At 47.6% G+C, this 104,653-nt stretch overlaps 3 protein-coding genes, 1 long non-coding RNA gene and 1 other non-coding gene across 9 annotated transcripts; 2 read left to right on the top strand and 3 right to left on the bottom strand.

The window, feature by feature from the left end:
• The first annotated feature begins 3,452 nt into the window (after nucleotides 1-3,452).
• On the top strand, nucleotides 3,453-31,513 carry R3HDM4 (R3H domain containing 4). Of its 3 annotated transcripts, none has more exons than XM_075611468.1 (8): nucleotides 3,453-3,593; nucleotides 12,798-12,952; nucleotides 14,541-14,659; nucleotides 18,998-19,115; nucleotides 19,498-19,583; nucleotides 26,152-26,237; nucleotides 29,497-29,552; nucleotides 30,152-31,513. In XM_075611468.1, exons 1-8 carry the CDS (start codon nucleotides 3,550-3,552, stop codon nucleotides 30,253-30,255), a joined length of 768 nt encoding a protein of 255 aa, XP_075467583.1. In that variant the 5' UTR covers nucleotides 3,453-3,549; the 3' UTR covers nucleotides 30,256-31,513. The 3 variants fall into 3 exon arrangements, with proteins under 3 accessions (XP_075467583.1, XP_075467581.1, XP_075467584.1); XM_075611466.1 differs by having other exon boundaries at nucleotides 3,535-3,677; XM_075611469.1 differs by lacking the exon at nucleotides 29,497-29,552 and having other exon boundaries at nucleotides 3,535-3,677.
• Nucleotides 31,514-38,618: 7,105 nt separating this feature from the next.
• Nucleotides 38,619-38,725, bottom strand: LOC142502205 (U6 spliceosomal RNA). The gene has a single exon (XR_012803660.1). It is a non-coding gene; the product is annotated as a U6 spliceosomal RNA (small nuclear RNA).
• Nucleotides 38,726-38,984: 259 nt separating this feature from the next.
• MED16 (mediator complex subunit 16) lies at nucleotides 38,985-59,712 on the top strand. Of its 3 annotated transcripts, none has more exons than XM_075611472.1 (15): nucleotides 38,985-39,025; nucleotides 40,489-40,629; nucleotides 41,154-41,261; nucleotides 41,843-42,012; nucleotides 42,244-42,675; nucleotides 47,515-47,620; nucleotides 47,748-47,903; nucleotides 48,349-48,557; nucleotides 49,037-49,243; nucleotides 54,825-55,035; nucleotides 55,466-55,599; nucleotides 55,734-55,926; nucleotides 57,344-57,557; nucleotides 57,948-58,031; nucleotides 58,921-59,712. In XM_075611472.1, the coding sequence occupies exons 2-15, from the start codon at nucleotides 40,494-40,496 to the stop codon at nucleotides 59,045-59,047; spliced, it is 2,487 nt and encodes an 828-aa protein (XP_075467587.1). In that variant the 5' UTR covers nucleotides 38,985-39,025; nucleotides 40,489-40,493; the 3' UTR covers nucleotides 59,048-59,712. The 3 variants fall into 3 exon arrangements, with proteins under 3 accessions (XP_075467587.1, XP_075467586.1, XP_075467585.1); XM_075611471.1 differs by having other exon boundaries at nucleotides 38,993-39,098; nucleotides 40,469-40,629; XM_075611470.1 differs by having other exon boundaries at nucleotides 38,993-39,098.
• Nucleotides 59,141-67,212, bottom strand: LOC142501499 (uncharacterized). Its single transcript, XR_012803506.1, has 2 exons — nucleotides 67,123-67,212; nucleotides 59,141-59,993 (listed from the first exon to the last, which is right to left on the bottom strand). It is a non-coding gene; the product is annotated as an uncharacterized LOC142501499 (long non-coding RNA).
• A 1,511-nt stretch (nucleotides 67,213-68,723) lies between these two features.
• Nucleotides 68,724-81,221, bottom strand: LOC142500918 (mast cell protease 8-like). The gene is made up of 5 exons (XM_075610192.1): nucleotides 81,073-81,221; nucleotides 80,185-80,347; nucleotides 78,995-79,127; nucleotides 76,384-76,638; nucleotides 68,724-69,276 (listed from the first exon to the last, which is right to left on the bottom strand). The coding sequence occupies exons 1-5, from the start codon at nucleotides 81,128-81,130 to the stop codon at nucleotides 69,142-69,144; spliced, it is 744 nt and encodes a 247-aa protein (XP_075466307.1). The 5' UTR covers nucleotides 81,131-81,221; the 3' UTR covers nucleotides 68,724-69,141.
• Between the last annotated feature and the right edge of the window lie 23,432 nt (nucleotides 81,222-104,653).

Below are 104,653 nucleotides of genomic sequence, written 5' to 3' on the forward strand. Positions count from 1 at the left end.
CCACCCCTTGGAGCAGGTGTGGGTGTTGCAGCCCCGCCCCATTCCACACTGGACCTGGTACCACTGATGCATCTGTGGTTGGCAACTTTGATGAGCACCACTTTTAGTTCAGCATCAGCGCTCAGAACCTCTGCATGGCAATGGGCACCATCCAGTACTGACATGAAGACACCCATTGACTTCAAATTACTATTATGATATGACCATTTCCATGGCCCTCCATTAACCTGTTATGGATGGAGCCTCTCCATTTGTGCAATACACGGTGATGCTCGTTTCCCGCTGTGGCCTTAATTACCATTGTTACTATAGCTACAAATGTTTTGCTACATGTTGTTACACTCCTATCATTATGTTATATATCTTCCACTATCTTCCATATCCAGCACAACTGGATGGTGTCCCTGGATGCCGTTTTTAACTTGACACTTTATTTTGGTATTACTGTATCCGTTATGTAATGGCCTAATTAGCATACTGTTGTCACCATTTACACATGTGGGGTAATGTGTAAAAGGGGTTTGCGTCACAGCTGTGTAGGCGATTTGAGAAAAACTCCATTGGGTGCTGAAACCGAATAAATGTAACTTTCATTCACCATGGAGTGTATATGTATGTATATATATATATATATATATATATATATATATATATATATATATATATATACACACACACACACACACACACACACACTTTTACTAATTGTGTGTGTGTGTGTGTGAGTATACTAAAAGTATAAAAGTAGAAGAGAGAAGTGCTTGCCAAATAGCGTAATCCAGTAAAATGTTATGTGGTAATAAAAAACCTCTTACATATATTATTATTTTTCACTAAATAATTTTTCCCTCATAATGCTAAGGGAATTTTATTTCTGGTTTTTGCCAGTTATAATTGCACTGAATCGTAGCTAGCATAAATGCTTCATTCATTTAACATATTTCAGTATGTTTAGACACTAAGAAATATTATGCATTTAGTGTAGGTAGCTGCTAACATTGATTTGACCTTGACATTTTTCGATCAAAATATGCAACTAAATTGCAAGCCAATTTAGGAGCGCAGGGTTTTTTGTTTGTTTTCCATATATTTAATTCACTCTGGAACATCACTTATTTATTTTTTATACAGAAATATAAGAATTATAGGGAGCGTTATGTAGAGCAATAGAAGGAATTACAAGGAGTAATTATATGGAGCAATAGAAGACATTATAGGGTGTGTTTATATGGAGCAGTAGGAGTTATAGGGAGTGGTTGTTTGGAGCATAAGGTTATAGGGAGGGGTTATATGGATCAATTGGACAAGTTATAGGGAGCAGTTACAGTATACGGAGCATTAGGAGGAGTTATACTGTAGGTAGCAGTGATATGCAGGTCTCATACAGCACCGAACTGGATCATTCTGACAATGTGACCTGAAGCCAGCAGGTATCTGTCTCTGCATCAGTATAAATTAAGAAAAACCTCGCTCTAACCGTAATGCAGATAGTGGGTGTACAGACAAAAGTACACCGGGGTACAGAAAAAAAAGAAATCCCTTAGTTGGTGCGCCACAGATATAAAAGAGTAATGAAGAGCTGTGTATAGGAGCAGCAAGGTACTGCTTAGTAGGACCTATGTGACGATCTTGTCCTCACTGTTTGGGTTCGTTAAGTTGGTTAGTTAAAATGTACAACTTTTAATACGTTTGTTAAAACAGGCATACAGGTGATATAAATAATAATACAGATAATACCGTGGTAAGATTAACTGTAAAGTGGTTAATTCTAGGTATGGTAAATAATATACCTGTTTAACCAGTGTAACTGTTACAATGTAACTAGTCTCAGGTCTTCTTTGTAAATTGATACATGCACAAAAATTAAATAAGGAGTGCTAAATGTCTATGTGTCATAGACAGTTGTATTTTTTGAAGTCCTGGTGAACACTACTTTTATATACTATCTGCAGAGGTTGTGTGTGATCCTTATTGAATACAACCCACACAATTTGTGGGGATATCTGCCAAAAGGAGAATGGTGCTTAGTGCAGCAGAGGGTTCTTAGAAATCTCTGATCTGTGTGCCTAGGGTAATAGACATGGATACTGTCACGTTAGAAGTTCAGAGCACAAGTGATAGTGTGCACAGGTGGTATAGTTGGACTCGCTTGCGATCCTGATTGCAGTGTTGACACATGTTTACTGCATACCCCATGCATGCTTGCAGTGGCGTCACACTATGGGTATACGAGCTAGGAAGCCCTGATTGTGTTTACCTACCACACCACTATTAGGATTTTAAGACTTTCTACTCTATATACTAAATTTCACTGTGTAATAATAATTTTTTGATGTAATTAAAGTTTATTATTTTTGGTTTTAATACTGCTGATCTAATTTGATCTATAATGATTGACTATCAGAATACCCATCTGAAGGACTATGAAAGTTCTAACAATTTTTTCATTATGCATTGAGTGCAACATTTGGGGAACTTTGGATCATTTCTGTTCTTCACACTAGGTAAGGGGGGGGGGGGCACAAGTAGTGGGGGAGAGCAGGCAAGAGGGCACAGAGCAAAAAGTTTGCGCACCCGTTAGGTTTATAGTACTGGCTACAGCGATGGCGACCGAGACATTACACGTCGCCATAAAGTTGCACTCTGGTGTGCGATCTCGCTGGCGGCAAGGGGCTATGTGATTGGCTGCTGTCAGTCACGTAGTGCGGCTGTCTCTGTAAATCTCAATCTTTTGACTATAGTGATTTTGGTCGCTGTGACATCACACGTCGCTGTCGAGCCCACTATGGGCAGTCGCTACGTACTACATTGAGTTGCTTTGCGGCTGCACGCCGTCGCTGTAGCCAGGACTATAAGCGCAGCCTTAGAGCATGTGGAGACGTGAGGCTTGCAACCATAGGAGAAGAGCATTGGGGAGGCCTTCATCCAGCAGTGTATCGACAAGGGGTGAAGATGATATATATACACACACAGTAGAGTGTAAGCTCTGTGCTTACATACATATCTCTACATTACAGTGTAAGATCTGTATCTGTTAATGTCAGCGTGCCGCACTGGGTGAGGTTTTGCTAAATGTTTGCTGTAGCGCGCTGCACTTTAACGCAGCTGCACCTCTAGCCGAGCAAAACACGGCCTCACTGATTTTAGTCCTTTCATGTTGACACCGCTCATACAGCCTCAGATTTTAAAAACAAAAATAGTGTTGTAAAGAAGCCAGCAAATGACACTAAAAATAAAATCAGGGCAACAGACCCCAAATCAGTGACAGTTGCCATGGTGATTAGGGTGGCTGTGGTTTGAAGCCTAAAAACTATTTTCTCCACATGAAAGCCTTTAAAATGCACCTCACAAAGCTTTGCAGCAACCAGAATGAGCTAACAACCTCCTACTGATACACTGGATTCAATAAGGAAGAAGAAATGTGGTCGTGACGTCACCCGCCCCTGGGCTCTAGCAGGTGACGGCGCGCCCGCGTGACGTCACTTCCGCCAGGCCCCGGCGCTGGGCTGTGTCAGGATCCCGAGATTCGAGTGACAGGAGATTGCCGGGATGGGGGTGAACAACCAGAGTGAGGAGGACGGGGAGGGCTGCCGGTGAGAGAGGGGGCCGGAGGGAGGGTGCAGTATGGGTGCCTGTGATCAGAGATACCCCTCACCGCGTCTCCATGTAAACACTGGGTTTGTACATGTCATTCTGTCCGCAGTTTATATATATTTATAAACTCATGGACGTGTACTGTATGTGGAGATTATTGCTATATGCTTGTGCACATTTGTATGGCTTAAATATACTCATGTATATAGTCTAAAAAAAATACATGTAAAGTACACACATACATAGTTTGGCATTGCAATCCCTATGAGTATGTGTGATATATATATATATATATATATACATATACATACATACATACATACACACCCCCCACACATGTATCCATGTATAACTAGATGTGTATATAAAATGATATAATACATACAAGTGTGTGTATACATGTTATGAATAAACGTATATTTTTGTGTGTGTGCATATGTGTGTGTGTGTGTGTGTGTGTGTGTAAAAAGAAAGTACACCCTCTGAATTATATGGTTTTACATATCAGGACATAATAACAATCATCTGTTCCTTAGCAGGTCTAAAAATTAGGTAAATACAACCTCAGATGAACAACAACACATGACATTACACCGTGTCATGATTTAACAAAAATAAAGCCAAAATGGAGAAGCCATGTGTGAAAAACTAAGTACACCTTATGATTCAATAGCTTGTAGAACCACCTTCAGCAGCAATAACTTGAAGTAATAGTTTTCAGTATGACTTTATCAGTCTCTCACATCGCTGTGGAGGAATTTTGCCCCACTCTTCTTTACAACGTTGCTTCAGTTCATTGAGGTTTGTGGGTATTTGTTTATACACAGCTCTCTAAAGGTCCAGACACAGCATTTCAATCGGGTTGAGGTCTGGACTTTGACTGGGCCATTGCAACACCTTGATTCTTTTCTTTTTCAGCCATTCTGTTGTAGATTTGCTGGTGTGCTTGGTATTGTCCTTTTGCATGACTCAATGTCTGCCAAGCTTTAGCTGTCGGACAGATGGCCTCACATTTGACTCTAGAATACTTTGGTATACAGTGGAGTTCATGGTAGACTCAATGACTGCAAGGTTCCCAGGTCCTGTGGCTGCAAAACAAGCCCAAATCATCACCCGTTCACCACAGTGCTTGACCGTTGGTATGAGGCGTTTGTGCGGTATGCTGTGTTTTTTGTTTTCGCCAAATGTGGAGCTTTGCATTATGGCCAAACATCTCCACTTTGTTCTCGTATGTCCAAAGGACATTGTTCCAGAAGTCTTGTGGTTTGTTCAGATGCAACTTTGCAAACCTAAGCCATGCTGCCATGTTCTTTTTAGAGAGAAGATGCTTTCTCCTGGCAACTCTTCCAAACAAACCATACTTGTTCAGTCTTTTTCTAATTGGACTGTCATGAACTTTAACATTTAACATGCTAACTGAGGCCTGTAGAGTCTGAGATGTAACTCTTGTTTTTTTTTGCAATTTCTCTGAGCATTGCACGGTCTGACCTTGGGGTGAATTTGCTGGGACGTCCACTCCTGGGAAGATTGGCAACTGTCTTGAATGTTTTCCACTTTTGAATAATCTTTCTCACTGTAGAATGATGGACTTTAAATTGTTTGGAAATGGCCTTATAACCCTTCCCAGATTGATGGGCAGCAACAATTGCTTTTCTAAGATCATTGCTGATGTCTTTCCTCCTTGGCATTGTGTTAACACACACCTGAATGCTCCAGACCAGCAAACTGCTGAAACTTCGGCTTTTATAGAGGTGGTCACACTTGCTGATGATCAATTAATCAAGGGCATTTGATTAGCAGCACTTGTCTGCTACTTAGCATCTTAATTCCTATGGAAGCAGTAAGGGCGTACTTAGTTTCTCACATACAGCTTCTCCATTTTGGCTTTATTTTTGTTAAATAAATCATGACACAGTGTAATGTCATGTGTTATTGTTCATCTGAGGTTGTATTTACCTAATTTTTAGACCTGCTAAGGAACAGATGATTATGTCATGATATGTAAAACCATAGAATTCAAAGAGGGTGTACTTTCTTTTTCACACGTGTGTGGGTGTGTTTTTATATATTATATATATATATAATCACTGTACTGTTGGCCTAGCTTTAATAATCAAAAATGAATAGAGAATATACCGTATAACGAAATAAAATCATTTAGTTAGCCACAGAACGGTATCGTCTATTAATTTTTTTGATTTTATATCCATCTCGGAAAAATGGATTAACATTTCACCCCTACTAGCCAGTCTACAGAAGGGGACTGAAAGGTTGGTCCATTTTTTCCATGTAAGATATAGCTGTTTATAATGCTACACCTATTCTCGATTTTGATGTGTTGTACACTCTCTTGTGCTTTACATAGCTATAAAATATGGAAATTTTTGTTTCTGAAAATGAGCATTTTATCTTTTCATACTACTATATGTTTTATACTACTTGTGACCTCCCTGCTGTGGATTCAGTGTGACTTCTTGCTATATTAGAATATTATACCCACATTTTTCCCTGATCTCTGATGTGTTTTTGTCTGCAGTCATCACCAAACACATTTAATACCTTGTTTGCTGGAAATGAGCTATTGGAATTAGAGCCCATGTGGTTCTGTTGCAAAAAAGACTTGCTTTTTCTTTTGTATGTTCTGCTTTTTCTTTCCTTTATCCGCCCTGTGCCCTGGTCTCTCACTTCACTGTGAAATTGCCCAGGGATTATATGTTTCAGAGGAAAATTGCTGACAAATATTTCTCCTTTTAAAAGTGTGATGGGTATAAATCCCTAAGAGCACTATAAATTGTGGAATTATTACTTAGAAAAGCCATTCTGTAAAGAGCAGAGAATATGCATATTTTAACTACCGGTATTGGTTGTTACACGTGTGTGTGTATTTAGAGGTGATGTTGAAAGCTGAGTGCTTTCAGTTTAATTAACCAATTTTCAGTAGTGCCAGAGTTTTACCCATTGCTTCCAGAAGGCCTTGTTTAATGTCTGCAATCAGAGGTTTATCCAGATGGACTGGAACTGCATTCGTATCCTCTGACAGCTGATAGGTATTGCACAGCTTGTTAAGCTCCCTAATCTTCCCATTTGCACTAATATGACGTGTGCCGGGTGACATTCATCAGGAATGCTGTGTGTTAAAAGAAGAACCCGGTGACAGCTCTGTGGTTATGAGGCGTCTTCCTGCACTTGTCAGGACCTGCGCTAGCTGATAGTGACAAGAATAACTATCTGGTCACGTACAGGAGGGTCCTTATCTCCCTGTTTTCTGTAGTGGTGTCGCACAGTGTAACCTTCACTACAGAGAAACACTTTTCTAGCTCCAGCCTCACTTCCTCATTTTGTTATATCACCTTTACACCCCTAATTATTCTCATCACACTGTGCTGTGACTTCCCGCTGGAGTGAGCAGTTGCAGACAATTATTTGTGAGGGTCAGGACATGTTTTTTCTCAGAGCTGTCGACAGTTTGTGAAAAGCAAAAACTGACCACCGATCAGAATCTGTTGACCCACTTCTTGTGTGAAATGTCTGTCTCTCAGCTCTTCATACAGTTGCAGGTGGCTGTGAGATTTTGAAAACATAATAAAAAGTTACAAAACAAAAAAGGTGTGTGTGTGTACGCGCACATACGCGCGCGCGCGCACACATACATACATACGCACACATACATACGCACGCACGCACACATACATACACACGCACACATACATACGCACACATACACACGCACACATACACACGCACACATACACACGCACACATACACACGCACACATACACACGCACACATACACACGCACACATACACATACATACACACGCACACATACACACGCACACATACACACGCACACATACACACGCACACATACACACGCACACATACATGCACACGCACGCACACATACATACATACATACATACATACGCACGCACACATACATACACACGCACACATACGCACGCACGCACACATACATACGCACGCACGCACGCACACATACATACGCACACACGCACACATACATACGCACACATACATACACACGCACACATACATACACACACACGCACACATACATACACACACATACACACACACGCACACATACACACGCACGCATACATACACACGCACGCACACATACATGCACACACATGCACACATACACACATACATACACACACACACACACATACATACATACATACACATACACACACACACACACACACACACACACACACACACACATACATATACACATACACACATACATATACACATACACACATACATATACACATACACACATACAGGCATACCCCGGTTTAAGGACACTCACTTTAAGTACACTCGCGAGTAAGTACATATCGCCCAATAGGCAAACGGCAACTCACGCATGCGCCTGTCAGCACGTCCTGAACAGCAATACCGGCTCCCTACCTGTACCGAAGCTGTGCGCAAGTGGGGAGACTATAGAACCTGTTACAAATGCGTTATTTACATCGGTTATGCACGTATATGACGATTGCAGTACAGTACATGCATCGATAAGTGGGGAAAAGGTAGTGCTTCACTTTAAGTACATTTTCATTTTACATACATGCTCCGGTCCCATTGCGTACGTTAATGCGGGGTATGCCTGTACACACATACATACATACACACACATACACACACATACACACACACTCTCTGATTACGTTGCTGTGCTAGTGACAAAACACGTTGCGCTACTCCCACATCCGTCCACTGACAACAACACGTTTTTGAAGGCGAACATGGGCTGCTGAAAAGGAACTCCCCGTCAGAACAAGGGTCCGGTTGTTGCCTGGGAACTCCATACCGGAACGAGAATTTGTGTCTAGAGACACCAGCTATATATCCAGGAACTGCTTCCGTTTCTACCCGGGAGCTCCCAGAATCCTCGCACCCTTTCTCCAAACGTGACGGCTGGTAACAATCGACCAATTGTCTCTTGCATGCAATTTTGCACTTTACTCTTGTACGTAATTTTCTACCTACCTGTTTATATTGAATTTCCTAAGAATTTAACACTGGCGCGCCCGCGTCTCTTCTTGAGCTGAGGCTGATCTGACCTGCCACCACCCGCTTATTTCCAGCAATAATTTATAATCATTTTTAATAAGTACATTGATTAGGATGAGAAAAAAATGAGCACATATTTTGGCGCAATCATAAAAAGTTTTGTGGCCTGACATAGTGAAAATATACATCTTCAGGTGTGTGACAATACGATTCTTTGTCCTAATAAATTAGTCCGACACTGGTTTCTTGCAGTTCCAATATATATTTATTCTTGAGCCGTTTACAATAACCTTCAGGCAAATTCAAGCAAGGGCAGGTTAACAATGGAGAACAGTCTTCGGCTATGTATTTCTAATCTGTTCTGACACGTTCTGCTCTCAAACATGATTCATACAGTTTCCTAGCTACTAAATTAACCTATTCATGGACTTTTAAGCATTAATCAGATTAGAAAGCCGAAAGCTGCGTTTAGTAACAAAAAGAATAGAACAAAACAAAGCCTGGGTGTACAGCCCATATTCTTATCTAATCCTTGGATATGAGATGGTATATGTACCAATTTATGTTCTGCTCTGTCTCATAAACAATAGTTTGCCCCAAATTAGCTTTTTTTTCTCACCTCCTCCCAATCAGTTTAACAAACTAACATTACAGAATAGAGTCTGGGTAACCAAATGGATAATAAATAGCAGACAGGATGGATTCCGAATCACTTGAATTCCATTTACACATAGCAGCAAGAAATTAACATGGTTGGACAAAGGAGAGTACTGGACTGAATTCCAAAGCATATCAAAAGACCAAGAGGACTAGCAAAAGTAAGATGGAAGGATGAAAATAGGAAATGTATCGGAGCAACATGGTGAAGTGAGGCTTGTAATCGCAGTACCTGGAAGATCATTGAAGGGGCCTTCCTCCAGCATTGGATCAACCAGGGCTAACGAGAGAAATATCTATGTATTCTGAATGGACTAAACATCTCTCATACAATATTGCCTCTTAAGATGTATCATTGTCTTTTTTTTTTTTTACATTTTTTTTTTTTTAATGTTTTTAGCAAACTGAAGGTGTAAAAACCTGCTAATGGGAAGGGGGGAATCCACCTTTTTCATTTCTATTCTGTTTCTGCCTTTTTACAATTTCCATATTGTGTTGTACAGTGAAATCCTCTGTGGATGCAGATCCTGCCCTGTGATATGCAGGCTGTCTATTCTGATGGTGCAGCATCATATTCCTGTACGTGAGGGTTCCTGACTGCTTGTATTATCCGTCCCTGAGACTCCCTAGAAATGTAGCACCAGATACTGTAGCTGTCAGAACTGCACTCGGCTGTATCCCACGACTCTGTCTGTGGAGGCCTGAAGCATGCACCATGTTAATGTAATCTACATGATCTGATGTGGAAACCTCCAATAAAATGATCCCCTCTTCCATCCTAGTACTTCCCGAGGGAAGATAATGTATTTATTTTTTCAGTGGATCTAGGCGCTGCTAGTTCCCTCTTTTGCTGCCAGTAGCAAACCTCAAGCACTCAGTGAAAGGTGTTTAAAAAGCTGTCAGGGTGGTAACCCTGCTCCTCATCAGTTTGTTCTAAAGTAGTCAAATAATAAAGCAAAGTTTGTCTTTATCACCAGAACCCTCATTATGCTAATGATTGGTGTAGAATGTAGAAAGAAGGTATCTATTAACATTTAAACCGTTAAAGTGCCAGGGGTCTGGCAGCACCAGTGTGCCACCGGCACTCCTAAACTCTGGCACCTGGATGCAGGAAGTGCAGGGGACTCCACTTCTGTTTTGATCGAGCTGGACGCTCCATTGGCGAGGTCAGTCCTAATTAGCCATAAAAATACGTGCATTTGTCCAGGACATACCTGGTACGTCAAAGTGCCCCTGGCGTGCCAGGTGCGTCAATAGGGCACTGTACAGTTTAAGCACATAGCGGGAGCGTTTTTAGGACCTTCTCTATCTTGTGTTCTGATCGGTACCCGCCTGCTGCTGCCCTCGCGTATGTGTGCTGATGTTTCTTTCCGATGTCGCTGGCACCTGTTTGATATCTCATGTTGGGCACATGCTCTGCCAGCCTTGTAAGGCAGCATGGTGCCAAGGTGGCGCTGTGCTTTGTGCCAGGCTGGGTGGTTGTTAATCACACTGTAAATGGTTAGGTGCAACATGGAGCTTTGTTTTAAGTGGGATCATTGCATGGTATAGGGCTACTTTTAAGGTGCTTTATGCGGTGGGGGCGGGGCTGCTTCTGTCTTCTGTTTTACCTCTACAACCTTTCCATCTGCTTGTTAGATGTCTGTGCACAGCATTTAATAATATAATTATAAAAAAAAAAAAAACTACCAGAGGGGCTACTTAGTCCATGCCGTGCACTGCTGGTTCTCCTGGCAGTCAAGGAGTTATTAATATTGTTATTAGGTCCCTCCAAATATATATAATTGTCCAATATCAGTACGAATACGTTGAATTTGCTGTAACATCCGATAAGGAGCACCTGGTTTTCCTAGCTTGTTCCTCCTTTAAAACCTGTAAAAGGAGTGACCTTGTATTCAAAAACCCTTGGTGCTTGCAACCCCCCCCCCCTCCCTTTTCTCTCCCCCCTCCCTTCTCTCTCCCCCCTCCCTTCTCTCTCCCCCCCACCCTTCTCTCTCCCCCCCTCCCTTCTCTCTCCCCCCCTCCCTTCTCTCTCCCCCCCTCCCTTCTCTCTCCCCCCCTCCCTTCTCTCTCCCCCCCTCCCTTCTCTCTCCCCCCCCTCCCTTCTCTCTCCCCCCCATCCCTTCTCTCTCCCCCCTCCCTTCTCTCTCCCCCCCTCCCTTCTCTCCCCCTCCCTTCTCTCTCCCCCCTCCCTTCTCTCTCTCCCCCTCCTTTCTCTCCCTCCCTTCTCTCCCCCCATCCCTTCTCTCTCCCCCCCTCCCTTCTCTTCTCTCTCCTCCCCCTCCTCCCTTCTCTCTCCTCCCCCTCCTCCCTTCTCTCTCTCCTCCCCCTCCTCCCTTCTCTCTCTCCTCCCCCTCCTCCCTTCTCTCTCTCCCCCCTCCCTTCTCTCCCCCCCTCCCTTCTCTCCCCCCCTCCCTTCTCCCCCCCCCCTCCCTTCTCTTCCCCCCCTCCCTTCTCTTCCCCCCCTCCCTTCTCTCCCCCCCTCCCTTATCTCCCCTTCTGGTATATGTACTGCATATTAATTCAATTTGCACTGGAAATAAGACAAAAATCTCTGCTTTTCTGTCATTACCAAGATTGTTTAAAAAGATTAAAAAAAAGAAAAGAAAAAACAGCAGCAAGCCTTGTACCACATGGCATGTGTATGTTATAATTTGGACATATGATGAAAGATGGTCCTTTAACTCATTTGGTGCCAAATATGCCAGAAACAGCAAGAACCGGTTCTACCAGAAGGTTTAGTTTGCAGTAGGATCTTGCCTGAGAGCTCTGACATTTCCAGAGATAACGAACAAATATGGCATCATTTCCATGTGATGTTACACAAGAATGGAACTTGCAAAATGTATCCTCCTTTCCAAACGCCTAGGCAGTGACGAGTCCTTTTTCGTAGTCTCTTGTGAACGCCACTTCCTCGCTGCACTCTTTCCAATACACACTTCTACTGGAAAGGATCGCCTCTTCTGTGTCCAGCACTAAAAATCAGCCATTTTTCCCTTTCAAAATGTTTGGTATGTTCAGGAACTACAACTCATTTTGCTGAATCTTTTTTGCAGAAGGGGTGAGGGGTACGATGAGCATGGTTGCTCCAACCATTGAACTAGACACACATTATTTATAGAGTTTTGTGAATCAAATGTTATGCAAGTTCTTTAATTCATAGAAACCAGAACGTGGCTGCAAATCGGCAACAATATCCCCACCTGATAGTCAGATCACAGGCCCCGAAGCAATACGCAGCGCAGGTGCCTTATCGTTGCTCGGGAAGGTAACAGACCTGAAATCTTCCCAAGTGAAGTAGAGATCGTGGTTAATGTGTCTCATTGGAGGCGTCATATAAAGCTTGGGAAAGACACCGGGCTATCGTGAATATAAAAGCAAGCCCAGGATCACATAAGGTCTGAGGTTTTACAGCATGGACAGACTAGGTGTGGGCCAAGTGCTTGTCATTCAAATTCGATGTTTCTGAGTCTCCTCTTTTGCTTCCCCACAGCTTGATTGAGGACTGTCTCCCCCCTCTGCCCAGCCCCCCCTCCAAGAAGACCTCCCCAGCCAAGCGCAAGAAATACTACATCAACCGAGCCATACGCAACTCCGAGCTGACCCCCAGGGCCAAGGGGCGCAAGAGCCTGCACCGGCTGGAAAACAGTGAGACGTCCCTCACCAGGAAGGGCAGTGACGGCAAACAGGGGGGCCAGGGGGGTCTGAAAATAATTAGGCGACCTCCTGAGCACCCCTAGCTGGGGATCATTATCCCACTAACTGCAAGGCTACCTGTGTTTGAATGTTAACATAGAACATAATGACCTGAATATTCCCAAATGGCTACAGGTCATGGCAGAGGTGATTATACATAGAGCCCTGTGGTCACCTGGTAATTTAACGGCCCATTACTGCCATTTGTCCCTCTATCAGACGTCTATGAGGAGTAGTTAGCAGTGTTTGATTATGGGAGTTTGTGTAGATGCTGAGTAACACTATAGGCTGCAGCATATTTCTTTTCAAGCAATGGATAAAATGCTCCAGTCTATTAAGAGAAAAATCTGAGTTGCATCTTCCCCAGTCAATTTATAAAATGACACTTCCATGCTGTCCTTGGGGATTATTTCATTTATTTTTAATGTTGCAGCTCTCCCGAGTTCTCCGCATGTAAATACATAGTCCCGTGGCTGCCGTTTTTCAGTCATAGACGTAATAGGGCTGAGGCTCGGGCGATGAAATATTTACTCCTTTCGTATGAGCCGAATGTTGCAAGTTGGTAATATTGCTTCCGTTTGCTGTATTCTGCTCTTACCACAGATACAGTATATGGAGGGACGAGGGAGCTGCTGCTTTGAAAGATGTGTGTGTTGCACTGTAATTGCACCTCCTATGCCAATCTTTGCCCTGTAATAAAAGAGTTCAGTACTTGTAATCAGCATCCATCATTAAAGGTCTCCAAGCGATCACTTTTAATGAGACAGCTGATTAAAAGGAAGACTCATTACTTACCAGAAACCTGCGGTGTCCCAACCTCCTGAAAAGGCTTCATCCAGCCCTGCTGCTAATGTAACAGTTGGTGTACACCAGGCAATCCTACTCTCTCCATCAGAGATATATGAAGGGGGAAGAAAGAGGGAGTGCATAGAGGCTGGCTGCTGCTCCCCTCACTTTGAGAAACAGGGTACCCCCACACTCTTGTGAGGGTCATAACTCAACCTCACCTGTCCAGTTCTTGGCTGCTGTAACAGGCGTGTGTAACTTTAACCTTTCAGTGCCAAAATGCCCCATGGGATTAGCATGCAAGGAAGGAGAAAAATATCTCCAGTCAGCATCAGAGGAGAGTATTGTAGCAGTGGCACTGTGCTTGAATGCAGGGAGCGTATAATCCCGAATCCAAGGAGGTTATGGTCCTTTTTTAATCTTGGGGTTGGCAATAGGTCCGGTCCCGTTTGTTTTTTCACCGTGCCAAATTTACCTTCTTGCTGATTGGTCCTTCGTGTTATTTTTTTCAATGTATTTTTAGCAGCGTAGAAATTGCTGTTTCCTGTGCTTTCTGCCAAATAATTTTTCATTTTGAAAAACAAAAACAGCAAAATTAACTAGCGCCATGTTCAATTATCCCAGAAACCTTAACCCTTTTGCTGCCAGAGGGACTGCCGTGCAGTGCAAGCCCACCCAGCAGCGGAAGCGTCACCTCCCGTAAGCGGCTGGGCCCAGGTCACTGCTCTGACCCTGCTCTTTGCTGTCCCTCCAGCTCGCTACCTGATGACTCTGCTGGAGAGAGAGGAGTGCGTCTCGGAGGAGGGTGAGCCCCGAACCTGCGCGTCTCCCAGCATTTTCACAGAGGCCTGTAACAACGAGACCTACATGAAGGTACGAGGGGGGGGGGTGAGGTCAGAGGGGCTTAGACTGTGTTGGGACTAGAGCTCCAGTTCATCCCTCCAATGAAAAAGTATTACTTCCTGGTTTTTAAGGGGGATTTAAATTACCGTGTAGTAGGAAGCCTTGACTGATGTTGAAGCAGCTTCATATTGGCCAGAGATTTGGTAGACATGGTTTCCCTTGGAGGGAAGATTAAAATCTGGTAACGTCACCGGTAAGTATCTACAGAACCCAGTGGTGCCCGGAGCTGAAAACAGCAGGGTTCCCGGCTCAGCTTCGACCATCTACCCCTCATTTCTACAGAGATCTGTGCCCTATTAACCTACCAGCTTTTGATTCCACTTTGTGCCCTCCCTCTCCTTTCTCTGCTTGAGACTGACAACCTGACCAGGACAAAAATTCAGCCCTACTCTACTCTCTTGATCTACATGCCCCTTGTTCTCTGTATTGTATTGTATGTCTTTATTTATATAGCGCCATTAATGTACATAGCGCTTCACAGTAGCAATACATGTGGTAATCAAATAAATAACAGATAATATAAATAACAGATCATGGGAATAAGTGCTTTAGACATAAAAGTAACATTAAGGAAGAGGAGTCCCTGCTCCGAGGAGATTACAGTCTAATTGGTAGGTAGGTAGAACGTACAGAGACAGTAGGAGGGAGTTCTGGTAAGTGCGTCTGCAGGGGGCCAAGCTTTATGTATCATGTGTTCAGAATATCCACAGTGCTATTCATATGCTTCTTTAAGCAAGTGTGTCTTAAGGTGGGTCTTAAAGGTGGATAGAGAGGGTGCTAGTCGGGTACTGAGGGGAAGGGCATTCCAGAGGTGTGGGCCAGTCAGTGAAAAAGGTTTAAGGCGGGAGAGGGCTTTAGATACAAAGGGGGTAGAGAGAAGACATCCTTGAGAAGAACGCAAGAGTCTGGATGGTGCATAACGAGAAATTAGGGCTGAGATGTAAGGAGGGGCAGAAGAGTGTAAAGCTTTAAAAGTGAGGAGAAGAATGGAGTGCGAGATGCGGGATTTGATCGGAAGCCAGGAGAGGGATTTCATGAGGGGAGATGCTGAGACAGATCTAGGAAAGAGTAGAGTGATTCTGGCAGCAGCATTTAGGATAGATTGTAGGGGAGACAGGTGAGAGGCAGGAAGGCCGGACAGCAGGAGGTTACAGTAATCAAGACGGGTAATCTCTCTGCTGTTCTCGCCATTCTAACCCCAGACCTTATCTAAATTCCCACACGTGCATGCTGCGTTCCTGCACTCACTCCTCTGAACGCCTCTGGAGGAAATCTCACGCTCTCACAGATTTCCTTCACTACAAAGTTATCCTATCCTGTTTCAACTCTGCCTGCTCCCAGGCTAAACAAACCTACTTTTCTTCACTAATCAACACGCTCAAGTCTATCCCACGCTGACTTTGTCTTTGACTGTCTACTCTACTCAGACCACCGTCTGTGACCTGTTTTTCTTTCTCCATTCACCTTAGGACTTTGACTATTTCAAGACAAAGGTGGATGCCATACATGAAGACAACACCTCTGCATCCTTCTCCCATCCTACACCTCTTCCCAACTCTCCTCCTACCTTCCTCAACTCTCTTTCAGCTGTCACAGAGGAGGATGTGTCGATACTGATCTCCTCTTCTCCCTCTACCACTTGCCCCATTCCCTTCCACCTTCTCAAACATTTTGCTCCTACTCTAATCCCTATGCTCAGACATTTCCAACTCTGCCCTCTACTCTGGTACTGTTCCCTCCTCCAAAAATGCAACAGTTATACCATTACTCAAACAGCCAGCTTGACCCTTCCTGTTTCTCAAACTATTGTCCTGTCTCTCCTGCCTTTTGTATTCTCTTGTTTGCTCCATTTTTTCACCTCCTATTCTCCCCTACATCCTCTACAATCTGGTTTCCGCACTGCTCACTCAACACAAACAGCCCTCACTAAAATAACTAATGACCTCCATTCTGCCAAAGACAGAGGCACTACACTCTGCTCCTATTACTCAACCTCTCTGCAGCCTTTGATACTGTGGACCACTCTTCTCCTTCACATTCTCCATACTCTTGGTATCCGTAACAAAGCTCTATCCTGGATTTCCTTTTGCCTTTCCATTGCACTTTCAGTGTCGCTTCTGTTGACACCTAATCCTCCTCTGTCGATCTCTGTGGGCGTACCCCAGGCGTCTGTCCTGGGACCTCTTCTCTCATTACACTCTAGGTCAGGGGTGCACAATCTTTTTCCCCTGCGCCCCCCTGCCTGCTCGCGCCTCCCCTCTTACCTTGTCTCCGGCATTAAATGACGCCACAGGGGTCATGTGATGTCGCATTGCCATGGCGACGTGCCGTCGGAGACCAGGTAAGGGAAGTTACAGAGGCCTTGCGCTGTCCCCTGGCATTTAATTTAAATGCTTTGGGGAAGAGCGCGGGGCCTCTGTGACTCCCCCCACCCCCCAGAAAATCTTGTGATCCCCCAGTTTGCGCACCCCTGTTCTAGGTGACCTAATCACATCTCTTGGGTTCAAATATCACCTCTATGCTGATGACACACAAATTTACCGTTCAACCCCTCACCTTACACCTCCTGTACAGACAAAAGTCTCTGAATGTCTCTCTGCGATATCATTCAGGATGGCCCTCAGCCGACTCAAATGTAACATGCCAAAAACAGAGTTCCTCATAATTCTTCCCAAACCTGGCCCTACTGCCCCCTTCTGCATTACTGTTGGCAGCACTGTCATACACCCAGTATCACAAGCACGCTGCCTAGGGGTCACACTCTACTTCTCTCACACGCAAAATGTATCTAAAACCTGTCGCTTTTTTTCCTCAGCAACATTGCAAAGATACGACCTTTCCTTTTTTTGCTCTGCTGCTAAAACTCGTAATGCAAGCCCTCATTCTCTCCCGTCTCGACTATTGTAACATTCTGCTGTCTGGCCCTCCTGCCTCTCGCCAGTCTCCCCTTCAATCTAGGCAGGAGAAGGAATCCGGCGCCACAGCCAGTGACTGAGTCGGAGGCACTTCCGGTTTGAATGAGAAATCTTTATTCAACGCACAATAGAACTCAGGCTACACCACAGTCTCCCCCTCAACGCGTTTCACGCTCAAATCAGCGCTTCGTCTTCGTATCCTAAACGCTGCTGCTAGAATCACTTTATCTCCTAAATCTGTCTCAGCGTCTCCCCTGCTGAAATCCCTCTCCTGGCTTCCTATCAAATCCCGTATCACACACACTTATCTTCCTCTCTTTTAAGGCTTTACACTCTTCTGTCCCTCCTTACATCTCAGCCCTAATGTCTGTCTATACACAATCCCAACCCTTGTGTTCTGCTCAAGGATGCGTTCTCTCTACCCTTTTTGTGTCTAAAGCCCTCTCCCGCCTTAAACCTTTCTCACTGACTGCCCCACAACTCTGGTTCTCAGCACAGGCAAAGTCTTGATAAAGGTCCGTGCCAGCATCAAAACGGCCATCCTTCATCTTCATAAACACTTTCATTTTGGATTAGGACCTGTGAGTGCATGAATCCTCTTCTTATTTGACATGTATGTATGTTGTGTGTGTTTAATATAACCTCATGCACAGATTGGTTCTACTACTAGAAATTCAGCACCTGGTGATACTTTAGGTAAATGGTACCTGCATTGTAGGAGACTTGTACTGTATTTGTGGCTAATGGATGCTTTAAGAATAATCTGAGCTCCCCATACTTGCAATCTCCTGCTCTTCCTCCCTCTGTTCCTGATCGAGGCCGAGTGTTTCTGCAAATCATTTGCTCTGGAACACAGAACCGTTTGTCTGAATCGATTCTCAACCGAAGCGTGCTGCAATATAAAGTATTGCTGAGTGACTACTGCTTTCTAACCATCTCAGATATAGTTCTTCTACAAAAAGTAATGATTGGAGCTCTCCTGTAATTACAGCTGCTCATTCTAACTTATCGGTTCATTTGAATCTACCTGTGCCTCAATTCTAGATGCGTATTGCTGCCCCAGATTGTTTCACTGCAGAGATGGCTGCATGATTGTGCACACCTGCTCTAGAACCTGAGACCATCTGAGCAGTGTGATATCTTCGTGGGGTGCGGCGTTTATAGAGGTCCTGCACTCTTCCCCACAACATTTAAATAAAATGTCTGGGGAGCAAGCGAAGCCCCTGTCTGTTACCTTCTCTCCGGCAGCTTGCCGGAGGAAAGGTAAGAGGGGCAGGGGGGAAGAGCAGGCAGGGGGTGCAAACAAAAAAGTTTCCACACCCCTGTTCTAGAGCATTCGGAGTTGAAAGGCTGTATGTAAACACAAGCTGCCGCTCTTATTATTTACCGGCAGATATGGAACGATTTCATGAACCGCTCTGGAGAGGAGCAGGAGAAGATGCTTCTGTACCTGGAGCAGGAGGTGAGGAGGCCCAGAGAGAAGACAAACAAGAGCACAGACGACAGCGAAGGTCAGAGACCTTCAGGGCACAGGAGGAGCATCCCCAGCCTCAGGGGTCACACACCACTTTTGACCACTGTCACACTGCATGATCTCTAAATGTCCCTTTGTCTTAATATTTCTAGGTAACTACCTTTTTTCATGTTCATGTGTTTTTTCTTTGTGCTATCTGTTCTGCCTTTTCTCTGCTCTCTTTAATCCATATATCAGGGCTCTTCAACCAATTCTCCAAAGGGTCCAGAGCAGAAAACATTTAGGAGTAGGGGGGCCTATTGCAATTTAATTTACAATACAGAGTCTCCCGCTGGCCTCCCTCCCTCGCGGCCGCCAGTCTCCCGCTGGCCCGCCCTCCCTCGCGGCTGCCAGTTTGACGCTCACTCTCCTTCTCTCAGAGCACCCTGCATACAAAGCTGAGGAGTGTTACCAGCGAATCAACCGCAGCCTGCGCAGCACCCTTCGAAGACGCCAGATCCCCATGGTAAGCTGTGGCCCCTTTGCAGGTGATCCCTTTTATATTCACCTGAGACAGTACCATTATATATCTGCTTCTGATTCACATTCCCTGCATCCTCCGAGCTGAGCATCTGCACAGGGCAATGTAGAGTACATTCATACATACACTCTGCCCTGGATTGCTCTGAGGAGATTAACACGCAGTGTGTAATAATTCCTCGTAATTCAACGTTTTAAAAAAACAGAGCACAATCTGTTTTTATGACTCCCCTTCTCTGTTAGTTTCCCAACAGGTCGCTAGCTCTTCATGGCAGAGAGATTCCTTGGGCCTCATGTTCCGGGCTCATTTGCATGTATTGTATTATAGATTCCCTGTTTTCTACGGACCTGTTCTGTAAAGGGTGACACGCACACGGGCCATCTCTGGCAGCTGTTTTGGGGGACAAAATATATATACACACACTTTCTCTCACTCACACACGCATTCACACACACACACACACACGCGCGCATTCTCACACACACATTCTCACCCACACAAACATTCTCACCCGCGCGCGCGTACACACATTCTCACCCACGCGCGTGTACATACACATTCTCACCCACGCGCGCGCACGCACACATTCTCACCCACGCGCGCGCACGCACACATTCTCACCCACGCGCGCGCACGCACACATTCTCACCCACGCGCGCGCACGCACACATTCTCACCCACGCGCGCGCACGCACACATTCTCACGCGCGCGCGTACGCACACATTCTCACCCACGCGCGCGCACGCACACATTCTCGCGCGCGCGTACGCACACATTCTCGCGCGCGCGTACGCACACATTCTCACCCGCGCGCGCACATTCTCACCCGCGCGCGCACATTCTCACCCACCCGCGCACATTCTCACCCACCCGCGCGCGCGCGCGCGCACACATGATAAATGAAAACGCCAAAAAGAGAAAAAGGCCCTGGAACAAGCACTTTATTGAACACACAAAAAAATAAATAAAAAAATGGCAGTTTAAGAACAACTGAACCTCTGAGACCCCTCAAATAATCTACCTGCATGAAGACAGATCAGGAAATCCGAAAAGGATATAATAATGCAAAACACCAGGAACTAAATGATGAGCATACATATGCTAAAGCAGTGGAATACATCGAACTCTGTCATACCAGAGGAACAATAATATCCCCTGGGATGTACTGACCGGCCCGTCTGTATGAGAAATCTGACGAGATATATAATTGGTGGAGCAGAGCAGCTCATGCCCCGAAAGAGTCTATAAGTAGGCATAGAATTACTCAACAATGTCCCTAAACCAGCTGGAAAAAAATCACTGAGCTGAAGAGTAGCAACTAAGAGTCCTGAAGTAACAGAGTCCAGTAAGTGTAGCAGCTATGCAGCGGTAGATACTAGATGTCACTCGGTGAAGCACTGCTAAACGTAACAGAAAGCATTGGTTCCGATACAAAGTAAGTCCTGACGTAGTCGGCAAAAAGAATTATGTTAATACTCATCAGTGAATATGCATCCGCTGTGGACAATACAACAGCCGAACTGCACATAAATGGAATCACAGGAGATTTCCTAGCGGACACAGTCATGCAGCAAGTCCCGTCAGCGCGTAGGCAATATCCTCCTGTGTCTGCGGCATAAGAGTCGGCAAAAGCTGGGCATCCGATGAGGGAGAGCGTGGGGGCGAGGTCCCGGTAGCATACTGACGGTCCTTTCGCCTTGAGGCTTCTTCTACACACATACACACACACGTGTGTGTATGCATGCATATGTATTTGTGTATCTATCGCCTTAAGAAATTCGATTTGAAATGTATTTATACCATCCATCAAATCACATGGAAGAAAATGGGCGGAGTTTCGGACCACAATTGTCCTTTGTCACGCTCCGCAAGTTTTCTATGCTTTTTGTGCACTTTCACAAGTTGATATTTTTTTTTAGAACAAAGGCATGTGTCAAATATAAGTTACGAGGAAGACCTAAGACCCGAAGAGGTAACCGGAAGAGTGCTGATGGAGAGAAACTCAAGGCTACTACCCGCAATGAGTGGGGAGGAGACGGGTACCCACAATGATCAATCGCAATGAAAAAAATGAATTTTGAACCTTAGACACCCTATTAAACTAAGTCGAAAGTCAAACAAACCTGTAAATGGAAAATAACCTGTTATGACGAAAGAAATGTTGACCATTTATGATCTTAACAAATGTTGACAAATATATGTAATGCAAGGCTTTCAGTAAAAATCCTACACAAAAAACAACTAAATTCCATGCTGAACCAAGGCTTGGATGGTAATAAAGAAGTGGAACCTCCTGCAAGCACCTCTGGACGCGGAGGAAACAACATCACAGCAGAACCCTGAAGATAGCAACTCAAGGCGCACAGTTTTATGGATTTTTATGTGACGAGGAGACTAAGGTGCGAGACGAGCACATTGTGGGTCACCATCAACCTCGAGATAGGAGGGCACTCACATTAGCCCATGTGAGTGATTATTATTTATTATATATTTATACCCCTCACCACCCTTATTCACGTCATTGTGAATACTCCTGCATGTGAGACGGATACATGCTGTTTCCATCTCATCTTTTGTCTGAGGGCACCCTGGCATTGACATGAAGGCGCTCAATCAGGAACAGGAGTTGATGCCATTCCACAACAGTTTTATTCTGCAACAGATGTGATTGTCACTCACGGCCGTGCGAGTGTTGATTATCATTTTGCTATACATTAAGTTCATATGTCTCCACCCCAGATTTCATGATCAATTCATTTAGAGAAAGTCAAACGTACAATTAATTGTTCATCATTCTCTTTTTGTTTTATGTGCGCTCGCTGTTGACTTGTTTGGATGGTAATAACCAAACAGTAACTCTTATTCATGAGCGTCATAAGCCCCACCATAGCAATCTTCTACCGCATCCCCAAAATACATAAAAATCCAATTTAACCACAAGGCAAATCCATTGTCGTGAACGGTAGCCTGATAGAGAAGGCTAGTATCTACATTGACAACGTATTTAGGAATTGTGACCCCCTTCCCTCATACGTCAGAGATACTAAGGACGTTCTCAAACGCCTGGATGGTATTACCATTGATTCAATCATACTATTGGTCAGTTTCGATGTTGAGTCCATTTATACCAGTATTCCGCACAATATTGATATTCTGGTGGTCAACAACTTCCTGTGTAACTAGAAGCCTACCATATAGAAAGCATAATAAGTTTGTATATGATCTCAGTTTCGTATTGAAACACAACTACAGGCATACCCCGGTTTAAGGACACTCACTCGCAAGTAAGGACATATCTACCTAATAGGCAAACGGCAGCTCGCGCATGCGCCTGTCAGCACGTCCTGAACAACAATTCCGGCTCCCTACCTGTACGAAGCTGTGCGCAAGTGGGGTGACTATAGAGCCTGTTACACATGCGTTATTTACATCAGTTATGCACGTATATGACGATTGCAGTACAGTACATGCATCGATAAGTGGGAAAAGGTAGTGCTTCACTTTAACTACATTTTCGCTTTACATACATGCTCCGGTCCCATTGCGTACGTTAATGCGGGGTATGCATGTACTTTCTTTTTAACAACAAATATCAGATTCGGGTAACGGCTATGGGCACCACCTGCGCCCTCACCTATGCCAATCTCTATCTAGGATGGTGGGAGGCTGTTGATGTCTTCTCTGAAGCCATGTTGACCTATACGCAGCATGTAGACGTGAATTCGCTACATAAATGATATCCTGTTTCTGTGGAAGGGCAGTTGAAGCGAACTTGCCGCCTTTACAGAAATTCTTAACTCCAGTAACCATGAGCTCACGTTAACCATTGAAAGCAGTGACACATCTATTAATTTTCTGGACCTGACCATTTCCAAATTACCAGATGGATATCTAAAAACGGCTACCTACCGCCACAAACGGCTACCTCAGGGCAGATGGCCAACACCCTTTACCCCTTATTCAGGGAGTACCAATGGGAAAATTCCGGTGTATACTGAGGAACTGTACTGACTTCACAGATTTCAAGACACAATCGCGAGTTATGAAGGCTAATTTCCAGGACAGAGGCTATTTATTCCGCCACTCGGGTTAAGAAAGCATATAACGGAGCATTAAACACACCTCACTGATATTTATGCGAAACAGATCAGGTGTGTGGCCCCTTTAAACAGACACTGAAGACATCAAGGGTATCAAGAGGAAACACTTGCACGTTCTCCATATTGATGATGGCCTGAAAAACATACTCCACAAAGATTCAAGCATTACATGGCGGAGGTCGAGGAACCTTACAGACCTTTTTTGCTTCACAGTCAATTTTCTACAAGGAAATCCACTGAGACCTGGCTACAGAAGCAGACCAAAGGGTGCTTCAACTGTCTCAGATGGAGGGCAGGTGAATTTGTTACCCCCATTAAAAACTTAAAGAACTGGAACAATACTACAAGCCTGAGGGAGTAATCTATTTAATGACATGTAAATGTGGCCTCAAATACCTGGGGAAAACACAAAGAAAACTGAGCAGGATCCCAGAACATGTAGGATCTATACGGAATGAACTTGACCCTGTGATATCCCGACATATTAGGACACACCATGGTGGCAACACTTGCTACCTAACCTTCTAGGGTATTGATCACATCCCACAAAATGCTAGGATGGGCAACTGGGGAAAAACACTCCTCCAAAGAGAGTCCAAGTGGATTTATCTACTCCACACGTTGACCACTAATGATCTGAACAAGGGTTTTCTTTATCCCCCCTTTTTATGAATACCCTTGTCCCAACCTACCTGAGTTTGTGCTCTAATTTTGTGTTTCTATGTTCTGTCGGTTTATATATGACATTTATCTAACCAACAGCTATATCGACTCCCTGTTTGTAATTTATGTCTAAGCTCATCACCTACATGAAAATAAGATAAACAGGAAATTTCTTCAAAATTAATCATCTTTTATGGATTTCATGCTTAACGATCCGTCAAGAGACCCTTTCTGCTTAAATAGATGGGTACATACAGCAGAAGAGATTGAATGCCTCCTATACAATCTATATAAACGAGATTGCACACATCTGGTCTAATAAAATGAAAATGTAAGACATCCAGGTAGTACCTAGGATTTTCGTCTACAAATAATAGTTCTTGTTTGTCACACTGCAGTTACAACATTTAATTTCTAGGCAAGTAACCCACTACTGGGATTGAATATACTGCAGGAGCCTTGCCTCGCACACGTCTGTGCTGCTCTTGTTTCTGTCCTATAAAGTAGATTATTAGGCAAACCAGATGATTGTCCTCTTCAGAGACTAAAGCTTGCTCTGTGTGTCCTGCTCCTCCTTTCTCCCTGGCTGCCACTAATTTGTTTTTCAAACACTCATCTTCTCTCCTAATTTGCTGGGTCAAGTTGGTCTTGTAAGCCTTTCTACTTCCAGGAAGCAGATACCTCCTCTTCCTCCACCCCCCCCTCCTCCCTCCCCAAATTCTGTGTACGACTGATAAACACAGCTCTCGTCATGCCCGCTTAGGGAGTCACTGCTTAACTGCTGGCAGTTGTTTGTGTTGTTTTCTTTATCATCCGCTGGTGAGAGGGCATTCGGTGCATTGCAGAAGGGGGTTTCATGGCTTTAACCTCTTCACTGCCATATGGAGCTGCAAATGCACTGAAACCAAAAGTCTGACACGCAGAGAAATAATAATAAGCATGTTCTTGTATAACGCTGCTAGTTTTACGTAGCGCTTTACAGAGACATTTTGCAGGCACATGTCCCTGCCCATGGAGCTTGCAATCTATTTTTTGGTGCCTGAGGCACAGGTAGATAAAATGACTTGCCTATGGTTACAAGGAACCGACACTGGGAATTGAACCAGGCTCCCCTGCTTCAAACTCGGTGCCAGCCAGTGTCTTTACTCACTGAGCCACTAGATGTGGTCTTTCTTCTCTGTCAGTCCCGAGTCTGTGTACACCGCCATGATGGAACAGGTAACAGAAACTCCCTTAGGCCTCGTCACCAGGACCGGTATGGTTTTAAAAACAACGTACCCCCTTTTAATTCCAAATGCACTACCCTACCACCCCTGACACTGCCCTGTAGCGCATCAGTGAGACATGCTATCATCTCTACGAGAGATCCAGACTTCAGAACCAATGTAGCAACATAATAAAGGACATAATGCTTATAGTTTCAGAGCTGTCTATATCTCAGCACAAGGATAAATGAGCTGCTGACAGTTGGGGTGGCCAACTCAGTCCTCAAGGGCCACCAACAGGTCAGGTTTTCAGAATATCCCTGCTTCAGTACAGGTGGCTGCCTTCGATTGAGCCACCTGTGCTGATGCTGACAGAGCCTGAAAACTTGACCTGTTGGTGGCCCTTGAGGGCTGGAGTTTGCCAGCCCTGGTGTAACAGATGCCTGTGTGGCTGTGAGAGCCTTGCCTGTATGTATATGCACAGGAGCAATATATTGTTGGCAACTCATGCAGCTAAGAGCTTTATGGCAGTGATGGTGTTAAACAGCACAAGGCTCCTCTGAGTTTTTGGTTGTCTCTTGCAGGGCACCCTGGAGTGCTTGGAAGAGGAGATGCTGTCTTTCTTCTCTGTCAGTCCCGAGTCTGTGTACACCGCCATGATGGAAAACAGGTAACAGAAACCCCCTTAGGCCTGGTCACCAGGACCGGTATGATTTTAAAAACAACGTACCCCCTTTTAATTCCAAATGCACTGCCCTACCACCCCTGACACTGCCCTGTAGCGCATCAGTGAGACACGCTATCATTATCTCTACGAGAGATCCAGACTTCAGAACCAAGTCACACACAATCTTGGATTAGTATAGTTGGTGTCACCATGGGAATGAATGGTCTATATAATGTATCATGATGCATAAAAGCAAGGGTGCTCAACCCTAGTCCTCAAGACTTCCCTCCACCAAACAGGTGAGGTTTTAAGGGTATCCAGCTTCAGCACAGATGGCTCAATCAGAGGCTTGGTCTTTGACTGAGCCATCTGTGCTGAAGCTGGGATAGCCTTGAAACCTGACCTGTTGGGGTGGCGGGGCCTTGAGGACTGGAGTTGAGCACCCCTGCATAAGAGAATGATAGCATGATGTATAGAATATGAATCACGGGCACCCTTGTACATCCCCTATGATGTACACAAAAGAAAAACAAAGCGTAAGCAACTTCAAAATAGACCATGAATGTGATACTACAGATATGGGAGTAATCTCAATATAGTGAAACCAGTATTCAAACAAGTGCATAAATATGTACTGTATACAAAATATGAGACTAGAACACAACCCGTATACCATGAGGCCCCTTCAAAAAACCTTCCACTGGGACTTACAAGTAAAAATCTTGATCCAAAATGAAGGGCAGCTCCCTGAAAACATACATAGGGGGAAATAAAAAAAGAAAATAGTGCAACACGTCTGAAATCCAATCAATGCCCCAGTATTACGGTAATATATACACTCGCAAGATGTAGATCAAATGCAGGTGTGCTCACAAACAGCCCATAAAAAAAACCCATTTGAGATTGCAGGCTATGGTGTAGACCAGGTGTGCGCAAACCTTTTCCCGTGCGCACTGCTGCCTGCTCTCCTCGGACCCCCCCTCCACCCCAGGCATCAAATGACACGCGTATTGATGTGATGTCATATCGTCATCGTAATATGACCCCGCGGCGTCATTTGATACCGGGTTACCAGGACGACGCGTCGCTGGAAGGGAAGGTAAGTGTATTACAGAGGCCTCGCGCTGTCCCCCGGCATTTAATTTAAATGCGTGGGAACTCTATAACTGCCGCAGCCCCCCCCCCAGTTTGCGCACCGCTGGTGTAGACCAGGGGCGGGCAATTATTTTGGCTGGAGGGCCACTTGACAAGCTTTTGTAAGTTTTGCGTGCCAGATACTTAATCTAGAATCTACATTTGTCTGTAGTCTGCAAAGCTTACCAAAACTTCGTTCCTTACCAACTTGTTTCCGCCTGTATCTTCCCTACCCTTTCTCTCTTACCCTCCTCCCCTCACTCTCTGCCTCCCTGTCTTTTTTTATCTCCCTCCTCTCGCTTTTCCCCTCCCCCTCGCTTCTCCCCACCCTCACTACTCTCCTCCCTCGGGCCCCTACAGGTAGTGGAGGCAGCAGCAGCGTGGCTGGAGCCCACCCAGGGGGTGATTACGGAAGTTGGGCCCGACTTCCGGTCTGCCCTAATATCCATGGTAGGGGCGCCTTTGTGGGTCCCAGCCATGCTGCTGCTGCCACTGCACTACTGTTTGCACCAGGGGTGGGGGCCGGGAGTGGGTTCCTACCTGTGGCAGCCACAGGCAACCGTCCGCGGGCCGTACTTTGCTCAAAACTGGTGTAGAAACACCCTCTTGTAGCACTCTTGCGACTCCTCCATGCTGTCACTTTCATTGGCAGGTCCGTCCTCTCGTGGTCTCTAGGAGTGCTCGTTTAGGGAGCGCGTCTGCCCTACACATTTCCCTGGCGACCAGCTTCCTTTGTGATTAATGAGTCCATGCTGGAAAGTCAAACTTTAAATACACTCTGCTCGCTGATAACGTCATCATTATGAATTTTTTCATTTAATGGGTACTCGGAGGCAATCCAAGCGTTTGTTTTTTTTTTGTCCATACAGGATTGAAGCTGGCGGTCTCTGGAGCAGATCCCCATTCATTTCAGCTCCGGAAACCCTCTGCTTCCTGAGGTACTTGCCTCCGGGGGGGGGGGGAGGGGGCAGGGTGGTAGCCACTCCAGGGTTAACTATATGGATGCTTTTCAAAGCTCCAGGCCAATAGGAAGCCAGTGATGTCATCTGGTGCCGCTTCCTATTGGCCCATGTGACCGGGGGCTATAAACTGCACAAAATTGCAGGAGATACCGGCAACCCCTTCGGCAGTAAACATCTCTGGAAGCAGGGGGTCCCCGCAGCTGAAAATTAACGGGATTCTGCTCTGGAGACCCCCTGCTCCAATCCTGTATTAAATGTATTTATTTTTTAACGGCTTTGATTTGCTCCTTTTTAAGTTTGATACGTTTTGGATTTGTGTGTATGTAGATTCAAACTGCAATATTAGCACATCTGAAATGTAATATAATTTTTAATGCTTGTACAACGGCGTGCGATGAGGTCATCAGAGAGCAGAGTATTTATAGTTTGACTTTCTAGCATAGACGCATTCGCCATTAAGGAAGCCGACTTCCAGTGAAACGCGTAGGGCAGACTGCCCCCTAAACGAGGATGGACCCGCCTCTGGATGTGATTCTGTGGGGGAGTCGCAAGAGTGCTAAACGAGGGGGAATCTGGGCATCTACACCATAGCCTGCGAGCGCTAATGCGTTTTTTATGTGCGGTTTGTGAGCGCCCCGGTTTTTACTTTTCAATATAAAGAATTGAACAGAATTATGCTATGTACCCGTTCCATCTCTGTCTAAGAGTCCTATGAGGATCATCAATATTAGGAAGAGCCTGCATTTGATTTATACCTTGTGTATATATTGCCATAATACTGGGATATCTGATTGGGTTGCAGACGTGTTGCACTATTTTCAGTTTATTTCTCCCTATGTATGTTCTTTGGGAGCTGTGCTCCGTTATGGATCAAGATCTTTCCTATGATGGACAGATTCGGGTAGAGTCCTTTGCATATTGTGTTTCAAGCCATGTTTGACCATCGTATTGATTTCTTCTGGGGGGGTGTAACTCGCACTTTGCCAGGTCACAGAGGCCAACCCCAACAGTCATTCTCCTCGCCCCTAAATCGTCTGCATGGAAATGATTTTTGTGACGCTGTTGAGCCGCCCTGCGGTTCATGGCTAATGTACATCACACTTGTTATGAGCAGGGAGACTGCTGCAGGATTCAAACTTACACTTTCTCATCTGGTTCTCTCACAGCTATGAGCGCCTCCTGTTGCACGCTGTGTGCCAGTACATGGATCTGGTCTCCGCCAGTAAGAGCATTGGGATTTGTATGGGGAAGGGCGCTGCGGGATCTAGACCGTGGTAATGCTACAAGGCGCTGTGGGACATGGAACCACAGATCCCTTGTGTCTGTCGGGGGAAGATAACTGGGATGCCATAATCATGTAATTACTGAATGGTGACAGTCTGTAGGTGCTCTCTGTGTTTAGAAGGATTATAGTCTGATTATAGTCTGATTATAGTCTGAGCACGCCATGTGTAATTAAATGTAATTAGAATCAATGATTTATACATATACAAATGTGCAAGGTTTATATAAAAATACAGTGTGTATAGATAAAAAATAAATAAATGGATATATCTGCACAAATGTGTTGTGAGGGAACCATGTCAAACTACAACATATCCCAGTATAACGCGGAATAACAGAGGTTTCTTAGAATATATATATGCTATATGCAATACAGTGGAGGTTTCTTGTTGCCTTTTTCACCCACCATAACTTAAAATATGTATGTATATATAATATATACACGCGCACACGCACACGCACACATGTGTATAGTTTATTTATTTAGCACTGCAGTAAAAGCCCCCACGTTCTTGATAACACTTTTCCCCTCTGTAGGTTCCAACTTGAAGGGGAAGCGTCAGATGCGCGTGATCAACAGGCGTAGCGAGTTCTTCCCACCGGAGTTGCTGCTGTCCTCCTTCCTCCAGATGAGGTGCTGACCCGTCCAAGACAATCGCCCTCTGTCCAGGAAACAAGGGGCCCAGAATGCTCACGGGAGACTAGGGGGATATTAATTTGATTGACATGTTAACACTTCCGGTGCCCGAGCAGCCAGCAACTCCTTGTTCTGCATGTTATTTCATTACTCTGCAATGTGTTGCTGGACTGTCTGGCACTGAAAGGGTGGAAGTTTTCTGCTCACATCAGCATTTTACGTGGTTTCCGCTGTACACGACGCTCAGCCTGTGCCTGGGTTGACCTTTTAAATGCCAGATTGGATTACTGTCAGCAAAATCTTTAACCCCTTCACTGCCAGCATTGGCAACAACGCATTGCAGCGCAAATAACCGAATGTGCACAGCAATAAGTCGCAGGCACTGGCAGCAAAGGTGTGTGTGTGTGTGTGTGTGTTTTGTATAATTGTACATATATGAATGTATAGCTGGCTGCACTCATTTGTATAACCCATGCAGGCTGAAAATAGAAAAATACAGCCTAACAGGAGCCTATCTCTTCCCATCCCATGGGGATACTGCTCAGGTTGGGGGACACAGTAATTATAGGTTTTCTGCTTTTATTGTGCCTCATGAATCCTACAGGTTGGAGTTTCTCACAGGTCCTCAATGCATGGGGTTTCCTAACCACACCCCCTCTAAAAAAAATTAAAAATAGGATTTTTAAAGGCCCGAGTTGTGATATTGCTGAGTCTGCCATTTAAGAGAAGGCAGATGAGCCTCTATCCTGTATATTTTTACTACTGACAGAGGCGCGAAGGGGGTGACACTGCAGATATGGGGGGTGGGCACCCATTGTGATGGCCCTCTCCACCCTTTACCAGATGCTGGTATGTAGGTGGAAACACAAGCCCTTAATTAACATGCTGTGAAGCAGGCTATTCCCCACGCTGGAGCTGATCTCTTCTCCAGCAATGGGAAGCGGCTTCACAGCTTGTTGAATAAGGGGCAAAGAGCAGTGAACCAGGTAAAAAGATGAAGGCTTCAATCCAGCGCATTTATGTAGTTTACTTCTGTCATGACATTGGATTCCTCATCATGTTCAGTGCCTGCAGGGCCTGCATCCCTATGGCAATACATGAAAGCTCCATCACTCTCCTGGTAAGCTTTGCCTAGTTGGTGTGCGACTGCCCATTGTTGGATCCAGCCAGCAGGTGCTATTTATCTTCATGTAAGTATCCTGTACACGGAATGTGAAGTCTGTGTGTGATTTCCTTGTGTAATAAAGAGGTACCGTGTGGGATTTCTGGTTTTGTTTTGTTTTTTTTGAGGTTCTTGAGGAAGATTAGTGAATGTTTTTGAAAGATCCATTGTACGGAATTCAACTGAATTAATTTTGTATGTATTGTGAGTGCTGCTGTGATATGTAATGAGAGCTGATGTATGAATAGAAAGGAAGAAATCTGGATGTATTACCTAATTATCTCCTAGAAGATGAGCAGTGCAGTTCTCTGTAGGCAGTGTATGTTTCTCTGTGGCTGTCGCCGCACATTGCTCTGCTTGTATTGTTGCAGCAGTAACCATGCTTACAGGGCATAGCGGGATTTAGAGACAGATTGCACGCTGAGATGCCATCAGCTGGCATCTGACTAACCTGAAGTGCTCGACAAGGGAAAATCAAATGAGAGCTTTGTGTATCGCTGCTAATAGATTTTGCATAACATAATAGTGAATTGTTTAATTTCAGGAAGTATAGGAATGTCATTAAAAATGGAACTTGAGAAGCTCAGAGCTGGGACTTAGACCACGTATCTTATTTTCCTTGTGTGCGCCGAATGTGTCTGGCAAGAGAGATCAATTCTGTCTGACAACATGGCGCACACAGCATGGCACTGCCTGCTTTTTACATGCCCGAGAGCATCAAATCCTTCAAATGACATCTGCAATCAGTGAGACCCTCTGGGGTGAAAATGATATGGCCAAACCCCCCCCCCCCCCCCCTGGCATGAGAGGAATACATTAAGGTCACACTGTTTGACACCCGTTAACTCTGCTGCGTCCGTATCCATCCATTCATTCCAACTAGCTTTATTGATAGGGCCTGCAATGCCATGCTCTGCTGCACCCTTCCAGCACTGAAGGGGTCACTATAGCCCCTATTAACTGCACTCACGGTAATCCAGGGTAATAGCAAGTGTATGGCAACAGTGCATTAACTGAGAACCCACACCCTCTAGATAGGGGTGACCACAGCAAGGTCCCACGAGAACTTAAGCACAAAAAATGAAAATAATAAACTTTTAATAAATCTTAAAATCCGGTGAAAGATGTGACAGGATATATACAGTGGTAGTTAAAATCCCCCCAGCGGCGAGTTGGAGGCACGTATGTGTGGACATGTATTCACAGTCCAGGGGGAGCATAAAGGGAAACAAGACAAAAACACCGCGATCTAAGTGCAGATGATTAAATAAATTAAATTAACTCTGTCGAATTCTTGGCTCCTATGTGCAGCCTACTCACAAGATTAAAGTGTGTAACGGGCAACAAAAGACAGCTTGGATTGCAGAAAATCTTCTGTCTTTGGAGAGGTGTTATTCTCCAATTGCAGCGAGATGAGGAGGTATGGAAAAGAGGGAGAGATCCATAGTGCAGATCAATAGTAAAACAATCTTTATATTGGTACCCAAAAATGCACACTTACAATAAAAAACATTAAAAAACGCATATATCACCAATGTGATCAAGGAGAGTTGATGTATGCCGTGGCTCACCCCCCGCCTCCGTTCAGCTTGGTGGTAAGACGCTTCCACGGTCAGCTCTCTGCCTCCCGGTGACTCTCTGGGGATTACTTCCGTCTCTACCTCCAGAGCGTCGCGTCACTTCCGGTTTGGGCTTCTGGTTAAACAGTCACTGGCAACTCGTCTCTCCTCCTCTTTAGGCTGCGGTCCCAGTAACTGCCACAGCGCGCGGCGTGCGCTGTGCGTGTAAGCACCGCCCCTCAATGGGGAAGGGCCCAGTACGCACCTTCACGCTGAAGGTGCAGCCGCGTTGTACTGCAAGATTTTTTTAAAACTCAATGAAATTGAGTTCAAACCTTGCGACGGAGGCGTGGCCACGCCCCCACCGGCGGTTCACCCAATGAGGGCGAACCAGCCACGTGACGTAATGGCCACGCCCTGCAAATCCCCGACCACGCCCCCTCCCGTCGCAAGCTTCCCTCCTGGAGATCACGGTTAGCGCTGTGCACGCACCGCCCCCCCCCCGCCGGGCGCGCGTGTCACAGACATGACTGGGACCGCAGCCTTATTTCATAGGCTTTTGTTCATTCCTCATCCCACTAAACAGCATGTTGCCTCATCCCTTGTTTGTTTTATAGTTGCCATTCATTCCGTTATTTTCACTGTGTTTATTTACCTGGTTTCATATTCATACTATTCATATACACCACCACTAAAAGTTAATATACTTAGAACACTTTGCTGGTATTTACTGTTTATTGTTTGTTACCAGGAGGTGGATTGACACTTATTCATTCCTCTCAATCCAGTACCTGCAACTTTTTCCCTGCATTACATTTTACCTGCTTCATCCACTGGCGAAGTTTCTCTGGAGCATGGGGAGTTACTTACCTCTCCGCCCGCTGTACTCACTCCACAATTAGATGCGATCTGACCACTCCTCCTACAAGAGAGAGTATATTAGGTAACACGAATAACTCACACATTACAGCTCCCCCTTGAAGAAGCGTGTCAAGACGCGTGAAACGTACGTCGGGGTTGTGACGTCATACACTTGACGGTCACGCATGCGAGACAGAGCATACAGGCGGATCAATTCCTGAGCTATACACTGGGAAAACGAGCATAGAGACAAGGTCTATGAAGGATGCATATCTCTTCTGATTATATGTGCACTATTATATAAATTATAATGTGACACTTGGCAAGCAGCTTTAGCCATTACCCTATTGCCAGTGGCTTTCTCCATTGGGTTTAGGCTACCTACCCAATCAGGGCTTCTTATGGAGGTTTTGGCAATAGAGACATAGTAACTACTGCGTTACCTCACTCCAGTAGGATGTCTCTGTGCCTCCTTTTTTCAATTGCTACCCTGCATGTGTTGCATAACGACATACCTGTTCCTACAATCGTGATATTTGTTTGGAGATTGATAACACACACCTTGTTTGTTAAATGTTTATCAAGCCCAATACAGGGCAATTTTCTTTGGCTCACTGATCGGTATAGTGGGTAACTTAACCCGTGTGGGTGGCTACACTGTATTTATGGTGTGTATGTCCACACATACGTGCCTCCATCTCGCCGCTGGAGATTTTAACTACCACTGTATATATCCTGTCACGTCTTTCGTCAGATTTTAAGATTTATTGAAAGTTTATTATTTTCATTTCTTGTGCTTACGTTCTCGTGGGACCTTGCTGTGGTCACCCTTATGTAGAGGGTCTGGATTCTCAGTTAATGCACGGTTGCCATACACTTGCTATTACCCTGGCTTACTGTGAGTGCAGTTAATAGGGGCTATAGTGACTCCTTGTGGTCACTTTTTTTTCTAGTGACTCAGGTCTGTTTTCTCCTCTATGCACCAGGTATTCTTTGTTTATAAATGTATGCCGAGTGTCGTGTTTATATGTGTAGTTTGTAAATAAAGTGGCCTCTGATTAGGTTTGCTGACTGACTAGGTCAAGTGTGTGCAGAGAATCAAGAGTCCTTGCAGAATATAATTTCCCTTAAAAAACTGCCTTATTGATGCACTACAAAAATGTAGATATGGTGTCAGGGAGCCACGTATAGTAAGTGTTGCTATAACCTAAACACCACCAGTCTGTATCTTAGCTGAAGGTATAGGGGGGAATTTGCAAGTGCTAGAAGTTTACACTCCTATAAACTGCTTAGTACAGTAGCAAGTGTCAGGAAAGGCATATGAAAGAAATATGAATAAACAATTGTTAGTCATACATGATTACCCATAGTTTAAACTCATACTATTATTCCAGCAGACATATAAAATGAAATGGCCCAACAGACGTCTGAATATACTGCAGGAAATGGTAAATTGTTGGATCTGATGCCGAGTGCCGACAGGCACAACCCCTGCAATGTGACATCCCAGGTGCTGGATGCGGTGTCCCTGAGATGGTGCAGCAAACGCATGAAGTATCTGCTTTGAAAAGTTCCTATAGATGCCTAAGTGTAAGAACACCATACAGTGGGCTGCCCGTCAACTGCTAGCTCTGATATAGAAAGCCAGATACCAGAGGGAGAAGGCGTCCTGCACGCACGCTAACAATTCTCTCCTTGTATTACCGGACCCGCCAACATGCGTCTGATGCGACGCGTGACATGATGCTGTATTCATTCTCTACACACACCTGAGCTAGTTGGTCAGTAAACCTAGTCAGAGGCTACTTCCTTAACTCAAGGGTTCAGCAGAGATATTTAAGAAGTCTACCAGTCATACACCGCGTTCCAACTATCGTGACCCTCACTATTTTTATGTTTTTATTTCATTGATGTATTAAAATACCATGGGGGTTTCTGAGAGCTTGCTGGGTGTCTGTGTGTATTAAAATACCCCCTTTTAATCACTGTAATTAGTATTTTCACTGATACTTTATCATTAATATGTGTAATTTCTTATACATTTAAGGTTGTTTGGTGTTCTACATTTACTAACATACACCATTATATATCTATTTATTATAGGCTAAAGCTGTAAAATTCCAGGCATTATTGAAATCCCTGCTCTCTGATTGGTTACAATTCTGGGTATAATTCATTCAGTAATGACTGGAATTTTTGGCAGCTTGCCAAGTTTTTATTTCTAGCCAATCAGCTTTTCCTTTATTAGAACTTCTTTGAGACAGGGCAGGGATTGGTCAGGAGGCAGCAGCCAGGCAGTGATTCCTCCCCCTCACTCTGAACTGAGTTCCAAGGAACACACACAGTGAGAGGAGGGGGAGAGAGTATTTGTAGCTGCAAAGTGTCTGTCTGCAGAGTTTGTTTATAGCTGCAGTTTCTGTCTGTCTAGTGTGTTTCAGCAGTAGTGTTTGTGGGTATAGAGCGGCAGAGCTTATGTGTGGTGTGTGTGTGTGTGGTGCTGTTGTATGTGTGTGTGTGTGTGTATACACAGAGGGGGCTGCAGTGTGTGGATATAGATTGCTGCAGTGTAAGTGTGTATAGGAGGTGCTTTAATGTATTTATAATTTTATTTTAATTAAAAAATATATATAACTATACAAAAGTGTCTATTTATGAAAAAAGCCTACATTTAGCCTATAATAGTAATAATCCCCTCAGAACAGGGCATTACTGGCCAGTATAGTCTATTTATGAAAAAAGCCTACATTTAGCCTATAATAGTAATAATCCCCTCAGAACAGGGCATTACTGGCCAGTATATTAATGGCGCTATATAAATAAAGACATACAATACAATACAGTAATGACCTGTTCTTCTGGGATTATTCCTTAAATAATGCATGTAATCTATCCGTTAGATTAGAATGTCAGTGCGGAAAACAGTGTATGAACCATGAGGGTTCTCAAAAGAAGATTAGCTGAACATTTCAGGAATATAAATTACTAAGGGTCTAATAACATATATTGTATCCAATCATTTTAACATATATTGTATCCAATCATTTTAAATCCTATCATATAACCAGTATCCTTCAGGTTTAAAATGTACAGCTATTGAGTTGATTAAAAATGACAGGAAAGGAGACCATATAATCACAAGAATCTAACTAAAAGAAACATAAGATCGACACTCTGAAAACTTTAGTAAAAATTCTCCCCCCCCCCCCCTATAATATGTGCATCAATACAATCCACACAATAAGTAATTAGCTAAGATGCCGATCGCTCCGTTCTCCTGTGATCGATCGGCGAAGATTCGGCTCGGGTTCACTAAATGGCTGTCAGTGCAGCAGAAGGGGACCAAAGATGCAAAGTTCTGTGGGGAAGATCATGTGACCAGGTGGTCACTAGATACAATTGGTGCCTGCTAGAGAGGGCTCAAAAAGGGGTGTGCCAGAGCCTGTTTCAGAAGAGGAAGGGGATGTGACTTTGTAAATGGTTGCTATAGAAACAAAAAATGCTTGTTGCATTATAATACAATAAAAATGTCATTCAGAGTGGGGTTTTTTTGTTTTGTTTTTAATGCTACAAATATTTTCTCATAGTACAGAACTAATTTATTTTACAAAAGCACACATGTAGGATATTGCTTGGACTGCAGCTTTAATACGACAAAACTGTCCAAAGGGCACATTTTTGTTTTTTTAGCCCTCCCTAGATGATGGTTACTGGTGGCTAGTACACAGTTGTTACAGTCAATAGGTTTGAAGAAGTTTTAAGTGTCTATTTTTTATTTTTCTATAAAAATGTCAAGATCTAAAAATGAAATGCATTCTTTGCTGTTATTATGAGTAAAATGCAAATTGTTACAATTGGATCTAATATACAATATCAAATAAACATTCTTCCCCTTGTCTGATAAAAAAAATACATAATCGATGTATGTTCTCCACAGTACGAGGTCTGTGCCAAAAGGGTTGTTAAAGGGGCTAATATTGTGCTCCGAATAATCTGTATTCTGTGTTGTCTAATGAATTCAAATCTGTAATCACATTTTAGGCAAGAGGGGGGAGCATGACTTGGGGTACCATCACTATAAGGGAAGTCATTACAGAAATGTGGGTACCCTTAATATACAGGGGAGCTTGTAGGAGTTGGGGTAGCATTAATATAATGGGGGCTCACTGCAGGAGTTGGGGTAACATTAACATAATAGGGTCTCAGCAGGAGTTGGATTACCATTATTTGAATGAGGCACTATGCAGGATATAGGGTACCATTGATATAAGTATTTATCTATGTATATCTATTTATATAGTGCCATTAGTGACATAGTGCTTCACAGCAGTAATACACGTGACAAACATATAAATAACACAAATAACATATAATGGGAAGAAGTGTTTTAGACATAAAAGTAACATTAGGGAAAAGGAGTTGATGGCCCGAAGAGCTTACAATCTAATTGGTAGGTAGGAAGAACGTACAGAGACAGTAGGAGGGAGTTCTGGTAAGTGTGTCTGCAAGGGGCCAAGGTTAATGTATGATGTGTAAAGTATCAGCCACAGACTATGCTTTCTTAAGTGGAGTCCATGCAGAAGTTGGAATACCATTGAGATTAGGTGGGACCTGCTGGAGTTAAGGTACCATTGGTATAAGGGGGTACCTGCAGGATTTGGTTACCATTAATAAAAGGGTACCCTGCAGGAGTTGGACTGAGTGTTATTAATATGAGGGCCCAGGGGGAGTTGGGGTGCCGGTGATGTGGGGGGGAGGGGTGGGCTGGGGTATCTCTGTCTGGGAAATAAAAATATGGAACGCTTCACGAATTTGCGTGTCATCCTTGCGCAGGGGCCATGCTAATCTTCTCTGTATCGTTCCAATTTTAGTATATGTGCTGCCGAAGCGAGCACAAACCTACAGTGATTCACATCGGTATATATGGCCCAATATGCTTCCTCATTTCAGATTACGGCGAAAATAATATTTTTTCTTTACCCTTTCTTTCCCCCCCCCCATATATAACTATGTTACAAAATGCAAATACTCTGCCCCTCCAATCCCGAATATCTGCCCTGTCTGCCTTTGTTTTATTCCCCTGCACGAGCTGAAGTGTAGGCTTCGCCGCAGTGCACTCTGGGAGAGACTTCCATGCAAAGTGTGTGTTGAGGTCATCGGACCGCGACAGCAGAGAGCAGCCTGTGGAGGCGAAGGTAAGAACTGGGAGTTTGGTAAACAGAGAGGGAGCCGCGAGCGGAGACGAGACAAGAGGAACACAACACCGGGGTCTGTGTAACGTGCTTATGTCTCACACATGTTCCCCCCCCCCCGATTCTCTCTCCCCCCCCCCGATTCTCTCTCCCCCCCCCCCGATTCTCTCTCCCCCCCCCCCCGATTCTCTCTCCCCCCCCCCCCCCCGATCATCCATTTACTCTCCCCCCGATCATCCATTTACTCGCCTTTCCTACCCCTCTTATTTCACCTCGTCGCTCTCTCCCTTTGCCTAATCCCCTCTCTCTTTGTTTACGTCTCCCTTATTTCTGAACACATCTTTTTCAATCGCTCCTCTCTTTGTTTACCCCTTTTCTCTTTCTATCGGCCTCTTATTTCACACTCCGGTAGTCCTGTCACTTGCAGTCTCCCTGGCTCCTGTCACTTGCAGTCTCCCTGGCTCCTGTCTCTTGCAGTCTCCCTGACTCCTGTCTCTTGCAGTCTCCCCCAACTATCTGTCTCCTCTCCCCCCCCCAACTGTTTGTCTCCTCTTCCCCCCCCCAACTGTCTGTCTCCTCTTCCTTCCCCCCCCAACTGTCTGTCTCCTCTTCCTCCCCCCCCCAACTGTCTGTCTCCTCTTCCTTCCCCCCCCCAACTGTCTGTCTCCTCTTCCTTCCCCCCCCAACTGTCTGTCTCCTCTTCCTCCCCCCCCCCAACTGTCTGTCTCCTCTTCCTCCCCCCCCCAACTGTCTGTCTCCTCTTCCTCCCCCCCCCCCAACTGTCTGTCTCCTCTGCCTTCCCCCCCCATCTGTCTGTCTCCTCTTCCTTCCCCCCCCCTCCAACTGCCTGTCTCCTCTTCCTCCCCCCCCCAACTGTATGTCTCCTCTTCCTTCATCCCCCCCAACTGTCTGTCTCCTCTTCCTTCCCCCCCCCCAACTGTCTGTCTCCTCTTCCCCCCCCAACTGTCTGTCTCCTCTTCCCCCCCCCCCCCCCAACTGTCTCCTCTTCCTCCCTCCCCCCCCCCAACTGTATGTCTCCTCTTCCTCCCTCCCCCCCCCCCAACTGTATGTCTCCTCTTCCTTCCTCCCCCTCCCCAACTGTCTGTCTCCTCTTCCTTCCTCCCCCTCCCCAACTGTCTGTCTCCTCTTCCTTCCTCCCCCCCCAACTGTCTGTCTCCTCTTCCTCCCTCCCCCCCCCCCAACTGTCTGTCTCCTCTTCCTTCCTCCCCCCCCCCAACTGTCTGGCTCCTCTTCCTCCCCCCCCCCCAACTGTCTGTCTCCTCTTCCTCCCCCCCCCCAACTGTCTGTCTCCTCTTCCTCCCACCCAACTGTCTGTCTCCTCTTCCTCCCACCCAACTGTCTGTCTCCTCATCCTCCCACCCCACCTCCACTCTCTCCTCTCCACCTCGCTATCTAACACTTTCCCCCTCTCTGGCATGACTAAAGGTGCTCTCCTGTCCTTGCAGTCATCATGGACGTAGCATACGTGTGCGAGTGGGACCGGAGGCCGCGGAACAGTCACTGCCCTTCCATTCCGTTGGTCTGCGCCTGGTCCTGTCGCAACCTCATCGCCTTCACCACCGACCTTCGCAACGAGGATGAGAAAGGTACTCTCGTGGCATCATCCCACCTTGCATCCCCTACTGCCCATACATGCACCAGCGCCAACACACAGCTTTGTGCCAGTCACTTACTCTAAGGTGAAGGGGAAAAGGTGCCAGTGCTACCCACATGCCACCCTGCCACCTTAAACACCTGTACAGTGTTCATAAGGCATCACAAAGAGCACACTCTGCTTTATATACTAATAGGTACTGATTAGGCATCACGCAAAGATACATATCCTGCTATATATACTAATGTGTATAGTGCCCTTGAGATGTCACATAAGGATACATACCCTGGTCTGTGTACTAACACCTGTACAGGGCTCACAAGGCATCACACCAGGCTCTATACCCTGCCATTTGTGGCACAATGCTGGGCTGTGTAATCTTATACAGCGCTGTCATATAATACCAACCACATGGAGGCCCTTTGTACAGACGGGATGTTCCGCAGTTCCCAAGCAGAGTGGCCCTATACATCAAGCTCTGTCGTGTATAAACTCTGACCCATCTGTCCCTCTCAGATCTCACCCACATGATCCACGTTCTGGACACGGAGCACCCCTGGGACGTGTACTCCATCAACTCGGGGCACCAGGAGGTTATCACCAGCTTGGAATGGGACCAGTCTGGTAAGAGAGAGAAGGGCCTATAGAGGTTACAGTCTGTGAGATGGGGGGGGCGGTCAATACAGGGTCCCTAATAATTCACAGATAATAGGCAGTTTCTGGCCAGTTTTTCGAGACCGTAATAAAGTTATTAAAAAAACCACACACTACAATAAAGTCTGAGACGATCCCAGCCACGCCAAATAAGATTAAAAAGCAAAAGAGGAACGACGCTCCAGCTGGTCACTAAATGAAGTAGTTCATGGTCCGTAAAAGTCCCTAGGGTGAGCTGGTATCGCTGAGGGGGAAATTGGTGGAGATACTTAAAGGTAAGTGGGTTACCTATAAGGGAAATTAGAGTCTCTGGGGTGGGGATGTGAACCCTCCTGGTCCTTCTTCTTGGCCCCCCCAAGGGACAAGTTTGTCTCAGTACCACTTTTTTGTCAGATGTATATTATCCCCAAAGCTTTGTGTAAATAAAGCTGATTAAGCGCTGCTTCCATGTTCTTCCGTGTCAGGGGTGTGCTTGTACATACGTCGCAGTCTGCGACTCGCATTAACCCCGCCCTCATTGCTGATCTCTCTTCCCCGATTGGTTCTTCCAGGCTCCCGGCTGCTCTCGGCCGATGCAGACGGACGCATCAGGTGCTGGGGGATGACGGATCACCTGGCCAACAGCTGGCAGAGCCTGGTTGGCAGCGAGGTGGACGGCGACCCCATCGTAGCTCTGTCTTGGCTGCATAACGGGGTGAAGCTGGCGTTGCACGTGGAAAAGGTGCGTGGTGGGTCTGTGAGGTGGGAGTGGGTCCTATGGTACCGCACATAGCGCCAGGCGAGCTATATCTTCACTCCGGTCTCCTCTTTTTCTGTATCCTCTTTCCTGTTAATTTTCTAACCATTTCTGATTCCTCCTTCCACCCCCATCTCTTCGTCACTTCCCTCACCTGTTCCTTTTCTTAAACCTTGTCTCTGTGTCTCTCTCTTCGTCTCCTCCATCTTTCCTCAGTCGGGCGTCTCCAGTTTTGGGGAGAAGTTTTCTCGCGTGAAGTTCTCACCGTCCCTCACGCTGTTCGGGGGGAAGCCCATGGAAGGCTGGATTGCCGTGACCATCAGTGGCCTGGTCACCGTGTCACTGCTGAAGCCCAACGGTCAGGTGCTGACGGCCACTGAGAGCCTGTGCCGGCTGCGTTGCCGGGTGGCGCTGGCAGACATCGCCTTCACAGGCGGGGGGAACATTGTGGTGGCCACGTCGGACGGGAGCAGCACGTCCCCCGTGCAGTTCTACAAAGTGTGCGTGTCTGTGGTGAGCGAGAAGTGCAAGATCGACACGGAGATCCTGCCCTCGCTCTTCATGCGCTGCACCACCGACCCAGCCCGCAAGGACAAGTTCCCCGCTGTTACCCACCTCAAATTCCTCGCCCGCGACATGTCCGAACAGGTCAGTGGTGGGAAGGGAAGGTGGAGGAGGGGTTGTAAGAGTACGGAAGGGCCGAGGAGGGATCCTGGGGGGAGCAGGGGTGCAGCTCTGTGTGTGAGGGTGGGAAGATGGGGATCAGCAGGGAGCTGCAGAGCATTTCCGTGTGGTTACATAGCTGTTGAGGTTGAAGAGATGCACAGTATGTCTATGAAGTTCAACCTATGTCACATTTTGTTGGAATAGATACTTATTTTATATTTATAGTATATTCATCAAACATACAAAACCCCAGTGAAGCATTAGCCAATGATGTCTCGTAAGGGAGAAAATAAAGCTCTTCCTGACTCCAGTAATCGGATTACTACCTGGATCAACAACCTTCCCATGTTTACTTATTTGGTATATCCATGTATACCTTTCCTTTCTAAAAAGATATCTAAGCCGTCTTTTAAGAAAAAACATTTTTTAAACTCTTTATTGAAAGTTTTATATTTTTTCCAAAAACACAATGGAAATACAGAAAAGAAAAAGATGGGGGTGGTGGTTTGGTACACATCATATACATTTTACAATTCAATTATATGTACAGTAACACCTTCTCTGGTGTTGGAGCAGTGTCCAAATCTTTATGATAACTAACTTAGTCAAACATGTACTGTATTGAACTCTCCATAAAGAATACAAACAGAAGGTAGATCCCCACAGTGAATGGGCCATTAGACATGTTGTGATCTTATCTGGGTTTTTTAAAGACATGTATTGTATCTGCCTCACAGTATCCACGTTTATCGTAACGAATCCTTTCTTTTGCTGCTGCTGATCTTCTTTGCTAAAGTGATTACCCTGTGTCATTTGTACTGTCTTTGTGATGAAAAGTTCCCTCGAAAGTTTCTTCTATTGACTTTGCATTTATTTGTAAATAGTTATCATGTCCCCTCTTCTACGCCTCTTTTCTCATGGAAACAAACTAACGTTGGACAGCGTTTTCTCATAAGGCTAAGGCCATATAGCCTTCGTTTGCGCGGAGGCGTGCCAAGGCTGTGACGTCACCCGCGTGTAGTGGGTTCATTTTCCGTCCATGTAGGACACGCTGCCCTCATTGGGCGAACCGCTCACGTGACCTGCCTGTCGCCCCAAGAAATCAGTTTCTTCTGATTTCTTGCGCAACGCGCGCCCCCTCCTGCCCGTGCGGTCTTTGGCCGCGATCAATGCCTTTAGGCAATGTGATCGCGCCCCCACACGGACCCCTCCGCACGGTCTGCGGCAGTATGGACCTGCCCTAAGATTGAACTTCAATCCCTTTTATTATTTGTGTGGCTCTTCTGCACTTTTTCCACTTCCATAATATTCTTTCTATGGAGTAGTACCCAAAACTGAACTCCATATTGAAGGTGTGGTTTTACTAGGGATTTATAATGATGCTGTCTTCCCTTTCATCCATACCCCATTTAATGCAAGATAATTGCCTATTGCATTTGCAGCTACTGCCTGACATTGAGTAGTATTGCTAAGCCTGCTGTCTACAAGCACTCCTAAATCTTTCTCCATCAAGGATTGACCTAATTTTGTCCCATTCAGTTTGTATGTAGCATGTTTATTCCGACTTCCCAAATGCATGACCTTACATTTCTGTATTAAACCTTAACTATAATGTACCTGTCCAAGTTTCCTGCCTATCCACATCCTTCTGTCGAGAAATTACATTCTGCTCTGATTTTGATCATCTTACGTAATTTAATGTTGTTAGCAAAGATGGAAACTTTGCTCTCTATGCCAACCATACTCCACTCACAACTTGAGCCCAACCTGAAAAAGTTCCATTTATGACACCTCTCTGTCTATCCTTCAACCAGTTTTCAATCCAGGTGCAAATATTTTTACAGGGTCCAGTTTCCTTTATTTTGTACACTAACCTCTTTGTGGCACCGTATCAAAAGCCTTTGCAAAATCTACGTAGACCACATCAATTGCATTACCGTGGTCTAAATGCCTACTTACCTCTTTAAAGAAACTAAAGGTTAGTTTGACGACCTATCCTTCATAAATCCAATGTGACTTATTACTAACAATTTTGTTATCCAAAAGGTATTCCTGAATATTATCCCTTTGTAAATCTTCAGGTAGCTTCCCCACTATTGAAGTCAGGCTTACAGGTCTGCCATTCCCCGGTAGTGATCTAGCTCCCATTTTAAATATAGACACCACGTCTGCTTTAAGCCAATCTTGTAGTACTGAGCCTGTAGAAATGGAGTCGTTGAATATTAAATCTGGTTTTGCCATTACTGAACTTAGTTCCTTTAGAACCCTTGGGTGCATGCCATCGGGACTAGGTGCTTTATTTACCTCAATTTTTATCAAGCCGCCTATGCACTTCTTTCCATGTTAACCAAGAGAGATTTAATTATGAGGTTGTTCCTTGCTCCTAGTATATACAGTGGCAAAAAAAGCGAGAGAAAAAATGGGGAGAGGCTAATGATCAACTATATCTACCCACTCATAGACCAGAGTACCCCTATAGCCCCACCCTCTCCCAACACTGCCCACAATTTTCAATTTGTCCCAGTATCTGAAGAGGAGATTACACAAATGCTGCAATTGTAAGTTCCTACAATTTGGTGCCCCAGCCATTGCGAAACCGCTTACTTCCCTTATCAACTCTATCCTGTCTGCAGGCCATATCCCTAAGTCCTGGAAAACTGCCAGAGTTGTCCCAATCTTCAAAAGTGGGGACAAAAACACTGTCTCAAACTACAGGCCAATCTCTCTTCTCCCAATTCTATCCAAAGTCATGGAAAAATGTGTTCGCTCACAATTCACATCTGGCTTTCGCCCCCAAACACTTCACAATAACTACCCTCCTAAAAGTTTGCAATGAGATCCAGAGTGGAATGGAACTGGGACCACTCACTGGTGCAATATTCCTAGATTTTGCAAAGGCTGTTGATCATGTTCTCTTGCTAAACAAACTGCAGTGCTCTGGCATAGGGAAGCATGCTTTAAACTGGTTTCAGTCCTACCTTTCAGGTAGATTCCAACATGTATATCTCAGACTCTAACTCCAACCCCTTGGATATCATCTGTGGTGTCCCGCAAGGCTCTGTTCTGGGGCCCCTACTCTTCTCAGTGTTCATCAATGACCTTCCTACAGGTTGTAAGGGAGCCTCAATACACATGTATGCAGATGACACAATCCTATATGCACACAGCCCTAGCCTCTCCGACCTTGGACATTCTTCAACCTGACTTTTTGAGACTTGAAAATTGGATTTCCCTAAACAAACTGTTTTTAAACACTGACAAGACTGTAACAATGTTATTTGGGACCAAGGCTAAATTGCTAACGCTTGCAGTGACTGAGCTTCAGATCAGAACCAACGCTAATTCCATGCTAGCCCCTGTTACTAGTTTTAAATATTTGGGCATATGGTTTGACTCCCATTTTAACATTTTGGGTTTCACATTGATACCCTGACATCCAAAACCTATGCCAAACTAGGTGTACTTTACAGGAACAAATACTCCCTAATTCTGCTGGTCAGAAAGCGCATCGCACAGCAGATGCTAATGCCAATTATAGACTATGGGGACATAGTATGCGGCTCGGCACTCCAAACCCACTTTAGCAAACTGGACACCCTCTACAATTTTTAATATGCCGCTTTGTCCTCCAATGCAACTACAACACATATCACTGCGAAATGCTCAAAGAACTAGATTAGCCATCACTTGAGTCTAGACTCAAAGTTCACCTTTCCTGTCTTGCCTTCAAATTCTTTATGGGCAAGCTACCCGTCTATCTGAACAAGCTCCTCACCCCTACCACATGCAACCCTCATCGTCTGAGATCTGCCTCCAAAAGACTGTTCAAGGTCCCAAGGTTCAGCATAGTATCCGGCCGCTCCTCCTCTTACCGTGCACCCCAAAACTGGAACGGTCTACCGGAGACTCTCACAGCCGCCACCACTCTAAGTTCTTTCAAAACTAAGGCTGTCTCACATTTTAATCTGGTCTGTAACTGCTACATACGCCCATAATATATATTATCTCTAACTGTGCATGCAATGTCTTGTATATAATAATATATACCCTGTTCACTTAATGTAACCATGTATTTATTTGTCATCATAACTCTCTGCCCAGGACATACTTGAAAACGAGCGGTAACTCTCAATGTATTACTTCCTGGTAAAACATTTTATAAATAAATAATACTTGTTCCCGCTCCTGTGACACAGCACCACTAATTCCAGCCAGGGCCTGCTCAGTGAGCAATTAACTCATTTCAAGATTGCTAATGTCCCTCCAATGTTTCAAGTTGCCTCTTCAGATCAACAATCTGAGACTTCAAGGAGCCCATCTGCTCATATTTTTCCCTCAGAGGTATACACCCAGGAACGACTGCTCCAAGTATGCATACATGTGGCACAATGGGAGCAGGATTGAGTATGCAACTCAATGCACAATCTCACACACCTGCAACCTCTCACAAACCAGGCAGTAGTCATCCGCTGAATTCTTTCCAAACTCGGACGCACCAAAATAAATACATCAGTCACCAATGCTAGGAATATCCGCTACACACCACTTGCTGTGTGTATAAACAGTGGTGCAGAGCATGTGTGCAGCGAGCTACATGGGGATAGTGGCGCACAGTTCGGCTGAGCATAGAGCTGCAGGGTTGTTAGCAGTTTGTGTTTTCTAGCCGTGCGTGTGCGCATGAGGTAGCGTGTGATTGCTGCCCTATGTGCTCACACACTGCAGTGTGTGAGCCGTGCGCAGTGTGTGTGTGCATAAAACTGCCGAGTGTATCAGCACTTGTGTGCAGAGCACCGTGTTCTTAATCTCTCCTGCATATTTCAGGTGCTGCTCTGCGCCTCCAATCAGTCGTGCAGTGTTGCAGAGTGCTGGTCCCTGCGCAAGGAGGGGCTGCCTGTCAATAACATCTTCCAGCAGCTGTCCCCAGGGGGTGAGTGCTGATATCCTTCATGTCATCCCTCTCCCCCTCATGTCGGTGTGTAACTGTCTTCTCCCCTCCTCCCTGTGTTACCCTGTTGTTTTCGTCCCCCGGCATCACCCTGTCCCCTCTCTTGCAGTCAGTGACAAGCAGCCCATGATACTGAAGTGGCGCATCCTGTCAGCCACCAATGAGCTGGAGCGGGTGTCTGCTGTGGCGCTACCCAAACTGCCCATTTCGCTCACCACCACTGACATCAAAGTGGCCAACGAGACTAAGTTCTATCCGGGCCTGGGTGAGACCCTTCACTGACCCCTCTCCCCCTCACTTTAGAAAGGGGAGATTGGAATTAGTAGGAGTACACTGGGGGAGAGACGTGCAGCACCTTCCATCACTTGGTGAAAGATTTCCTCTTGCTATGTGGTGACGGGTGGGTCTTCTTCTTTTTCTTCTTCTCGTGCGGTCTCTCTCTCTCTTGCGCGCGCGGTCTCTCTGTCTCTCTCTTTCTCTCTCTCTCTGTCTCTCTCTGTCTCTCTCTGTCTCTCTCTCTCTGTCTCTCTCTGTCTCTCTCTGTCTCTCTCTCTCTGTCTCTCTCTGTCTCTCTCTGTCTCTCTCTGTCGCCTTGCCCACGCCCTCCCAGTATTGGGGAGAGATAGGGTGTGTTGATACTGGGAAATGCTGTGTGTCATGGTGCGAGGAAGAACTGATCTCACCGATCTTTAAACATTCCCTCCCGGAAGGTCTGGCGCTGGCGTTCCATGACGGTAACGTGCACATCATGCACCGCCTCTCACTGCAAACCATGGCTGTGCTATGTGGCTCCTCACCCCGGCCCCCAGAGGAGCCAAGCCTGAAACGCCAGCGATCGCCCACCCCATGTGTCCACTTCAAGGCCTTGCAGATGTCCTGGACCTCACTGGCGTTGGTTGGACTGGATACCCATGGAAAGGTCAGGGGGTCATCAGGCATGGGGGCCTCGCTGGGGACAATCTATCAACACTTTGATGCCAGCAGTATAACGTTGGGGGCACGCAGAGCAAAACAATGATGCATAGAGCATTATATCTAAGTTCAGAGCTTTAGAAGGACACGCTGAGCATTGGGCTACCACCCAGTGCGTTATAACTGCACTGCGACACAGGGCAATATATATAAATCTAGTAAAAACTGTGGCTAGTTGAGAATCGCTTAGAAATCTAGAAGCAAAAAAAAAAAAGAGTACATGGATAATACATAATTTGTGCCACCAACTAAATCAGAAGCATCACAATAAGGTGAAGCACAGACAATTGTGGCCCCTTGGAAGTGTAACCCTTTGCTACTGGTATATAAATATAAAGTGATATGCACGCCCCAACCATCAGAGCTGCTCATACATGTTACATTCGCCCCCATGTGTCGTGTGACCTCTGCCCCCTCTTCCCACAGCTGAGCATGCTGCGTATCTCGCCCTCCATGGGCCACACACTGGATATGAGGATGTCCCTGCGCCACCTGCTGTTCCTGCTGGAGTACTGCATGGTAACCGGGTATGACTGGTGGGATATCCTCCTGCACGTGCAGCCGGACATGGTGCACAACCTGGTGGAGAAGCTGCACGAGGAGTACACCCGGCAGAATGCGGCCTTGCAGCAGGTGAGAGGGGGGGACGTATTTATTATGTCGCATTCTTGCCCGCAGTTTCTACCTCACTTTTGTTATATTGTGTTGGTTGTTGTGTGTGGTGGTATTGTTTTTTTTTTTTTTAAATATATATATATATCTATCTCCGTTTGGGTTTTTTCATACATTTATTTAATATTTTTTTCCAATTAGACTGGAAGGCCGGTGTGTGTGTGTGTGTGTGTGTGTGTGTGTGTGTGTGTGTGTGTGTGTGTGTGTGTGTGTGTGTGGTGCTTTAGTAAGGCTATTTTTCTAATTGTTTGAATACATATCATCTTCAGCCCTCGTAGATCCACTGCTGGATAAAGGCCTTCCCAATGCTGTTCCAGGGACTGCGGTTGAAAGCCTGTTTCTCCAACAAATTTCCTCATTTCATCCTCCCATATTACTTTTGGTCGTCGTCTTGGCCTTTTTGCTTTCCCTTGAGTACCAGTTGAGGGCCATCCTTGTCCAACAATGGTTGTTTCTTCTTGCGATCTGTCCTTCCCATTTACATTCTCATTTCTTCACCCTTGTTCTGTTTGCTTCCGAATCCATGTAGAATTTTTCGGTTAATACCCAGCATACACTTTTCCATACTACTTTGAATTGTCTGAAGCCTCGGAATTCTCTTCCCATTTCTGGTCCCAAGTTTTCACAGGCAGGTTACACTGGTCAAACACTTTCCTCTTGAGGCACAGAGGAAGTTTCACTTGCAAGATAATTTTGTTTCTTCCAAATGTGCTCCATCCCATCTTCATTCTCCTACTGATTTTCTTCGAAAGGTTCCCATTATGGATACTTGTTGGCCAAGGTAAGACATGGTTCTCAAGCTATTCTAGTTCTGTTCCACTTATTTACATCTTTGTAGAGTTGACATGAATTGAATATCACTTTGGTCTTGCTGAGCTTCATATAGAAGCCCACCTTCTTACTTGGCCCACCTTCTTACTTGCTTTGGCGTGGTCTTTTGGACTTGTGACAAAAATAACAATGTTGTCTGCAAATCATAGGCGACTCCAACATTCACCGTAGATTTGTTGTATTACCTTTTCTTCCCAGTTCAATGTACAGTATTTAACAATTCTTTAAGTGTTGCTGAAAGGCTTTAGTAACACGGTGTCTCCCTGTCGCATCCTTGCTTATTCTTATTTTGCTTGTATCTTCATGTAGTAAAATGGTTGATATGGCTTTCTCCTAAATGTTCCTTATATCAATGTACGCTTCTTCAACATTTTATTTTCTAAATGCTTTTTCATGATCTATGAATCCTAAAATGAGTGGTAGATTGTATTTCTTGCTTCAATAATTGACTTCTTGCACAACTTGGATGTGGTCCATTGTGCTATATCCACTACGAAGTCCCACTTGTTCTCTAGACCGGGCTATGTCCGGGGGTCTGTTGCAGCCGATTAGTGAGCATCTTTGGAAGAAATCTTGGAAGTTGACTGGTCTGAAGTTCTTGGGTCATCTTTGTCTCCTTTCTTATGTTTGAGTTTTGCTATTCGTAAAGTAGCATGTAAACCGTTTTGTGTGGACTTTCTTGACTTCTTTCCAGCTTCTTTCAAAATTTCAGTGGTAATTCCATCTTCCCTAGTAGCCTTCTCGTTCTTTATGGATTTGATTGCCTTTGCTGCTACTTCTGGAATGATGCGTGGTACATTATTGGTGGTTTCTTCTCGCTCTTTATCTGATGGATTATGCCCTGTGTTATCTGTGTTCTTGTACAATTAATTGTAGAAGTCCTTAACTGACTTCTTAAGATTCTTGATCCATTGTTTTGTTTGAGTGCAATGATTTGCTTCTTCCCAATCATAAGGTGCTGTTTCATCTTTAAACTTTTTGTAATCTTCAAAAGTCTTCTCCATATCGATGATGATGATAATAATAATAATAATAATAATAGCATCTCCAGTTATACACTTGCGTATCGTCTTGAGCAGCTCTATGTATTCAATTTTTGTTCTTGCGTCTCGAGATTTGCTTCATTTCTTGTTGCGTGTCCTCGGTAACTTCTTTGTCTCAATTGATACTTTATGACCGTGTTTTATTGTCAGTTACCCCTCTCGGGTTGTTTTGTTTTGCACTTTCATCTACAGTCTTCATAATTGTGTTGGAAAAATAAAATGAACAAAATGATATATAATATGAATGTGTTGGATGCCCGGCGCTATGGTTTTTTTTTTATTGGATCCGTTTTCTGGCCCTCGCAGGGACGTTTATAAAGGTTAAAGATTGCAACAAGACCCAGGAATGCCAGTCTTGTCTTTTTTTGACACTCATTTTATTGAAAATTTTAGAGTAGGTGACGCCAAAGATTGACGAAGGGAGAGGGGGTGCAGAAAAAGAGAGGGGGTGCAGAAAAAGAGAGGCGGGGATATGCCTTCAAAAAAAGGTTACAGCAAGTTAGGTTCTCAGATGGCGCAATAAATATTGTTGCATACTCTCCTCCCCCAATTTAATCGGGTTGGTTGAGATTGAGAATGCTTAACCACAGCCGATCTGTTCCAACATGCTACCATTATTTCACAGCCCGCTATTGGAACCGGGTTTAGAGATTGGTAACTTTAGCTTGTGGACCATAAGGGAATTCTCAATGGTTAGAGTCCGCCTCATTAATTCCAAAATGAAACCTTACCTGCACTTTAAAGAGATAAATCACATCCCCAATTCCAAAAAGTTCCGAGCCATGCTGATAGTAACGTGCGATAAGGACACTTTATTCTAACAAGCTATCAAGTAACAATACTCCCTTAGAGAGAAAATGTGTTTGTCTGCGCCGCTGGGTAAAGGAATTATCTCCACTCTATAGCAATCCCTTTCCCCACTATGTCAGGAGAAAGACTTGAACTACATTAAATGGTGGGATCGTGATCTGGGGGAACACTCTAAACCGTCAAATTTGGAAAGCCCTTTCACTGTGAGATGGGCAGGCAGATTACTGGAGATCAGGAAAAACCAGAGGTATTAAACAAATTTTTTGCCTCTCTGTTTATCAGGGCAGAATCGATATCAATAGTAGCGCCGCAGGAGGAAGCCGCAACCTCCGTATTAACGAACAATTGGTTAACTGAGGAAGAAGTTCATAGGCGGCTTGATAAAATAAAAGTGAACAAGGCACCTGGCCCCGATGGCATACATCCAAGGGTTCTTAAGGAGTTAGGTTCAGTAATAGCCAAACCATTTCATTTAATATTCAAGGACTCTATTTCCACCGGCTCAGTACTACAAGATTGGCGTAAAGCAGATCTGGTGCCTATAGTTAAAAAGGAAGCTAGATCGCAACCAGGGAATTACAGACCTGTAAGCCTGACTTCAATAGTGTGTTAGCTACTTGAAGGTTTAATACAGGATAATATTCAGGAATGCCTCATGGAAAACCAAATTATTAGTAATAGTCAGCATGGATTTATGAAGGATAGATCATTCCAAACTAACCTTATTTGTTTCTTTGAGGAGGTAAGTAGGAATCTATACCAGGGTAATGCAGTTGATGTGATCTACTTAGATTTTGCAAAGGCTATTGATACGTTTTACACAAGGTTAATGTACAAAATAAAGCAAATTGGACTTAGTAAAAATATATTCCCCTGGATTGAAAACTGGTTGAAGAATAGACAACAGTGACGTGTCTTAAATGGAACTTTTTCAGGTTGGGCTAAAGTTCTGAGTGGAGGGGATAGGTACTGGGACCCCTGCTTTTTAACTTGCTAATTAATGACCTTGAGGTTGGCATTGAGAGCAAAGTCTCCATCTTTCCTGATGACACTAAATTGTGTAAGGTAGTAGAATCAGAGCAGGATGTAATTTCTCTCCAGAAGGGCTTGGAGAGACTGGAAACTTGGTCAGGTAAATGGCAGATGAGGTTTAATACTGATAAATGTAAGGTTATGCATTTGGGAAACAAGAATAAACAAGCGACATACAAATTAAATGGGGATAAATTGGGGGAATCCTTGATGGAGAAGGATTTAGGAGTTCTTGTAGACAGCAGGCTTAGCAATAGTGCCCAAAGTCATGCAGTAACTGCAAAGGCAAACAAGACCTTATCTTGCATTAAACGGGTAAGGGATGGAGGGGAAGTAAACATAATTATGCCCCTATTTTTATAAAGCATTAGTAATACCACACCTTGAATATGAATTACGATTTTGGGCACCACTCCTTAGAAAAAACATTATGGAACTAGAGAGCATACAGAGAAGAGCCACCAAATTAATAAAGGGGATGGACAATTTAACTTATGAGGAGAGGCTAGCTAAATTAGATGTATTTACATTAGAAAAGAGGCGTCTAAGAGGGGATATGATAACTATATACAAATATATTCAGGGACAATACAAGGAGCTTTCAAAAGAACTATTCATCCCACGGCAAGTACTAAGGACTCGGGGTCATCCCTTTAGGTTGGAGGAAAGGAGATTTCACCAGCAACAAAGGAAAGAGTTCTTTACAGTAACGGCAGTTAAAATGTGCAATTCGTTACCCATGGAGACTGTGATGGCAGATACAATAGATTTGTTCAAAAAAAGGTTGGACATCCTTTTTAGAAAGGAAAGATATACAGGGATATACCAAATAAGTATACATGGGAAGGATGTTGATCCAGGGAATAATCTGATTGCCAATTCTTGGGGTCAGGAAGGAATTTATTTTTCCCCTTAGATGATATTTCACCGGGGTTTTTTGTTTGCCTTCCTCTGGATCAATATACTGTAAGTACGGATATAGGATAAAGTATCTGTCGTCTAAATTTAGCATAGGTTAAACTTGATGGACGCATGTCTTTTTTTCAACCTCATCTACTATGTAACCATGAACTCAGCCAGTAAGAGAATCAGGAGCGCCCGTGAATCTGTCTCTACACTAAAGAGAATCGCTATAAAGTTCTGTGCTGCGGGTACTTGACTCCTAACAGAGTGAAATGAGATTTTCAAACACACTTCCCCAAACTGTTTTGGGGTTGTTTTCAAAGTGGGGCGATGCTGCACACTTGATGGAACTGCCGTCTTATTAGCCCTCTCTGGTCGTTGGTCTTCAGCCTCATAAACAGGATTGTGGAAACAACAATTAGAGCCTGATTGGTACTTTTGAACAAGCCACCGCAAAACATCACATATAATGGCCGTAAACGTGTATCGCTTATCCTGGCGGCCACTAGGTGCTCCATCGCCGGCTCCTGGAAAGGCCCAACCCCACTCCTCGCTAAGATACTGAATACAAAATGGCAAACTCCTCATTTCGAGAAGATAGCTGCGTATCTTGACGATTCCATGAATAAATTCAGAAACATTTTGGGATCCCTGGTTGGACAAGGCAGGGGGAAGAGGAATTGACCCAGCCTCTTTCACTTTGCTTACCATAAGACATTCAGAGTTTGGGAATAAACCAAGACCCATTAGGTGTCATTTCCTGTCCTTCATCATATTAGAAATAAGTAAAGACAAAGGTCTTGCCGGGTTTTCAAGACGCCTTTTGTTAAAACCAAAACGTCGTTACATGAAATAATTTGTTTCTACTATTTCAAGTACTGTGAGTGCCTTTTTCTATGCTGATTATCTCATTTGTCCCTTAGGTCCTCTCCACTCGTATCCTGGCCATGAAGGCGTCCCTGTGTAAGCTGTCCCCCAGCACGGTAACACGGGTCTGTGATTACCATGCCAAGCTCTTCCTCATGTCCATCAGCTGCACCCTAAAATCTTTGCTGCGTCCCCACTTTCTCAACACCCCTGACAAGAGCCCGGGGGACCGTCTGACTGAGATCTGCAACAAGGTCACTGATGTTGGTAAGAGGAGATAGATGGGACCTGCTCACACCTGTCCACTGGGAGCCCCCCAAAATCCCATGATCTACCTTAATTCCCCCCTACCAAGTACACCCACCTTACTGTCCCCTCCTGAATTACCCCGACCCTCCCAATGTTTTTTTCCACTGTGCACCAATGAGTAAACTCATTAGATGGTTCATTTAATTGGACGAGCTCTTGTGAGCTGTGATCAACTCTTCAGCTCACCCGCAAAGTTAAAATGCAGAGATTTACATGAGGATCAGGGCAGTGGGAGACGGATACTGAACTGGAGACTGATTTGGAGTACATATAACGGGCAGGGTCCTGAAAGTTATCGGGGAGAGGGGGGTTGGTTGCTGTATAATGGGATCAGTTGCTCCTATGATTGTAGGTTTGGTGTAAGCGTCAGTCTCTGTTCCCCACACAGATATAGACAAGGTGATGATTAACCTGAAGACGGAGGAGTTTGTGCTGGACATGCCCACCCTGCAGTCCCTGCAGCAACTTATCCAGTGGCTGGGGGACTTTGTGCTCTACCTGCTGGCCTGCCTCCCCAACCAGGTAACCTTCCCCTCCTCCCCAACCCGATAACACATCCCTCCCAATCAGGTAAATCCTCCACAAAACAGGTAGCAAGCCCCTCTTCCCTCCCCTAACAATGTGTTATCTCTTTCCCCTGAACACCTCTCCCGCAGGGCTCATTGGTCCGGCCTGGACACAGTTTCCTGCGTGACGGTGCCTCACTTGGGACGCTGCGTGAGATGATGGTGATGATCCGGATTTGGGGGCTCCTGAAGCCTAGCTGCCTCCCCGTCTACACGGCAACGTCTGACACACAGGACAGCATGTCTCTGCTCTTCCGCCTGCTCACCCGCCTCTGGCTGTGCTGTAAGATTCCCAGCCTCCTGTCCGGGAGATCCGCTGCACACACTGCTACAGAGCACTATTTCACTTTTATTAGGAGCCCTTATACTTTATAATGGGGGGGTGCTTTAAAAAAAAAAAAAAAAAATCTAAAAATGCCATCTCCTTTTCTGTCCAAATAGTGTGTTTATCTATAAAATGTACTCGCTTCCAATCTCCGCTGCATTATGCAGAAGTATATAAAACAAAATGACATTTCACAGTTCACAATCAATACAAGAAAATATCAGGCCAAATCCAGAATTATTTTAGCATTGCGATGTATACACCCGTGAAATGGTTATCAGATAATGTCATACATACATTACATACATACATAGATTACATACATACATTACATACATACATACATACATACCTCTGGTATCTTGTTCCCCTGCTCAGATTAACTGCTTTCCTCTAGAAAAATGCACAGTACCATTTAGTTCTTTTGGGGTGTGGGGGGATTTAGAATTCATTTTATTGCAATTTTTAGATATATTATCTGCATTGACTAAATGCATCAGAGCGCTCCAGCTGCAAGAAACTGCCCCCGCATTTATTGGAGTAAATCAACCCATTAAACGCAGGGAAGTTTCCTTTCTCTGACACATCTGCTGCTGTTTTTTGCTCCTCAGAGACTTGGATAAGTGACCCCCTTAGTGGTTGTTCTCCGGTACATTCCATGTACCCGTTCTGTGTGCTGATGTGTGAGGGCTGGTTTCCCCCATCCCAACACCCGGTAAACCGGCATTTCCCCAACGCTCCAAACATCGTTCGCTCTCTAACGGCGCGCCGATTATTTCTCCCTTGTAGCCAGTCACTGTTCCCTCCCACGCGATATTCTGCGACATCACTGCCATTGAATCCTATAGAAACTAAGGCTGTGTCCACTCTGCCCGCGCTTGGCACGTTGAGTACAGTGAATGTGCCCGGCCACACTCACGCGGCCCATGCCCGTACGCTCGCGGGCGCTTGGCGAGACAGATGAAATTGTCTTACAGGCGCGCTGAAGGGTCACATGACCTCAACCAATCAGTGCCACTCACTGCACGGCCACGCCCCCGGATAGAGCCCCCCCCCTGCTCGCGCTTGGAAAACAATATGCCGGACAGCTGAGCACTCATGCTTGGAGAGTTGGTGACGTCACCGCTCTCAAGCATGAGCGTGGTCAGCGGCAGAGTGGACGCAGCCTAAAGGATATAACGGGAGGATGTAGGAACAAAAAGGCTGCAGTTTGGGCAGAGTCAATGGCTGCCCCGCAAAGCTTACAGTCTATTAGCTGCATGTAAATGGTATACATGGCTGCTGTTGATTTCCCTGCCCTAGAAGAGGGTGGGTTAACGGGTGCCTTATTGTAAGAATCGGCACTGACCCCCTTCCGTGTCCTTGCCCCCGGCAGCCCGTGACGAGTCTCACCCCTGTGAACCGGATGAGGCGTTAATTGACGAGTGTTGCCTCCTGCCCAGCCAGCTACTCATTCCCAACATGGACTGGCTCCCACTCGGCAATGGCCTCATCAGCCGGCTGCAGAGCAAGCTGCCCCTGCGCCTGCAGTTTGGGAAGCCCCCTGGCACGCTGAATCACGCCTCTGTGCAGTACGACATCTACACGCGGTAAGCCTGAGCGGGGAGGGGGGGGTTAGACACAATCAACAACAACAAAAAATGTTGAAAATATCTATTTTATTTGACTGCACAAACATGAAAAAAATGTAAGGCAAAGGAAAAAGGTAATAATTTTATTGTACATAGTGGAAATGTTTAGTGAAAGGAAGCGGTCACAGTTCTCCCCCTCTCTCGTTCTCCCCCTCTCTCGTTCTCTTCCCCTCTCGTTCTCTTCCCCTCTCGTTCTCTTCCCCTCTCGTTCTCTTCCCCTCTCGTTCTCTTCCCCTCTCGTTCTCTCCCCCTCTCGTTCTCTCCCCCTCTCGTTCTCTCCCCCTCTCGTTCTCCCTCTTTCATAAAAAAGCTTGTGGGTTAACTCTAATGCTATCCCGTCTCATTCAGGTCACCCGTGCAGCCCAAAATCGATCACCTTAGGCGCCTTCACCTGGGAACGTTTCCTACTGAGACCTGCAAGTCCTGCACACGGTGAGGCGGGCGCGGGGAGCAGTCGTTTGGTTGCAAGTTTGTGGGAATCTGTTCCCACCACGCCCGGTTGGGCTAATCCCTTTCTACTTGAGATTCACCGTAATTGGTTCGTTCTAATCGGGGCTGATTTGTAGGGGAGTGGAGTCCCAGCTCTTTATTTCCACAAGAAACTCAATTGTGATTAACATTAGGATTGGTCCAGGACACTAATAAGGAGTGTAGATATATATATTTTTTCTCTTTATTTAAAGCTGAAATGTTTTATAGTAATTTAGAACTAAATGACGTATACTTCAGTTGGGGCTCTGGCACCTTTTTTTGCTTACGAAACATCACAGTTGTTCTTTGTGCTACCACACCAGAGGTGGCTGCAGGACATCTCTGCAGTGTAGCTAAACATGGAAAGGCTATCCCATACATACCTGCAAAGAATGTGCGTTGCGAGTAGGAGCAAATACATTTCTGATGAGATCTGCACAGCAGTGTCCTCTGTACTGAGCGGGGATACACATGTAGCGGGGCCTCTGATATACCATTGGGGGTGCAGTGAGAAAACGGCGGACGTGAGACAATGGGAAACAGCAGTTCCATGAAGTGGGGTACAGAGTGGGAAGCGGGGGCAGTGTCAGCAGTGGGTTAATTGACTTGAAAGAAATGGTCTATTTCATTGATAGAAATTCTGGGCCTGAATATTGGGGCGCATTCATTTTCGAGAAGTGCACCGACTATTTTACGTTCGAAAAGCAGAACAACATTTTCTTAAATGAAATAACCTTTTTAAAACTGATCCCCATTTTCTTAGGCGAGAAGTGGAACTATGGGATTGTAAATAAAATACCACACACACACGTTGCCAGCCTCAACTTTCTAACCCTTCCCTCCACCCCAGGTGTGGCTGCGTCACGATGCTCAAGTCCCCAAACAAGGCCACAGCGGTGAAGCAGTGGGAGCAGCGCTGGATTAAGACCTGTCTGTGTGGGGGGCTGTGGAGGAAGTTGCCCCTCGCCTACTCCTGACCTCCGACCCTCTCCATCCCCCTGATAAGTGAGCAGCCGTGACCGTCATTCAGGCACCCTGTGGCTGTTAGCGTATGGGGGGTACTACTGGGTCTTTACCACAAGGAAGCTAATTGTGCCACAAAGTATTTTTAACTACAGTATGTGTTAAAGTAACATGTAACATGGGGCTGAGATTTTGGAGGGGTTTGATTTGCGTCTGGCTGCTTCCTTTGTGATCACTGACCTGGAATTTGCACAGGCAAAGCCCCCCTCCCACCTTTATTGTCTCCCTGATGAGGACGGAATAAGAGGAGAGGACACACTTTGACAAACACTCCCCCCCAGTCAGATACCCTGATGAAAAGGAATATGTGCTTTTGTTTTCAAAGAAACATAAGCAGCCAGATTCTTGCTTCCTTTTAGCACAGTGACATTTAAGGCAGATAATGAGATTGCAAAACGTTTTCAGGTCAACTGCCTGGGATTATACCTTTCATTCTTCCACCCCCCCCATCCCTCACCAGCCCTTTTCTCCAAACTTTACTCAGGCATTTTTCCAAAATGGGACGTGACCCCACCCCCCTCAGAGCACATGTTACGGCGTCAGAGCATTTATCCTTCTGTAAATAGAACTTTTTGTTTTCACGTTGCAATGGAAAGTCCATAAAATGTCTTTAAATCCACCCGACTCTGAAATCTTCTGTGGCATTCTGGCCCCCTCTGCTTCCTTCTTCCAACCGAAGCGCCTTTATTAAGGCTACAGAGTGTGATAGGCTCCACCCGACCCCGGGTGAGCTGTGTCTATCTGCTGATTAACCTCTTCTGGGATGATGGAATGATGTGGGGATTGAGTTTTGGTCACTGTTCATTATCAAAAACCTGGTTTAGAAAATTTCTTCTGGTCCGTTTCGAAGGTGAAGTTGTGCCAGGCAATTGGATTTTGTTGGGGATCCTGGAGCCTTGGCTAAGAGATTCAAAAAGGAAACAATATGAACTCTAGATATTGGATACAAGAGAGATTAATTCTGTCTGTATTTATTACATTTACCATCTTAAACCAATATGTTAGAGTACGAATATGTGCAGAATAGGTGATCTTCCTACGGTCTGCAAAAGAGTAGCTTAATTTGTATTAGACGCTTAAATTATGGAGGATGATCTACAGTAGTTGTATGATAGAGGCTAGCGAGGGAGTTGTGTTTCTGTTGGGCAATTAAAGACGAGTGCTGATCTAAAGATAAGAGCCTGACACAATGCATGTGTCACAGAGGCTATTGCTGTCACCAGATCCTATTGGAAGGCAAATTTGTGGCTCAAATAATGTAGCACAGATGAACGTTGCACACAACAATTTGTTGATCACTGTATTACAGTGAAGAGGATACATTTCTATATTGATCACAACGTGTGGTCACCCAGGCACTGTCCTTTTCAATTGCTGGCATGCAGAATGTATACAACAGACGACAGAGAAGCACAATGCTACATCCAATATGACAAAAGTACACAGTAAAATACTTATATATTCTCTTTAAAAAAGTGTCATTTAGTTTAACCCTTTGGCCAAAGCATTGTAAGCCTGCGAGACACGTCAAGGCAGACCCAGTTCGCAAGTCCTAACACTACCAGATAAAATACTAATATTCCTCTGTTAGGATTAAAATTCTCATGTACCTCTATTAGGAGGGAGAAAGACCACATTGGATCTGTATCCAGCAGAATGAAAAAGGACCTGCAAACGGGGTTCTATGTGTTTGGCATGCAGAATGACAAGTAAATGTGCAATAACAAGTAATCAGGTTGATCCCAAATGGATCTCGTGCCACTGTGAGAGCAGTAAGGATCACAAGACAACTGTGGTTATTATAAAGTGATGCAAATACTGAAATGCTGCAGTCTTGACACAATGTCACCAGTATATTTGTCAGTGCAGAGGGATGTTTGTTTGAGGCATATTAAAAAGCCTAATAGACTCCCACTCCTCCTGCAGACCGAGCTAAAAATAAGAGGTTAAATAGACCACAAGAAAAAGAAAGTGAGAGCGCGCTGACCCCTGCTAGTGATTTAGAATATATATCATTTGTAGATGGTGTCTGGAGGGAGAGAGGGAGAGTGCGCAGTGTCCTAGGTGCCTGAATATAGTGCATCCTCCCAGACAGACGGAGCTCCACAGACTGAATGTCAGCCTGAGCTGACATAGGCTGGATCCATGCTACCGCAGACCGTGCGGAGGCATCCGCACGCTGAGCGAACAGACTGGCTTAAGGCAATGTTCGCGTCCATGCGGCGTGCGGGCATGTCCGTGCGGAAGGGGGAGGCGCGCGTTGTGTGAGAAATCGGCTAAACTGGTTTCTCAGCGCAACAGACAGGTCACGTGAGCGGTTTGCCCATTGAGGGCGAACCTGCTCCGTGACGTCACTGGCACGTCCATGAACGGCGCGCGTACCATGGACAAAAAACGCACTGACTTTAAGCGGGTGACGTCACGGCTGCACACGCCTCCGCACGGGCGAAAGCACTGTGGACCGCCGCACACGCCTCCGCATGGGCGAAGGCACTGTGCACCGCCGCACACCCTCCGCACGGGCGAAGGCACTGTGCACCGCCGCACACCCTCCGCACGGGCGAAGGCACTGTGCACCTGGCCTTACACTAACCCCTAGTGCGTCCAACGTAACTACTGTCTGTAAAAAAAACGATAGCCACCACCCGCACCCCCTGACACAAGGCAGACCGCTAGGACCCAGGGCAGACCGCTAGGACACAGGGCAGACCGCTAGGACACAGGGCAGACCGCTAGGGGAGCACCTGCGGTTACGCAGAAACTGCTCGGACATCAATGATTTCAAAGCACAAGTGGCAGAGATGAGAGCGATTCCTGAGCAGGTGTTACTGTTCCAACAGCCTAACAAAAAGGGGTATAGCCGAGCTCTATTTACCCCCAAGTTCCACAACAAAGACACAAGTGATGCAGAGCCCTTATTTGAAAATATCAGATAATTAAAACGGGTTTGGGCAAATAAGCAATATATTTCTTCACATGTCATTCGTGCAAAGCGTGTACATGTCCCCCAGCAATGGTTTGAAACACTGAATCAATTCACAATCCCACAACATAAAACATTTCATTAATTGCAAGATTAGTGGGGTCATTTATCTGGCAACATGTAGGTGCGGTCTAAAGTATGTTTGTAAAACCAAAAGACAACCGAGACAGAGGGTCGTGCAGCACGTACAGTAAGATCCATACGGAATGCCACAAACACCAATTTCACCAAATGCTCGCAAACCCCCCGCCACGCCCCCTCCCCTCGCAAACTCTCCCTCTCTCCCAGGACCGCGATCTGCGGTGAAGCGCTGTGCACGCGCCGCCGCTCCCAGTTAGGTGCGGGTGCTACAGAACGCACTGGGACCGCAGCCTCAAACATGTCGGCTGCGCAACGGGTGCGTCCCATGGTGTTTGGAGAGGCGGAGGCTGCATTCCGCCTCTCCTCTCGCTTTCCTCTATTCCAGGCGCAGAGAAGCTGCAGATTGCAGCTTCTCTGCCTCCCAGACAGCACGGAATGTGTCCGCTGAGCAGCTGGCAAAGCGTTTCCCGCAGGGTCTGCACCCCAGTTGAGAAACACTGGGAAGGGTAAAGATGACATCTCAAGAAACTGGCATGACCCAATAGAGCGATCACCAAATGTTTTATCTTCTATCACGTATGGCACACTTGTCAAGTCTACAATTCCATATTTCATATCTTTTGGATGGTATGGGATAGTCACGCCCCCTGGCACTCCGTAAAACACCTGCCAGGAATGCTTTGAAATCCCTTTAAACTGTGTCCTGTTTGTGTTAGTGTCGGGAGAACCATAATTTACTCCCATCTCTGGCAAAATATATGTTCTTATCTCTAGATTCTATCAGTCCGAAAACTAGGGCTGGCCATGGGGTCGACAGGCAATAAAACATTTCTGTGTATTTTTAATATCAAACTCCAATCACATTAACCCCTGAAACGCAGATCTTTCCATGAAAGGTATTGAAAATTGTTGGTTTGAGGGGGTGAGCGGGGAATGAGGGGTGGCAATAAGTTCGAGAATGTTCAATACAGTGTCAAAGAGAAACTTATGCAATTCATAAGCTACACATGCTTTCTCCCAATGGATTTAACATATCCAAAGCTTTAGCCGCTTTCATTAAGAGCAAAGTTCAAACTCTGCAATTATTTCGATTTCTTTTTTCCCGTATCTCACATATTTTCTGTTTACATCTTTTCAGTTAATAGAATTGAATAGGGTCATTTACTTTAAGACCTCCTTTTAATAATTGTTATATATATTTTTTTATTTTTTATAAATATTTTTACTTTGTCCCGATCTCTTTATTATTTAAGCGAAGCTCCACACACACGAATAAATGACAGAACATTTAAAGTGAGTGTCCTTAAACCGGGGTATGCCTGTATATATCATTTGTAGATGGTGTCTGGAGGGAGAGAGAGAGAGCCTCCCAGACAGACGGAGCTCCACAGACTGAATGTCAGCCTGAGCTGACATAGGCTGGATCCATGGTACCGCAGACCGTGCGGAGGCATCCGCACGCTGAGCGAACAGACTGGCTTAAGGCAATGTTCGCGTCCATGCGGCGTGCGGGCATGTCCGCGCGGAAGCAGGGGGAGGCGCGCGTTGTGTGAGAAATCGGCTAAACTGATTTCTCAGCGCAACAGACAGGTCACGTGAGCGGTTTGCCCATTGAGGGCGAACCTGCTCCGTGACGTCACTGGCACGCCCACGGACGGCACGCGTACCATGGACAAAAAACGCACTGACTTTAAGCGGGTGACGTCACGGCTGCACACGCCTCCGCACGGGCGAAGGCACTGTGGACCGCCGCACACCCTCCGCACGGGCGAAGGCACTGTGCACCGCCGCACACGCCTCCGCACGGGCGAAGGCACTGTGCACCGCCGCACACCCTCCGCACGGGCGAAGGCACTGTGCACCGCCGCACACCCTCCGCACGGGCGAAGGCGCTGTGCACCGCCGCACACCCTCCGCACGGGCGAAGGCACTGTGCACCGCCGCACACCCTCCGCACGGGCGAAGGCACTGTGCACCGCCGCACACCCTCCGCACGGGCGAAGGCGCTGCACCGCCGCACACCCTCCGCACGGGCGAAGGCACTGTGCACCGCCGCACACCCTCCGCACGGACGAAGGCGCTGCACCGCCGCACACCCTCCGCACGGGCGAAGGCACTGTGCACCGCCGCACACCCTCCGCACGGGCGAAGGCGCTGCACCGCCGCACACCCTCCGCACGGGCGAAGGCGCTGTGCACCGCCGCACACCCTCCGCACGGGCGAAGGCGCTGTTCACCGCCGCACACCCTCCGCACGGGCGAAGGCGCTGTGCACCGCCGCACACCCTCCGCACGGGCGAAGGCGCTGTGCACCGCCGCACACCCTCCGCACGGGCGAAGGCGCTGTGCACCGCCGCACACCCTCCGCACAGGCGAAGGCGCTGTGCACCGCCGCACACCCTCCGCACGGGCGAAGGCGCTGTGCACCGCCGCACACCCTCCGCACGGGCGAAGGCGCTGTGCACCGCCGCACACCCTCCGCACGGGCGAAGGCGCTGTGCACCGCCGCACACCCTCCGCACGGGCGAAGGCACTGTGCACCGCCGCACACGCCTCCGCACGGGCGAAGGCACTGTGCACCGCCGCACACCCTCCGCACGGGCGAAGGCACTGTGCACCGCCGCACACCCTCCGCACGGGCGAAGGCGCTGTGCACCGCCGCACACCCTCCGCACGGGCGAAGGCACTGTGCACCGCCGCACACCCTCCGCACGGGCGAAGGCACTGTGCACCGCCGCACACCCTCCGCACGGGCGAAGGCGCTGCACCGCCGCACACCCTCCGCACGGGCGAAGGCACTGTGCACCGCCGCACACCCTCCGCACGGACGAAGGCGCTGCACCGCCGCACACCCTCCGCACGGGCGAAGGCACTGTGCACCGCCGCACACCCTCCGCACGGGCGAAGGCGCTGCACCGCCGCACACCCTCCGCACGGGCGAAGGCGCTGTGCACCGCCGCACACCCTCCGCACGGGCGAAGGCGCTGTTCACCGCCGCACACCCTCCGCACGGGCGAAGGCGCTGTGCACCGCCGCACACCCTCCGCACGGGCGAAGGCGCTGTGCACCGCCGCACACCCTCCGCACGGGCGAAGGCGCTGTGCACCGCCGCACACCCTCCGCACGGGCGAAGGCGCTGTGCACCGCCGCACACCCTCCGCACGGGCGAAGGCGCTGTGCACCGCCGCACACCCTCCGCACGGGCGAAGGCGCTGTGCACCGCCGCACACCCTCCGCACGGGCGAAGGCGCTGTGCACCGCCGCACACCCTCCGCACGGGCGAAGGCACTGTGCACCGCCGCACATCCTCCGCACGGGCGAAGGCACTGTGCACCGCCGCACACCCTCCGCACGGGCGAAGGCGCTGCACCGCCGCACACCCTCCGCACGGGCGAAGGCGCTGTGCACCGCCGCACACCCTCCGCACGGGCGAAGGCGCTGTGCACCGCCGCACACCCTCTGCACGGGCGAAGGCGCTGCACCGCCGCACACTAACCCCTAGTGCGTCCAACGTAACTACTGTCTGTAGAAAACCGATAGCCACCACCCGCACCCCCTGACACAGGGCAGACCGCTAGGACACAGGGCAGACCGCTAGGACACAGGGCAGACCGCTAGGACACAGGGCAGACCGCTAGGACACAGGGCAGTAGCTTGTGAACAGACAGTTGACCCACCCCATCGTCTTCATCCTGGTGAAACCTCATTCTCGGTTCCGAGGGAAGAAACAATGTCATGACAGAGCTTTTTATTGCGACACTTATGGGGTAATAGAAGCAGGAGGGCAGCGTATTTGGGTGGAGACTGTCTAGAATGAAGAGGGTGTGTGGGTCTGCTAACTCCTATAGATCTGCTGTCCGTGGCTGCACAGGGGAGGAGCACAGCAGTGTTGGACGCATAACATGGGCATAATGGATGGAGTGGTGAGACAGGATCTCACAAGGACACCTGAAAATCTATAGGAGAAGGTGTGTGAGAAGAGTTCCTCATGAAGAATTCATTTTCTGCTTGATCCAATTCAAGATTTTTGGACATGTAAAATCCACGGGGTTTGAAGGGGTCCCCTGGAGTCACCCTACGGGAGAGCAGCAGCAGCAGCAGCAAGAGTAGAGCCGCCCTCTGTGTACCCAGCACTGAGATACCATTGTGTCTGTTTTGCAGGGATGTTCTGGCATCTTACTGTAACTCTCCTTACCCGGCTCTAAAGTAGGGCACATCAGATTAACTATACATCTTGGCAGGGCTCAGTATCTCAGGCCTTTGCAGGGTGCTGGGTAGGTGCAGGCCGGGTATGAATAAGTGAATAGGAAAAAAATGGGTGTCAGGAATGTTTATAAAACAAAAAGGTGCTTTATGTTGTTACGGCGGTCAATAACGCCCCACAGGTATTTATATACTTGGTAACACAGGAAACCCGTGCCAAACCATATAATTATATATTTCCCAGGGATTCTGATGCTCTCTCGCTGTGATGTCCCACGGTGAAAACAGCAGAGCCCAGTGTGATGTGAAGAGTGTCCTGTGCAGGGTGCGTAGAAAAATACCCCCCACCAAAAGGCCAGGGCAGTTGCAAAAACTCCTGCGAGCCTTCTCCTGTGCCTTCACCTTACCAGAAAAAACATACAGTTACAATAAAAGGCAGACCAGCGTCTTAAAATAAAAAGGGAAAACATAAAAGAAAACCTATACTTTACCAAATGCCATAGATTTTCCCCCAGAGAGGTCACTGGTAAGAGACGATGAAATATCCCATATCGGGTGGACACCTCTGTGGACATCTAAACTTCATAATTCAGTCTTAAATACATTCTTTTCCACTGAACACAACCTAAACCCAGCCCTCGTTGTAAATTAGCTGTGAGATTAACAGTTTTACGACAGAGCAAAACACCTCCCACCAAATGACGGTTACCTAAAGCCTGCAATATCTAATATATACTCATAACTATATCTCTGTAATACTTACGGAAATGTGAGACATCAATACATTCAGGCACTCACTGCAAACGCAAGGAGAGTAAATGTGAGACATCAATACATTCAGGCACTCACTGCAAACGCAAGGAGAGTAAGTGTGAGACATCAATACATTCAGGCACTCACTGCAAACGCAAGGAGAGTAAGTGTGAGACATCAATACATTCAGGCACTCACTGCAAACGCAAGGAGAGTAAATGTGAGACATCAATACATTCAGGCACTCACTGCAAACGCAAGGAGAGTAAGTGTGAGACATCAATACATTCAGGCACTCACTGCAAACGCAAGGAGAGTAAGTGTGAGACATCAATACATTCAGGCACTCACTGCAAACGCAAGGAGAGTAAATGTGAGACATCAATACATTCAGGCACTCACTGCAAACGCAAGGAGAGTAAGTGTGAGACATCAATACATTCAGGCACTCACTGCAAACGCAAGGAGAGTAAGTGTGAGACATCAATACATTCAGGCGCTCACTGCAAACGCAAGGAGAGTAAGTGTGAGACATCAATACATTCAGGCGCTCACTGCAAACGCAAGGAGAGTAAATGTGAGACATCAATACATTCAGGCACTCACTGCAAACGCAAGGAGAGTAAGTGTGAGACATCAATACATTCAGGCACTCACTGCAAACGCAAGGAGAGCAAGTGTGAGACATCAATACATTCAGGCACTCACTGCAAACGCAAGGAGAGTAAATGTGAACAGCGTAATCATAAAGTTAAGATAAATATTAATATCTGTCTCTAGGTACCTGCTACATCTGACGTGTCTGTAATCATTATGTGTGACTCGGTTCCACAGATACACACATGTCATTTTTAGCATGTTCAGCAGAGGACGTTACATGATATTCTCATATTTAATACGGTCACTCTTGGTTTGATACCTTCTGTAGCCACGCCCCTGGCCATCCATGCACCCCCTGCCGAGAAATGCTTTGAAGCTCGGTCTCGAAAGTTGTCACAGGGGCTATATTTTACACCAACGTCTCCAGACATTGCCCTTATCTCGACTCTACCAGCCATATACACTGGGCCTGCAAAAGGGTGTTAACATACAATAAACCCACTCTTTGTACTTTTCACACCTAACTTCAGTCAAGCCCTTTTGAAGCCCCCACAGATTCCTGACAAGACAGACCACACATTTTCTATTTTAAACCCAAACTGGAGCTCATTAACCCCTTAAGCACCAGAGGGATTAAAATACCTAATATATCATGACATTATCATGACACCAAGGTTTAGCCAAGAAGTGATGCACTATCCCAGATTGTCCACTTGGTAGCGCCCTGCACACACTGTCAGCTGATCTCTAATATTGCCATTGCTCTGTGTGTGTGTGTGTGTGTGCGTGCGTGTAATGATATTAACAGAGGAAGGATCGAAACACTGATCCAACACAGTCCTGTGTTACTGTGTTATTATTAGTATTACTATGTTGCATGCGTGTTTAACATGTTCAGGTGTAAACAGTCACATACACACATACACTCTCCCCGCTGACTTCCCACTCTGCCATCCACGACCTGCCTCATAAAGGCGCCAGTGGCGGAAAGACGGAACACACAGACACAAAGAGCTGGGGGAGACCTTTAATGAAAGCAAAGCAAGAAGCAGCATATAACGTATCAGTTACTTTCCGTATAGCACTGGTGAAGATCTTCCTTTCTGACACAACCATGGCCAAGCAGGCTATAGAGCTGAGATTCTGCAGGAAACCTCTAAAAAGTGGTTATTTAGTCCTCCAAAAATCTACAGGAGGAATGAGTTGATTTATGGAGAGCACTCTAATCCCAGATTGGAGTGTGAGCACTTTAGGCATTTCCAATTTCGCACGTTTCAGATAGATATAATATTGCAGAGGGGGTTTAAATAGTTATCTGCTATGGGGTGGATGTTGAGGGTGTGCAGATAACCCTACAAAGGTGGGTAAGGAGGGCGGGTGACATCCCTGTGAGAGCAGATTAAGGGACGCAGAGAGCGCGGCGAGACCGTCATCCTGACATTATCTTCCTGATCCAGGGCAGGAAGCTGGCGATGTGGGTGTACACTCCGGGGGGGCTGTCATTTCCAAAGGACACGATACCCATGGCCACCCCATCACACACCAGGGGTGCCCCAGAGTCACCCTGAAATTGGAAGCAACACGGTGAGACATCCTGACCAGTTTAATACTGAGGACATATGTGTGTCTGTACTGTATAAAGTAACCATGTATTTATTTGTCATCTGAACTCTATGCCCAGGACAAACTTGAAAACGAGCGGTAACTCTCAATGTATTACTTCCTGGTAAATAGAAGATGCAGGGCACTGCGGGTTTCTATAGAGCTAAGTTATTGCCAGTGGATTGACGTTTCGACCTCACAGGGTCTTTTTCAAGATGAATGGCCATTCATTTAGCTTCTTCTATTTAGCCAGATTCGTTGGCATATTATGCAGAGATTCCTGGGGCAGGCGCACAGGTAGGTGTATCTTTGTTTGTTATTACTTTCATTCATTGGTGTGCAGCATTTCCCATGTATAGTGTTACTTCTTGGTAAAACATTTAATAAATAAATAAAAGCCCAGAGCAGCAACAAGACCCTCAACACAGAGAAACAAACCCTATACAAACATGGGCTAAAGGGGCTGGAGTTACTCACCCTGCCCTGTGACCTCAGATATTACCCCTTGAGTACCAGAGGAGCCTGCCCATGGCACTCAAGGAGTTAAAGCATAAGACAATATGGCAGGAGGGGTCAACTCCAGTCCTCAAGGACCACAAACAGGTCAGGTTTTCAGGATATCCCAGCTTTAGCACAGGTGGCTCAATCAGTGGCTCAGTCATTACAACTGAGCTACTGATTGAGCCACCTGTGCTAAAGCTGGGATATCCTGAAAGCCTGACCTGTTGGTGGCACTTGAGGACTGGAGTTGGCCACCCCTGCACTATGGGGCTGCTGGACATGGGTTATTCGTAAAGCCGAACCCTAAAAGCCTTCCCTTTTCTCTCTCTACTTTGTACAGCGCAAACACAGGAAACGGAGAGAGGTCTGTTTATCTGAAGGGAAGTGAATCAGATGCATTGGCTGGGGTTTATTAAGCTCCAATGTGTGGGTATTGCAACCGATCCAGCAGTTATCTGCTATTCAAGTCAATGGCAGTAAACGCAGGATCGGGGTGTGTTACCCCACATCGGAGATTGATTGATCTGTTCCATCGTTATTGTTTGCCAATTACTAGAGAAGTTCTATATTAAATAGGGACAGTTGAAAAGGATTGTGGGGTGTCTGTCTGTGTGTGTGTGTGTGTGTTTCTCGCTGTGTGTACCTGTCTCTGTTTCACTCTGTGTGTGTGTGCCTGTCTCTGTTTCTCTGTGCGTGTGCCTGTCTCTGTTTCTCTGTGTGTGTGTGCCTGTCTCTGTTTCTCTGTGCGTGTGCCTGTCTGTTTCTCTCTGTGTGCGCCTGTCTCTGTTTCTCTCTGTGTGTGCCTGTCTGTTTCTCTCTGTGTGCGCCTGTCTCTGTTTCTCTGTGTGTGTGCCTGTCTGTTTCTCTCTGTGTGCGCCTGTCTCTGTTTCTCTCTGTGTGTGTGCCTGTCTCTGTTTCTCTCTGTGTGTGTGCCTGTCTCTGTTTCTCTCTGTGTGTGTGCCTGTCTCTGTTTCTCTCTGTGTGCGCCTGTCTCTGTTTCTCTCTGTGTGTGTGCCTGTCTCTGTTTCTCTCTGTGTGTGCGCCTGTCTCTGTTTCTCTGTGTGCGTGCCTGTCTGTTTCTCTCTTTGTGTGTGTGTGTGTGTGTGTGTGTCTCTGTTTCTCTGTGCGTGTGCCTGTCTCTGTTTCTCTGTGTGTGTGCCTGTCTCTGTTTCTCTCTGTGTGTGCCTGTCTCTGTTTCTCTGTGTGCATGTGTCTGTCTGTTTCTCTCTTTGTGTGTCTGTCTCTGTTTCACTGTGAGTGTGTGTGTGTCTGTCTCTGTTTCACTCTGTGTGTGTGCCTGTCTCTGTTTCTCTCTGTGTGTGTCTGTCTCTGTTTCTCTGTGTGCATGTGTCTGTCTGTTTCTCTCTTTGTGTGTGTGTGTGTGTGTGTCTGTCTCTGTTTCTCTCTGTGTGTGTCTGTCTCTGTTTCTCTCTGTGTGCGCCTGTCTCTGTTTCTCTCTGTGTGCGCCTGTCTCTGTTTCTCTCTGTGTGCGCCTGTCTCTGTTTCTCTCTGTGTGCGCCTGTCTCTGTTTCTCTCTGTGTGCGCCTGTCTCTGTTTCTCTCTGTGTGTGCCTGTCTCTGTTTCTCTGTGTGTGCGCCTGTCTCTGTTTCTCTCTGTGTGTGCCTGTCTCTGTTTCTCTCTGTGTGCACCTGTCTCTGTTTCTCTCTGTGTGCGCCTGTCTCTGTTTCTCTCTGTGTGCGCCTGTCTCTGTTTCTCTCTGTGTGTGCCTGTCTCTGTTTCTCTCTGTGTGCACCTGTCTCTGTTTCTCTCTGTGTGCCTGTCTCTGTTTCTCTCTGTGTGCACCTGTCTCTGTTTCTCTCTGTGTGCACCTGTCTCTGTTTCTCTCTGTGTGCGCCTGTCTCTGTTTCTCTCTGTGTGCGCCTGTCTCTGTTTCTCTCTGTGTGCGCCTGTCTCTGTTTCTCTCTGTGTGCGCCTGTCTCTGTTTCTCTCTGTGTGTGCCTGTCTCTGTTTCTCTGTGTGTGCGCCTGTCTCTGTTTCTCTCTGTGTGCGCCTGTCTCTGTTTCTCTGTGTGTGCGCCTGTCTCTGTTTCTCTCTGTGTGTGTCTGTCTCTGTTTCTCTCTGTGTGCGCCTGTCTCTGTTTCTCTCTGTGTGCGCCTGTCTCTGTTTCTCTCTGTGTGCGCCTGTCTCTGTTTCTCTCTGTGTGCGCCTGTCTCTGTTTCTCTCTGTGTGCGCCTGTCTCTGTTTCTCTCTGTGTGCGCCTGTCTCTGTTTCTCTCTGTGTGCGCCTGTCTCTGTTTCTCTCTGTGTGTGCCTGTCTCTGTTTCTCTCTGTGTGTGCCTGTCTCTGTTTCTCTCTGTGTGCGCCTGTCTCTGTTTCTCTCTGTGTGCGCCTGTCTCTGTTTCTCTCTGTGTGCGCCTGTCTCTGTTTCTCTCTGTGTGCGCCTGTCTCTGTTTCTCTCTGTGTGCGCCTGTCTCTGTTTCTCTCTGTGTGCGCCTGTCTCTGTTTCTCTCTGTGTGCGCCTGTCTCTGTTTCTCTCTGTGTGCGTCTGTCTCTGTTTCTCTCTGTGTGCGTCTGTCTCTGTTTCTCTCTGTGTGTGCCTGTCTCTGTTTCTCTCTGTGTGTCTGTCTCTGTTTCTCTCTGTGTGCGCCTGTCTCTGTTTCTCTCTGTGTGCGCCTTTCTCTGTTTCTCTCTGTGTGTGTCTGTCTCTGTTTCTCTCTGTGTGCGCCTGTCTCTGTTTCTCTCTGTGTGCGCCTTTCTCTGTTTCTCTCTGTGTGCGTCTGTCTCTGTTTCTCTCTGTGTGTGCGCCTGTCTCTGTTTCTCTCTGTGTGCGCCTGTCTCTGTTTCTCTCTGTGTGCGCCTGTCTCTGTTTCTCTCTGTGTGCCTGTCTATGTTTCTCTCTGTGTGTGCGCCTTTCTCTGTTTCTCTCTGTGTGCGTCTGTCTCTGTTTCTCTCTGTGTGTGCGCCTGTCTCTGTTTCTCTCTGTGTGCGCCTGTCTCTGTTTCTCTCTGTGTGCGCCTGTCTCTGTTTCTCTCTGTGTGCCTGTCTATGTTTCTCTCTGTGTGTCTGTCTCTGTTTCTCTCTGTGTGTGCGCCTGTCTCTGTTTCTCTCTGTGTGCCTGTCTATGTTTCTCTCTGTGTGTGCGCCTTTCTCTGTTTCTCTCTGTGTGCGCCTGTCTCTGTTTCTCTCTGTGTGCGCCTGTCTCTGTTTCTCTCTGTGTGCGCCTGTCTCTGTTTCTCTCTGTGTGCGCCTGTCTCTGTTTCTCTCTGTGTGTCTGTCTCTGTTTCTCTCTGTGTGCGCCTGTCTCTGTTTCTCTCTGTGTGCGCCTGTCTCTGTTTCTCTCTGTGTGCGCCTGTCTCTGTTTCTCTCTGTGTGCGCCTGTCTATGTTTCTCTCTGTGAGCGCCTGTCTCTGTTTCTCTCTGTGTGTCTGTCTCTGTTTCTCTCTGTGTGCGCCTGTCTATGTTTCTCTCTGTGTGCGCCTGTCTATGTTTCTCTCTGTGTGCGCCTGTCTCTGTTTCTCTCTGTGTGCGTCTGTCTCTGTTTCTCTCTGTGTGTGCGCCTGTCTCTGTTTCTCTCTGTGTGCGTCTGTCTCTGTTTCTCTCTGTATGCGCCTGTCTCTGTTTCTCTGTGTGCGCCTGTCTCTGTTTCTCTCTGTGTGCGCCTGTCTATGTTTCTCTCTGTGTGTGTGCCTTTCTCTGTTTCTCTCTGTGTGCGCCTGTCTCTGTTTCTCTCTGTGTGCGCCTGTCTCTGTTTCTCTCTGTGTGCGCCTGTCTCTGTTTCTCTCTGTGTGCGCCTGTCTCTGTTTCTCTCTGTGTGTGCCTGTCTCTGTTTCTCTCTGTGTGCGCCTGTCTCTGTTTCTCTCTGTGTGCGCCTGTCTCTGTTTCTCTCTGTGTGCGCCTGTCTCTGTTTCTCTCTGTGTGCGCCTGTCTCTGTTTCTCTCTGTGTGCGCCTGTCTCTGTTTCTCTCTGTGTGCGTCTGTCTCTGTTTCTCTCTGTGTGCGCCTGTCTCTGTTTCTCTCTTTGTGTGTCTGTCTCTGTTTCTCTCTGTGTGCGTCTGTCTCTGTTTCTCTCTGTGTGCGTCTGTCTCTGTTTCTCTCTGTGTGTCTGTCTCTGTTTCTCTGTGTGTGTCTGTCTCTGTTTCTCTCTGTGTGCGCCTGTCTCTGTTTCTCTGTGTGCGCCTGTCTGTTTCTCTCTGTGTGCGCCTGTCTCTGTTTCTCTCTGTGTGCGCCTGTCTCTGTTTCTCTCTGTGTGCGTCTGTCTCTGTTTCTCTCTGTGTGCCTGTCTCTGTTTCTCTGTGTGTGTCTGTCTCTGTTTCTCTCTGTGTGCGCCTGTCTCTGTTTCTCTCTGTGTGCGCCTGTCTCTGTTTCTCTCTGTGTGCGCCTGTCTCTGTTTCTCTCTGTGTGCGCCTGTCTCTGTTTCTCTCTGTGTGCGTCTGTCTCTGTTTCTCTCTGTGTGCGCCTGTCTCTGTTTCTCTCTTTGTGTGTCTGTCTCTGTTTCTCTCTGTGTGCGCCTGTCTCTGTTTCTCTCTTTGTGTGTCTGTCTCTGTTTCTCTCTGTGTGCGTCTGTCTCTGTTTCTCTCTGTGTGCGTCTGTCTCTGTTTCTCTCTGTGTGTCTGTCTCTGTTTCTCTGTGTGTGTCTGTCTCTGTTTCTCTCTGTGTGCGCCTGTCTCTGTTTCTCTGTGTGCGCCTGTCTGTTTCTCTCTGTGTGCGCCTGTCTCTGTTTCTCTCTGTGTGCGTCTGTCTCTGTTTCTCTCTGTGTGCGCCTGTCTCTGTTTCTCTGTGTGCGCCTGTCTCTGTTTCTCTGTGTGCGCCTGTCTCTGTTTCTCTCTGTGTGCGCCTGTCTCTGTTTCTCTCTGTGTGCGTCTGTCTCTGTTTCTCTCTGTGTGCGTCTGTCTCTGTTTCTCTCTGTGTGTCTGTCTCTGTTTCTCTGTGTGTGTCTGTCTCTGTTTCTCTCTGTGTGCGTCTGTCTCTGTTTCTCTCTGTGTGCGCCTGTCTCTGTTTCTCTCTGTGTGCGCCTGTCTCTGTTTCTCTGTGTGCGCCTGTCTCTGTTTCTCTCTGTGTGCGCCTGTCTCTGTTTCTCTCTTTGTGCGCCTGTCTCTGTTTCTCTCTGTGTGTGTCTGTCTCTGTTTCTCTCTGTGTGCGCCTGTCTCTGTTTCTCTCTGTGTGCGCCTGTCTCTGTTTCTCTCTGTGTGCGCCTGTCTCTGTTTCTCTCTGTGTGCGCCTGTCTCTGTTTCTCTCTGTGTGCGCCTGTCTCTGTTTCTCTCTGTGTGTGTGTGTGTGTGTCTGTGTGTCTGTCTCTGTTTCTCTCTGTGTGCGCCTGTCTCTGTTTCTCTCTGTGTGCGCCTGTCTCTGTTTCTCTGTGTGCGCCTGTCTCTGTTTCTCTCTGTGTGCGCCTGTCTCTGTTTCTCTCTGTGTGCGCCTGTCTCTGTTTCTCTCTGTGTGCGCCTGTCTATGTTTCTCTCTGTGCGTCTGTCTCTGTTTCTCTCTGTGTGTGTCTGTCTCTGTTTCTCTCTGTGTGTGTCTGTCTCTGTTTCTCTCTGTGTGCGCCTGTCTCTGTTTCTCTCTGTGTGCGCCTGTCTCTGTTTCTCTGTGTGCGCCTGTCTCTGTTTCTCTCTGTGTGCGCCTGTCTCTGTTTCTCTCTGTGTGCACCTGTCTCTGTTTCTCTCTGTGTGCACCTGTCTCTGTTTCTCTCTGTGTGCGCCTGTCTCTGTTTCTCTCTGTGTGCACCTGTCTCTGTTTCTCTCTGTGTGCGCCTGTCTCTGTTTCTCTCTGTGTGCGCCTGTCTCTGTTTCTCTCTGTGTGCGCCTGTCTCTGTTTCTCTCTTTGTGCGCCTGTCTCTGTTTCTCTCTGTGTGTGTCTGTCTCTGTTTCTCTCTGTGTGCGCCTGTCTCTGTTTCTCTCTGTGTGCGCCTGTCTCTGTTTCTCTCTGTGTGCGCCTGTCTCTGTTTCTCTCTGTGTGCGCCTGTCTCTGTTTCTCTCTGTGTGCGCCTGTCTCTGTTTCTCTCTGTGTGCGCCTGTCTCTGTTTCTCTCTGTGTGTGCCTGTCTCTGTTTCTCTCTGTGTGCACCTGTCTCTGTTTCTCTCTGTGTGCGCCTGTCTCTGTTTCTCTCTGTGTGTGCCTGTCTCTGTTTCTCTCTGTGTGCGTCTGTCTCTGTTTCTCTCTGCGCTGGAAGAGTTGAAGGCCGAGGCAAGCCGAGGGACGTTAACCCAGTCGGGGCATTATTGGCCAGTAATGCCCTGTTCTGAGGGGATTATTACTTCATTATTTTCTCCCGAGGTTGCACGGACGAGCAAATATCTTTGCTGTCATTGTGTCAGTTTGGTCTCTGAGTCTCTCCTGTGCCCTTACTGGGATCTCTCTTTCACAAAGTCCTAAAAACACATTTTTTTTTTTAAGTTTCCTTACCTTTACCTTTTATACTCAGATTCCACATCACACTGATTATTGATATAGAAACATTTGTGGATCTAAATTTGCGCAGCCGTTAGATAATTAAATCATGCAAAGAAGGTGTTACATGAGGAGTTGCACACGGACGTTTTGTTACTAGGCAGGTCTGTGGCTTTAATCTCCTCTGCATGGTGCTAATTTAGGAGTGGTTAGAGTCTCTCACCTTGGCAGCATCCCCACTGCTCCCAGGCTGCCCAGCACACATCATGGCATCACTGAGTTCCACTGGGATGCTCTCCTGGCATCTCTGGTTGTTCACAATAGTCACGTTCACCTCCATTAGCACCCGGGGCACTCTCCCGTGCCCCATCTGCCCCCAGCCTGCCACGTTACACACTGTGCCCGATGCCACACGCTTGTTTTTCTTTGGCAGGGCGATGGGTTGGATGGCATCATTCAGGTGGACTTTAGCTTTCAGCTAGGAGAGTAAACAAGCTGAGTGTCAGGGCCAGCGTTGGAGAGGAAAACAGTATATACAGTGTGTATATATATGTATGTACGTACGTACAGGTATCTGTACCGTGTTAGCCGAGCTTAATAATCAAAAACAAATAGACGATACTGTTCTGTGGATATATAACGTTGCCATCCAGCAGGGCAGCAGAACAGCAAAGAGACAGCACTCAGAGGTAAGTCAGCAAAACAATGTACTGAAACAGACACAAAAATCCAACGTTTCGACCCCCCGAGGGATCTTCTTCCTGTGGGTGTGCTCCCTCTGGGGATCAAAACGTCGGATTTTTGTGTCTGTTTCAATACATTATTTTGCTGAGCACACAGTGCCACTTTTTGCTTTAAATCCATATGACATAGACCCCTATAAGCTTATGCCTGCTGCATTGCACAGCTTTAAAGCACAGCCTGGGTTAAGATGCATAGCCAGTAAACCCGCCCACAGACAGGTGTGTGTGTGTGTGTGTGTGTGTGTGTGTGTGTGTGTGTGTGTGTGTGTGTGTGTGTGTGTGTGTGTGTGTGTGTGTGTGTGTGGCCACAGAACGGATTTGTCTATTTGTTTTTGATTATTAGGCTCGGATAACACGGAACAGATACCTCTAAGTGTGTGTGTATGTATGTATGTATGTATGTATGTATGTATGTATGTATGTATATGTATATATACATACACTAACGGTGGAGGTTTTTTGTCGCCTTTTTCACCCACCATAACTTAAAATGTGTATGGTAAACCTACCCCGCCATGAAAATTGCAAAGCCAGTACAACCAACCTCACACTGATGAGACCCATAAAAGTCAAAACAGCTGTCTGTGAATGGTTTCTCTGGCTTTGCATCTAATCCCATGCTGTGCTTCATAGCTGTGTTAACAGCGAACATTAGCTTATAAGGGTTCCATGTAAAAAATGGATTTCATGTAAAAGTTGACACGGTATGCTCATTTGCATGTAATTTCCCAGAATCCCTTGTTTCAGTGGAAGCACTGTATGCTAGGTGAAAGGCAGGGTTGCAGACCTGTCTAAGAATATGCTCACAAGTGATTTTTTTTCTTTCATACAGTATATATATATATATATATATATATATATATATATATATATATATATATATATATATATATATATATATATATATATAACAATTACAGTAACAATTCAGCTTTAAAGGTTACATAGCTCTTAAAAGATTGCATTATACAGTATGTATATATGTGTGTGTATATATACACACACACACACACACACACACACACACACACACACACACACACACACACACACACACACACACACACACACACACACACACACACACACACACACACTGTATAATGCAATCTTTTAAGAGCTATGTAACCTTTAAAGCTGAATTGTTAGTCTGTGAAGCCCCTGCTCTCCTACCCCATGTATCTAAATGTGCTATCACCCAAAGTATATATTCTTCTAAATCTAGTCTCGCACATTAAACAATCTCCAGTACGTGGCTGGCTCAAGTCATCCTGTGCTAGATGCAGCTGTAGCATTGCAGACGTTATATATGATGCATAATATAACATTCAATATGATTTCTGAGTTATTGATTAATAATAATATTGGTATTTTGTTAAGTACAGTATCCACCAGCACCAAATTGCACACTGCCAGAGAGATGTGCAAAGCCTTCTCACGGGGTCGCGATCCATGCAATGTTTGCTCTTTTATGAGTCATGAAACCAGCTGCGGCAGAGTCCGAGTTGGCCTGCGGGTCGCTAAGCAAATATTTCCTTATGCATCGAAATTTAGTTTAAATTGCAGAATTCTCTCCAATCGCTGTAGAAGTCGCGTAATGCTGAGAGTATATATAGGGCACACAGCATGTTTCACTCGATATTTCGCTGAAAGCCGTTTGAGGTTTGGCGAAACGCTTTGCAGGAGTTGGATTTTAGGGGGTAAAATACTAGTCATTTCACACATCTTTCCTGTATATAGGGAGGTCTATTTATGTCTTTTGCCCAGGTTTTGCCCCAGTTCTGCTGCCTGAGAGATTTGAGTAGATATACCCCCTGACGTCATATGAGGGTGCAGATTGATGTAACAATCCTGTTTAATGTCAAGTCATTTTACATGACGATGGAAGATTTACATGCGTGTGCAGGGACCGCACCGTGCAGAATAGCATATAATAATATCATGCAATATATGAGGCTGCACAATAATGCTGCTTATTATTAATTTGATTAATATTCATACAATATAATGCTAATGTAACCTTGCTGCCGAATTTAATCTAGCTGTGACAGGACGGACATCTTTAAATAACCCTCTTGTTCCCGAGCTGACCTTCAGTAACATTATGTCACTGTCGTGTGTGGCACTGTCATAGTTGGCGTGCCGATTGGATACAAGAACAGGGAAGGTGTTTTTAGCGCTCTTGTCATCAAGAGAATGAAGTCCGAGAGAAACCTGGGTATTCCTGAGAGAGAGAGAGAGAGAGAGAGAGAGAGAGAGAGAGAGAGAGAGAGAGAGAGAGAGAGAGGTTTGATAACCGGGCACAGAGTGTGGTACCAGGGCACATAACAGGCACAGGGTATGATACCAGAGCACAGTGTTGTACCAGGACCCAGAACAGGTCCAAAGTGTGATGCCCATTTGGGCACACACACATTGCCAGCAAGCTCAAACCCCAACACCCATATATATATTTATGTCAAAATGAGTGCTACTGAGCGTGGCAAATGTATACAACAAGTGACAGGGGTGCCCAATGCTACATCCAAGTGACAAAACATACAGTATATGGTAATAAGCAGTGGTCGACAAACCTATACATTTGCACGCCCCGGGCGAGTGGATTTAACATCGTGGCGAGCTCCTATTGGCCCAAGCAGCACACGTGTGGTACTAGGTGGCGAGTAGATTTTTTTGTTTGGCGAGTAGATTTTTTGGTGATTTGTCGACCACTGGTAATAAGTATAAAGTTAAATACTTGAATAATAATATTTTCTTGGTTATTTAGTTGAACCCTTTGGCCAAAGCGTTTTGGGCACAGAAACAATAGGGCGTGTGATCCCCTGCCCTGGCACGTAGCAGAGTGTGTGATCCCCCCCTGGTACTCAGTGGGCAGAATGTATGACCCGCCCCCCCACCGACGGTCAGCAGGCAGAGTGTGTTTGAACCGCCCCCCCCTCCCCCCGGCACTCAGTGAGCATTGTGTTTGATCCCCCTGGCACTTAGCGAGCATTGTGTTTGATCCCCCCCTGGCACTCAGCGAGCATTGTGTTTGATCCCCCCTGGCACTCAGCTAACATTGTGTTTGATCCCCCCTTGCACTCAGCTAGCAGTGTGTTTCATCCCCCCCCTGGCACTCAGCTAGCAGTGTTTCATCCCCCCCTGGCACTCAGCTAGCAGTGTGTTTGATCCCCCCCTGGCACTCAGCTAGCAGTAGGTGCAATCCTCCCCCCTCCCCCGGGCATGCTGAGTGTGTGATTAATCCTCCCCTGGCATTCAGCGGGCACTGCCAACCCTCTCACCTCCCGGCGCAATGTGCAGCCGTCATCACAAAGTCTCTGCTGACCAGAAAGCCACCGCACACAAGCCTCTCCCCGGCTTGGTTATTGTAGGTGATATAAGCCATCCAGGGCTTGGAGTGGGGAGCAGCTTCACGTCCCCCTATAATCCTGTCCTTTAGGGACCCTGCAAGAAAGCTCATTTACATTACTAGGGTGGGCACTGATTGTCCAGGGTGGGAGCACTGATCTGGGAGGGGGGAGCTCCTTATTGCACTCTATCTTTTCAGCTTGATCTTTGGGTTTAGAGGGGGCAGCTTAGTGAGGGCATTTCTTATGCTGAAATTGCTTGTTTGAAGATGGTTAGAAAAGACAATCAAGAGGAAAAATACCCGTGCCCCAGTGTGAGTGTGGTAGCCCTGTGCTTCAGTGTGAGTGTGGTAGACCTGTACCCAGTGTGGGTGTGGTAGCCCTGTTCCCCAGTGTGAGTGTGGTAGACCTGTGACCCAGTGTGAGTGTGGTAGCCCTGTGCTCTGAGTGTGAGTGTGGTAGCCCCATGACTCAATGTGAGTGTAGTAGCCTTGTGACTTAGTGTGCGTGTGGTAGCCCTGTGACCCAGTGTGTGTGTGGTAGCCCTGTGACCCAGTGTGAGTGTGGTAGCCCTGTGACCTAGTGTGAGTGCGGTAGCCCTGTGGTCCAGTGTGAGTGTGGTAGCCCTGTGACCCAGTGTGACCGTGTGGTACCCCTGTGCCCCGAGTGTGAGTGTGATAACTCTGTGCCCTGAGTGTGCGTGAGGTAGCCCTGTGCCCCGAGTGTGGTAGACCTGTGACCCAGTGTGAATGTGGTAGCCTTGTCCCCAGTTTGAGTTGGTAGCCCTGTGCCCCGGTGTCAGTGTGTTAGCCCTGTGCCTACCTGTGTGCCCCTGAGCGATGAGGCACAGGAGGACTGCCAGCTGAGTGAGCTGTGCCATGCTGCTTGTGATGGTCCTGTGTTGCAAACTGAGCTGGTGCAACTCCACTATGTGTTATCTGACCACCCTGCTGAGATCAGATAGTCTAAAGTCAGTCTGAAGTTAACCTCTTAAAGGCTCAACCCCACTTAGGACTAAAATGTCTCAGTGGTGACATGTTTATATGTATATCTTAATTGTTATAGTGCCCACAGTGTACTCAGCACTTTACAAAGCAGATAATAGTGACGGGGCTGCGGGAGGAGCTTCGGGTTGGGTCTCCGGCGGGGTGAGCTAGGCCGCCTGTACGGTTCCGCCCAGATCGGGATGCGACTGAGGCGGAGACTCTAGGGATATGCTGGGCGAGCCCATGGAGCTGGGGCTTATTAGCTTACCTCGGGGGGGTCATTCTCATGTGCTAAGGGGGGAGGTTTCCCCTGTCTGCGCTCCGTTGCTAATAGCAGTTCCTGCAGGAGGGTCGGCAGCACGGCCAGCAGCCAGGGCCGGGCCCAATCCCTCTGTGGGCGGGTTGTTACAGGGGCAGGTTGCCTAGTGGCCTTGCTAAGAGGCATTTTGTCCACTCTAGGCGGTAGCCCAGGTGGGTCAGTGGTAGTCCATGGGCCTATCTTAGCATCGGTACCCACACCAGGGCCTGTGGCTGGTGCAATTCCCCCTGGCATAGTGACTGTATGGGAGGGGTTTTCACCCATGGCCGGAGGCAGTTCGGGCATGGAAGGGGCACGAAGAGATCATTTGAGCCATGCTTGCCTCTGGAGGTGAGGTGGTGGTGTCACCAGGTTCCACGGTGGACCTGGCAGATGCAGGAAAAGTTTCTATTTGTTTTATGAATGTATATGTGTGTGTCAGCAGCCCGTTGGGTTGCATTTACCCGCGGGCCATGAAAGAAAAGATCTGCCTCTGCGCTTACATTGAAATACTGTCCTTACTTCCAGGCAACAGGGAGGCGTTAGCAAGGTCTAGCAAGAAAGACGAGGCTAGGAAGGAGGACATTGAAAGAAGGCTATTCCCATATGTCTGTAATCGGCAAGACATCTCCCCACCTTTGCTCAATCCCTGTTCAAGTACCAGGACATGATAGAGTTTGCGCAGCGGAATTACTGTGTAACGGGATGGCGTGGTGGTGCTACGACGAGCAGTTTCACCCAAAAATGGCTGCCCGCAAGCAATTATCTCCGGATACTAAAGATATGGATTTGTGGATAGAGACGCAGAAACCAGCCTCCATTCTCGGCGGATCCGACAGAGGGTCATCTTCCGGGTTGGCATCAGGCAACAGGAAGGGTCACTGCTGGGCCTTCATTGAGGAAGTGAAGGCTCCCGCAAGGGCAAGTCTTTGCAGCCGGCTGCTAGGAAAGGCAATTACGCCAACGAGCATAGGAAGGTTGGTGGTAAGTGTGGGGTAACCTTGCCAGATGGAGCTCAGTTGTACGGTAATGCCCGGTGGTGGAAATTATTGGCGAGTGGGCAGGGCTCATTGTGTTTTGTGTACCTGGGGCCCATCACCAATGAGTTAGCTAAGCGGCTGGGACTGTGGTGCCTCACTTGAAGGGTTTACGGGCCATGGTTTGAACGCCATTGGCCATACCAGTGGGTGGAGCACTCTGGCCTGGTTAGCACTCCCCTTTTGCTGTATTCTAATAAAAGCTATGGCCATTGTACCTGTAGCCCCGGTGCCCTCCGACTCCCAGAGACCCCCCTCACGAAGTGCCGAGCGGTCGCGGGTGCCGCCGGAGGCAGCGACGGACCCGCCGGCACAACACGAAGGTGGGGGCCAGTGCAGGGAGCGCTCCGAGCGCTCAGAGTCCCGGCGGCACATCCTGCTAGCGGGGGCCGCCATGACAGGTTGCGCGAGCGTGTGAGGGATCGCGCATGCGCAGGGACAGTCAGGGAGTTGCGGCGGCCATTGGAGACTCGCGCATGCACAGGAGAATCGCGCACGCGGCCCCAAGGGATTAGCAGCCTCCACGAGACTACAACTCCCATGAGGCATAGAGAGGCAGGCACCAGGTGTCTCAAGGGGGCCAATGAGAGACCAGGATTCCCAGACAGGCAGATAGATACATTTCGCGGGCTTTGGAGCAAGTCAGTTGGAGCTGGGAGCAGGAAGGGGAAGGAAGGGTGTAGGGAGCAAGTGACTCCTACACCAGGTAAGGTTCCCCAGATCCCAGGCAGGCCCCAACTCCCCACTAGGTTAGTGGGTAAGTACTGAGGGACGGCCCCTAGGTTAGGGACCCTGCCCTTAGGTGCGTGTGGTGTGCAGTCTTGTCAGTGTCACGGCTGTCAGCGCTGTGAGTGCTGACAAGAAGGCATTGTGTGTGTGTGCAGCACGTTTGCTGCAGATACCAAGCAGGTTGCAGTGCGTTGCTGCAGGTGCTGTGAGTATTAGGTAGAAGTTAGTCAGAGGGGACCCGGGTGGTGAAGGGAGAGGTAGTGTGGGTGCAGGGGGTCAGTGACAGGCTACCCCGTAGGCCCCTATGAGTGTTCCCTGAAGTCACTTAAGGTTGCTGTGCTGTAGGGACGGCCTATAGTAGCAGCGAGCATCACCCTTACTGAGTACCAGCTAGGGACAAAGGGACAAGAGTGCGGAGCAGGTTTGCTGGCGAGTCGTCTGGGACCAGACGGCTGGACATTGAGACCCAGGAGGCAGACCGCGATCCGCCTGACCCTTTTCGAAGAGGTACCGGTCACCGCGGTGACCGGAAGGAACTATAACAACAAGTGCACCAACGCTGATCCCGCCTTAGGCTCAACTATTTAAGGACACTAGCGAGTGGCTAGAGGACCGAGCCTATACCAACATATTGCTATACATGGACACGGTGTGTGGGGCACTGCGGTGAGGGGACGTAGACGTACTCCTGATGAGTGAGGGAGCCGCTAAGGTTATACCGTTAGAGTATAAGTGTACATGTTATGTGTTATTGCCACCCTTCGTTATCATAGTAAAGGCATTGGTTGTTATACATGCTGAGTGTATGTGTATTAATATATATTGTCCTGCGAGGAACCACTCCCTCTCTGGTGGGAGCCATCGCAGGTGGAGGCGCTGCACCGAGTACAGGGTTACTCATATTGTACTGGCCCCAGGTTCCCCACGGCGGAAGCTCAGCCCTCCTGTGAGCCTAACAGGTAAAGCACCACACCAGGTAACATTAGGTTCCCCTTACATACGCCATATATGCGATTGGGTGGGGGAATACCCGTTACATACCTTAAGACCTTTGTGTGTGTTCTTTATTTACAGGAATGTTTCGGGGGGAGGGAATGGAAGAGTACCATCACAAACTTTAAGGTCATGAAGATATGGGTGAGAGTGGGGACTAACATAGGATCAATAGTTCTGGTAGGTGATGGGATCGAGAGGGCTTGCGGTAGAAGAAGAAAATAAAGTTAGCATAGTAACTTCCAACTCTGTAACCGGAGGAAAGGAGTCAAGAGCGGAAGAAGGAGATTTAGGTAGAAGAAGAGAGGAGGGGGAAAGGACAGAAGGAATCTCCTTGTGGATAGCATGCACCATGCCTTTGAAGTAGTTGGGGAATGCTTGAGAAGAAGTGAAGGACTGATGGGAAGTGGGAGGTGAAAGTAGGAGGAGGGAGTCAAATACAGAGAAAAGATGGTGTGGATTGAATTTGTGAGTGTTGATGAGTGAGGAAAAGTAGTGTTGTTTGGCCTTAGAGAAAGAGCAGAGTTAAAACGGGAGAGGAGAAATTCATAGTGAGGGCAGAAAATAAGCCAGAATGTGAGATTTCCTCCAAAGGCGTTCAGAGGATCGAGTGCAAATGCAAAAGTAGCATGTTTGTTAATTTAGCCAAGCGTGTGGGTTAGAGGGCCGGATGGACCGGAGCCGAGAAGATTAAGCGAGGACGAGAGGATAGAGTTGTAAGAGTTTACAAGATTGTCAGTTTCAGAGGGAGGAGAGAGAGAGAAGAAAGGTTAGCGCTCCGGGAAGATGTCAGAGCAGAGAGGTGATGGAGCGAAGGTCTCGAGAGTAGCGAGTAGAACAGGTAGGAGGTGGGTGAGTGATAGGAGGTGATGGCCATAGAGCGGAAGGGAGAGATAGAGAAATCAGAAAGGGAACAGATTTGAGTAAAGACCGGGTCTTAGTACTGTATTGACCATCCTTGTGGTTGCTGGAATTGGTCTGAGTGATTGATTTCTTTATTACAGAAATTAAAAACCTAAAATATTATTACATTATTATTTTAGAAACACAGCGAGCAGAGACTTGGGAGGCGTTTGATTTCCTCTGGCTGCTTCCTTTTGTGCGATAACACTGTGTGCTGAAGAGGAGTTTGCACAGGAAAAGCCCCTCCCCATCTTTATTTGTGTAACGGGTATTCCCCCCCCCCCCCCCCCCCCAATCGCAGATATGATATATGATATGGGTGCGGAGAACATACAGTGTTACCAGGTGTGGTGCTTTACCTGTTGGCTCACAGGAGGGCTGAGCTACCGCCACGGGGAACCTGGGGCAATTATACTATGAGTAACTACTTACTCGGTGCAGCGCCTCCACCTGCGAGGGTTCCTAGCAGAGCAGGAATAGTTCTTCGCAGGACATCATACAATAACCATATACACGATATGTGAGATAACCAAATACCTTTTACTTTGGAACAGCATACAACACATATATTATCACACTGAATATAACAGGTGTCCCACCCCAGAGGCAACACTGATTACGGCGTCACGCAGAACCTTTCCCCAACACCAGGTGATCCCACCCAGTGTCCAGTAGTTCCCACCCAATGTCCCACACTCTTGGAGAGAATGTGGGTGACTGCGCAGTCACTATTAAACTAAGGGCCCGTTGGTGCACTTGTTGATTTGATAGTACCTGCCCGAGCACGGGATCTCCAACTGGCTTCACAAAGGATCCGGCGACCAAAGAACACCGGAACCACCTCCAGGGCGATCCCACCCGGAGGACTGCCACAGCCGCAACGAAGAACTGCGCCCACTCGCTGCACGGTGGCGCAGCGTCCGCTGTGTCCCTATATGGTTCCTTCTGAACTACAGTGACACGCTCTGTACTACAGGCCGTCCTTATCTGTACAGCAACCAATGGCTTTGGGGAAAACTCCTAGGGGCTACGGGGTAGCTATCTTATGCAGGGGTCCCTGACCCCCTGCAACCGCACTACCTCCTCCCGTACTACCCGAGTCCCCTCCGCCTCTCTATTACTTAACTGATCCCAGAGCCTGCAGCAACAAGCTGTGACCCACTGGATGCTTGCAGCCAACGTGCTGCACAACACTGTGCCTGCCTGTCAGACCTCACGGCACTGACAGCCGTGACCCTGACCAGACAGCACACTGACACTAAGGGCAGCATCCCTATCTTGGGCCGTCCCTATTCAATTACCCACTAACCTGGTGGGGAGTTGGGGCCTACCTGGGATGTGGGTACCTATCTGGGTGCAGGAGCTGCACTCACTCCCTGCACCCTTCCTTCCCTCACAGCTCCCCAGCTTCAACTAACTAGCATGCTGCAAGCCCCCGAAATATGTATCTCTTTGCCTGCCTGGAGATCCTAAGCCCTATTGGCTCCCTGGCATTCCGTAGGGCGGTCACAGGCTCCTGGGACTCGTAGTCCCTGCCTAGAGCCTTCCCTGGTAGGCTAGGGCTTCGCAGGCTTTCTATGGGCTGTCCTGCGCCTGCGCAATCTATCTGGGGCTGCCTCACTGTTTCCCTACTCTGCTCCTGCACTCGCGCGACTCTAACTGACGCTAGTGCCCTTCGTGCGCATGCGCGATCACTGGGCAATGGCGGCGCCCTCACCGCCCCGGCTCCGGGAGCGCCTGGAGCCCGGTGACACGATCGCGGCCTTGGCAACCGGCCGCACGCGTCCCCGGCAACCCCCGAGCCGGAGCCTGACCGCCCTCACCTCCCATATCGCCTGGCGGGGCCGCCATTGGACTCGGCGGCACCCGCGATCGCCAGAGAGGTGAGGAGGGTGCTGACACTCCGGGGAGACCTGGCTACATCCTCCCCCTGGTGAAAAATCCAACGTCCCCGCTTGGGGAACGACGTCACTCGGCACAATTTTTATATAATCAAAATGCAGTGTATAGAAAATACAACCTATCATTTCGACTTTACACAACAGGGTAAATGGCAATTCACATACTATACCCGAGACAAGCTGAGACCATTTGTGGGGTGCCCCTAACTGATCATGTGGGGGTACCTCACTTTTGCGTCCGTGAGCCTCCCCCAGAAAAACCTCTTGGAGAGAACGCTCTGGGGTAACAGTCATGGGGTTTTTACTATTTCCTCCCCCTGGTGGATGGAATAGTAGCATGTCTTTTAACCAGGCCTTTACACGGTCATCCGCGGCATTGATGCGGTAGACCAGGAGGCCAGGACCTTTCCCGCGGTCCACTACTTGGCGAATGAGCCGCTCCTTTTTGGCCTGAAAGGAGGCAAATTTCCCTAAATCCTTCTCCATACCGTCTTTGTCTCTACACACGTGCGAGGCTTCCACTGGGAAGCGAGCAATGGACAATGTCTCTTCCCTCACAATCTCGGTGTCACCTGGCAGGTGGTAAAGGGTAGATACCTTACCACTGCGGTGATTCCCGGTGGCCAACAGGTCCTCGGGGATGCTGTCAGTTCCCACCTCGGCTGTCTTGGGGCCTGTCCACAACACTACTGGGACAGTCCACTCACTGTCTTGAAACTCGGCAGCGTTGGCTCCCAGTCCTGGGACCATTCGGGTTGGAGTGCACGGGCTCTCACTCAGATCAGGAACCTTAATTCTGGCCTTTTTCACGGTCACCTCCATCGGAGCCTGTGGGGAGTTAGTAGGTTCCTTACCACTCCGCTGGCTTACGATGGGCTTCTCTTCATCTGGAACACTGTCAGGTAGGTAGGGGTCCACTCGCACCACCGGACAGCTACCTTCTAAGGAGGACACCTCCGCCAGGACGCGATGCAGAGGGGAGCCATTCGCCCTGGTGACCAGACTTAAGGAGCTATCGTGCTCCGCGGTCAACTGGAGGCTCACCCCCAACACCCCTGGGGCAGTCAACTCACCCTTGTCTTCGTTAGCAGGTACTGATCCCACGCCTGGGACCGATGGTACCTCTGTAGGCCGGACTGGCCGTGGTAGGGCACACGGGCCCCTATCAGGATCCACTGCCACTGAGGTAGGTAGCTCGGTGGCTTCACTAGAGTGGTCCGCCAGCAGGTGCATCACCACGGGCGGTTGATCGCTGGAATCACCAACAGAAGATGGGGGTATAGACACCTTACCCTGTGATTCCTCCGTCTCCTCTGTATCACCGCTGGGGTGGTTCGCCGGTAGGCGCATCGCCACCGATGGTTCGCTCGGTTCCATAGCTAGCAGGGCAGCTGATTCCTGCTCGGGAACCGGGTCTAGAATGTTCACTTGGGCACACGGGCCCTCCACAACCTCCACAGCTGGTTGTTGGTCGCGGGACGCACTAAGTAACTTCTCCCTGAAGACAGACTTAACTTCAGCATAACTCATAGTGATATAGAGGTCAGGCTCCTCCTGTTCTGCTGTATCAGCAGACCACAGCAGCACGGGCCTCAGAAGCTGTTCCCCGCAGCAGATACATTTGGGTCCCCAGGTCACTTTACAAGAGGAGCTGTCACTTTTGTTACAAATACATGTTATGCATCCTGCCTCGCTCGTGTTGGCTACCTGACCTTCCACTATTCGCCTCAAGGAGCCAAAATCTATACCACCAGACAAACTAAAAAGTTCTGGTAAGCACGGACACAAAAGGACAGATACGCTTCCTCCCTTAATCTGCCAGGCTCCATACGACAGAGAGCGGTTTTCTCTTCCTCCAGTACTTTCTTGGATGGAGACAGCAGTTACTGGTCGAAACTCACGGTGCTTGCTCCCCCTGGTGTCATGTAAAGGAGGGGCGGCACACTCGGTCAAGGAGCATCCCGGGCTTTTGCACAATGCCACTCAGTTGGCGGGGGTGGGGCTTAGGTTTTCCCGCCAATCCCGGACAGACGTTTGCAACATTTTTCCGCGTGGGCGGGAAATCAGCACATGGCTTCTTCATGGCGAACAAAAATAGCACAATTTAAGAAAAAATACCGGGCACCCCAGGTCTATCTCAGCAGCGCCTCCAAATGTAACGGGTATTCCCCCCCCCCCCAATCGCAGATATGATATGGGTGCGGAGAACATACAGTGTTACCAGGTGTGGTGCTTTACCTTTTGGCTCACAGGAGGGCTGAGCTTCCGCCACGGGGAACCTGGGGCAATTATACTATGAGTAACCACTTACTCGGTGCAGCGCCTCCACCTGCGAGGGTTCCTAGCAGAGCAGGAATTGTTCTTCGCAGGACATCATACAATAACCATATACACGATATGTGAGATAACCAAATACCTTTTACTTTGGAACAGCATACAACACATATATTATCACACTGAATATAACAGGTGTCCCTCCCCAGAGGCAACACTGATTACGGCGTCACGCAGAACATTTCCCCAACACCAGGTGATCCCACCCAGTGTCCAGTAGTTCCCACCCAATGTCCCGCACTCTTGGAGAGAATGTGGGTGACTGCGCAGTCACTATTAAACTAAGTGGTGCACTTGTGGATTTGATAGTACCTGCCCGAGCTCTCCCGTGCTCGGATCTCCAACTGGTTTCACAAAGGATCCGGCAACCGAAGAACACCGGAACCACCTCCAGGGCGATCCCACCCGGAGGACTGCCACAGCCGCAACAAAGAACTGCGCCCACTCGCTGCACGGTGGCGCAGCGTCCGCTGTGTCCCTATATGGTTCCTTCTGAACTACAGTGACACGCTCTGTACTACAGGCCGTCCTTATCTGTACAGCAACCTGTAATGGCTTTGGGGAAAACTCCTAGGGCCTATGGGGTAGCCTATCTTATGCAGGGGCCCCTGACCCCCTGCACCCGCACTACCTCCTCCCGTACTACCCGAGTCCCCTCCGCCTCTCTATTACTTAACTGATCCCAGCGCCTGCAGCAACAAGCTGTGACCCACTGGATGCTTGCAGCCAAAGTGCTGCGCAACACTGTGCGCTGAGCACTGACAGCCGTGACCCTGACTAGACAGCACACTAACACTAAGGGCAGCGTCCCTATCTTGGGCCGCCCCTATTCAATTATTCACTAACCTGGTGGGGAGTTGGGGCCTACCTGGGGTGTGGGTACCTATATGGGGCAGGAGCTGCACTCACTCCCTGCACCCTTCCTTCCCTCACAGCTCCCCAGTTTCAACTAACTAGCGTGCTGCAAGCCCGCGAAATATGTATCTCTTTGCCTGCCTGGAGATCCTAAGCCCTATTGGCTCCCTGGCATTCCGTAGGGCGGTCACAGGCTCCTGGGACTCGTAGTCCCTGCCTAGAGCCTTCCCTGGTAGGCTAGGGCTTCGCAGGCTTTCTATGGGCTGTCCTGCGCCTGCGCAAGCTATCTGGGGCTGCCTCACTGTTTCCCTACTCTGCTCCTGTACTCGCGCGACTCTAACTGACGCTAGTGCCCTTCCTGCGCATGCGCGATCACTGGGCAATGGCGGCGCCCTCACCCCCCGGCTCCGGGAGCGCCTGGAGCCCGGTGACACGATCGCGGCCTTGGCAACCGGCCGCACGCATCCCCGGCAACCCCCTAGCCGGAGCCTGACCGCCCTCACCTCCCAGATCGCCTGGCGGGGCCGCCATTGAACTCGGCGGCACCCGCGATCGCCAGAGAGGTGAGGGGGGTGCTGACACTCCGGGGAGACCTGGCTACATCTGTTATCGGCTCTGATAGGGTGGGATAGAGGTTGTAGTAATCACTTGATTGACAAACTGCCCCCCACCCATTCGTAGGTCCTGAAGAAGAGAAAATTATTCTTTATTTCCAAACACCAGCTCCTTTATGCGGATTGCATCTGTTTTTGGAGGATGGGAAAGAGGAAGCTGTTTTAAAGTGTTTTTTTCTTTGCACGCAATCAGGAATTGGACCTTTACCTGCCACAGTTCTACATACATGTACTTATTGTTCTGTATGCACATAAACAGTACTCTGCACACACACACACACACACACACACACACACACACACACACACACACACACACACACACACACACACACACACACACACACACACACACTCACACTCACACACACACACAGAGATATACCCTGCTCTGCACATACACACACAGAGATATACCCTGCTCTGCACACACACACACACACACACACACACACACACACACACACACACACACAGATATACCCTGCTCTGCACACACACACACAGAGATATACCCTGCTCTGCACATACACACACAGATAAACGCTGCTCTGCACACACACACACTCACACACACACAGAGATATACCCTGCTCTGCACATACACACACAGAGATATACCCTGCTCTGCACATACACACACACAGATAAACACTGCTCTGCATACACACACAGATAAACACTGCTCTGCACATACACACACACACACAGATAAACACTGCTCTGCATACACACACACAGATAAACACTGCTCTGCATACACACACACACAGATAAACGCTGCTCTGCATACACACACAGATAAACACTGCTCTGCATACACACACACACAGATAAACTCTGCTCTGCATACACACACAGATAAACACTGCTCTGCATACACACACACAGATAAACACTGCTCTGCACACACACAGATAAACACTGCTCTGCATACACACACAGATAAACACTGCTCTGCATACACACACAGATAAACACTGCTCTGCACACACACAGATAAACGCTGCTCTGCATACACACACAGATAAACACTGCTCTGCATACACACACACAGATAAACACTGCTCTGCATACACACACAGATAAACACTGCTCTGCATACACACACAGATAAACACTGCTCTGCATACACACACACAGATAAACACTGCTCTGCATACACACACAGATAAACACTGCTCTGCATACACACACAGATAAACACTGCTCTGCATACACACACACACACACACACACACAGATAAACACTGCTCTGGACACACAGATAAACACTGCTCTGCATACACACAGATAAACACTGCTCTGCATACACACACATACACAGATAAACACTGCTCTGCATACACACACAAAGATAAACACTGCTCTGCATACACACACGCAGATAAACACTGCTCTGCATACACACACAGATAAACACTGCTCTGCATACACACACAGATAAACACTGCTCTGCATACACACACACACACACACACACACACAGATAAACACTGCTCTGCATACACACACACAGATAAACTCTGCTCTGCACACACACAGATAAACACTGCTCTGCATACACACACAGATAAACACTGCTCTGCATACACACACACACACACACACACAGATAAACACTGCTCTGCATACACATACAGATAAACACTGCTCTGCATACACACACAGATAAACACTGCTCTGCATACACACACAGATAAACACTGCTCTGCATACACACACACAGATAAACACTGCTCTGCATACACACACAGATAAACTCTGCTCTGCACACACACAGATAAACACTGCTCTGCATACACATACAGATAAACACTGCTCTGCATACACACACAGATAAACACTGCTCTGCATACACACACAGATAAACACTGCTCTGCATACACACACAGATAAACACTGCTCTGCATAGACACACACAGATAAACTCTGCTCTGCACACACACACAGATAAACACTGCTCTGCATACACACACAGATAAACACTGCTCTGCATACACACACACACACACACACACACACACAGATAAACACTGCTCTGCATACACACACAGATAAACACTGCTCTGCATACACACACAGATAAACACTGCTCTGCATACACACGCACAGATAAACACTGCTCTGCATACACACACACACAGATAAACACTGCTCTGCACACACACAGATAAACGCTGCTCTGCATACACACACAGATAAACACTGCTCTGCATACACACACACACACAGATAAACACTGCTCTGCATACACACACAGATAAACACTGCTCTGCACACACACAGATAAACACTGCTCTGCATACAAACACAGATAAACACTGCTCTGCACACACACAGATAAACGCTGCTCTGCATACACACACAGATAAACGCTGCTCTGCATACACACACACAGATAAACACTGCTCTGCATACACACACACAGATAAACACTGCTCTGCATACACACACAGATAAACACTGCTCTGCACACACACAGATAAACGCTGCTCTGCACACACACAGATAAACGCTGCTCTGCATACACACACAGATAAACGCTGCTCTGCATACACACACACAGATAAACACTGCTCTGCATACACACACAGATAAACACTGCTCTGCATACACACACACAGATAAACACTGCTCTGCATACACACACACACACACACACACACACACACACACACACACACACAGATAAACACTGCTCTGCATACACACACAGATCAACACTGCTCTGCATACACACACACAGATAAACACTGCTCTGCATACACACACACACACAGATAAACACTGCTCTGCATACACACACACACACACACACACACACACACACACACACACAGATAAACACTGCTCTGCATACACACACAGATAAACACTGCTCTGCATACACACACACACACACACACACACAGATAAACACTGCTCTGCATACACACACACACACAGATAAACACTGCTCTGCATACACACACACACACACACACACACACACACACAGAGATAAACACTGCTCTGCATACACACACAGATAAACACTGCTCTGCATACACACACACACACACAGATAAACACTGCTCTGCATACACACACAGATAAACACTGCTCTGCATACACACACACACACAGATAAACACTGCTCTGCATACACACACACACAGATAAACACTGCTCTGCATACACACAGATAAACACTGCTCTGCATACACACAGATAAACACTGCTCTGCATACACACACACACACAGATAAACACTGCTCTGCATACACACACACAGATAAACACTGCTCTGCATACACACACACAGATAAACACAGCTCTGCACAAATATGTAACACTCCCTACCCAGCTCCAATGGAGTTTACATCGTTGTGCAGAGGTTGATTACTCAACATGGATTACTGTGACTCAGGGTGCTGGATTCATGAGGCTGGGCGATGAGGTGGCAACGATGTATAAAAATAGGAGCCAGGAACTTTTATAGCACAACTGTCATTTATTCGTGTCCCCAGCACAGGGACCGCTCATATACACGTAACCCCTCTGCCTTTGCCTCTCAGATTTATTATAGCTGAGGCTTCACACACACACACACACACACACACACACACACACACAGACACACACACACACACACACACACACACACACACACACACACACACACACACACACACACACACACACACACACACACACACACACACACACACACACACACACACACACACACACTGCTCTGAAGGCATACACATATATACACTGCTCTGCACACACACACAAACACACACACACCACACACACACACACACACACACACACACACACACACACACACACACACTGCTCTGAAGGCATACACATATATACACTGCTCTGCACACACACACAAACACACACACACCACACACACACACACACACACACACACACACACACACACACACACACACACACACACACACACACACACACACACACACTGCTCTGAAGGCATACACATATATACACTGCTCTGCACACACACAAACACACACAGATATACACTGCTCTGCACACACGCAGATATACATTGCTCAGCACATACACACAGACTCTCTATATTGCACACACACACAGCTCTGCACACACACAGCAGTCTTTCCTCTCTGTATAGCACGCAGTTTTTATCTCGCCCTGCCGTGTTTCCTGTTGTGAGATCTCTGTCCTGTTCCACTCGTGTGTTTTTGCTGAGATAGCTCTGTACCTCACACGCTCAGCTCCTCCTAAGACTGCGTCCATGCTGCCGAAGTCCGCGCAGGGGCGCACACGCATGGCGCGATCACAATGCCTTAAGGCAATTATTGCGCCCATAAACCACGTGTGTGACCACAGGAGGGGGCGCGGCGTGACAGGCAGGTAACGTGTGCGGTTCGACCAATGAGGGTGAACAAGCTCCGTGACATCACAGACACACCCCTAGATACACCCCCTACAGCGCACCTAACTTGGCCACAAAACACTCCTACTAAACACTGGTGACGATGGGGAAAATGGGGAACGATGGGAAGATCATGGGGGACGATGGGAAGATCATGGGGGACGATGGGGAAAATGTGGAACGATGGGAAGATCATGGGGGACAATGGAGAAAATGTGGAACGATGGGAAGATCTTGGGGCACGATGGGGAACGATATTAAGATAATGGGGGACGATGGGGAAAATGGGGAACGATGGGAAGATCATGGGGGATGATGGGGAAAATGGGGAACGATGGGAAGATCATGGGGGACGATGGGGAAAATGCGAAACAATTGGAAGATCATGGAGGAACGATGGGAAGATCATGGGGACGATGGGGAAAATGGGGAACGATGGGAAGATCATGGGGACGATGGGGAAAATGGAGAACGATGGGAAGATCATGGGGGACAATGGGGAAAATGGGGAACGATAGGAAGATCATGGGGGACGATGGGGAAAATGGGGAATGATGAGAAGATCATGGGGGACAATGGGGAACGATGGGAAGATCATTGGTCGATGGGGAACAATGGGAAGATCATGGGGGACAATGGGGAAAATGGGGAACGATGGGAAGGTCATGGGGAACGATGGGGAAAATGGGGAATGATAGGAAGATCATGGGGGATGATGGGGAAAATGGGGAACGATGGGAAGATCATGGGGGATGATGGGGATAATGGGGAACGATGGGAAGATCATGGGGAAAATGGGGAACGATAGGAAGATCATGGGGGACAATGGGGAAATGGGGAATGATGGGAAGATCATGGGGGACGATGGGTAAAATGGGGAACGATGGGAAGATCATGGGGGACGATGGGGAAAATGGGGAACGATGGGAAGATCATGGGGACGATGGGGGAAATGGGTAATGATCGGAAGACAATGGGGGACAATTTGGAAAATGGGGAACGATGGGAAGATCATGGGGGACAATGGGGAAATGGGGAAAGATGGGAAGATCATGGGGGACAATGGGGAACGATGGGAAGATCATCGGGGACGATGGGGAATGATGGGAAGATCATGGGGGACGATGGAAGAAATGGGGAACGATGGGAAGATCATAGGGGATGATGGGGAAAATGGGGAACGATGAGAAGATCATGTGGGAAGATGGGGATTGATGGGAAGATCATGGGGAAAATGGGGAACGATGGGAAGATCATGGGGACGATGGGGATTGATGGGAAGATCATGGGGAAAATGGGGAACAATGGGAAGATCATGGGAGATGATGGGAAAAATGGGGAACGATGGGAAGATCATGGGGAATAATGGGAAGATCATGGAGGACGAGGGGGAAAATGGGGAACGATGGGAAGATCATGGGGGATGATAGGGGAAAATGGGGAATGATGGGAAGATCATGGGGGACGATGGGGAAAATGGGGAACAATTGGAAGATCATGGGGGACGATGGGAAGATCATGGGGACGATGGGGAAAATGGGGAACGATGGGAAGATCATGGGGACGATGGGGAAAATGGAGAACGATGGGAAGATCATGGGGGACGATGGGGAAAATGGGGAACGATAGGAAGATCATGGGGGACGATGGGGAAAATGGGGAACGATGAGAAGATCATGGGGGCAATGGGGAACGATGGGAAGATCATTGGTCGATGGGGAACAATGGGAAGATCATGGGGGACAATGGGGAAAATGGGGAACGATGGGAAGGTCATGGGGAACGATGGGGAAAATGGGGAACGATAGGAAGATCATGGGGGATGATGGGGAAAATGGGGAATGATGGGAAGATCATGGGGGATGATGGGGATAATGGGGAACGATGGGAAGATCATGGGGAAAATGGGGAACGATAGGAAGATCATGGGGGACAATGGGGAAAATGGGGAATGATGGGAAGATCATGGGGGACGATGGGTAAAATGGGGAACGATGGGAAGATCATGGGGGACGATGGGGAAAATGGGGAACGATGGGAAGATCATGGGGGACGATGAGGGAAATGGGTAACGATCGGAAGACAATGGGGGACAATTTGGAAAATGGGGAACGATGGGAAGATCATGGGGGACAATGGGGAAATGGGGAAAGATGGGAAGATCATGGGGGACAATGGGGAACGATGGGAAGATCATCGGGGACGATGGGGAATGATGGGAAGATCATGGGGGACGATGGAAGAAATGGGGAACGATGGGAAGATCATAGGGGATGATGGGGAAAAAGGGGAACGATGAGAAGATCATGTGGGAAGATGGGGATTGATGGGAAGATCATGGGGGATGATGGGGAAAATGGGGAACTATGGGAAGACCATGGGGGACGATGGGAAAATGGGAAACGATGGGAAGATCATGGAGGACGATGGGGAAAATGGGGAACGATGGGAAGATCATGGGGGACGATGGGGATAATGGGGAACGATGGGAAGATCATGGGGGACGATGGGGATTGATGGGAAGATTATGGGGAAAATGGGGAACAATGGGAAGATCATGGGAGATGATGGGGAAAATGGGGAACTATGGGAAGACCATGGGGGACGATGGGAAAATGGGAAACGATGGGAAGATCATGGAGGACGATGGGGAAAATGGGGAACGATGGGAAGATCATGGGGGACGATGGGGATAATGGGGAACGATGGGAAGATCATGGGGGACGATGGGGAAAATGGGGAACGATGGGAAGATCATGGGGGACGATGGGGAAAATGGGGAATGATGGGAAGATCATGGGGACGATGGGTAAAATGGGGAACGATGGAAAGATCATGGGGATGATGGGGAAAATGGGGAACGATGGGAAGATCATGGGGGACGATGGGGAAATGGGGAACGATGGGAAGATCATATGGGACGATGGGGGAAATGGGGAACGATGGGAAGAAAATGGGGGACAATTTGGAAAATGGGGAATGATGGGAAGATCATGGGGGACGATGGGGAAATGGGGAAAGATGGGAAGATCATGGGGGACAATGGGGATCGATGGGAAGATCATCGGGAACGATGGGAAGATCATGGGGGACGACGATGGAGGAAATGGGGAATGATGGGAAGTGTGACAATGGAGAGGATTTGGCCCGGGATTAAAGGGGTTACACCCCAATTGGCCACCCTCTAACCTCACCAGGGAGACAAGGGGTTAACTGGGCTGAGGCCCAGACGTGTGATTTAACCCTTGTCATAACCTGAAAATGTATGTTCCCTGTCCCCCCCATGTTTTATTGTTAATCAGTGTCTGCATCACACACACACTGGGATCCATCCGGGAGCACAAGGGTTAATAGTTCTTTAATGATTATAGCTCTTTGTGTAGTTTTCCCGCCTTTTCAGGCACCATTTTGCAGGTCCCCATTGGCCGCCATTAGGGCTCAATGCATTTCAATAGAGAATTGTGCTGTTTTAGTCCTGTTTCCTGTAAAGACCAGCAGGTGGCGTCCGAGAGGGAGAGCGGCGGTTTCCCATTGAAAGTCAATGGGCCCATTGACTTCAATGGAGATTCCTCGAGGTACCTTTCGAAGAACGAGTTGGCTGCCGTCCAGACCGCAAACCGCAAAGCGGATACAATGTCCTTTAAAAGAGTTAAAATCACTTGAGTCAAGTTCAATGTTAATTGGCGTGGGAATAAACAGTTCTAGAGCACCTAGAAATAAAATTCTTTTTGCCCCTAGTTCCTAGGCTTCCCCCCACTCGACCACAACCGGGTCCCCGAATCCTGGACCCCCGATAAGGGTCGAACCGAGAAGGGCGGGTCGCGCCATAGGCTTCAATGGCGGCGGCAGAAACAGCTCCGAAAAATGACTAAGTGTGAAATGCTGTAATTTAGGAATCCATATCTCCGGTTCCGGAGGGACCAGAGGATCAAGGTTTGGGGTATCTGTAATCACTGCTCCGGCATCACTGCAGAACCATCCTTGACCCTCTTGGACCAACCCGACGGAGTATGGACCCCCTTGAAAGTTCGGGACTTTTACCATTGATTCTAATGGGGGAAAAGCCGCATGGTGAAAAAATGACTAAGTGTAAAATGTTGAAATGTGTAAGTCCATATCTCCGGTTCTGGAATGCCCAGAGGGATGGGATTTGGGTGACATGTAGCCAAGGTTCTGGCTTTAATGCATGCCCATTTCCAGCCCCCTCAGACCAACCAGACGGAGTATGGACGAATGTATAGATTTGTGGATTTTCTCATAGACTTCAATGGCGGCGGTTCCCCATTGAAAGTCTATGGCAGGAAACCCCATTGACTACAACGGCGGAGTTGCTCCATTGAAACCCATGGCGGCGGAGCCCGTTGTTTTCAATGGGGATTTAGTGAAAAGCTGAGATTTCTTTTTTAGCGGAGATTTTTGTATTAAAGTGAAAAATGATTTAATGATTTAATGTGCATTTGTGTATCTCCGGTTCCGAAGGTTGTAGCAAGTCGCTTTTTGGACAATATGGTGTCCCAGTTCTGGCAATGAGAACCGGATATTTTAATACGTTTATGTTTTATGTTTAATACTGTGTCCCAAGGTATGGACAAAGACCCAGAGGAAATTCTTTTGCATACCAGGATAGCAGATGGTCCTAGAGGTGACCCAATGTCTAGGACTTAAGTATTGTTCAAAGGGTTTTGTCACCCTCCCTGTTTACCTAAGGGCGGAGGAGGCTCAAACCAGAGCAGTCTTTAAGTGTCCCATTTCACACCTTTCAACAAAGGTTTTCCTGCCAGAACTCCAAATGGATAGACTGGCTGGCATTCCTGATGCAAATGTGGGGCTTCAGAAATGAGACCCCAGAGCTCTACTGTGCATGTCCCAACAAGCAGGGGGGCATGGATTAAAATGTGTTCCCAGGCTAGTGAGTGGCTGGAGGTAATTGAAAACCAATCACCTGTACTTAAGGTTAAGGATAGGGCCACAAAAGGTATATAATCTGTGGTCAAGCCCTTATCCAGTGTTGTTCATGTTCTTCAAGTTCTTCAAGTGTTCAGTCTGTTCTATACCATCTTGATTGCTGAGAGAAACGCTATGCACTGTCTTCCTGCCAGAGGTCTTTTCATGTCTTTGGGGTCTTGACTATGAAGAGTGCTATATGAACTGCCAGATGTGACTGCTTCATCATTTCCATTTTACGTAAGTGTCTATATTTTGCCTGTTATTTGTACATTTCTGTGTGTTCACCTTTATCAAGGAATAAATTATATTTTATCATATCTAAGTCTCGTCCCAGTTCAGACCCAGTGATAAATATATATCAACAGTTATATATATTTATGTGTGACTTATACAGCCTGCCATAATCTCACCGTGACAGGAAGATCATGGGGGACGATGGGGAAAATGGGGAACGATGAGAAGATCATGTGGGACGATGGGGATTGATGGGAAGATCATGGGGGACAATGGGGAAAATGGGGAACGATGGGAAGATCATGGGGACGATGGGGATTGATGGGAAGATCATGGGGAAAATGGGGAACAATGGGTAGACCATGGGAGATGATGGGGAAAATGGGGAACTATGGGAAGATCATGGGGGACGATGGGGAAAATGGGGAACGATGTGAAGATCATGGGGGACGATGGGGAAAATGGGGAACGATGGGAAGATCATGGGGGACGATGGGGAGAATGGGGAACGATGGGAAGATCATGGGGGACGATGGGGAAAATGGCGAACGATGGGAAGATCATGGGGGACGATGGGGAGAATGGGGAACGATGGGAAGAGCATGGGGGGCGATGGGGAAAATGGGGAATGATGGGAAGATCATGGGGGATGATGGGGAAAATGGGGAACGATGGGAAGATCATGGGGACGATGGGGAAAATGGGTAACGATGGGAAGATCATGGGGACAATTGGGAAAATGGGGAACGATGGGAAGATCATGGGGGACGATGGGGAATTGGGAAAGATGGGAAGATCATGGGGGACAATTGGGAACGATGGGAAGATCATCGGGGACGATGGGGATTGATGGGAAGATCATGGCGGACGATGGGGGAAATGGGGAATGATGGAAAGATCATGGGGGATGATGGGGAAAATGAGGATAGATGGGAAGATCTTGGGGGACGATGGGGATTGATGGGAAGATCATGGAGGACGATGGGGAAAAGGGGGAATGATGGGAAGATCATGGGGGACGATGGGGAAAATGGGGAACGATGGGAAGATCATGGGGGACGATGGGGAAAATGGGGAACGATGGGAAGATCATGGGGGACGATGTGGAAATGGGGAATGATGGGAAGTTCATGGGGACAATGGGGAACGATGGGAAGATCATCGGGTACGATAGGGATTGATGGGAAGATCATGGGGGACGATGGGGGAAATGGTGAACGATGGGAAGATCATGGGGGACGATGGGGAAAATGGGGAACGATGGGAAGATCATGGGGACGATGGGGATTGATTGGAAGATCATGTGGGACGATGGGGAAAATGGGAAACGATGGGAAGATCATGGAGGACAATGGGGAAAATGGGGAACGATGGGAAGATCATGGGGAACGATGGGGAGAATGGGGAACGATGGGAAGAGCATGGGGGGCGATGGGGAAAATGGGGAATGATGGGAAGATCATGGGGGATGATGGGGAAAATGGGGAACGATGGGAAGATCATGGGGACGATGGGGAAAATGGGGAACGATGGGAAGATCATGTTTGGCGATGGGGAAAATGGGGAACGATGGGAAGATCATGGGGGACGATGGGGAGAATGGGGAACGATGGGAAGATCATGGGGGACGATGGGGAAAATGGCGAACGATGGGAAGATCATGGGGGACGATGGGGAGAATGGGGAACGATGGGAAGAGCATGGGGGGCGATGGGGAAAATGGGGAATGATGGGAAGATCATGGGGGATGATGGGGAAAATGGGGAACGATGGGAAGATCATGGGGACGATGGGGAAAATGGGTAACGATGGGAAGATCATGGGGACAATTGGGAAAATGGGGAACGATGGGAAGATCATGGGGGACGATGGGGAATTGGGAAAGATGGGAAGATCATGGGGGACAATTGGGAACGATGGGAAGATCATCGGGGACGATGGGGATTGATGGGAAGATCATGGCGGACGATGGGGGAAATGGGGAATGATGGAAAGATCATGGGGGATGATGGGGAAAATGAGGATAGATGGGAAGATCTTGGGGGACGATGGGGATTGATGGGAAGATCATGGAGGACGATGGGGAAAAGGGGGAATGATGGGAAGATCATGGGGGACGATGGGGAAAATGGGGAACGATGGGAAGATCATGGGGGACGATGGGGAAAATGGGGAACGATGGGAAGATCATGGGGGACGATGTGGAAATGGGGAATGATGGGAAGTTCATGGGGACAATGGGGAACGATGGGAAGATCATCGGGTACGATAGGGATTGATGGGAAGATCATGGGGGACGATGGGGGAAATGGTGAACGATGGGAAGATCATGGGGGACGATGGGGAAAATGGGGAACGATGGGAAGATCATGGGGACGATGGGGATTGATTGGAAGATCATGTGGGACGATGGGGAAAATGGGAAACGATGGGAAGATCATGGAGGACAATGGGGAAAATGGGGAACGATGGGAAGATCATGGGGAACGATGGGAAGATCATGGGGGGCGATGGGGAAAATGGCGAACGATGGGAAGATCATGGGGACAATTGGGAAAATGGGGAACGATGGGAAGATCATGGGGGACGATGGGGAAATGGGGAAAGATGGGAAGTTCATGGGGGACAATGGGGAACGATGGGAAGATCATCGGGTATGATAGGGATTGATGGGAAGATCATGGGGGATGATGGGGGAAATGGGGAATGATGGGAAGATCATGGGGGACGATGGGGAAAATGGGGAACGATGGGAAGATCATGGGGACGATGGGGATTGATGGGAAGATCATGTGGGACGATGGGGAAAATGGGGAACGATGGGAAGATATTGGGGGACGATGGGGAAAATGGGGAACGATGGGAAGATCATGGGGGATGATGGGGAAAATGGGGAACGATGGGAAGATTATGGGGACGATGGGGAAAATGGGTAACGATGGGAAGATCATGGGGGACAATTGGGAAAATGGGGAACGATGGGAAGATCATGGGGACGATGGGGAAATGGGAAAGATGGGAAGATCATGGGGACAATTGGGAACGATGGGAAGATCATCGGGGACGATGGGAATTGATGGGAAGATCATGGCGGACGATGGGGGAAATGGGGAATGATGGAAAGATCATGGGGGATGATGGGGAAAATGAGGATAGATGGGAAGATCTTGGGGGACGATGGGGATTGATGGGAAGATCATGGAGGACGATGGGGAAAAGGGGGAATGATGGGAAGATCATGGGGGACGATGGGGAAAATGGGGAACGATGGGAAGATCATGGGGGACGATGGGGAAAATGGGGAACGATGGGAAGATCATGGGGGACGATGTGGAAATGGGGAATGATGGGAAGTTCATGGGGACAATGGGGAACGATGGGAAGATCATCGGGTACGATAGGGATTGATGGGAAGATCATGGGGGACGATGGGGGAAATGGTGAACGATGGGAAGATCATGGGGGACGATGGGGAAAATGGGGAACGATGGGAAGATCATGGGGACGATGGGGATTGATTGGAAGATCATGTGGGACGATGGGGAAAATGGGAAACGATGGGAAGATCATGGAGGACAATGGGGAAAATGGGGAACGATGGGAAGATCATGGGGAACGATGGGAAGATCATGGGGGGCGATGGGGAAAATGGCGAACGATGGGAAGATCATGGGGACAATTGGGAAAATGGGGAACGATGGGAAGATCATGGGGGACGATGGGGAAATGGGGAAAGATGGGAAGTTCATGGGGGACAATGGGGAACGATGGGAAGATCATCGGGTATGATAGGGATTGATGGGAAGATCATGGGGGATGATGGGGGAAATGGGGAATGATGGGAAGATCATGGGGGACGATGGGGAAAATGGGGAACGATGGGAAGATCATGGGGACGATGGGGATTGATGGGAAGATCATGTGGGACGATGGGGAAAATGGGGAACGATGGGAAGATATTGGGGGACGATGGGGAAAATGGGGAACGATGGGAAGATCATGGGGGATGATGGGGAAAATGGGGAACGATGGGAAGATTATGGGGACGATGGGGAAAATGGGTAACGATGGGAAGATCATGGGGGACAATTGGGAAAATGGGGAACGATGGGAAGATCATGGGGACGATGGGGAAATGGGAAAGATGGGAAG

This window comes from Ascaphus truei, chromosome 8 (assembly GCF_040206685.1).
Source record: "Ascaphus truei isolate aAscTru1 chromosome 8, aAscTru1.hap1, whole genome shotgun sequence".
Lineage (NCBI taxonomy): Eukaryota > Metazoa > Chordata > Amphibia > Anura > Ascaphidae > Ascaphus > Ascaphus truei.

Excerpts from the sequence above, each read along its gene's own strand:
- R3HDM4 (XM_075611466.1), top strand. The coding sequence starts at position 3,625 with ATGGGTGCCTGTGATCAGAGATACCCCTCACCGCGTCTCCATGTAAAC. Across the intron at positions 3,678-12,797 it reads CGTCTCCATGTAAACACTGG|CTTGATTGAGGACTGTCTCC; the intron begins GTTTGTACATGT and ends GCTTCCCCACAG. Across the intron at positions 29,553-30,151 it reads CATGGATCTGGTCTCCGCCA|GTTCCAACTTGAAGGGGAAG; the intron begins GTAAGAGCATTG and ends TCCCCTCTGTAG.
- MED16 (XM_075611472.1), top strand. The coding sequence starts at position 40,494 with ATGGACGTAGCATACGTGTGCGAGTGGGACCGGAGGCCGCGGAACAGT. Across the intron at positions 40,630-41,153 it reads TCGCAACGAGGATGAGAAAG|ATCTCACCCACATGATCCAC; the intron begins GTACTCTCGTGG and ends TGTCCCTCTCAG. Across the intron at positions 55,036-55,465 it reads CAACAAGGTCACTGATGTTG|ATATAGACAAGGTGATGATT; the intron begins GTAAGAGGAGAT and ends TTCCCCACACAG.
- LOC142500918 (XM_075610192.1), bottom strand. The coding sequence starts at position 81,130 with ATGGCACAGCTCACTCAGCTGGCAGTCCTCCTGTGCCTCATCGCTCAG. Across the intron at positions 80,348-81,072 it reads CATCGCTCAGGGGCACACAG|GGTCCCTAAAGGACAGGATT; the intron begins GTAGGCACAGGG and ends GCTTTCTTGCAG. Across the intron at positions 76,639-78,994 it reads GTGACATAATGTTACTGAAG|CTGAAAGCTAAAGTCCACCT; the intron begins GTCAGCTCGGGA and ends TTACTCTCCTAG.